Genomic DNA, 129,728 nt, shown 5'->3' on the forward strand with positions numbered 1-129,728 from the left:
CTCTTGAAAATGTTGTGGTGTTATCTTGTCATTATCATGTAACCCTCAAATTTTTAGGGGACCATTGCAATTTGATGCGTACGAGCGTGCGTGCACTTGCACCCCTGCAATCGCATAGCGACGCAGGTATTATCATATATGTATATCGACGCACGTGTGAGTAACGTAAACTGCGACGCAGGGGTTCATTTTACACTTGCGTTTTTTTTTTATTTCGTGCATTTTATGCAGCGGTGGCGGGCCATTTTAATAAAGGTAATCTTTTTTTTTTTTTTCACTAATAAAAAAGGTGTAAGTACACGCGATCGGAATATTGATTGTATTTACGGTGCTGCTCGTCAATGCGTGAATGTCGATCCAGGCCAACTGCACGAGTAACTTACACATCGTATATAGCGTTGACAGACACGAGATTTTTGGTTTAATTAGTTTGTCTGGGAAATTAAAAAAAATTAACTTGCACCCCCAAGTTTAGTGTTTAGAAATTGCATATTTGTACTCGTCATATTTTATCTAGTATGTTCATTTTTGGCTGAGTAAATGAGTCATCGTAATGTGAAATAAAAAAAATTGCGCCAAAGCAAAGTACTTCGCACATCTGATAAATAAAAAATATTGGAATCCAACAACATCTTCATTCGAGCCAAGACGAAAAAAATGTCCTCCAACCTGAAGTTGTATGTAAGCACGTGCCAGCACAGTCGTACAGGTACGCATTGAAAATTAAAAAAAGGTGAATGAATAAAAAAGAAGACGCTTTTGTGTGAGTCTCGCGTGCACCTAGAGACGAACTTCTCCACGTGGAAATTTTTTCATGGCTCGCGACCAAAAAAAATAGGGCCTCGATCGAAGCCGATTCGAGCTAAGCTCCCTTTTTGTCGACGCTGTTGTGTCCTGCGCAAAGAGTAGAGGTACACGACCGGGGGTCAAGCCTCGGATGACTAGCGCTCCCTTACGTGCGCCGGTATTTCATAACAATAAAATCAACAAGGACATCATTGGTGAAAAAATCTTTGGAATCATAAACATGAGAGAATTGTGGATGTGATAGAGAGTGACCGGTTTGCTGATTCTGGGCTTAAAAGTTTCCTTCTTATATTAATTTTTATTTTTTTTTCAGGTAGTAGTCAACAAATACAATTTTTATCGAACGTGGCAAGGATTGCCTTGAAACATTACTGTATACGGACTATCTCAGAATTTATTATCTGGACTTGGTTTGAGACTCAAGATATGTTTTTGTCGTCCCCTAACGTGTGGTAGGTATAGTACTTTACAAAGATAAATATATTGTTCTAATAGTGCATCGATGGAACCAGAACCCAGTATGAGCAAATCATACCAAAAGTCCAACCATCCTCATTGCCTGCCTCAACCTCTTTTTTTGGCTGTTGCACAGAAAAGCTCAAAGCTATGAATTATTTTCGCACTTGTCTGTACAAAGACAGCAAATCTAAATATGCATATCTATACTCTAATTTCCATGACTCGAATTCTTAACCATCCAGTTCCGCTCTTTCGTTACGTATAGGCCCACACTCTTTTTCCTCTACTCCTCACTCCTGAATTTAAAAATATATTCGCTACTCGTATTTTTGATGCATTCGCAACTGCTGTACCCCTCGATTGTTTAGGCTCCCACGGCATTTGTATAAGCCGGCAGTATAATTATGTGCGCGAGAGAAAAGGGATCTTTTCTTTCTCTCGTAGGCATGACACTCTGCAAAGCTTTTAGTTAACGGGAGTTAAAGGGATGCCTTTCCTCGAGGCTTTGCTTGTCCCTTATCCATACGATTTGCACTAAATTAATCGTGCATCACCTGATATTGTTGCTTTTCTCCGCAGCTATTGTGATGCTGCTATTGAATCAGGTATTTTCTGCTCAAAGGATACTTGCATTAATTTAAATTAAATTTACAGTTCAATTTGCCACTTAACGGGATGTCTCTCTTGTTTTCGCGACTCGTAACTTACATTTTAATCTCAGTGTACAAGAGCAAAAAGGAACGATTTGGACGAATAAAACCGCACACGCCATGAAAGTGACGAGGAAGAAGAGGAATAAGTCCCCAAGGCCTTGCGGCACCACCGAATTTCCAGTCACCAGCTACTGTGTGTCACTACATAATCAGTCCCTTATTATTTCAAGCCCATTGTGAGGCTTACGCTTCAGGGCCGCACCGACGCTGGCCATATGCGAGCTGCACATTGCCGCGAGAGAGCCAAGAGTAGCTGCACAAGTGGGAGCTAAGCTAGCTACTGCGCTCACACAAGGAAAACACAAAAGCTAAAGTTTCGAACGAGTTTTATTTGATAACTTTACAACTTTGATGCGCTCGCTTTGATCATCAAGGAAAAAGTGAAGAAAAAATGGCGTTCCTTTCGGCTGTTCCATATTAAAAGAAAACAAGAAAAAACCAGAAAAAAAACCATAACAACGGTAGTTAAGGGCTCTAGCGCATCTGGCCTCCGTCCGCGAGAGGAGAAAATCTCCCCTCATCCCGTCTTCCATCTATGATGGAAAGCGGCCACGACTGATTACCGCCCAACAGAATCATCGTGCACGCCTTGCCGATCGCTCTAGAGTACACATTCTCAGCTTCCAAATATTCTCCATATTCATTACCTTCCTTTTCTCACAAACTTCCTTAGCTCTTACATACCTTCTCTCTTTCTTTTAAAATAAATATCAGCCGAAAAGAATTAACAACTTGAATAATTAATTATCGGGAACACATATAATGTCGTGTGTACATACATAGTCTAAAAAACCGATCCACATACGTTGAATGACACTGCGAATAACTCGATGGGATGGACGCACTGGAATAAAAAATTTTCATACAAACGATATATGCGTATACAAAAGTAAGGGTGAATGTGGTAGCGGAAAATATGTGTGGGTATCCCATGACGTATCGGTGAGGAGTTTTTAAGTGATAGGTGTACATCGTATGCGCGTCTACTTGTGTCACCCCTTTTCTTCTGATCCCAACTTTTGTTGAGCGTATAGGAGATTTATCTCTAAATCGGGAATTATTTTTTGATGCAGGGGCCAGTTAGTACAGGATGGGGGTGTCAGTAGTTTGCATGACGAAAAGTAGACTTTCGTTGAGACGAAGGGGTGTGTAAGTTTATAACGAGATAAGGGACGGTCAACGAAAGTTTTCTGGTTAAAAAGGTTGTGGTTTTTACGGTTATCAAGCGTTTGGGCACTGAATGCTTTTCCTACTGAAATGACCTTTTCGTCCTTAGTGAGTTTGGCGACAACATGTATCTAGTTATTAACAAAATGAGAAGGATCAAAGACTATTCTTGTGAAGAAAAAGGAAATTTTAAACGAGTAACTAAAATCATTGGCCTTTGCCACAGGATCGATTAAAAATGCCTACACCCAAGGCAACTGGTGCTCAGTAGTGGCACGTGCCTTCACCCCATCCGTGGGTACTGACACACTTGCGATCCACTTGGTCTTCCCAAATAGAAAGAAAAAAACAAGACAAATAAAATCAAAGGTCAGCATTTCAGTGATGTCAAATGTGTTGTTGCACATCTTCTTATTCTCCCCCTTTCTTTCTTTCGTGTGAGAAGTAGCACTTCCACTAGCCCAGGAGTGGCACACCCATACTTATTTATATATACATGTGTGGCACAGAGACGCCTATAACATTATGTACAATAAAATAGTAATATCTTGGCTCGTGTGCCTTTTCGTACGTTATGTTAACGTACGCACGTGAGGGCAGTGCCTGACACAAGCATATTGGTCAGACACACGTGCATAGCCACAAGCCTCCCTTTTATAAACCTTTTCGTTTGCTCAGAAATGGGCCTGTAAGCATCGTTGATTTAACTATGTGAGGGTAAGGTGCGTATAGTATTGAAATATAGAAAGAGACGGAAGAAACGATGGAGAGAACAACAAAAAGTGTTTAACAACCACAAATTGCTAATTTTGAAGAATAAACTCTAAGTGGGAAAACTGTCTTAACGTTTTTTGTCTCAGATTGTACAGGAGAGTAGATGGTGTTCTCGTTAATTCTTTCTTATTTACTTTGTAATTGTCGATCCATTTATATACATAGCTTTAAATTAGTGCACCAACATTTGAATCCAGCCTATTAATTAAAAAGGAGAGCAAATATGCTTGGCCACGCTACGGTTATCACAGGGACCGTCCGTGGACGCTATTCTTTTTCTCGAATTTTTGGGTTGCGTAATTCGAGGAGTTGGGAAAGCACTGGGAAAAGTTAGCTTCACCTCTTTGTTGGACAGAAGCCTCGATTTATTTGTTTAATAAGTTCTTTTCTTTATTATTCTGAGTTTGCTTCCCATGACAATTTTGAATATTTAAATATATGTATCCTCTAATAATTCTGAGATATTCTTTGTCTGAAAGTATTGTAAGAATCTCTGTTAGAATAAAGAGAAACTCTAACCTTATTTTAAGGTTAAAAAAAATTCGTTTTAAGTTTTTTAATTTATTTTATTTAAAATTAATTGTTGTACATTTCTGTCACAATTTGCGCTTAGGTCAAAGAAAAGTAGCATAAGAATTCGGTATTGAGTCTAGTACACACGTGGTATACCCAGATTGAACGGATGAAAATTTGTTTTTTTCAATCGTTGTCGATGTTATTTCTATGAATCTTAATCTTGACTTCATTGCTTACTCTCTTTATTCCATTGTTTTAATCAGTTTCCACCTTCCTCTTTCGTTTTTTCTGCTTTTATATCGCAATTTCTTTCATGATCAGTGATGTTTTCATGGGTAAAAAGGAAATAGCAGTGAGAGCAATATTGATAACCCTTAGGAGGCATAGTTTCAATATAAAGCTTCAATTTAACTTGAAGTGCACCAATATCGTAATGGCTGTTAAAAAAACAAATAAGCAGTTTTAATTATTTAGTGAAAGAGTTAGGTACTTTTTTGTAAATGTACTTGTAAAAAAAAATTTTAGTAAGTATTGCTACGTGTGATTCCGTTTCATACTGTGCGTGACTGTATTTTTATACATGTTATGTATGATCACAAAAATATAAAATATAAAATTAAATCTTTATCAACAATTTCTTATTACTATAACAGATGGTTTAAAAAAAAACTTCTAATATAACCAGTTAGCAAAGTATTCATTAAGTTAGTGCTATATAGAATCGTTTCGACTCTACTGTTATCCGAATTTATTTCTTACTAAATAAAACTAATCGTATTTCTAAAACTTACCAACTACTCGAGCTCAACCACAGAAATACTAGAGTATCAGAACGTGCCGCTTATTTATACGGTATATGTTTCGAAAGACATCGTTAATATCATTTTAATGAGTCTTTTAATTCACTTCAAGATAAAATATCTTTTTTTCGAACTATCTACAAGATGACTTTGATGCAAACGTCAAAGCATTGATATTTTTGGTAACGTAACATAAAAGGATGGAAATTATCCGATAAGTATCGAAACGAAAGGACACAAAATGTGTGACAACTAGTCTTTTTACAAGTTGCATCCAGTTGCAATTCCATTAAGAAATTCTATAAATTGAGTAGCTAAAATTTTTTTATATTAAAAATTATGGCGCTCGTGAATCTAGTTTAAAGTTGATAAAAAAGTAATTATTTTTCACAATAATGATGTAGTCCTGTCGTATCATTATTATTTAAATAAATTTAAGAACATATGCTTATGTAGAGGCACTTCTAGAAACGTATCTACCAAAAATTAGAGTTTTAAGACAATATTTAAATAACTCATTTTCCATATTGATAATCTTAGAACGATGTACTTTGCTGTTATTTTTCAACGGAAGTAAAAGTTATGACTCGAACACTACCTTAAAGATTGTCTTAAAAATAATGTATTAACAGTTGATAGACAGATATAAATGATTGCAACCAAAGCCAAGATTTAAAAACAGCATGTTGTACAAACAATCTTATATCCACTTCTTGACGATAAGGTACATATATTTTTTTTGTTTTCAAAAATTCTCTTGAAAATGTTGTGGTGTTATCTTGTCATTTTCATATCACCCACAAATTTACCTGATCACGCTGATACCAACTAAATAGAAAAATTTATCAAGGAAATGTACGGTATATTGTAGCCTCTGGTAAGCATTGAAATACCACCTATGGACTGTAGTCAGTCGTGAACAGAAAAAAAAATTCTTTTGTGCAGTGTGAAGGGGAGGACAGCGGGCAAAGGTGTAGGGGATAGGGGACGGGAAGAGTGGCACCCCTACTGGAATAAACATTATGAAAAGGGGGTGTCGGGCGTACGGACAATCGCAGTAGGAATTAAGGTCTAGGGGACCATTGCGATTTGATGCGTACGAGCGTTCGCGCACTTGCACCCCTGCAATCGCATAGCGACGCAGGTATAATCATATATGTATATCGACGCACGTGTGAGTAACGTGCACTGCGACACAGAGATTCATTTTACACTTGCGTTTCTTCTGTAGTTCGTGCACGTTATGCAGCGGTGGCGGGCCATTTTAATAGAGGTAATCTTTTTTTTTTTTTTACTAATAAAAAAGGTGTAAGTACACGTGATCGGAATATTAATTGTAACTTCGGTGCTGCTCGTCAATGCGTGAATGTCGATCCAGGCCAACTGCACGGATAACTGATACATCGTATATAGCATTGACAGACACGAGATTTTTGGTTTGATTAGTTTGTCTGGGAAATTAAAAAGAATTAATTTGCACCCCCAAGTTTAGTGTTTAGAAATTGCATATTTGTACTCGTCATATTTTATCGAGTATGTTCATTTTTGGCTGAGTAAATGAGTCATCGTAATGTGAAATAAAAAAAATTGCGCCAAAGCAAAGTACTCCGCACATCTGATAAATAAAAAATATTTGAATCCAACAACAACTTCATTCGAGCCAAGACGAAAAAAATGTCCTCCAACCTGAAGTTGTATGTAAGCGCGTGCTAGCACGGTCGTACAGGTACGCATTGAAAATGAAAAAAAAGGAGAAGGAATGAAAAAGGAGACCCACTTGTGTGACCTTGCGTGCACCTAGAGACGAACTTCTCCACGTGGAAATTTTTTCATGGCTTGCGACCAAAAAAAAAAGGGCCTCGAGCGAAGCCAAGTCGAGCTAAGCTCCCTTTTTGTCGACGCTGTTGTGTCCTGCGCAAAGAGTAGAGGTACACAACCGGGGGTCAAGCCTCTGGTGGCTAGCGCTCCCTTACGCGCGCAGGTATTTCATGATAATGGAACCATCGCGTTGTGCCTTCATTCAGCGTTGAAATAAAAAAATGAAAAATCGTGACTTCGAATTGCACAATGGAAAGTAGACTTTTATCGAGACAAATGGGAGTGTTAGTTTACAACGAGATTAGGGGGGGTCAACGAAAGTTTTCTGTTTAAAAAGGTTGTGGTTTTTACGGTTATCAAGCGTTTGGGCACTGAATGCTTTTCTATTGTCGACCCCACTGAAGTGTCTTTTCGTGAGTCTGAAAACATAACATCATTTATCTAGTTGAAAACAAAATGAGGAGGATCAAAGATTATCGTTGTGAAAAAAAAAAGTTTTAAAAGAGTGACTTTGATCATTTCATTTGCCACAGGATTGATGAAAAATGCCCACACCCAAGGCAACTGGTGCCCAGTAGTGGCACGTGCTCTCACCCCATCCGTAGTTACTGACACACTTGCAATCCACTTGGTCTTCCCAAATAGAAAGAAAAAAACAAGACAAATAAAATCAAAGGTCAGCATTTCAGTGATGTCAAATGTGTTGTTGCACATCTGCTTATTCTATCCCTTTCTTTCTTTCGCTTATAGTTGATGTGATCATCGGCCAAGTGAGAAGTAGCACTTTCACCAGCCCAAAAGTGGCATAGCTATACTTATACATACGTGTGTGGCACAGAAATGCCTGTAGAATTATGTACTCATATAGTATATAATACTTCGGCTTGTGCCCCTTTGCAAAATTACAACTCACACCAGAGGGACAATTACCGTTTTTGTTTTAATGAGAAAAAATATGATCTGAAAGTCATAATATCGTTGTTGGGATACAAAGATTTTACTTCAGCTCTACAGTGCAGAAAAAAGGATTAAACTATCCACGAAAAAAAAGGATCATTAGGCTCTGTACGGAAAAAAAGATACATCGCTTTTAGTGATAAAAAGCACAGTTTCGATGTTGATATCTTGCATAAAATTGATAGTAATTTTCTTAGCTTTCAAGTGGGACAAAGAAACATATTAAACTTATTTACTAGAATAAATATGATGAAACTCTTTTATGCACACGCTGCGTAGCTTTTAATAATGATGATTAGTTTGATGCTACTTTAATGCCTCTACTTATCGGACTAAATAATATGCCATTATCACTTTTGGAACAAATAGATAATTTTTGTTTAATAAAATATCTTGTCTGTACAACGACAAGATGAACAAAGAAAAAAAAGTCATTCTTCATCATAAGCATGGTGTCATTTCCGTGTATGCGTGACTATTTTAAATGATTAATTGCTTCGTATAACTTGCCGTGCTGACTTTTAAAACTTGAATTGGGATATTATGATTTCTTGTGAACATTACAATATTCACAGGTGTTGAAAAGCTCTGCACTAAAAGTAAACTGACCAGTTGGATATTTGGTCATGTACATGTGACATAAATTATGTTTGCAAGAGAGCAGTTTGTTAAAAAAAAAATCTAATTTCACACTCGTTTGATCGAGGCGTCAGTTTTTCTTTTCTATTTTCTAAAGACACTTATGGATGCAGAATTACTGTTTTTGTGAAGAGCAAAATGGAACTTAGTAAAGGCACGGTAAAGAAGTTTTTTTTTCCTCTTCTAAAAACTGTAACAAACTGCTGCAACACGACAATCCGACTCTACTCCTCGATTAGGGCAAAGCCGTGTTGTCTCCCTCTTTTCTACCAACGAAACTCACCTTTTTTATCTGACAGCTAAATTCGGAGCACAGCTGTATAATGGACCCAAAAACATTGGCTGATGAGTAACGCGAGTGTCAAAACATATACGTAAAGCTTGCTCACACGTGACCAGATTAACGTTAACTTGCACCAAGGAAAAAAATAAAAAATAAAAAAAAACGTGCAGACAAAAAAAGTTAGGATGACCATTTGCTACATGCGACTACTGAACCCTCTTTGCTCGGACTGACGCGTGCAGTGGCAAGAACGAAGGGTTGCCTGGATGCGGTCCTCGTATCGTATGCTCGTGGCTGTTGAACAAAAAAAACATTGCCCTAATATTTGGTCTAGTGGTTAAGTACATAATATACATTTGAACCTTGACCTCGCAGCTCTAAAATGGCAAAAGAAATGTTTTATGCTCGCAAGCTTGTATGATCGGAAGTCTCGTGAATGGGACTTGAGGGAATTTTTTATGTGTACCCATTTAACCCACACGGGTAAGCACGCTCTTCTGGGATGAATTTCTTTCTTTTCATTTTTTTTTTTTTTTTTGGTATATGTATATCTCAGCTTCTCTTTGCTCAGACGATGGCGATAAGATGCGCACCATAGAGGCATCTTTATGCAAGAAGAGACACCGTGTTGTACACCTACGTGGGCTTCGTGTGCGGTAGTGACAGATGTCACGTTGTTCCAATGGCCCAATTTGATTCACTCCTTCGATGCAGGAAATTTAAGGTCTTTGGAGATGTACGTACGCGGTGCAGGACCATATTATATTAGCTGAGTTGATAAACATTTTTTACTCGCTAAAAATTATTGGGGAAACGTCGGTGGTTTTGGTTTTTTCAGGCTCCGTGGGAGCACTTTATCTTTGAGAGTCACGCAGTTGACTACAGTTAAATTGAACCTAAAGATGTACACCAGCTTCAAATCTCTATGTGTTTTACATGTGTGTTTCCAAATGTACCTATCGAGCTTTTCCATCGGATGTATACCTATACGTTGGAATACGTGAAAAATCCATTTGTCATTCGATTGCGTTACACAAGTACAACATCTTGGACTCGTGCACGATTAATGAATGTTAATTTTAGCCCACAGCTAGTTTGTTGTATGAATAAAAAAAAGAAAGAGAGAGAGAGATAGAGAGAGGGAAAGATCCGTTTTTCGTGTGTCTGATTAAAAACAAAACGAATAGGATCAAAGACTATTGTTGTAAAAAAAAGGAAATTTCAAACGAGTAACTAAAATCATTGGCCTTTGCCACAGGATCGATTAAAAATGCCTACACCCAAGGAAACTGGTGCTCAGTAGTGGCACGTGCCTTCACCCCATCCGTGGGTACTGACACACTTGCGATCCACTTGGTCTTCCCAAATAGAAAGAAAAAAACAAGACAAATAAAATCAAAGGTCAGCATTTCAGTGATGTCAAATGTGTTGTTGCACATCTTCTTATTCTCCCCCTTTCTTTCTTTCGTGTGAGAAGTAGCACTTCCACTAGCCCAGAAGTGGCACACCCATACTTATTTATATATACATGTGTGGACCAGAGACGCCTATAACATTATGTACAATAAAATATTCAGTAATATCTTGGCTCGTGTGCCTTTTCGTACATTATGTAAACGTACGCACGTGAGGGCAGTGCCTGGCACAAGCATATTGGTCAGACACACGTGCATAGCCACAAGCCACCCTTTTATAAACCTTTTCGTTTGCTCAGAAATGGGCCTGTAAGCATCGTTGATTTGACTATGTAAGGGTAAGGTGCGTATACTATTGAAATATAGAAAGAGACGGAAGAAACACTGGAGAGAATGACAAAAAGTGTTTAACAACCACAAATTGCAAATTTTAAAGAATAAACTCTAAGTGGAAAAACTGTCTCAACGTTTTTAGCCAAGACTGACCTGTTAAATAAACATTCATCCACACATGCATGTACATGGAAGCATTAAAAAGTAGCACAATATTTAAGGACTGCAAGAATTAGGAATTTCGAAATTAGTAAAAAGGACTGCAAAAGTCATTTAAGTATGTCCGTTCTTTTATTAAAATCATTGAATTAATATTTTTTTAGCTATTTCAAAATTTGTTTATTTAATTATTGAGAACCAACATTTAATTTTGTCAAGGATTTATTCAAGATTTTTTACTTTATTGCAAAAATAATTCTTTTCTTTTACCTTCGGTACTAAAATGGGTGACTGCACATAAATAATTGATTAAAAAATAATGAACTTAATTCGCCAGCAAGGAAAGGAAAATAATTGTAAAATCTAACAACGACGTGACTTTTTTTAAATGTCATTGATAATTCAAAAAGTTATCTGTTTTTGTACACAACATTGTGAGCCTTTTGTTCTATCCTCGAATAAACTTTTGTGGATGGAATTAAAACAAATATGATCATATGAATAAAATATAGGTAGCCAAAATAACACAACGTTAACGATGATAAGCCAAATGATATGAGCTTGAGTCGATAACAGAGTCTCTGTTCGTCAGTTAATTTCATCGTTAATGTGAGTTTAATGTTCAGCTCGTTTATACGCACTTAAGCTATCCGAATGAGCTCATAGGTTTAGTATAAGCTTCAAAAAAAAAACAGTATTTTGTATTTCTTTGTCACACTGCGTTACCAATTTATCAAGTAACTGCATCTTTTACACTTTATGACTGTATGGATTTTTTTTTACCGTAATTAAAATATCCCAATTCAAATAGTGTACGATATTGGGGTGTCATTACATGCAGATTGTACAGAAGAGTAGATGGTGTTCTCATTAATTCTTTCTTATTTACTTCGTAATAGTCGATCCATTTATATACATAGCTTTAATTTAGTGCACCAACATTCGGATCCAGCCCATTAATTAAAAAGGAGATCAAATGTGCTTGGCCACGCCACGGTTATCACAGGGACCGTCCGTGGACGCTATTCTTTTTCTCGAATTTTTGGGTTGCGTAATTCGAGGAGTTGGGAAAGCACTGGGAAAAGTTAGCTTCACCTCTTTGTTGGACAGAAGCCTCGATTTATTTGTTTAATAAGTTCTTTTCTTTATTATTCTGAGTTTGCTTCCCATGACAATTTTGAATATTTAAATATATGTATCCTCTAATAATTCTGAGATATTCTTTGTCTGAAAGTATTGTAAGAATCTCTGTTAGAATAAAGAGAAACTCTAACCTTATTTTAAGGTTAAAAAAAATTTGTTTTAAGTTTTTTAATTTATTTTATTTGAAATACATTGTTGTACATTTCTGTCACAATTTGCGCTTAGGTCAAAGAAAAGTAGCATAAGAATTCGGTATTGATTCTAATGCACACGTGGTATACCCAGATTGAACGGATAAAAATTTGTTTTTTTCAATCGTTGTCGATGTTATTTCTATGAATCTTGATCTTGACTTCATTTATGACTTTCTTTATTACATTTTTTAAATCTGTTTTCACCTTCCTCTTTTGTTTCCACTGGTTTTTTGTCGCATTTCTCTGTATGATCAAGCAAGCTTTCGTAGTCGAAAAGTACATCGCAGTAAGGGCAATATTCAAAACCCAAAAAAGTAGGCATAGTTTCAATTTAAAGCTTCAATTTAACTTGAAGTGCACCAATATCGTAGTGGCTGTTAAAAAACAAATAAGCAGTTTTAATTATTTAGAGAAGGAGTCAGGTACTTTTTTGTAAATGTACTTGTAAAAAAAATTTTTAGTAAGTATTGCTACGTGTGATTCCGTTTCATACTGTGCGTGACTGTATTTTTATACATGTTATCTATGATCACAAAAATATACAATATAAAATTAAATCTTTATTAACAATTTCTTATTACTATAACAAATGGTTTAAAAAAAAACTTCTAATATAACCAGTTAGTAAAGTATACATTAAGTTAGTGCTATATAGAATCGTGTCGACTCTACTGTTATCCGAATTTATTTCTTACTAAATAAAACTAATCGTATTTTAAAACTTGCCAACTACTCGAGCTCAACCACAGAAATACTAGAGTATCAGAACCTGCCGCCTCTTTTATACGGTATATGTTTCGAAAGTCATCGTTAATATCATTTTAATGAGTCTTTTAATTCACCTCAAGATAAAATGTCTTTTTTTTCAAACTTTCTACAAGATGACTTTGATGCAAACGTCAAAACATTGTTATTTTTGTTAGCATAACAGGAGAGGATGGAATATATTCAATAAGTATCGAAACGAAAGGACACAAAATGTGTGACAACTAGTCTTCTTACAAATTGGATCCATTTGCAATTCCATTCAAAAATTCTATAAATTTAGTGGCTAAAATTTTTTTATATTAAAAATTATGGTGCTCGTGAATCTAGTTTAATGTTGATAAAAAAGTAATTGTTTTTCACAATAATGATGTAGTCCTGTCGTATCATTATTATTTAAATAAATTTAAGAACATATGCTTATGTAGAGGCATTTCTAGAAACGTATCTACCAAAAATTAGAGTTTTAAGAAAATTTTTAAATAACTCATTTTCCATATTGATAATCTTAGAACGATGTACTTTGCTGTTATTTTTCAACGGAAGTAGAAGTTATGACTAGAACACTACCTTAAAGATTGTCTTAAAAAATAATGTTTAAACAGTTGATAGACAGATATAAATGATTGCAACCAAAACCAAGATTAAAAAACAGCACGTTGTACAAACAATCTTTTATCCATTTCTTGACGATGAGATACATATATTTTTTCTGTGTTCAAAAATTCTCTTGAAAATGTTGTGGTATTATCTTGTCATTATCATGTAACCCTCAAATTTTTAGGGGACCATTGCAATTTGATGCGTACGAGCGTGCGTGCACTTGCACCCCTGCAATCGCATAGCGACGCAGGTATAATCATATATGTATATCGACGCACGTGTGAGTAACGTGCACTGCGACACAGAGATTCATTTTACACTTGCGTTTCTTCTGTAGTTCGTGCATTTTATGCAGCGGTGGCGGGCCATTTTAATAGAGGTAATCTTTTTTTTTTTTTTCACTAATAAAAAAGGTGTAAGTACACGCGATCGGAATATTGATTGTATTTTCGGTGCTGCTCGTCGATGCGTGAATGTCGATCCAGGCCAACTGCACGTGTAACTTACACATCGTATATAGCGTTGACAGACACGAGATTTTTGGTTTGATTAGTTTGTCTGGGAAATTAAAAAGAATTAATTTGCACCCCCAAAATTAGTGTTTAGAAATTGCATATTTGTACTCGTCATATTTTATCGAGTATGTTCATTTTTGGCTGATTGAATGAGTCATTGTAATGTGAAATAAAAAAAATTGCGCCAAAGCAAAGTACTTCGCACATCTGATGAACAAAAAATATTTAAATCCAACAACAACTTCATTCGAGCCAAGACGCAAAAAATGTCCTCCACCCTGAAGTTGTACATAACAACGTGCCAGCACAGTCGTACAGGTACGCATTGAAGATGAAAAAAGGGAGAAGGAATAAGAAAGAAGACGCACTTGTGTGAGTCTCGCGTGCACCTAGAGACGAACTTCTCTACGTGAAAATTTTTTCATGGCTCGCGACCCAAAAAAATAGGGCCTTGAGCGAAGACAAGTCGAGCTGAGCTTCCTTTGTGTCGACGCTGTTGTGTCCTGTGCAAAGAGTAGAGGTTCACGACCGGGGGTCAAGCCTCGGATGACTAGCGCTCCCCTACGCGCGCAGGTATTTCATGACAATGGAACTATCGCGTTGTGCCTTTATTCAGCGTTGAAATAAAAAAATAAAAAATTGTGACTTCGAATTGCACAATGGAAAGTAGACTTTCATCGGGACGAATGGATGTGTAAGTTTATAACGAGATTAGGGGGGGTTAACGAAAGTTTTCTGTTTAAAAAGGTTGTGGTTTTTACGGTTATCAAGTGTTTGGGCACTGAATGCTTTTCTATTGTCACACCCACTGAAGTGTCGTTTTGTCAGTCTGGCAACATAAAATCATTTATCTAGTTGAAAACAAAATGAGGAGGATCAAAGATTATCGTTGTGAAAAAAAAAAGTTTTAAAAGAGTGACTTTGATCATTTCATTTGCCACAGGATTGATGAAAAATGCCCACACCCAAGGCAACTGATGCCCAGTAGTGGCACGTGCCTTCACCCCATCCGTAGGTACTAAAACACTTGCCATCCACTTGGTCTCCCCAATTAGGAAGAAAAAAACAAGACAAATAAAATCAAAGGTCAGCATTTCAGTGATGTCAAATGTGTTGTTGCACATCTGCTTATTCTATCCCTTTCTTTCTTTCGCTTGAAGTTGATGTGATCGTGGGCCAAGTGAGAAGTAGCACTTCCACCAGCCCAAAAGTGGCATAGCCATACTTATACATACGTGGGTGGCACAGAAATGCCTGTAAAATTATGTACTCATATAGTATATAATACTTCGTCTTGTGCCCCTTTGCGAGATTACAACTCACACCAGAGGGACAATTACCGTTTTTGTTTTAATGAGAAAAAATATGATCTGAAAGTCATAATATCCATAATATCGTTGTTGGGATACAAAGATTTTACTTCAGCTCTACAGTGCAGAAAAAAGGATTAAACTATCCACGAAAAAAAAGGATCATTAGGCTCTGTACGGAAAAAAAGATACATCGCTTTTAGTGATAAAAAGCACAGTTTCGATGTTGATATCTTGCATAAAATTGATAGTAATTTTCTTAGTTTTCAAGTGGGACAAAGAAAACGTTTCAAACTCATTTATTAAAATAAATATGATAAAACTCTCTTATGCACACGCTGCGTAGCTTTTAATAAAGATGATTAGTTTGATGCTACTATAAAGCCTTTACTCATCGGACTAAATAATATGCCATTATCACTTTTGGAACAAATAGATAATTTTTGTTTAATAAAATATCTTGTCTGTACAACGACAAGATGAACAAAGAAAAAAAAGTCATTCTTCATCATAAGCATGGTGTCATTTCCGTGTATGCGTGACTATTTTAAATGATTAATTGCTTCGTATAACTTGCCGTGCTGACTTTTAAAAACTTGAATTGGGATATTATGATTTCTTGTGAACATTACAATATTCACAGGTGTTGAAAAGCTCTGCACTAAAAGTAAACTGACCAGTTGGATATTTGGTCATGTACATGTGACATAAATTATGTTTGCAAGAGAGCAGTTTGTTAAAAAAAAAATCTAATTTCACACTCGTTTGATCGAGGCGTCAGTTTTTCTTTTCTATTTTCTAAAGACACTTATGGATGCAGAATTACTGTTTTTGTGAAGAGCAAAATGGAACTTAGTAAAGGCACGGTAAAGAAGTTTTTTTTTCCTCTTCTAAAAACTGTAACAAACTGCTGCAACACGACAATCCGACTCTACTCCTCGATTAGGGCAAAGCCGTGTTGTCTCCCTCTTTTCTACCAACGAAACTCACCTTTTTTATCTGACAGCTAAATTCGGAGCACAGCTGTATAATGGACCCAAAAACATTGGCTGATGAGTAACGCGAGTGTCAAAACATATACGTAAAGCTTGCTCACACGTGACCAGATTAACGTTAACTTGCACCAAGGAAAAAAATAAAAAATAAAAAAAAACGTGCAGACAAAAAAAGTTAGGATGACCATTTGCTACATGCGACTACTGAACCCTCTTTGCTCGGACTGACGCGTGCAGTGGCAAGAACGAAGGGTTGCCTGGATGCGGTCCTCGTATCGTATGCTCGTGGCTGTTGAACAAAAAAAACATTGCCCTAATATTTGGTCTAGTGGTTAAGTACATAATATACATTTGAACCTTGACCTCGCAGCTCTAAAATGGCAAAAGAAATGTTTTATGCTTGCAAGCTTGTATGATCGGAAGTCTCGTGAATGGGACTTGAGGGAATTTTTTATGTGTACCCATTTAACCCACACGGGTAAGCACGCTCTTCTGGGATGAATTTCTTTCTTTTCATTTTTTTTTTTTTTTTTGGTATATGTATATCTCAGCTTCTCTTTGCTCAGACGATGGCGATAAGATGCGCACCATAGAGGCATCTTTATGCAAGAAGAGACACCGTGTTGTACACCTACGTGGGCTTTGTGTGCGGTAGTGACAGATGTCACGTTGTTCCAATGGCCCAATTCGATTTACTCCTCCGATGCAGGAAATTAAAGGTCTTTGGAGGTGTACCTACGCGGTGCAGGACCATATTATATTAGCTGAGTTGATAAACATTTTTTACTCGCTAAAAATTATTGGGGAAACGTCGGTGGTTTTGGTTTTTTCAGGCTCCGTGGGAGCACTTTATCTTTGAGAGTCACGCAGTTGACTTCATTTAAATTGAACCTAAAGATGTACACCAGCTTCAAAACTCAATGTGTTTTACATGTGTGTTTCTAAATGTACCTATCGAGCTTTTCCATCGGATGTATACCTATACGTTGGAATACGTGAAAAATCTATTTGTCATTCGATTGCGTCGCACAAGTACAACATCTCGGACTCGTGCACGATTAATCAATGTTAATTTTAGCCCACAGCTAGTTTGTTGTATGAATAAAAAAAAGAGAGAGAGAGAGATAGAGAGAGGGAAAGATCCGTTTTTCGTGTAAGACCAGCTTTTCCCATGGCGCGTTCCGAGTCTTTTCCCCGTAATACCCGGATTTGACTTTTTCTTCCCTGTCATTCTCGTCCTCCCTTTTAATCCCTCAACATTACGACTTTCTGTACGTCGTCCCAACCTCCACCCCACCCCCCGGTACCAAACATCTTTTCTTTGGCTTACATACAATGTCCCTTAGAACTGAATTCATAGCAAACATTTTTTTGCTACCGAATGCGTTTTTTTCATGTATTATTTCACATCATTGGAAAGAAAAGAAGTAATTTTGGCAAACAATAGAGACCAAAGCACGACAGCTCGCAATAACCATACATTTAAGGAGCAAAAATCAAAAGTAAGTAGGTACATATACATACGTATATTCACGCGTTTGGCCATTACTCACTGTCTTTCGTTCTCTCTTTCTCGAGGAGAGAATTTCGGGGGCCCGAAAAATCGCGAGACCCGTAAAATATATAAATCACCTACGTAATGTTCTCAAAGCCCCCGCTCCTCCCATGATCTCGGCAGCCCTCAGTATATATTTGTACGCAGCACACACCCTCTCATTTTCTACTCTACTTTTTTACATTTGATATCCCCCGGAAGCTTCTCCGTTTCTTTCTCTCCTCCGGTGCCCATGTGTACACTACGTGCATACGCAGAGCCCATAGGGACATAAACGAGGGGTAGAAACCGGCTCTTTCTCGTATCCTGTTGCAGGAGGAGTCTCTCCTGAATATACACACACATGCTCGTGTGTATAGGTACATAAGCGCGTGCGCTCGTCCCAATCCGGTTGGAGTTGCTCGTCTGCAGCAGAGGGAAAGGAACTTCTCTCGGGGGTTGCTGGCCCGACTCTCTCTCTTTCTCTCTCTCTCTTGTCCCTCGCGCTGCCATGCTGAAAACCTATACAAATCATTTTCTACGGCCGCGCCGTTATAATGGCTCCGAGCCCCACTTTATGCTCCCGCTTGTGCATACATGTATATATACGTACAAAGTAGGTCGGCTTACGCACCTAGAGAGCCCTCCTCTCTCTCTCTCGGGGTTTTTTTTTTTTTTTTTTTTTTTTTTTTTTTCAAATTGTATGCTCGCAGCATATTTCTTTCGCGAGAATCTCTCCCTCTTTTTTTTTTTTTTTTTTTTGGGGTGCGCTCGAGAACAGCGTATATATGTACAGGTACTGTCACTAGACTTTTGTGAGGCGCATTATGGGATGTGCGCTCTGCTCCCCCGTTTATACGCGCTCGGTGCGTTTTATACGTACGATACACACATATACAATTTTTACGTATGCTCTGGCTCGTCTTCCTTTTCTCTTCTCCTATCATCTTGTTTCTTTTTTTTTTTTTTTTTTTACTCTCTCTTGGTGCTTAGGGTACGTGTATAATGTGAGGATTCACTGGGTGTGCAAGTCTCTGTATAATATAATGCACCGAGCGTCCCGTGTGGAATAATTATTTTACGATTATACCGTACCCTTGTGTGAGAAAAAAAAGGAAGATAGTGAGAGAACTACGTAGTGAGAGAAATAGAGGTGGTTCTTTTCTGCGCATCTCTTTATTTAACAGAACCTATACAATAGCCTATTTTTAAATTGTTGTGGGCCAAAAGTGAAGCCGATTTCCTACTCAATGCTTTCTAGTCACACGATTCGCTGAAGAGGCATGGTGATATATTTTTAAGACACGTACATATATATTGTCATTGTTATTGTCCTTTTCACATGTATTTGATGAGCTAAATACGACGCTGTTATCTTGTTGGTTGTCAACTAATTTTTTTAGCCGTTGAGGGTAAATAAAATTGTTTTATCTTGAAACATTTATGAGAAGTTGATACTAGCGTAACAAATAAATTGTAACGATTTATAACTAAAAGATATACTTGTAAAATTTCATACACAACTATTATAGGTAGGATTTATGAATCTTGATGTAAATTACAATCTTATTACTATGAATTCGGAAACGGTATGATAAAAATTTTTTATTTAAATCATATTATATTTTACAAATGACCATTTTAAAAATACAAGGTATCAATATTTATTAAAACTATTACTATAAAAAAGTGTGTGTAAAATTGATTGTTTTTTTAACATTCCCTTCTTTTAACCAAGTAAGATATTTTGATATAAAACTTTATAAAAATATCACATAATGGATAAATTAACTTGAAATATTTATGAATGCCTCTTAATTTTCTAGATTAGTCTGTCAATCTATATTATTATTTATTTTAAATGCATTATTAATACCATATTAAAATTTATTTCTGATTATGGATTTTAATTTTCTATTTTAAACTACCCCACTATTACTATAGTATAAAAAGTGTTTTAAATTCGATGTAATTGAGTGCTTGTATAATCAATTCTTGCTTTAGACACGGTAAACGTAATAATTAATCTTGATTTTTTTAACTTTTACACTTCAATTCTTACGAAATTAATTTTATCATTTCTTGATGCTAATTTTTATTACAGTATAAAACCTCCAAAATAATAACGTAATGTCTTAGAGATAGAAAATTCTGATTTTATGTGATTAGTTTACCTGATATTATCTATGATTTTCTACTTATCTGTTGGAAAAAAAATAAGATTTTTAGAATTAGTTTTTTATTTTTGTGGAAATCTTACGTAATAGTTTTTTTTAATTATTACTATTAAAAAAATACCACATTCCAGAAGAGTTCATATTGAAATTTTCACTGTTAATGCTTTGCATATTAAAAAATTACACAATAATAAATAACGTCGAAAATCATCCTGGTGTTTCATAAGCCTAATTAATAATATTTGTGTATTATATCTTACTTTGCAAATCACTGAATTTGGGTAAATTGTAAGTATTGTGATAAAAAAATGTAATTTGACTTGTTATTGTTTATATTTTCTTATGCAGATTATAAAATTATAAATATAAATTATAATGTATGTTATAATATTATTATTGTTATTATATTATATTATAATTATTATAAATTTCTTATACGATGAAAAAAATTCATATCCAATTTCTACATATTACTTGTAGGCTTAAAAAAAAAATTTTTTAATATTTTTTTTCTTGAAAAGAATAATTATTTGCATGCTTTAAAAGGTATATAAATAAACACAAGATTTAAATAACAATATATCATAAAAATTAAAAATATTTAGCGATACAAAATATTAAGTAATCATTTGGAGATTGTTAATTAAAAAGTAAAATTTTTAACAGCATGTATTTTTATGATTGTTTACAGTATTAATTTGCTCTGGTAAAGAAAGTAGTATTCCACCTTCAATGAAAAATTTAGTCGTAAGCACTAATGAAGCTGTTCAACTTAAAGTTTACTGAAAAGAAGCCAAAATACAAGAATTACAATAGATGCTGTTAAAAGAAATAAACAAGAAATTTTCATTAAGGACCAAGTTATAAAACAGTTTTGCTTGATTTTGCGATCATCAATTTGTTTATCGTAAAATGTCGAAAGGAACCGTTAATTTATTCCAATCGAACAACAAAAACCCTACGATCAAAACGCATTTCGTGGCACCTCTCTCTCTCTCTCTCTCCACCAATCGTTTATCGTCACGATCGAGTGGCTCCATTCGTAACGCGGCATCGGCCCAACTCCCGACGACAACACTACACACTTTTTCCCTTATCTATACGCCCAACCTCTCAGCCAGCGTATTTTTCACGGTTTTCACGCGCAGCGTTCCGTACACGACCTCTCTCCCCTCATTTGACGAATAATGGCGCGCTTTGTCCTATAGCCGGTGGATTATTTATCGGGCTGAGCCGGCTTACGCGCTCCTCCGTGCTACACTACACACGGCTCGGCTGCAGGAGAGAACCGAGTGTACAATATTTATCGCTCCCGAGGCTTTATCGGGACGGACGATTGAATTAACGATGCTTTGATGGCATTGGGGAGTCTGCCGTTGTTACTTAGGTATAGACCATCGGGGGTTGAAATAAATTGATTTCGCGTTTGAGATACTGCCAGTCCTTTTTTTTTTTTTTTTTTTTTTTTTTTTTTTCGTTCTTGTTGTTGCTGTTTGTTGCACGTCACAGGCCCGGGATTAAAATAATCTCGTTGCCGTTTGGAGAGTCGGGGGCCCCCTTTGGAAAAATAAATCAACAATAAAAACTTTTTCTTTTTTTTTTTTTTTTTTTTTTATTTCCAACTCGATAGAATTATTTTTAACGTGAGACAAGAAGGAGAAACAAAAAAGAAAGGAAAAAAAAACAACGAAAGAGTGCGAAATTTTCGTCATGAATAATTTAAGCACGCAAATGCTCATTACGGCACTCCGGGCTATATCGTAAGCGAGAGGGCACAGGTGCAACAAAGCAGCGACGGCGGCAGCAGTGCCACGAGCCATCGAGGCCGAAAACCGTTCTTCATTAGTGCAACCTAATGAGGTAATATCATCGAAGCGTCATGCGTGCAATATAGGGTTTTAAATGCAAAGTCGGCAAAACTCGTTTGGAAATTCAACTCGCACTCGGCGTAGCGTTGAACAAAATTTTCCATTAAATTTATACAACCCTACAGTTTATATACAAGTATAAAAAGCAGACGGAGAAGGAAGGAAGGGACTCTTTTTTTTTTTTTTTTTTTTTTTTTTTTGTTAAACCACCTCCAGAGCCCAGCAACCCCTGCGCATGGGCGAAAAGCAACGTAACTTTAAATTTTCCACCTTCGCAAAACCTGCGACGAAAAAGTGCACGAACAAGGAGGAGACACGGGCCCCAAAGTACATTTATATAGATATACGTATAAATAGAATCGTGTGCGCACGCATGTGTACGTGCGAGGGGCACATGGCAACGAACCCGCGTGTATATATATATATATCGAAGGGCCCGTTCGGCTCGTATACCCCTCGACATCTATATAGCGTTTGAGCTCTCTTTTTCTTTCTCCCCCTGTCTGCGTACGCACTGCGTGAGCAGGTAATACACCTTTGTAACGGCGCACAACGAGGCTCGAGACGCGGGCACTATCATTCCGTATACCGATTTCATAGCATATCAAGGAAAAAAAAATTTTTTTTTTTGAGTCCATCCACTGGAAATCGGTGTGGTTTTTCATAGAGGAAATATGTTGGGGGGGGGGGGGGGGGTACGAGTGAGGAAAATTCACGGAGTAAGTAATATTTTCTCCAAAGCAACACTGGGGTGGAAGAGTCCATGGTCGATTACGGGAAGCACCATTCGGATCAACACCTAGGACAATCGGTACAACAAAGGATGGGCAAAAAAAACAAAAAAACGATTAGCGGACCCAAGCGCGTATCACTATCCCGATGACCTCTCTACCGTGGATTTACGATCAAGGCTCCCTCCACTCGACTCTTGGGGAAAAAAAACTCCAACCCCCTTCTCTGGACCCCGAAAAAGGGGTCCACGAGCTCGTTCGAAATTAGACGAGCAATTATTATCGTCAAAATACACCTTGTGCCCGGGAATTTTTTTTCCTTTCGCCAATCGCCGGGTCACTCGGTGTCTATATACGTACACTTTATAATAAGCGCACAATAAAAACCATCGACGACCGTACAACACGTATGTATACTGTAATATGTGGTGGTAGCATGGGCATATAGACCCTGTAGAAAAAAAAAAAAAAAAAAAGAAAAATGAAAAGAAAGAGGAAGCAAGTACGACACACATGTGTATTATATACATTATATGGGGAAAGAGAGAATGGGGCATAAAAGAGAGGAAAAAAAGGGGGGGGACTGCAGGCGGCTGCCGCTTGTGGCGCGTGCTCGGTATCCCCACCATATAGAGTTGCTTTTGCTCCACACACACAGGATCTTTTTTTTCCCCCTACATGCAGCTCGGAAAGAAGGAGGAGGAGGAGGAGGAGGAAGGAAAGAGCGCGAGGGGGATGTTACGTGCGTACCACCTTTCGGGCCTGCCGTATACCTACCCTTGTACACTGCACAGGGGCGAGAGAGCGCACGCACGCGACCCGGCTCCCCTTCCTCTTGGGTTGGCGCGCGCGCGCGCGAGAGAGTGAGACAGAGAGCCTGAAATTCAAACCACCCATCGAACGTCCCCCGGTCCCCGGGATATGGACGCGCGTGCGTGCCCTGCTTCTGAACGTACACATATACGTAACTGAGTGCGTTTGTGTTGCTTGTTTCTTCCGTGTGTACGAGAGAGCGGGCCTCGGGTCGCCGGCTGGCTCCTCTTTGCCCATTCGAGGCGCGACGGGCTTCCAGGGCGCAGTTGTTGTCTCGCAGTTATGTTGCACTGCTGGTTGTTCTCCCTCTCGTCTGCCCATTTATCGTCGTACACTTTACTTTGTCGCATGAGCATGTGATCGGTAGGACGTGGTGGAAACACAATTATTATTTGTTTTTTTTTTGTTTTGGTTTTTTTTTTTTTTTGTTGTTTTGCAAAAATTTTTTGTGTGCAAAATTGTGCTGTGATAAATTTGAAGTTTTGCGAGTGCAAAGTGCATCGAGACAGGAGCCACTGTGTGTACACGCTCGATTAGCGAAGGGTATAATTTATAAAAAAAAAAAGTCCGCCAATCGTAAGCGTCTATGTGGTTGTCTCGGAGGCTACAAAAGTGCGACGATGGATAAAATCGTTCCTTTTTACACCAAGTGACTCACCCACGCAAGTGCCTTTCAATGGATGAGTAGGGGAAAATAAAAAAGGGCCCAAAATTATTGATGAAGCACCCGTCCGGAAGTGCCTTGCCGATCAGCCCGTCCCCGTGCAATATCAGCTCGCAGCCATGTCGACTATGGGCATCGCTATTTACTGCAACAGCAACAATAGTACGAGTGATCCGAGCGCAAACGCAGATCGCGAGCAGCTGATGATGCTGCGGACGCTACAGGATAACGAGTGCAATGTCAACAACAACAACAACAACGACAACGACAACGACGGTAACGACGTAGGAGCAAAGAGCAACGCGACGACGAGGAAGCCGAGCAATGGGGGAGCGAGGCATCAACAAAACGAGATGGGCGAGAGGCGAGCGGTGTTGGTGGACGGCAATGGGTCGCAGCAGGGCATACCGGTGCCCTATGATCCCTCGAGGCTCAAAAAGCATGGGAAAAACGGCCAACCGCCGCCCATTGCCGTTGCCAAGAGGAACTTGCGTGAGAGGAACAGGGTTAAGCAGGTCATTATATTGCCATTATTGCCAAATTGCCCTTTGTCGTATTGTAGCCCTTTTTTTTCTATCTCTCCTCCCCCTACATCTCCCCCCCCCCTTTTATTTTTTCTCGTTTTATATACCTGCTTGGGAAGATGCACTCCGTCAAAGGTCGGTTTTGCGGTCGCACGGTGTTTTTTCATGCTTTGACGAAGGTCGTTTTTCTTGACGTAATGTGTGTTTTGTGGTACGATTGGAAAGGAGCCATTTTTTTCTGGCGTCGGTCACACGCAATGATTCATCAAAAGATACTTACAAATTAATTTCCCGGATAACGAAGCGCCGGTGGTATTTTGAAAAATTAAAGAGCGCTGGTTGTGAGATCGGTATGTAAGTGTGCGTATGTACTCTCGTGTCTATGTATGTACGCGTGGAAAGGCAACAGGAGATCAAAGCGCGCGTTGCGAGTGGTTAGTGGGCTGAATTTGATAAAGCTAATTAAAATGAAACACCGCATCTCTTGACTCATCAATTTCGTGCTGGTGGCTGTGCGCAGTTTACGTTTTATGGTGCCAATTGTTGACATTAAGAGAAAGAGTCCGTGTATAGGGTGTAAGCTGAAACAACTTTTTTGTAATCATATGACTGTTTGGTTTATTAATTTTTCGATTATTTCAATGGTAAATAAAAAAAATAGGTTTTTGTTTACGTAAGCATGACATACTTTTTCTAAGATTGAGTAGTTGAATGGGTTCTAAAACTCAATTGATATTTTAACAAAGTAAAAAGAAAAAAATCAACAGTGAAATTCCCAGGTCAACACGAGCTATAAAGTCTGTTGGGTCTTTCCTAATGTATACCATTGACGATAGAGAAAAATCTTGAAAGCACAGTGCTACGTAAGATTATTTTTCCGCCCTCGGGTGGTTTTGGTTGGCTGGTACTTCCTCGGGCAAAAAAGCAGTTTTCCGATATTCGTTCGAAAAGTCTCCTTTACAAACCTCGTCACGGACCTCGCCTTCGGCTCGGGCCGCAAACCTCTCGGTTCGCAAACAGAGACTTTTCAAACTCGTAGGAAAACTACTAATCTTACTTCTGGTGCGTAAAGTGACTCAAAAAGCATTAGATTATGTGGTTTGACTTGGATGATTTTTAAACTAAGAAAAAAGAGACGTCCTGAGCTAGTTGCTTTTCACCGAGAAACTTTAGCCTTACATCACTCTGAGCATTAAGCTACATCACTCTAGCCTTGCATCCCCAAATCTTTTCAACGAACAAGTATCAAAAGAACCAAATAGATCCCCGTTCCCAAACCATCCATCGTCACAGTGACCAAAAGAATCGAATACACCTAAATCTCTAAACCCAAGTCATCCATCATGACAATGACCAACGTCCATTACAGGTGAACAACGGTTTCGCGAAACTCCGTCAGCACATCCCCAGCCAAATAGTCCAGGGATACGGCGACCGGGGCAAGAAGCTCTCGAAGGTCGAGACCCTGCGCATGGCCCTCGAGTACATCCGCGGCCTCGAGCGACTGCTCGCCGAAGCCGACGGCCTCGACTACGACAGCATCAGCGCCCAGACGAGCAACGCCCACATGATGGCCGGCAACTCCCCGATGATACCCTCCCCCGCAGGCAGCGTCTACTCGAGCAGCACCCACAACGGCTCTGGCGACGTATTGGGCCTCACGGGCTCCGAGCTGGACGAGCACGCCCTCCTCGAGGAAGACCCCGAGCCCGAGGCTTACCTCATCGAGGAGGAGGACGACGACACCGAGAACAAGGAGGCCCGGGAGGCCAAGAGGTTCCGTGGCGACGAGATACCCCACAACAGGTGAGCACATTACCCCCCTCCCCCTTCACCTGCCTCTTGCTCGAGGAGACATAGCATGATGACCTTTCTTTCTTCTCCAGACTCTCGGAGAACCAAAACCGAGGGATGAACCCGGCGATGCGCAATCGTAATCGCAACTCGCCGGCCGCGTACTACAACCTGCCCCGGCAGACGCTCGGCTTCGGGGATGAGGAGAACATCGAGCCTCTGGTCAACCACAACAACAACACCCTCCTGTCGACCTACTCCCCCATACTCCTGCAGAACGGCTTGCCGGCGAGTCTCCCGAGTATAAAACGCGAGCACCTGTTGGCCTCGACGGACGAGGAGATCCGGTGCCCCACCGAGGACGACGTCATCGCCCCGAACAGCAACGCCATCCTGGGAAGCTCTGGACTGGACTCGCCCTACACGGGGGAGATCCTCATCGGGAGTCCAGAGACGGGTCGGTTGGTGCCGGTCAAACTCGAGGACCAGGACGGTGGTGGGGCGCAGTACGTGTACGTGGCGTCGGCGAGCGCTGGGAGTCCGACGACCGATGGCTTCCTGCCCTCGATGACCTACTACAAGCACGCGGACGTTGGTATGACGGCAGCAGCGGTGGATCCGAGCATCGGTGCAGCTACGGCCGAGTTCATGGACGTGGTCAGCTGGTGGGAGCAAGAGCAGGGGAGACTGGTGCACGAGCTTCAGAATCACCACCACCACAGCAATCATCATCATCATCACATACATCACGGGGTGGCGCAGCCGTTGCACCACCACCAGCAGAACCACCAGACGACAACGCACCAGCAGCTTGCAGCCGCTGGACAGAGGCTAGCCCACGTCTGACGCTAGCGGGATGGCGCGCTCGAGCGAGTCCGTAAGGTGAGAGACTTTGGTGTTTTCATATTCCTTTTGTCTCTCTTTCGCCCCTTTGGCTTGTTACGGTTTTTTTGGGGGAAGGGGGGGAATTCGGACCGGCACGCTCGCGTGTGGCTACAAACTTGCTGGAAGAGGTTGGAATGGGAGGGTTTTTTTTTTGGGAGGTGACATGTGCGCGGCGAGCAAGGTTTTTTCGGTGCGCGAGGTAGGGTGGGAGGTGAGAGTGCGCTGATGAACGTCTGGTCCTATATATATATATATATATATGCTTCTGTACGGGAATTCTTGTAACTTTAAACGATATCGAGGTTTTTTTTTAATATTGGAGAATGACCCAAGTTTTTTTCTGTTGCTTGGATCTCGAACAGAGATGTATAATGGTATAACGATATCAATTGCCTATACCAACTGAACTGCGTCATGTGGCATAGAGTAACTATTTTTTGGAGGTCTGGTCGTCGTTGCAACACCTTATTATAATTTTTTTTTTTTTTTTTTTTTTCTCTCATTACGACTAGAAAACCATGACACAGTAATAAGGTACAAAGTCAAATGATGGGTTGAGACGGTCGTTGACCAAACAAACTTAAGTATACGTATATCTACAAAGGAAACATCGATTCTCAGGACGTTTCTGTCTTCGCTTGGTTGGGACAAAGAAAGGAGTAATTTTCTATCTCCTGTACCTCTTTTTCTTTCGACATCTGCAAAGCGGAGTACTTAAACGAGGGAAAAAGAAAAGAAAAGGAATTAGTACTGTCGTAGGAAGCAAGACCATGTGTTCCGTTTGTTAAAATTCGTGCTAATGACTTGAAAATTATATTTAAACCACGTAATCGTTTGTTGTAATTTTGTTTTCTTTTCTTAAAAAAAAATATTTGTCGTTATTCAAGTTACGCGAGTGATGTGAAAACAGGTAGTACAATCAGCCAAGCAGTGATCAAAGAGTCGACCAGTCACATGCTTGCCATCCCCCAAAAGAAAATACTTACCCACGAACGCCGACCACTTGCAATCAGTCAGGCGCAATGTGTGCTACTATACACTCTCACCACCACCACGCACACCCTCTTTTTTCCCTTATCTTCCGTTTTTTCTCACCCTCCTTCCCATTTTCCTTTTCTCTCGAGGAAAAGCCGTCGCTCGCGAGGGAAAACACCATCAGGAATCCAAATACGTATACATACGATCCAACGAGTATATACCCGTGCTAGTCGCGCTTCTGGAGTAGCAGGAGAGAAAGAAAAAAATATGGAGAACCACTTGGGAGAGGGAAAAAACGAGCAGTGGCGTGGGCCTCTAAAAATAGAAGTGTCATTACTCCGGGGTGCATAGGCGTCATCCGAGGAAAAACGACCACTTTGCCGATACGCACACGTATACGTGAACACGTGTGCTAAGGTCAGGAGCACCCCAATATCGCGTCGGCCACGTGGCTTGTCCTCTCCGTTCCGGAATACATGTGTGAGGACGATATCGCACTTTTTATGGGATACCGGCTCTTTATTTTTCCTCTACGTGTTTTCTTTGACTAATTGGGGAAAACTAGTGGCGCCAGCTCTTTTTTCATCGTGGGGACCCAGAAGGATCTTCTTCCTTTTTTTTTTTTTTTTTTTCTTTTTCTTTTTCTTCTTCGAGGGAAAAGAGGGGGCTTTTTAAAATACATATTTTTTGGGATGATGGATCAAATATCGGTCTGGCGCTTTTAAAAATAACAAAAAAAAAAAAAAAAAAAAAAATGGAGCGTCATTCGACACCGATCCCTCTAAAAACCCCCCGAGAGAAACAATTGGTATACACCCCGTACCGAGAGAGCAAATCAATACCCCGTCACGTCACGTCGTCCACTTCATCTGGACCCGATGTAACCCCCCCCCCCCCATGACAACCAAAACCGCGTCCGTCCTCTTCCTGACGAGGGATACAAATTATGGGTGCAGCAGGACGCACGACGACGAGGAGACCCGCGACGGAAATGGTCCAGCGATCCTTGTACGTGTATACACAATGTACACTCGCTGTTGGCCGGAAACGCGTTGCTCCTTTCATCCCCCGAGACGTGAATGCGAGAGCGGCAATACGATCGTCGGGCACTTGAACTTGCCCGTACGATGTGTAATTATACATAAAAGAGGCTCGTTTTGCATACATGTAATGGCGCGGAGTGTGTTATTATACGGCTCTCTTTATGTGAGAGAGGTACGTGTACCTGTGCCCACTCGATTAGACGCCGGAGGACTTGTGTGGGACCGTCGGTGCACCCGGGAGGGAGTTCATTGTAACGAACCGGAAAACTCAAAAAGCTCTCTCTGCTTCCGCTCTCGCGAGGACTTTCGTGAACGGGATCGTACCTCGGACCTATTGCTTATTCAATAAAATAAAACAACGGTGGTTATCTGTGGCTATCTTTTGTTTTTTACGTGGGTAAAAGAAAAAAAAAAAAGGCCAGGAGAACAATGCGAAGGTCCGTCGACTCCTCTCGTGCGTATTGTAGAGGTCGTATCATAACGCGTCACGCGACGGAACAACGGGACGATGGTATCCCGAGGGTGAAAACGAAAGGAAGAAGTAAAATTGAAGAAAAAAAAAAAATAAGGAAAAAATCATCCGTATTGAGAATGAGAGAGAGATAAGTACACAGAGGCGTAGAATAACATGTATGTATCCAGAGGGTCGCGCGCGAGAGGGAATCGGCCTCCCAACAGCGACAGCAGGAGAGCAGCCCCAGACATCACCGGTGTGTGCGCAACATATGGTCCCTGTCGACGCTGTGGAGGTAGATGAGAACGAGGCAAAGAAGAAGAAGAAGAAGAAGTAGTTAAAAGCCTGTGGTTGCCTACAACATCATACATAACACATAATGATGCGTGCAAGGAAGAATGTGTGCACGCGTATGGAGCGAAGGAAGGGGGCAGATAGTGTCTCTCCCGCGACCATATGTCGCTCCCGGGGGTTTTCGCCTTCAAGGTCACGCTCGGAAGTTCGGGACGGACCCTAGGGGAGTCCCAACGCGGATACGTGTACGCGTATACACTTGGAGCCCGTGAGAAACCTACCGGGGATCATTGGGGTGCGCGTTATAAGCATATGCAGTTTTGCTCTTCTACACATACATAGGTACGTGTCTTTCTTCGCCTCGTATGCGATACTTTGCCCGTGAATGTTATTTGCGTGCGCTGAGGTGGTCGAGTGGCTATCTATGACGACTTTTGTCAGGATCATTTATTGTTAGTGTTATGTTTTTTTTTTTTTTTTTTTTTTTTTTTCTTATAGTCATTTGTTGTAAAGTGTAGTGCACAGAACAGCCTGCACCTGTTTCGTTATAGCTGAAAAGACGATTTCGAGGCCCGTATCCGCGAAAATTGACTTGTCGTGTTCGTGCGCTTGGAGACATCGAAGGTCTTCTCTCCCCGGAACGAGAGACAAGAAAGAAAAAAAAAAAAAAAAAAAAGGAAGAACCGAGAGAAAGACGGGGGTTCAAGGCTCCTTTGCGCGAGAGGCAGGAAAACGTGTTCTCGATTATACATTGTTACACCGCAACTCGGTGTGCCCCCGTAAAGTGTGCGCGACACTTTTCATGCTGGCGACGCACCCGCATATGTATCGTCGTTTGTCGCGTGCGTTCTTCCTCTTTTTTTTTTTTTTTTCCCCTTTCCTACCTTCATCTGTATGGCCTTTGGCGCTCTTGTAACTCGGTACGGGCAATCGTGGAGCTTGAAATACATCCTCTGCGTAAATACAATAATGGGTACCTGCAAGGGTATACGCATGCGGGGATCGATATCGGGTGCCAAAGAGTCGCGATCGCGTCGATTGGGTCTTGCTTTTGTTTGCTGCCCAGTCCTGTCACGCATTTGTCGGACAACATGTTCCACGAACTTTCACGCACAATGAATGAGCCCTTGAAAGCTCATTGAATTGTGGTGTGAATGGAAAAAAAAAAAAAAAAAAAAAAAAAAAAAGATGTATTTACAAGAAAAGTTTGTGTACCCACTGCTGTATAGACAATATAGAGAAGACGCCGACATAAAAGCGGGGTGTACCTCGTATAAGCTCCGAAGAGATAGCGAAGCTCAAATAGTGGTCATCGTTGGGAATGTAGTGGCATATTGAATTAATCCGTCGCGTCGACGCATCTCGTAAACTCGTCGCTCGCATTACAAGCAGTGGCTCGTATATAGATGACCTCACTTAACAATTGCCCGTAATTTAGCTGAGCCGCGCTTTTACTACGACGCTTGTATGTGTGCGTGCATCTTCCTCCGTCCCTTGGCGCTTTCTCAATGATGATGATGATGCTACCGATGACGAGTGCACACCGACTCACTTGTGTGTCACGATATTATTAAGTATACGGTTGTACCTATAAGGCTCGCGTTCTTGAAAGACTGCCCCGCTAAACCCTTTTCTTCATCGTCTTTTTTTATCAATTGATACGTCATTGTCACGTTCTACATGGTGGTTTATTGTCATTGGGCTCGGACACGTTTTCCCAACTCGTGTGTCATTTCATGAATTAGTCACTTTGGTTTACCCAACTATCTTACCCCATAAATATTCACCAGTGCTACGAAGAGACATTTACAATTGGGCCTCAGAGGAAGACAAATAAAAAGCATTGCGAAACCCTGTACGTGTCAAACACTTTTTCGTACCCGGCAAAATCTCTAACTTTACAGTCCTCGTGGAGGATCCTTCAAACAAGTCATTCTTTACGCTGAAAAAGTTTTATCGGTCATCGATACTTCACATTAAACCTTAATACATCTAGGATGTATAGCTCTTACCTGACAAAAACGAATATTTTTTTAATACCGTCCTGTAAATAGTAATAAATAAATTAATTTTCCAGCAAAAAAGAATCCACCCTAACAGGGAGAAAAAAAATTGCATTCTTAAGGTGCTAGAAAATTCATTAAGACTGTACGGTATCGTTGACTTGTTTCCCCAAGGAAACATCCCTTAAACAAAAAAATCACTCAAACTCGACAAACGCACATGGGTACCTACATTCTAAAAAAAAAAAGAACGAAAGAAAGGACGAGAGATGGAAAAAAGTATAGTTGCCTATAATGCCCATTAAATTAGAAAGCAAAGAGGAAAAGGGAGAACCACTTCCCCGCTCCGGCGATTCTCGAGTGCTTTTTCCGCCAAGGGCCCCAAGTGCAGAGATACGCATCTCATCGGGCTCCCCGTTGGCTTTTCACACTCCGCCACTTCCCTCCTCCTACCCCTGCCCCACCCGTTTTTTTTTTTTTTTTCCTAACTCACTTCTTTCCCACGTTCCTTCCGCTGCAAAAGTTTTTCGTATGCATACAGTTACATCGTGTGCACGCAAGACTTTCCACAGTCTTGGGCCTCGCGCGTGTGTGTATACAGGGAAAATTGATATTTCGGCCTCTCGAGAGGGGAAGAAAAAACAGGGGAGGGGGAGATTGATAGTCGTGAAACTGCGGGTAGATTGAAGTTTCACTGCATACGTACATTACATAACGTGCATGCGTGAGTATCGGAAAATATTGTGCTCGTTGAACGATGCTTTACACGCGTGTATCATACACGAAATGACGTCGTTTGTCAAAACGAGAAAACTATGTTTTTGAGGGGACGGACTTTAGGTTAAAATTTTTTTTGTTGTTTTTTTTTAGACAAATCCTCGGGTGTGAGTAAAAATAAAAATGCCGGAAGCAGATGATATCGCGCTCGACTAACTCGAACCTCGGGCATTGGCGTTGTTGGGCACCCGAGTACAACTTGAATTTCACGCAAAAATGGTCCCTCCTGAAAATTTACATCAAACAACCTCTCCAGCGTGTACCAGGGGACCCATGTGAAAAAAAAGGCAGGGGGGAATAAAAAAATGTAAATTAAAATATTTCTTTCTTGTCATTGCAGTGCGATTAACCAGAGAGACGACGAGACAACGAAAGCAGCGGAGCAGAGCACGCACGCACACGCCGTCGAACCGAAAGCGGACTCGGGCGTCCGTTACTCGTCGATGCGGGACGGCAGATAAGCTGCGGGGAAAAAAACACAGTTTTTTTTTTTTTTCCACTCTACCCATACACAGACACACAGACATGTGAGGTGCGCTCGAAGGGTTGAAAAAGTTCTGTGGGAAAAAGTGCACTGCAGAGGCAAAGGGACCAAACGAAGAAGAAGAAAAAAAAATGTACATAATATAAGGAACCGGGTGGTGGTGGTGCGTATTGTACACGCGCGCGATATCTCCACCTCCACTGGGTGTATGGAACAAGAAGACGGTGATGAAGAGAAGGGCATGTATACGGATGACAATGGCCAAAAAACGCGATGTTACTGCGCGTACGTAACGGTACCACCTGTGCATACACATTTGTAAGTGGAGGCGAAGTAATGTACTTGTTTCAATTCCGTACTTGTACTTGCGTCATTTTTTGGTTGCTTGTTCGTTTGTACGTGTATACCACGCATACGTGCCTTAAACAGTCATCGAAAGATAACAAAATAATGCGGCTTTATTCGAGTTTAATGGATACTTTTTACTGCTGTACTTTAAGGATGTGTATTATCATCGCGTCTACGTGTATTATTGGGATGTTAAATTTTTTTTTTCTTTTCTTACGGTGTAAGGTGATACCGATGCCATTAGTTGCGTGTAACATTTTTTCGTTCCGGTACTTGAAAACCTACGTTGTACGAAAGTGTACTTATGATTGCCATATGACGTTTCTCCCTGTCGGAGAGTTTGTACTGTGTACTTATGACGTAAGTACTCGTTGGAACAAAAGGAGTGATCAGTGCTCGTTCCTTTTGTTTCAACAATAACAAAAAAAATATATAAATAAATGAAAATAGCTTCCAATCAAAAAAGTGTATGTTCCGATGGAAAATATTATACTCTACAAGTGCCTTTTGCTGTACTCGTACAAGTGTGACAACTTTTCTTTGTAGCTACGACAAAATGTTACTTAAATTGTAGAAACAAAGAAAACAAATTTTTTTTTACTCCAACAATCGGAAGGTTATTTATTAGGTATACTCTCTAATCATTACGTTGTAATTAAAATTGTACATAAATCAATGATTATTCGGAAACAAAGAATAATTTAAGGACATTCTAAAAAAAATTCCAAGCGCGAGTCACATTCGAAGAGGACATTGTATCATATAAGCTATTGAATTTATTCTTTTCGAATTGACTCGATTATTTTCTTAAAGACTTTTTCGACTAGTATATTTTATACACGACTCTAAGATGCCAGTCAACCTAAAACTGCAACATCCAAATGCAGATGTGTCAAAATATAAAAATTAAGGAACAACAAGAGACACGCACAATATTTTTACCGTCTGAATCGAGAGTGTGTAGGTATTTTTTATGCATTTACCGACATTTTTTATACGAGATTTTATACACATTTATGTATGAAGAAAAAAAAATGTTTATTAAGTGATAAGCGCTTTCCAATGATTTTCTCATGATAGTCTAAGTCTGTACTATATTACAGTGCCTTCGAGGAATCGACGACAATCAACTTTTTGTAGCATATTAATATTTTGACATTCTATATTTTATATACGTGAAATATATTTAAAATCAATTTATAATCATTTCAGAGGTATACTTTCATTTTCAAAATCCTACCACAAAAGTGACCCTTTTTTACCACCTTTGACCACAAAAATTTATTAGACAATTTCAAAAGCAATAAAAATTGATCAACACAGTACAGCACGACACAAGGAAACAAATTAACATACATTTCCATCCAAATGGACAAGGAGCAGTATCATTACCTCCAATCGATCCAACGACACCTCATTTGCATCGTTCGAAATTCGTAATTTCGCAGCATTTATTATGTCCACGAGAAGAGAATAGGGACGAAAAAAAAAAAAAAACAAATAAATAAATAAATAAGCGAGCACCAACCAACCCCCCCATGACCGGCAGTAATTTAAAATTCATGGCTAGCTGCACACAGCACAGACAGGTGAGCTAATGTTCGCTCTTATCCGTCACGTGTAGTGATCAAAATTGATCATACAACATTGGGAGCTATACCAAAAGGGGCGAAGGTAATTTTTTTTTCTCTTCCACCCCATACGAGGACGAAGGGGCTCTCGATTTCCGGCGATGATTTCTCCGGAGCCACCCCACCACTACTACTATTCGCGCCTGCGTCACTTCCGGCGTTTCCTTCTCCCACGCGTGGATTGCCTTAATTTACAAACGCAACTTCTACTACCACCTCAGGGGTTTTTTTTTCTCCCTCGCTTACGGACTAATTGGATGACCGGGATAATCGCTCGTACTAACGTGTTTTCGGCCGTTACGGGGTAGTCCAGGGGGGTGATTTCAGTCACTCGAGCGTGAGTGTGGTAATATGCGTGTAGCTATACATTGTCGTTGTAATCGTTGTTTGGGTGACGCTTCGCGTCGAGTTCGATGTTTTGTTATCGAAAGAGGAAATCACTTGGGCTTTTTAATCAATGATTTTGCATTTTTTTTTTTCCTCGAGTAATTAAGGTAAGCTGCAAATAAATATTGAATGTAGCACTTTTGTTAATTGGCTGGGCAATAACTATACGTAAAATTCGAGAAGTTTCGACGATGCGTTGAAAATTTATTATTTTCCTTCGTCTGAAGAAGTTTTATTTTTATGCCGTTTACTATATATACTGTGTATATAATATAGATGACGCATTGTGGGTGAGTCGATTGTGGAGACGGTATTTAGGGAACCGAAATTGTGGAAAACTTTTAATCGCACATTTAATAATGATGTATATGGATCGAGCTCGAGGTTATTCAACACCGATTAAAAATTAGCAGTTTACAGTTTAGATTTTTTTTATTATCAATATTTTTTTTAAAACGTCTCATTAAAATCTCATTTGACGTGAGTAACTGCCGTTGGCCTTTTATGATAATGATTTTGGTTTAAGGTCATGGCGATAAGCGATAAAAACATTCGTACGCAATTCCTTCAGTAAAATTTTATTAATGAAGAAGTTTGGTTATTTTGATAAAAAAATGTTAAGAATGTTTATAAATTACAATAACAAGATATCAAACGTTATTGCAATTAATTCACAATATATTAAATACGTCCAAGTTGAATGACGTAATTATGAAAATAAATGAGTGGGTTGTTGTAACAAATTACTGTCACAATCTTTATTGGCTTAAATTTTGAAAATTTATTTCATATGTGTTCGATATCAAGAAAAAGCTTCCGAATTCGGGTTCGTTTGAATTTCCGCTAAAAATACTCTTGACTAGATCTCAATTCATTCAACATACAAATGTCATGGTCAATGCCTCTAATTTGTATGTGACTTGATTAAGTTGACATCGTAATGTTTTGATGTTTTGTTGTTTACAGTTACAGCTGACACAGAAACAAACAAAAATTAAAAGAGTTTTTTTAAATTAAAAAAAATAATAAACAAATTTGAGATTAGTTTATTTTTATTTAAAATATTTTTGAATTTACTTAAAGTATTAAAAACAAACAAAACATTGAATGGGGTAGAATGATTATTTATTCAATGTTTTATGTAAAAATATTTGCGTCAAATGTTTTATTAAGGTTGATCTCTAGAAGAAAGTATATTATATTTATTAAAAAATTTATCATCGATTAAGTAACTCTATTAATGAATGATGATAAAAAAACAATCATAATAATAAATAACCCTATATTTCACATTGAATAACTGATAAATAAATGTATTACAAAAATGCAAAAAAGAAAACCTATAAGAAACACTAAAAAGATAGAAAATGAACATAACAAATACCCAGAAATCGTATAAAAAAAACAATTTTAATTAAATTAACTTGTGGATTATATAAATTTTTCTCCCTCTTTCAATGAGTTATCCGAACACTATCAACTGGAAGCTTTAATCACGATACAGGCAGGGAGCAAAAGATTCCAAGCGTCCGAGCTTTTTCCAGTAGAGTCGAAAAAAGCTTGAAGCCATGTAAGTATACTGGCACAGCGAAAAAAAAAATTTCCCATTCGACGAGTGCATCATTTCCGTCGGGAAACACTTGCATCGTTCGCTTGATCGTTTGTGAATTGATTACCGATGCAAAACAACTACAGCCGCCGTCCGTAGCTGACGTAAGGTCATTGCATAAATGTACCTGAAACATGGAATTTTTTTTTGTCGAATCTCCACCCGCTATAAAACTCCCCATCCGTTCGATCGGACGCGCAATACCGTAATGGTCGATGACTCGACTGCAGTAGAACTTCGTATTTACTTTTTTTTCTCGACAAGTGTGGCATTGGTCAAAGTTGCATAGTGCATCAATTTTTGTGTGACTCTTGCATCTTTAGTGTGTATACAGTTATATTCGGGTGGATTTTTACTTTTTTTTGGAAACCTGTCGTCTGGGTATGAGCTGTCAATAAACCTATTGTGTCATGTCCTAATATTCAAGTAATCGTCTATTTGTGTTCATAAATATGATAACTGTGATCTTAGTGATTCTTGTCTGAATAATTTAGGTGGTTGTATATGAGAAGATCTTAAATAATTAATAACGTATAATATTAAATTTCAATAATCAAAAAAATCTTACGATTCATAAAGAGGGATACTTTATGCGTTTAAAAAACTTTATTACTATCAATTACATTGTATTGGCAATGTTTTATCCATTTTAGCTTTAGATATAAAATGCCACTAAATATCCCTTTTGTAATGTATGTATCTGTGATATTATTTCAATCAATGGATAAATATTTTGGTTATTTTGTCATTTAAAATTAAATCTTTTTAATAGAGCGTTCTAAAGAGGGTTAGTCCAGCCATCGAATTTACAAGTAAATTTTAGTAAAAAAAATTTTCATTCAACATGACAATTTTGGATCAATCCCAGAAACCATATAATATTACACAATCAAATATTATTGTCTAGTAACAAAATTACAGTAAAATAGTAATTAAAACCGAATTCGTATATTCTCTTTTGTTTTGGTCAGTACTAGGTACCCATTTCAACAGAAATGCTCATCTTGTATTTTTTTAAACTTATTTGTTCATCTTTGTCATGTAGTTGATCAGAAACTATGATATCCTTCCCTGTGAAATTTAAATAAACGTTACTTAAATTAAGTCATGAAAATGTTTAAAAAAACTTCCGAGCCAATAATAATATTTTTTCACTCATTTACTTTTCATTTAAAATTTTAACACTACGAGATGTCATTCAAGTCTTAAAAGAGGGAAAAAATGAGACAAGAACTCAACGTATATTAAACCCCCTAGAAATAGGCTCAGTAATTGATTGCGAGTACCAATCGAAGACCCGAAACAGTCAAGATGGACGCGGTACCGATGACTACGTCTTACTTGCCAATGGCCATCTTCTGGCCCCTCGTTTTGATCGCCGCAGCACTGGCAGCTACCTACTATTACATCGAAACTTCTCGTATTGTCAAATACGGCAACAAACTACCAGGTAACTTTTTCTCATCGAATCTTTTTTCTCCCCACAATTTTCTTCCCCTTTACTCAAACGTCTAATCGTGCATTTCTACGCTCGAGGACCGAAAACTGTTCCCTTTTTTGGAAATGCCCTACTGGCCCTCGGCGTCCAGCCCAAGGATGCTCTCAATGAGGCTCTCAAACACGACATATACGGCAACGTGACCAGAGCCTTCATCGGCCCCAAACTGATCGTTTTCCTCATCGATCCACGCGACGTCGAAATCATCCTCAGTAGCCACGTTCACATCGACAAATCCCCAGAGTACAGGTAAAATTTCGTCGAGCAAAAAAATTCCCTCGAAGAAAGAAAGATAAACAAATCTACGGTAACAGATTTTTCGCCCCGTGGCTGGGGCAGGGTCTACTGATAAGTACCGGCGAGAAGTGGCGCAACCACCGCAAGATCATAGCCCCGACCTTCCACCTGAACGTATTGAAATCGTTCGTGCCCCTTTTCTACGAGAATGGCCTCGAGCTCGTCGACAGACTCCAGAGCGAGATCGGCAAGGAGTTCGACTGCCACGACTACATGTCCCGGACGACGGTGGACATTTTGCTCGAGACGGCGATGGGCATTTCGGGGACGCAGAAGGAAAAGAGCAGCTTCGACTACGCGATGGCTGTTATGAAGTAAGCGCGATGATATTCTGTATTTATAAACTCGCCGGTGCCATCGAGCGTTGGGAAAAAGTATCGGTAATTTATGCGCTGCATTGACGTCGAACTAATTAATCAAGGCAAAAGGGTAGTCTTTGTTGTTTCTCATTCGAATTCGATTATACGCTTGTTCGAGCGCATCGTTTCCCATTAACGATTCATCGGCCCCAATTCATCACATCGACCTGCTGTAATGTTTTAGGATGTGCAACATCATACATCAGAGACAGTACAACTTCCTGCTGCGGATGGACGCCTTCTTCCAGTTCACGTCCTACGCGAAGCAGCAGCAAAAGTTCCTGGACATCATTCACGGGCTGACGTCGCGGGTCATCACGAAGCGCAAGGCCGATTTCGAGGATGGCAAGGTCGACTCGCCGATGATGGCTTCGATCATGGAGGGCATCAAGAAGGATTCGGCCACCAATGGCAGAGTCAAGCCCGAGCAGACGCTCAAGTACGTCAGGGATGATCTCGATGATATCGACGAGAACGACGTAGGTGAGAAACGAAAACGAGTGGATGCTTGGGTTGTTTGATTCTGCAAATTGGACGGTAATGGAAAATTTTGGTCGCAGGGGAGAAAAGGAGACTTGCCTTTTTGGATCTAATGTTGGAGTTGAGGAAAAATGGGGAAAAAATGACGGACGAGGAGATCAAGGAAGAAGTCGATACCATCATGTTTGAGGTTACCTTCGCCGATTAATATTAGCAGTTACCTTGCATAATGAAAAATATTTAAAAAGCAGTTTTCTTTACAATACAGGGACACGATACCACTGCGGCTGGCTCGAGCTTTGTACTCTGCGTTTTGGGTATCCACCAAGACGTCCAGGTATGGTTTTAATCTTCAGTTCTTGGTTTCCGACCTTAAGGTTTTCATGAAAGCTATGAGATCTTTTCGATCCTGGGTCCTTTCAACCCCAGGAAATGTCATGTCTGTGTTGGGCATGAATTTTTTCGGATTCGCCAAAAATGCATCCATCGTACGGTCGTCCCATTTGACTTTGGCAGCTTTTAAAAAACTATCAAACTCCATACCAGCTGAGGCTACGGTGAAAAACTATCATTTGATCATTGAAATTTAAACTTAAAATGATCAATGCTCAGAGTAACCAAGAAAACGCACCTGATTTACATCCACAAGTCCTACCGAAAATACCATACAAATTAGGACCAATTCCGTTTTTTCCTCCTCTTTGGTAAGTGTGGCATTGCGCACACATTTTCATGAAAAGTTTTTTCCCATTTTCTGCACTTCCCATCCTTGTTAGAAGAACCACTCATTCAGTTACAAACATTATATCATAATAACTTAATCCGTACATTTCAATGGGATTTGATCGTTAACTCAAAGCTGATAAAAAATGTCACTGAGGTTTTCCAGCCGCTTTTAACTTTTGACCGATTTTTCCATAATAGGTAAAAGTTATACGGTTCAGGAGGTTAGGATATACCGAATCGAATGTATCCAAAACTATTGTTTTTTATAGGCCCGCGTCATGGAAGAGCTGAATGATATTTTCAAAGGCTCCGACAGGCCTTGCACTTTCCAGGATACTTTGGAAATGAAGTACCTCGAGAGAGTTATTTTGGAAACTCTGCGGCTTTTCCCGCCTGTGCCAGCTATTGCTCGACAACTCAATCAAGACGTCAAATTAGGTTAACGTCACCTTTTTTTCCTTTCATTTCAAATCCCAAAGAAAAAAAAATGTGAAATAAGAAAAAAAAAATTGTAAATTCTTTTCCAGTTTCTGGTGATTATCTCTTACCAGAAGGTTGTACTGTAGTCATCCCGCAGTACAAAATTCATCGTAACAAGGATCACTACCAAAATCCCGAAGTTTTCGACCCCGATAATTTCCTGCCTGAAAATACTCAAGACAGACATTACTATGCTTACTTGCCGTTCAGTGCTGGGCCAAGGTTTGTCGATACAATTCGTCCTACAAAAATTTCATGTATACAAATAAAACTCTGAATTTTTAGGTCTTGCGTCGGTCGCAAGTATGCTATGCTCAAGCTAAAGGTCCTTTTATCGACGATCCTGAGACATTACAAGATCACCTCTGACCTCACCGAGCAGGACTTTAAACTTCAGGTGGACATCATATTGAAGAGGTCAGATGGCTTTATGATAAAAATCGAGCCACGAAACCAGACAGTTGTCACGTAGTTGTCTGACGCTTTACTCGTACTACCTATTTGTACATTTTTGTCGTTGTAATTTTAATTTAAACGCGATCCTGTATAGTTACTAAGTTTGGTTGTTCGACTGGACAGCCACTAGATGTAAGAGTCATTTTGTACGGGTGATAGGATTACAGAAAAAAAAAACTTTTATTAGCTAAGTTCACTTCATTTTTTGTAACTTTGTAATGCACGTTTACACTTTTGTTATACAACACTGAGAAAGGAAAGAAAGAAACTCGTTCGTCATTGACGCAATCGAGTCATTTCTATTCAAAGATTGACATTGTTAAAGACGAGTCGCCGAAAGGCGAATTATTCATTGCGTCACTTTAACTCACACATTGTACAATCGACTTTGCAAACAATGAATATTAAAAACAAAATGAATACCATACACACAATTGTTTTGCCTATGAATGTTTTTATTTTTTTTATTTTTTTTTTTTTTTATTATTAGTTTATCGATATAACTGCCAATAATAAATAAATTACATTACATGTACCATGAGACTAAAAAGTTTCTAAAAATGTACAGTGTAACGCTTAACCTAAGGAAATATAACATGTAGCAATAAGTAGGTGTATTAGTCTAATTAAACATTGAGAATCATAAGTCGTTGAGTCGTTTGCGGATTAAACTACAAAACGGTAACAATCATCACTTTGCATCATTACTTGCATGTTTTGCCCCACTTTCAGTTTTTACTTGCACTTTTTTTTTCTTTATTTTTTTTTTTATTTTTTTTTTTTTTTTAGAAAACACTGTGATACAAACTTGCTGATTCACATTTGTGCTTCACTCCGCGTTTTCTTCTTGCTGTAAATTATTTCCACTGCCCAAGGCACGATAAACACAGTGTTCATTATAACAAGTACGATTTGGCACACAGTGAAACTGTCAGTCCAGTCTTTCACGAGACCTACATGAGCAGCAACGAATTTTTTTTTTATTACAATTTTTTAATCACAACTAACTTCATTAAAAAGAATATTATGAAAAAAAAAGTAATGATTATCATTAAATTAGTTAATTCTTTTGATAAAAAATTTTCAAGGACATTATAAACCCGCAACTATTGAGAGTTTTCCTTGAATTTTTTGATCAAATGATATTTCAGGAGATGATAAAAATAATCATTTATAGACAAGTCTGATAATCAACTATTAGTGAAACTAGTATGTTAAAAAAATTATTCTGTTATAATATATACAATTACCAATGATTATTTCTATCAACTGAGTCCGGATATTTTCAATTTAATGTCAGTGAAAAGGCTTTCGAAAATAACTATAAAAAGTTTTTTAATGTCCTCTGTTTCTGAACAAATTAATTAGCCCTCATTTAACAATTACTCGTAAAGTACAAGCTGTTTGAAATTTTTCATATTTACTTTTTGTATTTTTTATTACTTATTTATATTTTATTTTTTTGTTATACTTATTTTTATCTTTATAAACTTAATCTCGTATTATCATTTTTCAAAAACACTTTTATTACCAGACTTGGGTATAATTATTATATGGATTATCAAACACTGTAAAAGAAATATTTACAATTAAAACTTTTTTCTGGAAAATACGTCCAACATATTTTAAACATTAAAATTTAGTGTACAGTATTGGAAACAAAATATTTAAATACTCTCTCAAATATACTTTTACTCTTTTTTGCTTCTAAATTATTTTTACCAACAAATTCTAATGCATTGTATTTGTTGAAAAAATGTTGTAAATATTCTTAACAAAATATTATACATCCAAAAAATTTCAAACGTATACTATCCATGCCCAAGTCTAATATAAATGAATAAGCAGAGAAAAATATTTAAAAAAAAGAAAAAATAAATAAATAAATAATAGTAAAAAAAAAAAAAAAAAAAAAATGATAAAAATAGTAAAAACAAAGCCAGTAGTTACCTGTCAAGGGTCCAATCGTAATGGATATAACGCCACTGACGATAGCGTAGACCCCGTAAGCGGCGGCAAACTGATCGACACGGATGTCTTCAACGATGACAAGCGACTGGGATACAAAGAGCCACGAGCGCACAGCGCCGATCGCTGCCACCATGATTATCGTCCCCGACAGCGTGTCCTCTAGATACAGATAGCCTGTGCTCGCGACACATATATTAAATATTATCTGCACACATTAGTCATATTATTACATAATAACAGGTCGAAGCTTTCGCGAAGCTCGCACGCGTGATGTGATTGAACGCGCGCGTCTGTAGGTGTGCGCATGTGTACGACAACCGCAACGATTGAGATACGAGAGTTTGTTGCACGAAGGGGAGGAGAAGAAGAAGGATGAGTGGTTAATCGATCTATTTTTACATCTACAGGCAACAACAAGCAAATCGGACGAGCGATGAAGTTTATCGCGCTGTCTGTGGTATTTTTATCGCGAATGATGATCGTATCGGTGGAAAAATGCGACTTTACCCTAGTCGTGTGAATAAGTAATCGTCATACCTATACGGACCAATGACATCAGGCACATGGCGACGAAGAAGATGACCTTTGGCCTGACGTCGTAGAAAATGGCAAAAGTCGCGTAAGCAATGCGAGACACCAGCTCGGCAGTTGCCGAAGCAGTAATGGCCAGTGCCGCGTCGGCCTTGGTAAAGTCGCGGCTGGCCATCATCAGCGGCAAGAAGGTGCTGAAGGTCAAGTCACTGGTGAAAACGAAGGAAAGGCCCAGGCACATGTTCAGGAAGGACGGATTCTTAAGTAACGAGAAGTCGATCAGGCTGTCCAGAATACGACGGCTCCTGCGCAATTCCAAAGCCCCGAAAGAGGGATCAGCTGATGAACGTATGGGTGCATTGGCGAATCATTGCCGTTACCTGGCGCCGAAAAGATTCGACGTCTTTTCGTTGATGACGTCCATCTCGACGCCATCGTTGTCCCGATCGTCTTCGGCGATGGCCGTCTCGGTTCCTTGCATCTGCATCACCACGTTGGTGAGGGTCTCGGGTCCCGGCTGTACCCTCAGATTCGTCAAGCTGGACGAGGTAAAGCCCGCTAGGAGGCCCTTGCGGACCTTGGGCCTGTCGTACCGCAGACCGCTCACCATCAAGGACTTGCTGCGCTCCCGGCATACCCCGCCTTCCACATCCGAGACCGAAGCAACCCTCACTTCAGGTGTCTTTGGGCAATTTCATGCACAAGGTGTTGTTTGAGCTTCTGAGTTTTTTTTTTTTTTTTTTTTGTTAGGGAGACTAGTTGTACGGGGGTTTGCATTATTACCAGATCAGGTTGCTTGGATGCGTCCTCCTGCAAGCTCCTGACGCTGTTCCACTTGCTGGCTTTTTTGAGCAGCTCGACTTCCCGAGGAGCCAAAGGCACGGGGTCCGTGCTCATCAGGGGCTTCTTGCTCTCGTCCACCTGGTTGTCGCCCTCCTTGTGTTGTTTTTTACTCTTAAAGTTTTTCTTCCAGATGTCGGGTGGCCGCATCAACGCCATCGCGGGGATGCAGTTCAGACCCAGCGCCCCGATAATCAGCGCAGTACCTGTCAATGCATGGCAATTGGCGTGTTTTTAACAAACATCTTGCCCTTTTTTTAAGAAAAAAATAACAAATTCCTCCAACTGTCTAATTGGATGAGTGGCGTTTTGGAAAAAAAGTGGCTGGTAAAAATGTTATCTCGAGCAAAGCACGCGTGGTTTACAACTTTGGTCGAGACAAATACCGTAAGGCCAAAAAAGTTAATTATCTCGTCGCGTTCTACTTGACAAATAAGATTCTAGAAGCGTACAAATAGCTCTGAAAACTGGAAAGTACGTGTCTAGTGTAGATAGAGTAAAAGAAGAAAAAAAGAATCACCTCTGAATCCGTATTCTTCCATCATCATCTCGATAGCGATTGGATAGACGATGTTTCCCAGACCGACGATAACTTGAGCAATGCCCATGATCTGTTGGAACATTCAGAAAAATCGTCTGTCTCTTTGTTTTTCGAGGGGGAAAAAAAAACGTGTGCTTAAAATAAAAAGCAATGAAACGAATGAGCTTTGTGTGGGGACTACTAGCGGTATGTATATTTACTGTTCGCATAGTACCATCGACCTCTTCTTAACGAAGTAGGCATTGAAGTTAATATTGCATATCGTAAATAGCAGTCCAAGTCCCAGCCCCTGTAGGAAGCTGCTCACAGCCATTTCAATGACTTGGTGCACAAATGCCAGCATGACATTGGGTATGCAGAAAATTATGGCGCCCACGACACCGACCGACTTCATGGAGAATTGCTTCAGTAGAGGACTCGTCACCAGACCTATCGGGTAACACAAACGATGCTCGTGTCAAAAAAAAGGCTACCATAGTACCGATTTATTTTCGTATCTGCTAACGATTCTCAAATTCATTCAATTGTTTAACTCGATTATCTACTCTTTTATAGTAGCCGTTGATCGTTTTGCAAGTACAAAGTCGATCCTCCGTCTACCTAATTATAACTTTCGACATTTATCATGTATTATGTGTTGTTAAGACTTTAAGCTCTTTTCAAACGGCGACAGTCGTCTTGTCAGTATTAAAAGTGACAATCGCTCGCGATACCATTTTATGCCCCAGATAAGGATCTGGAGCTAGAATGGAAATGTATGTATTTGCATTAGAGTCGCCGGAATTGATGAATTGATAAACAGATAAGACAAACGTGGGTGCCAGTTTACGATGGTATCTCGCACTTTTTAAAATCAATGGATTACACACTGATTCGGTTTGATTGTTTTAGATCTTTAACGGATGAGGTGAAAGATGTTTCGAATACGACTTTTTTAAATCATGCAGGGGAGAACACATCAAGGAATCACTGGTTTTCTTGTTTCGTTTGAAGGTGAACAAACACTCCAAGTTCATCAAATTAGAGATTAAAACTTTTGGGACCACGGACAAGCGTTTATCTTGACGTTGAATAATCGTATTGACATAAGCTCTAAATTAATAACCAAGACTACAGTGGTGAAGCTTAGTTACATCACTTAACTTTTGAATCAATGGATCTAAGAACTTTTATTCAAATTTCGTTATCTTTACGCGTAAACTGAAAATATTTACACACGAGATCAACTTAAAATTTCGTCAATGAAATCTAGGTGTAAATATACTTATAATTTGGTAAAATTGATCAATGAAATTCGAAAAAAAAGCAATTCGCAATGCAAGTGTGATTTCGAACTCACCAGCCAGTGAATAACTTATGTTGAAGAGCGAATTGAGCATCGTTGTGACGGAACCAGCCTGATGTGTCGCATCCAAAAAGTCACCAAAGACTATGGTGAATGAGTTACTCGGCCCTATCGTCGTTACCTTAACAAACCACGTAACTCTTTGGTTAAACAGCTCATCTGTACGAACGAATGAGGACTTACGAAGACTATGACCATCCCGAAAGTCACCATCCAACCCCATCCGCCGTCCGGCGCCTCATCCTCGCCCTCTTCCGCCAAACGAACGTCATCCTCCTTGTTTTTCGCGGGTAATGCGATGGAATCGTGTTTGGTCTTTTCTTCGCCTTGTTTGTCCTCGATCTTGAATCCATTCTTCAGACTTTTCTTCAGCACCATCGTACACGCCGCATCAAAGACCAATTTGATGAGTTTCCTGCAATTTCAAGACCGATAGCAACATGACCAATACTTTGATAATAACCGCAAACACGTGATGGTTGACAAAAATAACTCCCAACGACTCGAAACGATGACATCCGACCCACTGTAAATGATTTAGGTGCAATTGCATTGATACAAAAATAACGGCACATCCCCATCATTATCATCGCTGTGATCACATCATTATTGTCATAACCGTATATTATCGCACGCGTCGCAAAACGTTCCGCGGAATATATATGTATATACATACATCATCTCACCAATCATGATAATAAGTAGGAAGGCAATTACCGATCTTTCCGGTGACAATTGAACCCAGTGGCTAGTGGTCCCCAGTCCCCTCTCTCTCTTCGGCCAAGTCAGCGTCACATTGGTTCTCTGCCACTCGTCGTCACTATCCTCATGCTCGTCGCTCCGCTCGTTCGTACACCCCAGCACAGTACTTAAACAGTCCACAGAATGAAAACACAGTCGTCGCAGATGGAAATATCGTGCACGCGCTCCTACAAACTCTATATGCTCGTTTATGTATATCGAGTGCGTATGTGTGTGGAAGTTGCCGTGTCGCATCTGTATGTAGCGGCAGATGAGGTATTATTTTCACAATGCTGTGTTCATACGCACTCTGTGTACACCCACCATCGGATAAACTTAGTATTTCCAAGTTGTTCTGGACAAAAATGCGATAGTCCTTTTATTTTATTTTTTTTTTTTTTTTTTCCTTCGATTGATATCACAATGTCCTTACGTTTGACGGCTCATTGAAAAGTGTGGGAAAATCGGCAGCGATCGGCAACGAGTTATTGACTGGTGTCGCACCCTCGGCTGGCGAGAAGGAGAAGAAAATGATGTCGGTGCGAGGGAGCCTCGCACCTCCGGCGCTCCAGGGTTCCGACTAGCCGATATATAGTTCACCACCGCGCGAGCATTTGTAAATCATCGTGATAAAGTGAGGATGGGCGCTGCCAAGGGACCGAGAGAGAATCGGAGACGCGAGCGGTGCAAACAGAGCGCCGATTTCCTTTGCCGGTGCGACGCCTGTCTCGGGACTGCCGGCTTCGATTTTTCATTCGCCCTCGCGTTCGCGCTCTCCCTCTGGTTTTCGTCGCCCCGTCTCTTCTTGTGCAAATGCCACATCGCGTCTGATAACAAGAGAGCCGTGCATGTGCGCCGATTTTTTTCTAAAGCCCGGCTTGCTTCCATTGTTCCTGGTGAGCTTAATTGCCAAGTAATTTTGTTGACAACGCGTTTTGTTCCTTATTGGGGTTGTGCTGCTAGCCTTTTTTTTTTTTTTTTTTTTTTTTTTCTTCGACTCATTCAATTGCACCCACGCGAGTATCGACTGTCTTGTTTGGTTTTCGTTGTCATCGTTTGCAGATGAGATTGTAGTTTTTTTTTTTTTTTTTTTTTTTTTTTTTATCACTACGTAGAAAACTGTGATGTTTGCTCCCTCACTCGCTTGGCTTGACGAGATATCGTACCGTTTTTTATTTACGTTTCTCAATGATTTCCATTATAATGACAAATCTAAGATAAGTTATACCTATTTGCATGATTTGATGAAACAATTTTAAACGTGGCTTTTGTTTTACAAAGTAAAAATAAACTTTTCTCGTTGATTAGGTAACATTTTTTACCCGTATACCGATTCATTAATGAAACAGTGACACAATTTTTGAAAAGTATTGTGAATCTTGATCTCGATGACAGGTTGATAATTTGGTTAATGTATTTAAGTGTTCATTCCAAGTCATGTAAATGATGTCAATATATAAATGCCTATGAAATGTGATTGGGGTAGTGATACACCTAGTCGTTCCTGATAAATAGATTCTCTCCAGTAATGTTGCCCATAATTCAAAAAGTCAACACATCTTGAAATTTATCGGCAAAAATGACGAATTTGTCGAAATGTAAAACCGTTATCTTTTCAAGGACGCTTTTCATAATTTTCCCTTTTTTTCTCAAAAAAACAAACGATTGTTTATACTTGACACTTTTACATGAGCTCACGCGATTCAAGCGTCCATCCATGCACATCGTATATATACCTATAGGTACAGTTGTAATACCAATTTGGACGAAATTGCCGACCGGCCGATATTATCTTCACAACAAACCCAATGCAGATCTAACCAGTGCTGGTCGACGACATGGTAACTCTTTGCTCTGACTCATTCACATGGTCGTTTGCTAATTATTCTAGATCGTTCATGAGATTACATTTTATACGCACCTTTAAATTTATGGAGAGCAATTTTGTGACGCAATTTTATTCGAGAAAAAATCGGTAATTGATACCATAAATTTTTCTCTTTGAATACTCCAGTCACGATAACGTTTTGTCACAATTGAATATTACGGACCGTCTAAAAGTTACATTCTTTCATCACCTACTGAGTCTAGTATGAACAGATGAGTCGGTAACAGTTGGCGAAAATCTTAATTATTCCAGTGAACAAATTCATTTTTCGATCCAGTCTTTTGTGCTCAACCAGACTAGTTTTCGAACGCTATCAGTTTAATATTCAAAGTGCGATGAATTATGTTACTGATATTTTAGAAAAGTTTCCAATTTTTGTTCAATCACTCAAAGATACTATACATATCTTTTAAATATCCTCATGAAAAAGTGTAATTTGATACAAAGGTGCTTTATCGTAACTGGAAATTCCCTCATCAGTATAAGAACGTTTTTAGAAAATATTATTAGAACGCATACGTTTTCAACAATAAAAATTTTTTAAATCGTCATAATCTTCATTCCAAATAAATATTGTTACTTAAAGATTGTGCTTTTTCACAAAGAAACTGTGTACCGATGCAAAATCCAATGTATATTTTTAATAAATCTTAACCATTTCGTATGAAATTAAAATTAATAAACTATAAAATCATCAATTAAATTAATGAGCTTTTGGCAGCATAAAAAATCCGTAAAAAATAAAAACTTGGCCAAAATTTAAGTAATATTTGTCTTTTTAAGGATCAACAGTACCATCACCTTTCTGAAGGCTGAAGGCTACGTTCAGTTCAAAAATTATAATCACGTTGACAATAGTTAAGTATTGTTTCAGTAAGTATTTTTCATTTTGATTTAATTTATATTGATTCCGTCCGCTCAAATGAGGCGGATGTCGTTAAAGGATGTACTCGAAATCCAGTGGCTTCTAAGTTGAAATCACAAGTAGAGCTAAATTATGTAATGTTGTATGTAGCAGTAAATGTTGCAAGAGCTTAAGCAAACTACAGTTTATCATTTACGTTCGATAATTATTAAAAATAATTTCTTAAACTACATACATGTTTCAATGCTTTGTGCAAACACAAGAGAAAATCTACCGTTTTAAATACATACTTCGAGCACAAAAAGTCGAACTGTTGGTATATATCAATCACCATATTGCAAGATTAGGCCCAATTTTTATACCACACTCTATACTCTATCATTAGTATCAATTGTAGATAACGGTGTGTAAATAAGTGGTAATATCCAAGATCGTGTAATTGATAATTGCACGAGATTATAAAAATTTACATTTATTAGTTGATTATCCTTCATTACATCATGCAAAAGTATCTTCTCACACTTATTGCGGTAAGTGGTAATCGATGCAACGTGTTGCCAATGACTGGCACAACTACAGTAAAGTGTAATTCGATTATCAAGTGTCCGATGTAATATAATGGTCGTATGTTATCGCGATTACAATAGGCAATTATCGCATCTGCAACTTTAGTTACCTGATTAACTTTTCGACAGAAACACAAGCAGACTTGGTCACAATTATTTTATCGATTTTTAAATAATTTTTCCCTTATTGAAGTGCATTTTTTTTTTGCTTGAAAAATTTATTAACAATCACTCTTCACAGTATAACACCGAGAAAAAGGTTTTTGTGTAGCAAATAAGTGCCACTTACATTTGTTAAGTTAGGGTTTATTTTAAAGTACTTGAAAGTACATATTTAAATACTTTTATAAACATTTTAACATTTTCTTTTCCCACATTGTTTTTTCTTCAATATTCTAATGCTAGAAAACAATTTTGATGTGCATAATGTTACAAGTAGTAATTGAAAAAATCATATTCTAAAACGAGATAAGCAAACTTGTAGAATTTATTGAAATTCCAGAGACAAAGTCTTTACAAATTTCCACCATCCACCACAAAGGAATCGTATTTATCTGTCAGACGTATTGGCCAACAGATCGATCGTCGAACCGACCATTGATCACGTCAGCTGGATTTCAGAAGGGATGACAGCATTAGTATTTGCAAGACGTATTGATCTATGAACTAATCAACACCACAACTGCAGGAGCACTTTACGTAGTACCTTTCAAGTCTATACCCCAGCCGAACTATGCGACCATCGGCTCAAACGAGGCCAATCCTCGCGACCCTTTACTTACGTAGACGAAGCGAAAAACGTACTGTGAGATCTGCACATCTCTCCCTCTCTTTCGTTGGGGAACAATGAACTTGGCGATGGTGATGGCTCGTTCGTACACGGTGCATTACACTGTTAGCTCGCGCTTGTAATTTCGTGTGGAACGAAAGTTTTTCCATTATACCCCGGCAAATTGTGTTGCCGCCCTCCGTCTATACCCTGGGATCGGTGCTGCTCTTTGCCTTTCGATCAGCCAAATTACCTACTTTTCGGCTGTTGCGAGGAGCTAAGGCTCGGGCTTAATTTTCTACAGGCCTCTTGCTTTCCTCGAGACACGCGTGTACACCATCAAGGTATTTCGGGGTGGGTCATTTTCGTTCATCTTGTGACTTGTATATTGACATTATGATCCAAAAGGTCTTCATAAATTTGATTACACACAACACGATCGGGTCGTTCGCAAAGATGAATTCCTCAAGTCTCTGTGCTCTTTATCCTCTCGTAGGATATAGATCCAAACACCGGCCAAGACGACGAGTGAATACTTGGCGATGCGAGCCTTATAGGCTCACACTTCGCTGATGGCCTATCGTTTGCTGATGTTACAAGCAAGAACTGCTGATCAACCATCATCCCGTGGAGGTATAATCGATCTTGCGCGGGAGGCTGGGTACATTCGCAATCAGTCATTCAAGAAAAGAAGGGAGTTAAATGGATTGCTATTTCACATACAAGCTGGCTGTTGCCAGTGATGGGCTACATACGTCCGGTTCGTGCAATTTAAAACGGATGAGGTTTTCAATCATTGTTGTACTGAGGTACGTGGTGAAAAATGCTTTCGAGAGATGATATTTATGGGGAGACAGTGTGTGCTGATCTGTCGTGGCGTATTGTTGTAGGTTTCGTACGCATCGGGAGTGACGAATTAAGAGCGTGGATTTGTTTTGAGACATTACTTTAATCGACGGAAAGAGATGGCCTTTTTTTTCGCCTCTCCGTGCTCGGGTGTAATAAAGAATCCGTGTACACTTTCTGTGTGATATTTATAAATTTCGTGACTGCGATAGCTCGGGCGAACGTATACAATTAAACGCATCATCACGACGAGGCGTCGGAGAAAGTCGAAGGCAAGACTGGAGTATCGGAGCAGTGGGATGGTACAAAGTATATACATGGAAAAACCGCTGGATCCCAGTGACGTTTGGTGACCTGATTAGGAGAGACAAAGATACATGTAGATACAGGGAGCTCGTACCAGTGCACCGGGACACGCAAAAACTGCACCGGCTGTACACACGAGACTGCAATGATCGATTAATATACCATTTTTGTGCACTTGAGGTGTTACTTTACTTTTCACTACTTCACAAATTACTGTAGTAGCAATTTCAACGAGTAGTTGATAAAATATGTTGGATTTCGAAAGCTGAACATTAATTTGCAACAAGCTAAAAAACATTTGTGTGTGGATTTAAACTTTGGCACAAATATCCTTTTGTGTAAATCAGTTAAGAAAAAAATATTGACTTTAGCAGAGCTGGTTCGTACTTTTACAAATCAACACTACATTGATGTGAAACAAAAAGGATTATAAAAGTTGTGAACGGTTATTTGTACCGAGTAAACAGTCAAAATCCGACTGTAAGCACTAAAGAGGACAATAACTGTTGTGAACCGTAAAAAGTTCTAGATGGAAAGCTATACAATAGTTCAAATATAGGGAACGGACCTGTGTCCTGTCCTGTCACTCTGGACGTCTTCCTATGTACATACTACACTCCTTGCAGTGTCGTTCGCGGGCCCGATCGAGGTCGCGATCGCGTCCTTGTTCGATCTCGGCGAGAAAAAAAGAGCAAAATCTCGCGGGTGTAATTACACGCGTGCCAGAGTTTCACGCGAAGGAAAGAAAAAAATGGAGTAAAAAAAAAAAAAAAAAAAAAAAAGACACTCGCACATCTACACACAGCGCACAATAGGGCGTACTAGCTCCGTCCCTCTTGCTCGATTTTCTCACGTAACCTTTTCGGACTCTCCTTCCCACGACTCGGGTGTATATATGAGCGAGCGCATCTCTCAGCGTGTATACACCGAGTCCTCCATCCACCATCAGGAGAAATGGGACTTTTGTTTATGGGCGTCACGATCCTCGCGAGGAAGGCCCCGCGCGCTCATCTGCCAAGGCTTATTATGAATATTATTTTCTTCTTCGTACAGACGGTGTACGGACGAGTCATGAGCGAAAGGATGTTTTTTTTCTTTTTTTCGGAGCTCCTCGTGTGAATGGGCTCGCGCCTTTTATCATCATTATCCGTGCGGGTGTGGTAAGTAGGTGACGCCTCTGGATTTTCCGTCCTGCGTAACTTCCGGTATCTCTAGCTGACCCGCATCATCTCTGTTTTTGCGAAAAGTATGCAGTTATTTTTTTTTCCCTTTTTTTTATCGAGTAGAAAGTTATTTTCCCGCCGTGTGATTTTTAATTTACGGAGAGGAGTTTCTCCTCGGAGTATGCGTGTATGGGTGCTAGGGAAATCAATGAGCTGGAATTTTATCAATCGGTGTATTTATATTTGGGTGAAAAAAAAAAAAAAAAAAAAAACAATTGTTTGTCTATACATAGGAATACAAGATATACATATACATCATTAAATATGTTGATTCGATATTGTACAATACTCCCGTCGTTAAGATTCATTGGTAGTTATAAAGCTGTCAATTACGAGTTTCCACGTTATACGTACATGTCACCGTGAAAAATATGTGGGTAAAAAAAACTAAATTAAAATTTATAAACCTTAGTCGTAAAAAAAGAAAAATAAATAAATAAAAAACTAATAACCCTACGTGTTGCAACAAATAATGGAAGCACCCACGTAACAGCTTTTATTCGCAATACACATGCATAATTATTGTATAATGTGATAATCGTTGACAGCCCGTATTTTACAATCATACATGTTGTTATTACGCGCTTGAATTGAGAACTAAATCGCAATTACTCGTGATTACAACACGTTAATCAGTTGTAATGTGCACATGTAAATATATGAAGTATCGGTCGATTAACGCACGACTATACGTACATGTTGCTCCATCAGCGGTGCAGGTAAAGCGGAAAATAGAGCACGTTGCATTCCGCTCACTCGATTAGTTTTTACATTGTTTAACAAAAATTGGAGTAAATTAGCTGAGAAGCAAAACAAAGAGTGTCCTTCACTGATGCAAGACTACAATTATTTTCTATGCTGTGTATGATTCCAATCGAATACTCTATCGAAACGAAGTTTTGCATTTTCTTACAATGAGAAAACAATCGTTTGAAATTAGAAAATATTTGACCCGAAGCTCTACAGAAAAGAAAAAGAAAAAGGAAAAAAAAACATCAATAAACTTTTACCGCGCGTATATATGTTACATATCAGTGTTTGTCGGCCAGCGAGTGGAGAAAAATACATTTTAGTATGATTATTATGTACACAACGAACTCTCTCTCTACGACGCACATGTGTGTTTGCTGCAGATGTGCTTATTTCGCACTTTGCACTTGGGGGGAAAAAAAAAAAAAAAAAAAAAAGTGGAAAGAAGGTAGGAAGGAAGGAAGGAAGCTCATTACATGCTCGTCAAACGACGCTGGTAAGGCACTCTTCCTCTCCTCCCATATGAAAATGAATCGTCGACTCTTGGGAAGAAGAGGAAGACGAGGTGAGCCCACCTCGTAACTCGGTCACGTACATTTGTCTAACATCTATATGTGTGTGTACACCAAACACACGCGCAAACATCCAAGTCTCTTTCACCTCCGATCAGCCGCTGCTTTCTCATTTCTCGCACATGTATATATGTATACAGCTACTGCCTCGCACATACAGACGTAAAGGAAGATTCTCCCGTCCTCTTTTTCATTCGGCGATTTGCTCCGTGCGAGTTTCACACTTCGTTTTCCCGTTTCCACGCTTTTGAGAGACTATGGGAGATGTAAGGGGCAAGGGGGGACAGGCAGAGAAAAATGATGCTTATAACGAGAGTCGCAATTAGGAGGGGAGGCCGCTAATAACGCGCCTCTCTTATCTTTTTCTGTCTTCGCGGAAAGAAAAATCGGTGGACTCGTCGATGAAATATTGTCGATCGGTCGAGAACCTCATTAAAAGCTCAAGCATCCAAACGCCCAGTGAAGGCATTTACAGTTTCAGCCGTGCAAAAAGGAAGACGAATTTATACTTTTCCCGTGAAATCGTTATCGCGGATAAATCGTCGCTCCGCCTTGCGACACATTCACGGGATCGCTGTCCATACCATAAACGTCGACGTCTAATTGAGCTACTCTTTTTCGCAAGCAAACGATGCGCGAAATCGGCCCGTCCCTCGATCGGCGTGATTACCATAAGTGTACTTTCCGCGTTCAAGTACCGTGTCCGCGCCGATTCGTGACGGCCACTTTGCGGCATTCGGTACCGATTTTCGACTTAACGAGGCTTCGCGCGCGTGTAATGCGGGGAATCTTTCTCCCCCGGAACGATCGGTAATTATCGGTATTTAGCCGACACGTCACCGACCGGGGTGATTTAACTTTTCGACGCTAATGGCGCGCTCCGGTGTCACTGACCCCGAGAAATCGGTTCCCACCGTTGGGGGACAGTTTTCATGTCGCGAAAAAGAAAGGACTCGCGTGAAATTTCAATAAACGGCGCTAATCGCCTCGCCGGAGCGTTAATTAACGACTTTTACTTTTGATGATCGCGGGGACGGCGAAAAAAGGGTTGAAAAAAAAAAAAAAAAACTACTCGTCGCGAGTACCGATTTTCGAGCTGATGGGTGACGCTTATTAAGCTATTCCGTAGAAACAATCCTAATGATCCGCAGAGAGTCCTTGGGACTTTGTAGACAAGATAACAATTCCATCCGGAGACAAGCAGCAGCACTAGTTGGATATACACAAACAGTACCGGTCACTGACTTCCTTTCACGCACTCAAAGCACCGCTGATGGACGCACTTGCCTGCATCACCAAGAGCAGCGGTGTCAGTGATGTGTGGTCGTGTGTTCCTCTCTCCGCGGCTGATTTATCATCTCGCTCGCGACACCTGAAACACAGCGTGCAACTAGTGATTTTTTTCTTCTTCCCCTCATACATATCGTTAAACTCTCATGTATCGTATAGTCGCGCACGCGAAAGTAAAAATTGACGGTCGCAGCGAGCGACAGTGACGAGTTTTCTCTTAGATCCTATCGTGTCGCGCGCGAGTTAGCCGCTTTATTAATTTAATCGGTTCTGTAATCAGGAAATTACAATGTGCCCGTGTTTTCTCCCCACGGATAGATTTCACTTTGATCATAGGACGCGCTGATTCAATGCAACCCGGAGGCGTTGAACTTTGCGATCGGCGAGCTAATTCATGTATACGTTTTACGTCTCAATCGCTACAGCTTGCGAGCTGTTATCGCGTGTAAGAGCTCGTTTTCCATTACCTCCTTTGAAATATACCCTTTTAAAAAGGCACAACCCAGAGGTTTTGTTAAAAATCAACTGTTGAGGGGAAAAGAGTCGCGTACCATGGAGAAAATGATATGTGAGGCTGGTGTACGTACCTTGGAGTGTCCGGCGTAGAGTACGGGCGTGGAGGCGGGCTCGGGAAGGACGTCGGCTTCGCTGCGCCACCTCGGCTGATCGGCACTCGCGGCAAACTCTTCGTGCTCCATGATACCCCAGAGAGCCGGTGCGGAGGACTCGGGTGAGTGGGACAGCACCGCCAGGTTGTTCACCGCCTGGGGCAGCACCTGGTAGGCTCGCTCGTACACCTGGGCCGACGAGGAGGTGTCCTCGCGCGAGGACGAGGATGCGGCGGTCTCGAGGTGCTCCTTTATCTGCTGGGGCCTCCGACTGCCCTTCTCGTGGCTGCTCGAGTCCTCGAGGCTGTTTGGGCTCGGGATCGGCGTGACCACGTACACGCGCTCCGAGTCACCCTTCGACGCCGATCGAGATCTCGAACTTGGCGATTGACGCCGGCGGCTCGAGTCTGGTTTGCGCGGGTACGTCGCGTTTATTATGTCGACTTTGGTCACGGTCTCCGGACTCTGGGTGGACTGCCAAGAAATCGGTGTTTTTTTTTTTTTTTTGGTGCTGTATGAAATTGACGGGTTTCCGGGTAAACGTGCACGGTATAATGAGAGTGACGATCGGAAATTCAAATTCATGCAAATAATGTTCATTGTTCGGTCAAAAAGAGAGAGAGAGAGAGATTGTAATGATTTCCGTGGAAGTAGGTACATGTGGAGTAATAACCTGCAATTTGTCGGTCCCCCGATGCCGGACTTTCGTTTCGTTGCTGAAATCGTAGTACTCGCCGCTGGTCTCCTCGAGGCCCGCCGTCGACAGCAGGTACTCGTCCGGAATCTGCTTGGACGACAGCCAGCGCGGGTTTGTCGAGTTGAGGGAATTCGCGATCGACTTGGTCGACTTTGAGTATTCCTGCGGGAAAAAGTGTACATCCATGTCTCGGGTAAGCCGGTGTATTTTATCAATTTCAGAAATAACCGAGCGAGAAATCGGTGGGGACAAAAAAAAACCCCTGTAAACGTGCTAATGAGATGTTTGATACGTGCGTACACGCACTTGTCAGGAAGAGGAGGGAGAACAAAATTCCTCGGCTGGTCGTCGAGCAAAGAAAACAAAAGCCCCGGCCACTTTCACTGCTCGCGTGTGTGCGCTCCCTCCTCCATACAGCACAATAAAAATCGAGGGGAATCGGTCATTCCGAGCACGCGTAACTTTCACTTGTCTACGCTGCTTGTACGTATCCTATCACCCATACCTGGATGGTCCAATTGTCGATGTTCTTTTGCAGCCTGTGCACGTCTATGGTGTTGCCCATCTTTCCGGCCAGTGGCACGTCGCCGCTCGCGTTGCGCAACGATTGGCTGGGCTGGGGTGGTGGGCTACGCGTCACGGGCACGCGCCGCGACTCCTCGATCACCGCGTTGTCCTCGTCGCTTTCCACCGTGTTGAGGTACTCGGAGGAGCTCGTTGTCTCGTCCGGGTCGCTAGGCTTGGGTGGCCCTCGGTTGTCCTTTTTTCTGTGCTTGTCCACCGATTTCGTGGGGTGGAACGGACTCGGCGTGTACTGCGACGTGTACGGGATGATTATCTGGATAATCTGCGCACGCATGAAACGTGATATTTGGAAATTGCGAGGCTTTTTTTTTACCGAAAGTTAAGGTTACTATTGAGTTACAACAGCAGGATGAGGCATCGAAATAAAAACTTTCAATCATATACATGACTCCACGAACTCGTAGCTATACAGGCTTTTTTTCTCACCGGAACCAAGTGAAAAAAAAAAAAAAAAAAAAAAAAAAAGAAAGAAAGGAAAAAGAAAATGGTCCCTCAACGTTCCAAAAGAAAGACAGACGTCTGACCTGCTTGTTCTTCTTGCCGCTGTCCTTGTTGGGCACGACATCCTCCCTGCTGGCGCTGTAGTCCTCCGTCTCGTTGTACGGCCTCCCAAGTCTCTCCGCGCTCGCCGTCCTCGTGCCGTTCCCCCTCCTGTCAAACTCGTACGATGGCACCTTCTTGCCCTTCTGATCCATCCCCGGGTCCTTTGTCTTCGTGCTAGGCCCGACAACGATCCTCTCGAGGGAGTTTTGCTGCTGCCTGATAAACAGCCTCGGCGGCCTCGTCTCCCTCTCGACCTCGTTAGAGTCGAGCACCTCGTCCGGACCCGACACGATGTAATCAATCACCGTGGCCGGCGGTGGTGGACTCGTGCTCTCACCCGAGCCGACCATCGTGACCGGCCGGTATCGCTTCTCGCCCCTGTACGAAGGAGTCGTGACCACCGCACTGGGGCCCATGGTAGTGGTGGTGGTGGTGGTCGATTCGCCAGCCACGCTCAGGTCGATGAGGGGCGAGCGCTGGAAGTACACGTTCTGGTAGCTCGGCTGTCTCCTCGGTGTGCCCGGTGTCGTGGCTGTGGCCAAAAGGTCGTGGGTAGTTGTCGACGTGCCGGCCTCGGAGTTCGTGGGACTGTTGACGTGCACGGGACGCGATTCCGCGTGGTCGGGCTCCTGGTGGTGGTGGTCCGGGTCGGGGGAGGAGCGCTGGGCGGTGGCGTCGTAGCTCGAGTGGTAGTCGAAGCTCGAGGGTTGCTGCTGGCTGCCGTCAAAGTCCGTGCTCTGGTGGTCGTCGTAGTGGTGGCTGTCCAGCTCCGCGGATGCTTGGTGGTTGTAGACCGGTGACGGGGACGAGATCTCGTAGACTTGGGGTGAGTTGGACAGGTGGTAGCTGGGTACCGTGTCGCCGAAGGGTTTGGCGTCGTAGAGGGGAGGGGAGATTCCTGGGTATCCTGGAGCCGGCTGGTGAGGGTAGTCGGGCGTTTGGGTGGGGTCCCGTAGGGTGGATGCCGGTGGGGGCAGGTATGCGTTGCTTCCTGCGTTCGGGGCGTACTGGTGCAGAATCGGGGTCCAGGGTACGTCGTTGCAGGGGTTGCACGACTTGCCGCTCATCCACGAGGCGAGACTTGGGTATCCAGAGACCGGTTGACTCGGCGATGCCAGCGGTGGGGCTGGAGGAGGCTGGTGGTAGTGGAGTTGCGGGGCTGTGGCGCTCGTGTAGCTGTTTTTTTTTTTTTTTCCGTTAACAAGAAAAGTTTTTACATAAATTTTCCATCATTCGAGTTGCGGAGGGTATCTATTGCAAAGTTTACGAGGGAACGAGCCTTACTACTCGTGAGAAAACTCAGCTTTGTTTTTGAGGCAAGAAAAAATTTCTTTTCCAAAAACATTTTTTCACGTTCATATTGACAAATATAATTGTGTTCCAAACAATGGGCGATGAATTTTATTATAGTTGCGAATACGTGCATTAATCTGTCGATCTTTTATTAATTCTGTGAATCCATTCGAACGTATTGAATATGACAAACATTTAACGTATTTCTTTTTCCCTTACTTGGCCTGTGTGGGTCACCCAAACAACTAATACTATTTCAATTAAATCGTGAGGCCAAAAATGTGTGTTTTTTTAAATATCATCTTCTTTGAACGAAACTACATTATTGGTGATTCGAATGGAAATTTCTACGTAATATTAAAATGAGAGAATTATGTATTAAGCACAACGCGATCCACGATTCAACGCAAAATAATTCCGTGTTTGCTTTATGATAAAAAAAAGACCTGCTGCGTATTTTTGCATGGATGTATCTCCTTTATGATTTATTTCGCTTCATTCATAAATCAACAGAGATAAAACGCGATTCAATATTTTTTATTTGAAGAATCAAATTATGTACATTACCGTCGACGTTTCGTATGAACGTCATATATACACGCATCACAACAAAACACGATTGTAGTTACATTTATTATGTAAAAAGCGTTTTCACAACATTTGCCAACTTTTAATCGGAAAAATACAATAGTTTTCTCAATTAAAGTAATAACGTTAGGATTGCTATGAGTATTCAAAAAGCGACTCCTTTTTGCCCCACAAAACACTAAATCACAAAATTAATCTTCCAGTAAATTCAATGAAAAATCGATCTTGCACGCAAAAAGGGGACAAATCATCTCACCACGTGGCCATGTATATACATATACATGGTACCAGTAGCCGTACAGTCCATTAATCCAAAAACGAGAGCGACAGTCGTTGCACAACTCACAAATCAGCCATCGCGCATCATCTTATCCCCGACGATGGTAATCGATTACTTTCCATACGTACGTACAATATATCCACACTCACGCGCGAATCCACTTAATAACCCTTGAACCGCGCTCGTAGTCAGTGGCTTTCCCCGTGAGCGAAAGCTCCTACGTATTATAATACATGTACGTTGTATGTATATACAGCAACTCGTATACTTACGGTTGTTGGGGCGCGTACTGGGGTAACTGTTGCTGGTGAATCAAGGGAGCGTCCTGCACCCCGGACTCGAAGGGGTTCAGCCAGTTGGCGAGCTTCGAAAAGTAACCAGGCACGCTGTTCGGTCCGGCCTGTTGGTTGATGTACCTTCCGTTCCTCGCGTGTTTACCTTGAGCCTCGGACGGGAGGTGGGGTGGACCTCGGGGTCCCCGGAAGTTCACCGGTGCCGGTGGTGGCACGAGAAACTCGCTGAGGGCGCGAGCTTGCCGCTGTAGCGGGTGATGGTCGCGGTGGTGGTGGTGGTGTTCGGTGCTGCTGCGACGGTGATGCGGCTGGTGGCGGTGGTGCGGTGGACGTAGCTCTCTGGAGGTTTTGCACAGGCCGCCGCTCGCGTACGCTAGCAGTAGCAGCAGCGACAGACCCTGGGATTGACAAGAATCCGGGTTTTTCACTTGGTTTTTGGTTTTTAATGGTTTCATGAACCTGTCACTTTTATTGATTTTACCGTGAAAAGAAAAAAAAATGTTTTCACTTCCACAAGTATACCGAATGATTTTAATACAAGTGAGTCGCCTCGTTTCATTTGTGTCAACAGTCAAAGGGGTAGTTACAAAGATGTTGCCTACATATCGGGTCTCGAAATTGCTGGAATGCGTTTTTCTTGTCAAGCATACACCAACTAATTTGTCGACTCGGCTAACGGGCTCGAGGCACACGCGTCGTTATAGAGTATTACAGTGCCCAAATATAACTTGATTGATTTTGCAATACTTTTTGCGATGTCATTTTGCCCTTTCAAAACATAAAATTTACGTTATTCGGGATGCTTAAAAAAAAATCATCTATCTTCACCGATGGTGGCACAATACTGAGGAGTGAGTTCTCCAACCGAAAGTACGCGTTACATTCCAAAAAAAAAGTTGTTTATTAAAATAAATTTGTTGAACTACTTTACTTCTTACAGGTACATGCTAGTGTTTGCCGCTGAAAAAAGATTTTTGTTCGGTACCATGATACACGAGTACGGCTTTTTGCGTGGAAAAATCATCTAAAAAATCGATGTAAGCATGAAAATCGTATAGGTACTGAAACAACCCGAAAGAACGCCATAGTTAAAGTTTGAAACTCATCATCCAAAGGAAATCTCGGAGCGTCAATAAAACTGCCATCACATGAAACTGCTACGGTGCAATTCATCCACAAGGATCCTTCGACGCGAAAACAAACTAAAATTCTAGCCCATGCACGTGCAGGTACCCACGTTCGTCAATGAAGTGTACAACAAAGTAGGTTTACGTCGGTCGTAATAAATAAACGATTCTAGCGGCCCTTGCGCTTAAAATAAAATCTCGCGGCGTTTCTCCCCTTGGCTATTCACCGTGATGAAACAACCCGTGTCAACCTAATAAAAACCCCCGGGCCCGAGATTAATTCAATTAAAACCGCAGTAGGAAGCGTTTTTTCTTTCGTATGTGTGAGCAACTCCTCAAAGAGCAAACAAACAAAAAACCATAATTCTTTCCTTTCTGCGGTTCACTCGTTTTTTTTTCCCCCATACCCGTATGCACGCGTGAGCCCCAAGTTACGAGCGCCCGCGTACACATGGTATACAGGTATACGCATAATACGCGCTTCGCGGTGTGTAGAACGTATAATATAATATAAAGTGTTACGCTCTTGTTTGCCGGAGAAGCGACGACTCTCTCCGTATACGCCGGGAGAGCTGCTAAACTCTGGGGAATAGCGAGTTTCAATGCTCTGCTCGCGCTTCTATTATATACGTATAATATAATAACAACCCGCCGAGTGCGTGCGTGTCATACGCGGGAGAGAGAGAGATGTGCGCATCTCTCCGCTGACGAAGAGTCGCTTTTTTATGTAATGTAGGTAAGTGGGCCGATGCGCTTCAATTTGCTCTCGCGCGACAAGAGGAGTCGCTCGTTTCACGCGCTCTTGGGAGTAATTATGATATTCGTGCTATCACGTGTCTAGGTGGGAGTTGCCGTTGCAGATACTTACTTTTAACGGAAGCTTTGGAGTGTGAGAACGAATAGAGGCTTTTTTTTTGGGTGGAAAATGAAAGTTTCGCTGTAAATGCGATCGATGGTTTTTGTTTTTTTAATTAATAAGTACTTGGTGATAAGATGCCAGATGATTTTATCGGTCGGGCTTTCGAAAAAAATTGTAGTAGAGAGTAATAACCGATTGGAATATTTTTAGTTGCTTTTTTTTTTTTTGTTAGTCGATTTTCGTTTTATTTTTACACGCTTTAAGATAGTTTTGCGACTTATACAACTATTTGAATCATATAATGAAGGAATATTGATCTTAACTTAACATCCAATTCATAAAATAAAGTTTACCTCACATGATAGTAATAAAAAATAAAATTTTCTAATGTTTTTGTTGTATGCGATTTCACCAACTCACTTTATAAATCGGTACAAACGAGATCATTTTTTATGACACGTGGCCAAGGGTACACTAATTTCTTTTATCTATGCGGTAGGTAATCACGCATACAGTACTCGAATTGTTCGAGGTATAGCTATTGTCCTCAGTAATGAAACGAACAGAGGCTCTTAGTGGTACCTACTCATGACAAATGAAAAAGAGTTTATTCATAGGTATGAGATAAAATTTTGCTCATCACATTGTCCCCCTTGAACTCGTTTACCCTCCACATACATTAACGTTAATACCCTTACCATGAAAATATTTTAAATAACATAAATCAATGTGATCCTTTGGTTTTCACTTTGTACAGACGAGATCTGCACATAATCCCTCCAACCAAAGCCTGCTATCGCCGTCCTCTCGCTCCAATTCACTCTACGGGAAAACTTACCCCGCGAGTAAAACAACCACACCACAAATGCTCCAATCGGTCTTTTTCTATTAAAAAAAAAAGGAACTTTGCCAATATGTGCTCGTTAGCTCCGCACGTGCGTCTATCAATTCCCGTGCAAAATCTAAAAAATCATCAGATCGACCCCAAGCCCGGAAAAAAAGGAAGATTGAAGTAGAAAAAAAAAAAAAAAAAAAAAAAGTACTTCCAGTAAATACGTTTAACCGACACCGCAGCCAAGCCTGTAATACACATTTGAATTTCCTGCACCGTCACTCTCTCTTTCAAAGTAAGCCGTCCGAAACCCATACGTACACCTATATGTTTACATACTTATACCTTCGATATGAATTCAATTCGCGCTATTCGGTATAGCTGCACAAGTATAATCATCTCCCCAAAGGGTCTGTGTAAGTACAAATGTATACACACATACATACAAACCGGATCGGCTCCCGTTGTATACTCCCACAATATGTTCTTTGTCTCGTCCTTGTCCCCCAACCCTGTACCTCCTATGCCCCATCTGTATCCTTCTCACTCTGTATACACGACCCCATAGTAAGTAGTAAAGCTTAGAGAGCAACAATCGAATGAAAAACGAGAATAAGAAGACAAAGTTGGAGCGCATCGCTCTTGTACCCTTTGTACACCTATATACAACAAATGCGCGCACACACACTTGTCTATGTGCCTACAAACACCGTGGCACACCAGGACGCGCGCGAACCGTTATCCGACCCAGCTCTCCTCTATACGTGTGTACATAATATATATACCATACAACTCTCGCTTGTACCATCGGCGTATGCATGGCCACGGAGAGGCAGAAGATCTCTTTCGCGGCGTGCGCGCCCTTTTCTCCATGTATACAGTGCTGTGCTCTCCCTCTCGTCGGCGGCGGCCGATTATACGCCACGCGCGCGTGAGAAATGCCGCGGAGATTGAAATGGCCGATTGCACCCACCGTGTAGCGCAAGAAACAAAAAAAAACAAAAAAAAACAAAAAAAAAAAAAAAAGAAGAAGAGAAGCCATGGCTGTACTAGAAAGCGAGCGCGATAATGTGTACCCCCGCGTTTGTGTGTTCATACCCCCGTGCACTTTGCATCGAGTGCTTTATTCACTGGGCGGTATACATTAATCGGTTGGATCCTATAGTATACGTATACATACACACACCCGCGCAGTCACTTGTTTGGTGCAACTCGTCTGTTTCTTGTCCGCCTCTGTTGGTCGTGTTTTTTTCCCTTTTTGCCCCGAGATCGGTAAAGGAAGCGATGCTCCGGAATCGGCGGATTTGTATGTATACCGATCTCGGCTTATCTCTTTCTCTGGCAAAATAAGTGTATGGTTGGAAAGACAAGAGGAGTCTTTTGGGCACGTGTATCGCACCGAGCCGGCTATGGGTTAAACATCGGGAGAAAGTCGTCGTACGAGCCGATTGTTTTGTCATTCTCGAGTGCGGACGGGCTGTGCACCCATGTATACTCGGAGTGTAGGGGGAGGAAATATGTGCCGCAATTGGAATTTGGGAGTGGACTTGTTAATTTTCTCGAGGTGACGAAAACAACGAGTATACATACTGTTGATATTTTTTTTTTTTTTTTTTTTTATTGTTGATCGAGAAAATTTCTAAAGCGCGAGACGATGGTCATTAATTCCCGGCTGGTGATATCGGTAAGCAGAGCATTAGGCTACTGGAAAATGAAGCTGGCGCTTTCCTAAAAGCCGGTGATATCGGCCAACTACTGTACTGCGGGTACTCGGAATTATCGATAAGTGTAACGAAGTCAACCGAGCCAGTGAAAATCGGCGCGCGTTCCAGTTGTAATTAACGAAATGTACGGCGGAGCAAGTGAAACGAAATGATCTACATTAGATCGGGTAATTTCGTTTCGATAAATTATCCCGTACGGAAGGCTCGTGGACCTCAGCCACTGACGTCGGCAGAAGAATCCACATACATGCATACATACCGGTTTTATAAATATCCATTGGGGTATATACGGGAGATACCGATCTATATGGAAAATGGAGCTTAAGCGGTTGAGAGTCTAATAATATGTATGTGTATGTATATGTACGAAAGTGATATTCATAGGACGCGCCGTTGCAACGTTGTTGGCTCACATATATCATACACTCGTGTTTTTGTCTTTCCTCGAGCGGGGAAAGCGTCCTAATATCCAACGCTAATGTTTTAATGCCGCGAATTTACCCGTCGATTTGTTATTGATTTATTATGCGCTTCGATTCCGTAGAGTGCGTTTTTATCGCTTACGCGGCTCCTTTCGTAGTTTCACTCCCGATGATTTAATGCCAAGTTTCCAATGATGCTTCATTTACCGGTTAATGCTTTTTGATCATCCGGTTTTGCGAGGGAGGTCCCATACTATTAATCTTGCCGATACAACTGGCTGCTTCAGTGGTACAAGCGATAAGACTGTGGACTTTGCCATCCCCGTATCTAATGATTCGACGCATAATATACCCACACATGGCCTAAACTTGACCCCATCAAATAAAAATTTTTGGCAATCGGTGAAGTGCTATTTTTTTAGGTGCATCAAATAACTTTTTGAAAAAATTGTCATACGATCATTAGCGTAAATATGGCCATTTGTTCAAACAATCCTCTGTAAATGATATCTTGCAAAAAGCGTGTATAATTAAGCAAGGAAAAATCATTAGATTTGTCAAAGTGCAATTTTAATTTAAAAAAAAATAGACTTACGATTCGAAGGTCCATCTCCTCTTTGTCTGTAAAGTCACCCTAAGTGTCGAGCCTCCTGTGACCTTTCATATCCTTGTGTACTTGGCACTCGGCACTTGTTTCCAATGCTCGATTTTTTCACCCCGAGCTTTGTAAAGTTCAGCACTCGATTGACACAGAAAAAAAGGAAAAAAAAAAAAAAAAAAAAAAAAAAAATCACCCGTCAAAACAGCATCTACTGCACTAGCTGGGTGGGTAAAATGTGATGAAAATTAATATTTGCCAGAACCCACGAATCGCAAGGGGCGACGAAAAGTAAGGAGCTCAAGGCCGCGGCTCCTCGAAGCGATGAGCGCGCGAGGTGGCGAGTGTCTGAGAGCGCGGAGAGTGAAAAAGGTCGTGCATATACGGCGCGTCGTGTGCCGCGGAAGCGGAAGGCTGCACGAGCCGGACTAGAGCCGAGGGATGCCGAGGAGGAGGAAAAGTAGCGCTTCTTCCTCCTCCTCCTCCTCCTTCTGCTTCCTCAGGCGCGTTATAGAAAAGCAACAGGGCTCCCTCGCGCACTTTTCTCCACCACCACCACCACCACCACCACCACTTTCTTCTCCACCTCCTCACGTACATCCACTTCTCGGTTTCGCGATTTTACTTAGTTTGCTCGCATTCGCGCACTCGACTATTTTTCTCTCTTCTTTTTACTTGTCCTTTTCTCCCTCGTTGTCGCACACTCTCTCTTTTCAATATATCACACCCAAGTACACCGTGTGCGTGTATACGTATCATTCGTCTGGCGCGCGCCTGTATTTTTGTTTTCAGGACATACACCTACTCACACGTGTTTGTGTGTTTTACTGCCGCCACTGTTTTCTCGATGGATTCCCGGGCGTATAACATACACTGTGCGCGTACACGAGGATTCACGAAAGTTCGCTTTTATTTCCCCGAGTAAGTTGGCTCTTTTGGCCAGTGGGATTTCACTTTTTTGGTTTTTTTTTTTTTTTTTCCTATAATTATTGCGCAAACTTTACTCCAAGTTCTTCTCCTTTGAAGTATCAGAGGAGTTGGCGACTTTGACAATTTATTTTTGTTTAAAATCGGACACACGTTTGAGTTATTCAACATTAATGTAATTGTAAAAAATAAAGTTAAAGATGTAGCAAAAATAAAAAATGTCCAATGCGATTTTATGCTACAATAACATTACTCGTTTAGTTCTATTAAGGCATTATTGTAATAAACTGTCCTTTTTCTACCCTTAATACCAATATTCAACATAACTTCAATTGTTCTCGAATCAGGTGCTGCAGATTCGTAGGTGAAGAGCCTCTCACTCCACCAACTGATCTGATTCAGCTGGCGTACCTCCAATGATTTCGAAAAGTATCCAAAATACTGCACACAGAGAGCGATTGTCCTCGAAAAGTAGATCAAAGGATATACGTACAGAAAACAGAGACGTGTGTATAACATATTTTATATTATATTATAAGATACTCTTTCATTTTCTTTCGCATGTACCTCCACGTTTTATGTATAAAACAATCCATCTGGAGCTAACAGCTAGTAATATCTCCTGCTCCTTCCCTTGAGAACAGAAAGTTCCCATCTTCATGAAATCTTGCTCACTTTGTTGCACGACCGGCAGATAAAGAAAAGACGAGACCTTCCCCTCTCTCCTAGGTATATGTACACTCATTCGCACGTGTGAATACATATATATATATACAGATATTTCTCGGATCCTTTCCACATAACGTGCGTATAGATGTCCGCAACATGATCCTTCGGTTTCTCCTCTTCCGTTGTTTCTCAATCCTCACCTTCGCGCGCGCGTGTATATCTTTCATCTCAATTATTTCCCTTTCAATCGTCGTAAACGGTATACGCTCGTGCTTCTGCGAGCGCGCCACCAATCGGCACAAAGGCTGCCATCATCACGAAGCAAAGGATAAGAAGAAGCCTGATTTCCCTTTTTTCGCGCCTCTCTCCGCGCGTGGCATCAACTATACACGTATCATTATCCGAGTTAAAAGTCACAAAGCTCGCGGTGGATATCCGCGGGATACACGCGCTCGCAGAAAGGCAAACTTCCGCGCCACCGATGTTACCACGGGGTATAGTTGGCTTAGCACAGTTTTTGTGAGAAAGTGCGCCCGAGGAAAACTTCCGGATCCTCCTTTTCAATTGAATGCTATTACGAGACTTTTAATTAACAATAACGGAGCAGAGAGACGCGCAGTGGGGTTCGTGGAAACGGGGTTTTGGAAAAAGTATAATATATCAATTGGATCGCGGTAACGTCATTTGCGACCGTGACCCTGAAACGGAAGATGAACGAATTTTAATTTTTCCAACCGAAATGCTCGACCAGGCCTTTCGATAGCGTCGATGCAATCGGGAGATTAAAAAACGCCGAACAATAACCAGCTGGGTGTACACCACATGCACAGTTTTAACGAGCCCAATCGATACGTATCGGTTTGCTCTGTTTCTCGTGCATCAATTTTATTATTTTCTACAAATGTTACTTATTAAGATGTTTCAACTGCAGCAGTGCAAGGCCCACTTTCTCGCAAGCAGAGCCAACCTCGGCGTGACTATGTCAATCGGAGCCTCGAACGACGCAACTTTCATCGCGCGATTGATTTATCGGGGTAAAAGCGGCTAATCCGCGAAATCGGTGCACCGGCCAGCTGCATCGGTCGATTCTACATTCCGCGTGTCGCCCGCGGGGTTACGTACTCGCGCTCTTTTGCCCCGAAGCTTGTATGAATATTGGAAAGAAAAGGAAAAAACGAGAGAGAGAGAGACAGAGGATGGCCCGACGCGTAAAATGCGCGAGCACGTACTTTGCGCAGTTAAACATGCGGCTCGAAAGTTTTGCGCGCGCGAATCCGTGCAAATGTTTTCTCCTTGTTACTGTACACTGGGAGAGAGAGAGGGAGAGAAAAGAAAGAAAGAAAGAGAGGTGTATTGTTGACATGGAAATTAGGCGAGCGCTGGCGGGATGGTCTGAATATTGGGAAGGCGGATGAATTTCGGGGAGGGGCGTATATGGTGTTAATTAACCGGCTCGTGGGAGACTTTCGATGAAATCGGCGTATCGGCTAATGACCACGGCTGTGGAAGTTTCTAACCGCTGGAGGATAGAGTGACGGAACGGTTGCGGGATTGAAAATAAGGATCTGGGAGAACGCGATGGGTAATCGATCGCTTTGACGGAAAAATCGGTGACTGGCGTGGAGTTTTATTGGTTTTCCTTAGAGCGTTGCTGCTCGGGTTTTGTGGTATGAAACGTCGTTGACGTTCACATTTAAAACGCTGATTTCAAAGTGGTTATTATTGATCAGTTGTTGAGGTAATGTTTGCAATGACTTTAATCTATATTTTTTCAAGCTTCTCGGGAGAAATCTATTTGTAGAAAAAACTACTTGATCGGAAGGGCAAAAAAAAATTCCTACAACTTGGCAAACGATCAGGTACAGCATAAAGTTTCTATACGTATCGATGATTACGCGAAAGCAATAAATAAGTACAACCTCTAGTTTGACAACGTGATATTGATTGACAGCTTGGAAATCAATTGATTACTCAAAAGTCAAGATTAATTTTATTTTACCAAGTTTTGATAAACCAACATCGACGAAATTACTCTTCATTAACAAATATTTCTATACAATCTATATTAATTGCGTGGCAAAGGGGTAACTTTAGGTATTAAAAACTCAAATTCAACTATTTCGGAATTGTATTAGCTTTTCAAATTAAAAAATTGTGTATGAGATAAATCGAGCGTCGGTGGATTTTATATTAAACAAGTAAACCGGTAAATGAAATCGACATTTCCAGCCAAACGAACGGTAAATTTCACTCTCGCTCTCATACGCACATGAACAAATACCAAAAAATCCACCCATAACTAGCGTCGACAACCAACAAAACTATAAAAAAAAAAAAACCAGACCAAAAACATGTACATTCATCAAACAAAAAGGAAGAAGCAGCGCGCACTCGGCTCATAGAAAGCGGGCGCGTGATATCGCGGATTTCCAATGGGACTCTCTCGGCCATAGGCTGGCTCATATTTTTTTTTTTCTTTTTCTTTATCTGCGCCCATTTCACAGCTGCTATGGCCACTTTTCTCTTTCCACGTTTACGCGCACACACACGACTCGGGAAAATATCATCGAGCCAACGACACAATGTTCAATGTTTTATTGGCCGTGTGCGAGGCTCTTTTCTTTCCCCGTAAAAAAAGAAGCGAGGAATTCGCCACACGGGGCGTCTTAATGGGGTATTAATATTTTAATGCTCTCGGACACCTCTGTGCACGGCCGCGCAACTGGAACGAGAGATAGCGCGGGTATATAGACACGTGAATACATTCTGTTGTTTTTCTTACCGGCGCTTTTGTCCGGCACACGCAGGCTTCGAAAGTCCCGATGGAGTATTGAAAAAGTCGCGCTTTTCTGCTCTCCTGAGAGGCGTGTATTTTATGCTAATATTGGAAAGGACGCGGGGTGTTGGCAGGAAATTATGAAAACACACGGGGCGAGTGTTTAAGTTTCATTTTTTTAGTGAAACCCACGCTCGCTTCGTTTAGATTCGATTGCAGTGGCGATACAAGGAAAACGCACCTTTTCTTCCCCTCTTTTTATTCGCGCTACCGATTTCTCAATCGGTTGCTCACAATCGGCGGGCAACGCTTGAGCGACTTTTTTTTTTTTTTTTTTTTAGAGTTTCAAAACGCTTTAGGCGCGTTTAATCGGACGGGTGTAATGCTCGGATCGGATTCCACATATTATTACAACGGCAAAAGTTGGATCGGTACACCGATAACGATTTTTGCAAGACTATGAAAGGGAAATTTCGCAACACGAACTATTTTGTTGATTAAAAGTAGTGTCTTTTTTGTTGTCACTTGTTAACTTTCCAAAGCAAGAGTCTTGGATTATCAAGCGTTCACCAAACTATTACATCAAAGCCCGACAAAGAGGTGGCAAAAGCTCATTACCCCCTCGACTTTCCTACTCAAAGAGTCGTGGACGAGGAGGAACGAAAAAAAATCCCGTATGAAAAGACGATCATCAGCAGCAGCTTCGAGCGACACACATTCACGTCTTATTCACGTAACGGTCGCCAATACCGCGCGATAGGGCAACTGCCGTTGCGCGTGTACTTAATTACGGTGTGTAAAAAACGAGAAAAAAACGCGGAAAGTGAAGGTAAACCGGGCGTTGAAAAACCGGTGGTCGTGTGACCATTCTTTGGGGGGTATGTGGGTAAGGCAATGAGTTTACGAAAGAGGAAAAATGCGCAATGACCTTGCTACGGTGCACCAAGTCTTGGTCTCAAAGTGTTGTGCACCTCAGTGAAAGTGACACGTGTGTGTCGGGGCTTTTTTTTCTTTTTTTTTTTTTTTTTTCTCTCTCTCTCTCATTTATACCCCTTTGCGAGTGCGCCATCGATGGGTCGATCGGCTGCATTGGCTGTGAGATGATTTTTCGTACAGTCGCGAAGCGCGTGGAGCTGCGGTTGTTGGCGTGCGCCTCGACGAAGCGTTTTGGTTTCATGAGTGACAAAGTGCCTTGTGTCTCGTCTCGCGCATCATGTGGCTCTTACTCGCTGGCTGCGTCATCATTTTGCTCTCCAAGATAATCGTCGATTGGAGCAGGAGCAAGTTGAAGGTCTACCCACCAGGTAATGTTCGATTGTTCGAGAAGAGGAACCTCATTGTTATTGACGAAAAAAAATATTCCGTTTAACGAAAGGGCCGCGTGGCTTGCCGATAATCGGTAACCTGCTGCAAGTGAACAGACTCGTGAAGGAAACGGGCTTTCATTTCGGCGCCTTGGCGAAGTTGGCCGAACTTTACGGGCCGATACTGCGGCTGAGGTTCGGTCTGGCCAAGCCGATCGTCGTCGTCTCGGGGCGCGAGGCTGTGCTCGATTTTCTCGGGAGACGAGAGTTCGATGGTAGGCCTGACACCTTTGAAATTAGGTATCGATGCCTCGGGAAGAAGCGAGGCATCGTGCTGAACGACGGACAGGATTGGAGCGAGCAAAAGAGGTGGGCACTGGTTTTTTTCTTGATTTTTCTTCATTTTACCATGTGTCAGTTAATTACCTAATCGGTACTGGGGAACATTGACTCGAGGGTGAGTTTATGACTTGTGCTCGTTGATACAAGTTTTTTTTTTCTGAATATATTATGAATTATACTGAAAAGTATTTTAAGAAATTATTCGTATTCAAATCCAACACGTAATTGATACGCGGGAGAAACAAGGGTCAACCGATCACACTACTAATCAGTAAGAGATTAATGGAACCATTCAAATGCTCCCTACGTTTAACTTGTTTGTATTGTTCATTTTTCTTTACACCACTTAATCCTAATACTTTCATTAACGAAACTCCTATTTAATCAATCAAAAGTAATTTTACAATACCTTTTGTATTTAGTTGTCATTTCAAGACAAATTTGTAGATTTCAAACCAATATACTCTTACAGTTTTTTTTTGCGATAAATGTATTCGTGTCTTGTATCAAGAAACGAAGTCTTTCTCATAAATTTAGCTACTTGTTTTCCGATATACCTGTTTTGAAAAGCAGTAGTCGGTCGTCCCACTAGATAATTCGTGGCTGTGCTTTATTTCCCTCAGACGGCCAATGTACGGCGTAGTGGTGATTTGTAGATAAATTACCCCCCTTTCGTCACGTAAAAGTTTTTCCCGACACAGAGTAGGTGTCCATAAAATCTACCGTTGAGTAGTACCCAGTTATAAATATTACCTCGTAAATGCTTCGACCACTTAACAAGTGTTACCTCTCTCGACTTTCCAACTCCACGTCGAGCGTATATTTATTACTCCCAATACGAGTCACTTTGCAAAGAACATTCTTTAAAAAATTCACGACACCCCTTAAAACGATCCTAGGAGGGCTATTAACGATGGAAACTTGGGACCTTTCAGATTCGCCCTTAAAGTCCTGAAAGACTTTGGATTCGGCAAACAGACGATGGAAACCCTCGTCCTGGAGGACGCGAGGATGCTGGGCGACATAATCAAAGACGGGATGCTGGACCGCAGAGTCGACGTGCACGAGCTGTGCGAGTCTACAGCGATAGCCGTGATCAGCAGCCTATGGAACTTGATTGCCGGCAGAAGGTGAACCATGTACAGGTTTTCCAACCAAATGGAAGTAGGGGAGCTCTTAATTTTTTTGGGAATTGGGTTGGTACAGGCTGGTAATTGTTAATCGGCTGATGTTGGATAGTGGGATGTTTGTGAAAAAAAAAAAAAACCCGGGTTTCTCGAAACAAAGGGAATAGAATAAAAACAATCAGCCGAAACGTCCGGCCCTTTGTTTATAGCTTTTGAAAATAATCCCGAGGTAAAACTCGTGGCCCACAGATGCGACCCGACCAAGGAGGAAACGGGAATGCTCGAAATCCTGCGCATACTCAAGGAATCGTTCCGCAGCGGCAGCGTGACCGGCGCGCTCTGGCAGCACATACCCGTCCTGCGTTACATCATGCCGAAGTATTCGGGCTTTGCCGACCAGAAAAAAAGAGTGGCCACCATGTCGAATTACTTTCTGGTGAATTTGCGGGAAAATTTTATGCGCATCTCGTAGGATGGAATTACAATGGTATAATGTCGTTTTGCAGGAGGAGGTGGCCAGGCACAAGGAGAGCAAAGTCAGCGGGGAGCCGAGAGACCTCATCGACAAGTACCTCGACGAGATAGAGTCCGCGAGAGATGATCACGACAAGCCGTCTTGCTTCGATGGTGAGTATCATTTTAGTTTTTCATCAAGAGCGTCACAACGTGGTGTTTGTACGGAAAAGCAACTTTCTTCCTTCTTTTGGGTGCGCAGAGCTGCAGCTGGTGGTGCTCCTGAAGGACATATTCTCGGCAGGGATCGAGACCACCTCGAACACGATAGGCTTCACCGTGGCCTACCTGTCCAAGCATCCGCGCTCGCAGAGTAAAATCCACCGCGAATTGGATCGGGTGATCGGCCCGTCCGGACTGCCCCGATTGGCCCACAAGAACTCGTAAGTCCTTTTTGCCATTGGTACTCGCCAATAGGGAAGGAAAAAAAAAGAAAAAAAAAAGAAATTTCCATCCGAATAGGGTCATGGGAGGCAATTTCGGATTCTCGTCGCGCCTGTACTTTCGTTTCGTTCGGAGTGAAATGCTCCGTTCCGCGGAATATCTAAGGACCGAGTGCACGGGACTGGAATAGCGATGTTGTCGCTGCGAAGGCTTTACGTACCCATTGTTGATATGCAATGCAAAAAAAATAAATCTATATATATATATATATATATACCCGTACATATTTATAATTGATGTTGTTGCAGGTTGTCTTATTTGAATGCAACGATAGCGGAGGTGTTGAGGCTGGCGAACGTCACGCCCACGACTGTGGTGCACCGGGCGCTCGCCGATTGTACGTTATTGGGTTACAGCGTCGAAAAGAATTGGTCGGTAATTGGCAATCTGCGGAGCGTTCACATGGATCCGGAGCACTGGCTCGACGCTACAGAGTTTCGGCCTGAGAGGTTCATTGATGCGACCGGGAAATTCATCGAGGATCCCTGGCTGATGCCTTTCGGAGCAGGTTATGATTATTCTCATTTTTTTTATTTTTTTTTTTTTTTTATTGCCCATTGTTTATTGTTTCGGGGAGCAGAGAAATCATGAAAACCTGCCTGTGGAAAGGTTATACATTCACCCCCCCCTTTTTTTTCTTTTGCTTTGGAACTACAAGTGGTTTTGACTGTAGAAAATACATTTTGTTTCGTAGTATGTGCAATGACTTATTTCTACAAATTATTATTTAACTTACTTTTATTTGGGTCTGTATACCCCCGGTATAACAAACTAGGAGTCTTGGAAAAATGTTGCAAAGTGATGAATTCTTATGATTTTTCAAAACTGTTCTAAACTGTAAACATAAAACTCATTTTGTGTACTTTTTCAATAATGGGCCCGGAACGATTTAGTTAATTACCGATACTGGGCTCGATTATGAAAATTATTTCCCAATACATTTGCTTTACAATTTAGCCACACTCGTATAATATACGCGTGAGTAAAAAAATGTACTTTTGAAAGGAAATCGGTATTCTATAGCACGTGTTCTGAAGGTGCAAATAAAAAAAAAAAAAAAAAAAAAAAAGACTTCATCCCTGGCCCTGATTATGCTTGCAGGACGCAGGAAGTGCCTGGGTGAAAACTTGGCGCGGACCAGCTTGTTTCTCTTTTTAGCGCGGCTCCTGCAAAAGTTTCGCTTCGAGTTGGCGCCGGGCGAGTCGGCGCCCTGTTTGCTCGGAGTGAACGGATTCACCGTCTCGCCGCCGCACATCGGCGTTGTCATAAGATCGAGGTGCCACGACAACGCGGAGGAAGAGCCGGTGGCATAAATTACCACACGACGACAGAAACGGCAAATTACTCTCGTCGCTCTACTCTTTGCGTGTAGCCTCTCTATGATGCCACATGCCGGTAGTGTCATGATTTATCGCGCGGGGGTTATAAATTTTGGTGCATCATTCGCGTGCGTTTCTGATGTTAAGCAAGGGTTGTTTTTTCAAAGATTCAACTTGACAAGTCGATGTAACTGAATTTAATTATTATATCTATTGGCTGCATTCATTTTTTAGTTTACAACTAAAACATGATCTGTAGGTATTTATCTGAAAATAGATTTTGTATTATTACTCTTGTAAGTTTAATAAAACATATTTTTATACAAATCTGTTGGTTCTTTTTTTAGTTGCATATGATTATGGTCAAAGATATTTCACACTTTTTTTTCATTTTATTAACAATCTACATTTCACTAAACGAAAATCAAGTACGTACCTCTATAATACATCTTAAACAATTACGATGTGCATTCAGGTAATGTAGAAATTAATAAAGATGTACCATATATATATCCATGATTTTCTTTAAAATGCATATATCTTTGATCGATAAAGGAATTCAATAAATGTCTCAAAGTTCAAATAGATCCCGGTAGATGACTCTGGTGAATTGATGCAGTAGTTAAGTTAGTACTCGTCTTTTCCGGGAAACGGTAAAACACACTCAGGTACAATAATCAAATATAATATACTTATAGATGTATATTTAAAACCTCACTTATTTTTGGAATCTAATTACGTATTTCAAAAACTACATAAAAATATTCAGCAAACAACCCTAAAAAACCTATCAACTTTTGTTCCACCCAATCGAAAAAAAAAATAAACAAATAAAAGGTCTCCTCTCCAGCCGGGTCTTTCGATAAATAAATTGACAAAGAGTTACGAAATTGCATTCGGACGAGGAAACAATAAAAAAATATTTGCGCATCTTCGAAACACTCGCGAGACGAAGGTGTACTTCGGCGAAAAAGCCTTTTTAAACGAAGCGCGCCGTTTAAACAAAGCTCTGTCTCGAGGAACTCGTAAAAATCGGCGTCTTCGTCTCTGTTTAAAAGACAAAAAAAAACAAATGAATAAAAAAACATAGACGCATTCGTTCCACTCTCTTGTAAGTTGTCGGACAATCATTTTGCGGGTCCATCGGACAATATAACTTTGTTTTGTATTAAAATTGAAAAAAAAAAAAAAAAAAAATCCCCATGAGCACATGCACTTAATTCGCGAACTTCTCCATAAATTCTCACACCTCTCCGACCGCTCTGAAGATACAGCACTCGCTACCATCATCAACAGCAATTTCTTCACCTCGGCACATCGAGCGCTACTTATATTATACATACTAACAACGGAATGAAGAGAAAAAAAGAAAAAAAAAAAAAGAAAGCTTACAACTATCGAGTGAACAGCCATAAGGTGCGCATAAATCACTCGCGTTCGCGCCTCTCGTAACCTTTTCTCTGTTTGTACGTGATAGCTATGCGGCTACAACCAAGTGCGAATAACGTATCATTGGAGGCTGCGCGTCTCTTTCGAGCACATGTGATAAATATAACGATGTGTACGTATACATAGAGTGAAAGGTCGTTGCTGCTGCGAAAAAAATATATAAAAGAGGAATGTGTTTGAACGTGTGCGTTAATATGTATCAATTCATGCAGGGCAAGAGCATATGCTTATGATAGATGTAGGCGTGAGGTCGTCGTCGACGGAAGGAAGGGACGGGTGATCGCACATCTATTGTGGGGTTTTGCTTTTTCCTCTCTTTTGATGATACAGATGAATCGGATACAAAGTCTCGATAGAAAATTTAGTTAAAATCATTAGTCGTAGGCTAAAGTTTGTTGAATTGATTTATTCAATTTTCAAGAATTTTTAAACCCACCGACAGAAATAAATTACGGTAAAAAGTGATAAATCATCGAAAATCGTTTAGGCGATTACTATGTACAAAGAGTATATAAGAAAAAACTACGTCATCGCTGGTCTCTTTTCTTGACACCAAAATTTAACGAAGAGTTAACGGCTCGTGTCCCACGAGAGCACTTTCCGAGACGTCACGAGTATACTTGTAGTAAACTATTTATAAGAAATTAACGTGGGTGTATAGGTGTACGTCGTGTGCGTAAAATAACTGCGGGTCAGCGCGCCACGGTACAGGTCATTGATTTCTCGAGGGAGTCAAGACTGTTCAAGTTTTTTTTTTTTTTTTTTTTTTTTTTTTCCCTCCAATTTAATGTATTTATAAGCAAACTGTGAACTTTCCGTTGACCGAAAACACAGATATCCCTTGATTTTTTAAAACCCTCGTAATTTATTTCTTGCAAAAAACAAAAACAAAGTAAACAGTCAAAATTGAGTCTAGTTTTTCATTCACTTGTATCGGTTTATCTTTATAAACATTAACTTGAATGTTTGAGAAAAAATCGGCAGTGATAGACTTTTGGAGCATCATTTTTCCACATTTTCTCAGCAACAACAAAATATAATAATTTAAAAAGCAAATTAATACGCCATCCAAAATCTTTAGAGTACTTCTCCATCTATGTAAAGATTACTCTCGCGTTGATTATAACAAAATCAAGGTTCGCGTTGACTATGAGTCTATTCTTAACTTTCTAATTATTTTCCATGAATACGATCATTGTTTTTCCGCTGTTATGTGATGATGTAACTTGCAATGCGTGCGAACGTAATCGCATAACAAACTTAATTTTCATTAATTTTTTTCGCGCGTCCGATAAAAAAAGTTTTTAATTAATTTTCATTAACTTGTTTGCATGTGTAAATTAAAAATGATTTAATTTAGCTGATGGAAGTAACGAGAACCTTTGGGTGTTATCTTTTGTCAAACAGTCGTGCAGACATTGCATTGCCTCAAAGACATTAATTAAATCTTGGCTTTGTTGATAGTAGTGCAAAATACTTTATGAAATTTATATCCTCGATGGTTTTATCTAATTTAACAGTCATACAATAGACGCTTGCAGAATTTATAAAAAAATTCAGAACATGGAATTTATACATTTAGTTACCTTAATCGAGTTTAATACTTCAACATTAATTATTAAAACATTTTTTAATACTAAACATATTTTATTATTTTAATGTTCCTGCAAAAAAATCGAAACTGTATATTTTCTGCATATGCAAGACAATAATTTTTGGCAATAGTAAATATTAAAATTAAAAATTAAATATTATTAGAAAGTAGTACAATCAGTTGACAAAAAATTGTATCTACAATGGTACCACATTTTTTATCCTTAAATGGAGTTGTCTGAAAAAAAAAAGAAAATCCAATAAAAACCTGCCACTGTTACCATGATTTAAGAAAGAAATCAAAAAGATGTTCGCAGCGCAAAAATGATTTAATTGTAAAAGGAAAAAAGTAATTAAAGTAAATTGCATTAATCTCAATATTTCAAAACATTAATGTTTATCAACGCCACTGACTCTCGATGTTGCTTCACGATTAGTTGACAAAGGAATTAATTTCCAGAATCGTCTGGTGTTTTTAAGTAATCAATTGTAAACAGTTTTGATGTATGTTTTTCTGACGAAGGCAAAAGCTAAGAAAGGAAACAAAACAACAACAATAATAAGCAATTGATGCACAAATGAGCTAACAATTAAGATTATTAATTAAAAATTCAAGTCCACCTTCCCTCGGAGATATTTGTTACAACAAACATCATTTCGTATGCCTCTGAAATTTACGATGGTTAAGGCATGACGTTCATTTCCCAATGCCGTGACAAACTTGTCCGATTATAAAAAAAGTTGTGCATATTTAAATTGATCATTTAAAAACTGTCAGATATTAACAAAAAAAATAAAGTGTCCCTGCAAAACACAACGACGATTGTTATTTTTCACGAATCGAAGCAAAACAACGATTTTCTCCCCTGCTTTCACTTATAAACGCCGCGCCAAACAAAACGGCAATTGACAGAGCACAGGAAGGCGAGACGACGACGGCAATTGCTCCCAGCAGGAGCCCCCATACGCGCGTGGAGGGAAGGGAGGCAAACGACGCCAGGAGAACAAGAGCATAGCCGAGAGAGAAATTAGGCGACCGGCAGAGAGTGTGGGACCACTTAACGCGGCCAAATCGCCCGAAAAGCTCCGGCGCGCATCTCCCGAGGGGGGCAATTAACCCGAAATTCTTGGCTTGTTTTAATTTAGATCCCTCGAACAACGAAACGCACGTGCGCGACGTTGAAGAGCCCTCGCACGTATTATTATCGTCGTCATCGGACAAAGCGACGAAATACACAAAATACTCCCGAGGACAAGCTTATACGCGGGCATCGAAGCGAGAATAGCCGGGCCCCGTGGAAGGAGAGAAGCTGGTACTTTCACGCCTTCGCGAAGCGCAGGAAACAACGTCGGGGCGTCGGTGGGACGAGGCAAAGGAAAAAAAAAAAAAAAAAGGACACGAAAATAATGGGAGAAGGTCTGACCGGCCTCGGCTGTTACTACTTATACGCATCGTGCTCTCTTTTGCACACGCGACTGAAATAAGGACAGCCGTGAAGAGACGACGACCAAGAGCCATTACTTATTATAGCGGCCGAAGAAAGATCACATATCTATATAAATGTATACTCTTCGAAACGGGAACGTGTGTTTGAGCGTATATCGACTTAATAAGCGTTTAATTACGCGCATACGTGCTTTGGGTATGGCATTAAAGTGCACCAATACGTACGTATACACGCTAACGTGATCTCGTACTATACGTATGTATATAATGTATACACCACACATATATACCTGCATGCTCTATTTGCTATATATTCGCGGATGTACCTACGTGTATACACGGAGAAACAGATGTTTCTCTCTATCTGTCGAATGAAGGAAAAACACGTAAAAATGCACTCAACGTATACAACGAGTTATCATCCGTGCACGCAAAACACAAACGGGCAATTACCTGATTCACTTATTCGCACGCATATATACACACGTAATCGACGTACATACACGTATGACGTATATACATGCTCTTGTACAGTTTGTCCTTAAAAAACGAGTGTATGCAGTGTATGCACGCGTAAGTACACACATTTTACGATAAAAAGAAGAAGAAGAAGAATACTATGCACCGTGGGTGGACTGACAAGTAGACATTGTGCAAGTTTGCGAAAGCTCCTCTTGTCTCTGGCGTCGAGCGTTCGGCGGAGACTCCACCGGCATTCGAAACGATATCGCTCTGTAGTATTACACACTTACACACGCGTATAGACGTAAGTGGTGTAGGTATGCGTATGTTTCTCTTTTGCTGGCTCGCAGAAGACAAAAACAAAAAAACAGAAAAAAAAAAAAAAAAAAAAAAAAAAAAAAGGAAGAAAGAAGAGCGAGGGAGACGAGAAGAAAGAGGTGTGGATGTGTGTATATACGCGTGCACGAGCGCCGGGCAGTAGCGAAGGAGAGAGAGAGAGAGATCGGATCTCGATTTCCGCGCGGGCCTCTCTTGGCTCGGGAGAGCTTTGCTCGGCGGCAGAACTTGGCCGACCAGCTGACGACCAACTGCTTCTTGTTTATTCTTCTATTTTTTTTTTTCGTTGTTGTTTCTCACTAGTGCTCCTCATGTGTATTTGAGCATTTGTGCAAATTTTTGGGTGATTTAGACGAGCAGTGTCTGGTGTGACCGAGTGAACTGCGGTGCAGAGTCAGCCGCACTTTTGAATCGAGATCGGGATTAGTACTGGGATGGATTTTCGTGCTTACCAAGTGAGGCACGTGCCGTGGTGCTGTTGGTTTGGATGCAAGACATCTCGTGTGTTTTGGTGTCAAGAGAAAGAGACACAGATCTGTAAATGAGTTGACAAATGGATAAACATTTAGTGTATACGTAACAGTTGAGGTGCCGGTCAGCTGTACCTACATTATATCATACAAATATATATATTATGTCGTCCACGTGCACTTCATGACTGGCACGCGCTTTACCACATAGCTCGCAGGTACGTGTAAGCTCGTGGACTTTTTTTTTTTCTTTTATACCTTTCCTGCTTTTATTTTCCAGACGTGAAATTCGTTCGAGGTACGAAAATACGATGAATTTTTTTTTTTTTTTTTTTTTTTAAGTTTCATCGCACAAAACGGGTACGCGCGCGAAACCGACGCGCGGAGAGTAGCTTTTGACCCCAGATGAGCCGGGCTATTTATAAGCGCGCGATAGAGCTTTCGCATTCTCGTCGATCAACTTGATCCACCCATCGTCATCTGACTCGCGAGAGATCGTCTACTCCCCTGATGTCCTTTCGGTGTGGACGATCATAGGGTGCGCGACCGAGGAGGTCGCGTGGTAGGAAGGTGATTCAGGTTATCCGCGAGAACCCGGCGTGTGAATTTTTTATGCCTGTGCCGTCACCGAAGGAAAAAAAAGAAAAGAAACAATGGATCGGAGTTATTCGTACGCCGCGATCGGTAACGCCGAGGAGTCATCGTTGATGTTGTTATCGGTACCGGCAACGGGTGACTCATTCTCGCATGTAGTCACCTTTTATTTTCGAATTTATCTCAAAAATTTTTCAAAGAACCTGCAAATAAGTACATTCATGCACAGGTGGAACTAGCGCGCAATTCTCATTCACGTGTGTAAGTATATATTACGATGCGTGTAGAGGATACATTTTGCGCGCATGACCGTCACGTCGAGTATACGTGCAGTGCACGCGTTTGTTTATACGTCAGGTGATTGAGTTATGAGCGCGCCTCAGATGCGCTCTTTGGTTAATGCACGCATGTGTGGTGGAAAAGAGGTGATAAGGAACGTGTTATTTAGTCCAGGGTTCTTAGACTCGCCGATAGGATCATGCGTGCTTTTGATTCATGTATAATTAGATTTTTTTTTTATTTTTTTTTTTTTTTTTATTCATTGAAAGTATAGTCAAGAGCCGACGTTAATCTTACTTCGGTCTTTTTTTGGAATGGATGCAATGACAGGGGTTTATTGTATTAACGAGTGATTCATGATGATATACCGAGCCTCTCTATGATGGAATTGGTAAAAGTGACAAATTATGGGTACTGTGGAGGATGTCCCGTGGCGTTGCCTGTTAAAATATACGTTTTGGTCACATGGTTGGAAAAGTGGAGGATCACGCGTGTCGGTATATTTTACGACTCGTCAGCGTGTCGGTGTACAACTGAGGCACGTACAGTCGCAAAAACACAATGGTCCACATGATGATTCGATCGAAAAGACCATTTTTCTTGAGACCTTCATCGGCATCTTCTCGTCGCCAACTGTATGTAGAAATAATGAAAAAAAAAAAAAAGAAGAAGAAAAAAAATACGCATACGCATCTCGCAGCGATCCGATAAACAAATTAAGCATCCGAAAAGAGAGGACAATCGAAAGCTTTCAAGAGCACCAGCTGGGCCATTATAACGAAGAGAGAGAGGCTGACGATTTCGAGGTTGAGGCGAATAGGTGGGGGCTTCCAGCTGAGCCAACTGTGTGTATAATTAAACGCACTCGCGAGGAAACGATGTTTTTGAATAAATTACACGAGGCTCGGACCTTCCCTCTCTCTTTTTCTTTTGCTGGAAAAAGACATGAGGACAATTTGGCGTCTGTTTTTTTTTTTTTTTTTTTTTTTTTTTGTTTTTTTTTTTTTTTACTAACTTTACCAGATGAAAACCACGTAGTTTTGCAAAAATTTTACAGTACAGAGTATATTGGCTCAGGTGAAACAAGAGATTGATACAAGGAAGAAAAAGACAAACTTTTTTTTCGAACGCGGATGAAATAGAGGGAGAAGCCGTCTCGGGTTAAATTTTCTCGAATTACAGCAGCGCTTTTAATTAAATACGTCACGTTCACAAAAGCTCCCCTGCGGAAATTGAGCCTAAGGAGCTTAGTAGATGTAACGCGTAAGTACAAAATTTAGAGACGCGAGTGTCACTTTTCATCTTAGCGCGCGTGCGCCTTATTACGCACCCGTGCACACACGTGTTCCCGGAAATTCTTTTGATGTTGTATGCTCGTGCCGTGGTAAGTATGATGTCACGCGATATTACTGCGGCGCTTTCCTGCTCTTTAATTTTTATCAGTATAGATTGTAATTTTACGGTTTGAGCGACTCCTCTGGCCCACATTTACAAATTACAGTAATTGTATTTTTAGCTCTAACCCGCACTCTTTAGTTTTTATTTTTTTTTATTTTTAATTCTTACTGATGACGGAAAAAAAGAAAAAAATACTTTTATTACAATAATGACTGCAATGATAATAATAAACGAAACCAATACAATTTATGAATTGTGCTCGAGTTTTGTAATGACTATAATTATTATTATGATGTAATCTTGATGACAATAATAGTATTAAAACTTAAAGCTGGAATATTAAAAAATATCGTGAGCTATGATAAATCGTAGTTTATTGTTAACCTGATAAATATTTTTAACTGTTTCAATTTCAACTTTTCTTGAACACTTTTTTTTCAATTTTGTGTGGTTATTTCAATCATTTTCCTTAAGAGTAAAAATAACGATAGCTATGAAGAACATTGCATACAAACCAAATCAAACTAAATACATAACTTTTTGATTTTTAACTGTATAGAAATAAAATAATTAGTCTCAGAAATTTAGATTGTTTCTAAAAAGTAAGCTAGAGAAGTTTTAAAAGATTATTAAAAAGACATGGGTAGCTTGGAGAGGCACACGTATCGTCAAACTGTGGCATTATCGAATAGCAAACGTTCAAGGAGAGTACGGTGAATAAAAAATTTTAAAAATAAAAATAGAAAAATTGGTCGAACAAAAAAGTTTTAGCAATTATCGAAACAAAGCCCACATTTAGATATTGTTAACTCTTTATTTCGTGGATGTGTGTAACTGTGTACCCATACAAGTAATTTTGCAAAAATTTTCTTGTTTTTCTCAGTAACTAAAAATATGTAAACTTATTTGTGTCAGGATAATTTTTATCAATTACAAATAAATATTTTATAATTTCTTATTTTTAGATAAAATGGAAAAAAAATTATTGCGTAAGATTCTAAAAATACCGAAAATGTAACTACTGAATTCTGTTTACTTCAAACATTCCGTTTTGAATGATGATTTTAAATAAAATAAGTAAATTATTTCTTCAGCTTAGACAGTAATTACTTAAACACTTAATTTATACGATTTTATATTTTGGAAACGTAAAAGATACAAAAAGTTTTTCAATACTAAAGTAATAATATCGTCATGAATAGGCGATATACGTTTCGTTCAGCTGATGCAGTGTCTTGTTATCTGTTTTATGGTATTTTATTGTATTACCAGCCAATAATTACACGGTCACAGGAGGAGCTGCTTTTCAATGCTAGCGCTATCAACGCATTAGTGAGATAATGTTTTTTAGAAACAATAGTTCCTGCAACTTTTCGAATTAGTTTGGGAGAAAGTATACAAATTGATCTTAGATTTCAGTGACTTACTAATACAATTTCCCTTATCCTTGAACTTTTTTTTTCTATCTATCTTCGTGAAAGTTTGATAATTTTATTAGAGTTTTTTCACGAATACAGGTAATGTCGAGGTCGCAGTTTTGTTGATTATCGTAGCATGACAGAACATTAAAAACAAAATAAAGGCTACACTTCTGTGTACAGTTTGTAAAATTAGTTTTGACCATCAACGTGTCTGTAAAATATGCGTTGCATGAAATAAATTACAAAAATTTGCGAGCACGTTTTAATAATACTATTTTACTTTTTTTTTGTTGTTACATACGAAAAATTATATTTCCGCACGTGTGTACGTTAAAGAAGTAAAAAATCACTGTTCCATCATCCAAGAGTCACCAATTCCACGACACGAATTATGTCACTGTCTCGTTTGTATATGCTATTATGTAAAATCAACTCTGTTTGCGTCCGACGTTATTCAATCATCAGAAAGATAAGATAATTGCTCTTCTCCTCTCAATTTGTATACGCTGATTAGCGCAGAAAAAAAAATTGAATCACCGTAAATAAAAAATAAAACTGTTTTACAAATGCAAAGTAGGTACAAAAGAATTAAGAAAAAAATTCACGCTGTCTCAGGATTTTAATCGAAAAAAAAAAAAAATCAGCCTAAGAAGAAGATTTATCAATTGAAAAATCCGAGGTACTAAAAGTTCCATGCGTCACGTCATTGTGCTGTAACCAATAAAAACCTTATTGGTAATCGAAGAAAAGTGCAATCGGAGAAAAGGCTCGGCACGTGGCCGATAAGATCCGCAACTCGATAAGCCGCTCTCGTGAATTTTATGCCAAACCTTCTTTTTGTCTTTTCCTCAAATTGTTTTTTTCTTTCGCCCGATACAGATCCCTTGCACCAAGAAAAATAAACTCATGACGATTCTCACGTCGAAAGTAAGTGCCATGTGTAGATATACGCCGTCCTTGAATCGCGTGTAACTCTTTGCAGACTATCGCGAATTTAGATGTGGAAGTGTTCATCTGGCAATCACCTACATTCAAGTATTACGTTTTACGCATTGTGATGCAAGATGTTGTATTAAAAGTGACGTGATTTCGTGTGGACTCTTTTTTTGTTTACTTGTGAATATAAATGCTCTTATTTCTCTTACGCATGTACACAAGTGTTTATATTGTTTTTTGTTTTTTTCGAATGATTATTTTGCATGATTCTGATCATCGATAAATGCTTATTGAAACCAAAATTCCATTAACAAATGAAATGCTCGACGTCACGGTGGTTTCTCAACCGATGTTTGGCCAAAATAACTGACCCACTTTCCTCGCGATTGATCTCAAAACATTGAAAATCGACCATCAGCTATTGAATAAGCTATATATAGGTAGAGGCGTCGATCTTATCACATCTTCGTCATCATCATTTAATGCAGTTACATTGAAAGTAGTGCTAAATAGACCCACCATTATATCATGAATAATAATATTGACTTGAAAGTTTAACCTTGGCTATTTATAATTAAAAATATCGGCTTATCGCTATAAGATTAGATATCGAGTGAAGGATATTGTTTTTTTTTGTATAAATCGCCTGAGAAATACATCTAGAAATAAGAGAAACATAAAAGTGATTAGCGAGCATTTGTTCAACGCGAAAAATTGCAAAGGTCGTATGTATACGTGTTAAGTCTATATTCGGTAAAATCTTGAGTAAACGATAACCAATGATCGGCCAATTGTAATAATAAAGCATTACAAATAGCCACGTATAGTCAGTGGATCGTAACAAGATCGTTCCATACCCTCCGCTCCCCTTTGACACTTTTACCACGGTGTGTTTGTTCAACTTTGCGTTTATCGTCAATTTGCACTTGCTTCATAAACATTAGCTCTCACGTTCGTCTGCTGTAGGTTCGCGCTTTGGGTACCGATCGTCGGCCCGATCAATTAGGATCCGTTCAATTTATTGCGCAATTTTTCACCCTACATGGATTGTTCCACCCAAACTTTCAATTATCGGATCGATCTTTTTGCCATAACATTGGACAAGGATTATATTGCATGACAACCGATCTGCAATCATTTCGAGAACTTTTTGTTTACCTTTATTAATAAAAAAATTATTTTAAATTCTCTATGTAAGAATAAGGAATAAATGATCGCAGATATTTTTTTTTTTTTGCCAATAGTTTATGAGTAAAAAAAATATGTACAAAGTTTGCTTTTTCGTCTTGAAAGATCTAATCACTGCTTTGAATTGAAATTATGACGTTTCCTTGGAATGATTTACTAACGACTAGTATATAATTGAAACAATATACTTTACGAGGAAGAAAATCATTTAGGCAATACTTTGGCAAACTTACGAAGCTGATAATCAAATAACTAGATGATACGAAAACTTTCGAAAAAAATTATATCAGTTATATTTTTGTCCCTTGTAATATTTTATATCAAAATTTTGATTTGGGATGGGTTACGGAACACACTGATTGAACCTTACCTTCTTGATCAGAAAGTACAGATTAATGTATACTTTAATTTTTTGGTCGTACTAAGGGAACTTTAGGTCCCATATGATAGCTCGAAGGGACTGGGTGGACGTTATTGTGAGCTTCAGAGAAATGGCCTATTTATCTACGTGTTTACGGAGTCATCATCTTTCCGGCTAATGTTGTTTTATGACATATAATTAATTTACGATACGACGAGTCTTGTGCTGATGTCATTTATACAATTTTACGTTTACAGCTGTAATCTTATAGGATTAGCGATGTTGAGAATTTTTTTTCATTTTTTTTTTTACGATTATGATAAGTTTGGTTTTCGTGATCAAAAGTATACATGAGGAATGGAATTTTTCGGGGATAGACGTATCTGCTGATTAAAATAATAAATTTATTGAGATCTTTGTCTTTTTGTCGGAGCTTTGAAGCTCTTAAGTCTTCGGCTTTCGGGGTTTATCTCAATGATATAGCCGCTATATTTGTTCTTTCTCAATATTGAATTCGTTCTAAAATTAACTCGCTCCAAACTAATGGAGCACTTTTTAAATTTCCTTAAATGAAATCATTGAACGCGATTAACCTAGAGCTCAATGAAAGCAGTACTTTTTGTCTTGTTGAGTAACTTGATGATTTACTTATTTGTCTGCTCAGTTGATCCTTACCCAGAGAATTCGCGCGTAAAATCAACCAAGAAATAACGAGTTGCTGTTATCGAGTCTCTAGAGACCCTTTGATCTCTTCGTCTTACCCCATGTTTGTGTAAAACTGATTCACACCAGACAGCGAAATCCTTTCGAATCGCATGCAAAATTAAGAACAATATACTTAAGCAAACGCAAAGTATGTGTATTTTCATGAGTCTAAGGTAAAAAAAATTAGTCAATAGCTCAACGAGTGACAAATTTATTATTTTTTTTTATCGTTCCATCCGCTCAGTCATAAAAATACTTAATCACATTCCAGGGAACTAAATTTAAACTTTTTCATCGGCTAATTCGGTACACCTATAAATTGCCGTTAAAGTATCACGAGACGATCATGACTAAAAATACATAAACCAGTTATACAACTAAAGAAAAAGAAAAAAAGAAAAAAAAAAAAAAAAAAAAAAGAAAAGAAATAAATGAAAAAAGTAAGGTTTGTAAATAAACTGAACGCGCGATGGTCTGGATATTAGGTGACGTTGCGTCATGCCATCATGGAGCCGGCAGCCGCGCAAAGTGACAAGGAAGAGCCGGTAACGAAGAGTCCCGACGCCGTGGCCCCCGACGAGCTACCCACCATTCTCGTGGTCGCCGCGACGTCGTCACCCCCACCGCCAGCCCACAAGCACGAGCCCATCGTACCCAATGGCAACCACCAGCCCCAGGTGACAATCGACGCCCAACAAAATGAACACGGCGTCGCACAGCCCATCGTGGCATCCAGGACGGTCGCTCAGGCCGCAGCCAAGACCAACGGACACAAGAGGAAGATGAGCACCATGGTAGAGGAGGACAGCTCCGACGACCTCGACAACAACTGCCCGAACAGGTGAGCTCACTTTTTTTTCGGCTCCAATCAACACTTGGAAACTCCAACGATATACGAGCCACCCTCGAGCTACCCCTTTTTTAACATTAAAAAGAAAATCCATCCCTAGCGCCCGCAGCCTCGCCAGCAGTCACGCTGACAATGACTCGGACTCGACCACGACGACGACCACGTACGAGGAGCGGGGCCGCCTACTGAGCGCAGCCTCGGCAGTGTCCTCCTCGCCCCCGGGCTATGGTCACTCGTCGTCCACCTCCACCACCCGTGTCCATGAAGCCACCCCCATCAGCCACCACCACCATCAACATCAGCCAGTGCAGCTGGTGCAGTCGAGCCGCGGTCGCCGTAACAGTCCACTGGTGAAACGTTCAAGGAGCAGCCTCAACGACAGCGTGGACAGCTTCCACGAGAAATCGCCCCTGACTCGCCGGCCCCGGGACCAGCTGCACCAGACGCACGCCCGTCGGCTCCCCGCGGCCAACGACTGCGGCTGTCCGTTGCAACAGCTACCGGCGTCGAGGCACTGCAGTCGGCACCCCAGCATGCGCTCGCTCAAGTCCAGCTCAACCAGCGACGAGCACAACTACTGCGCCAACCCGGTAACTACCACATATTGTCTCTCATCATATATATATACACCATTTCGTGCAACACTCTGTGTGTGTGTGTGTGTCTGTGTTGATGCGCGGGTGCTGCACGCGGCCGCCGCGCTCATAGCGCTCCCGTGTACCTAATACCTACTTGTGACTTTTATGAACGAGCGAGTCGCCGAGTTAGTCGATGCGCGACGAGGCGACCGTATAGGTACGCCACCCGCCCGCACTCTCTCTCTCTCTCTCTCTCTGCGCGTGTGTCTTTTGTTTTTTCTCCGAGAGTCTCAACCCCTTGCTTCTTTTTTTTTTTTTTTTTTTTTTTTCTTTTTTTTTATTTTCTATCAAAATGTTGGCTTCCCCCTCGGAGCTATAAATACGGGCATTTAGAATTTTACAACCGGTTCGTGTAACGTTACTGTCCGCTTATGCCTGGAAAGTAAGAGAAACGGGGCCCCAGCAATAGAGACTCGACCAAACAATAATATACGCGAAAAGTTATAAAAATAACAATATTGGTAACAAAGGCGAGCCGGTATTTGCTCCGGATCGACATTGAGCGCGTGTGCATGTATACGCTTGTCATTAGTTACATGCAGAACCATCGGAGCCGAAAAAAAAAAAAAAAAAGAAGAAGAGCCGGAGATAACGATTCTTGCCTTTGCGTTTTCGCGATAAAGACGCGCGCTCACAGAGAGAGGGAGAGAGCTGTTCGGAAGAGTCATTTTCGTATTGTCCATTCGAGTGAAAATTATAGAGTAGTGTATGCTTAAGTTGCTTGTATAGAACCATAGTGCGATATGTCCGCCCTAAATCGTCCCGTAGGAAGTAGGAGCATGCAAAAAGTGAATAAATAAGTAAAAAGGAAAAAAACAACAAAAAAATCGAGATCAGCAGCACCAGCACCAGGCACAGCAGCTCTACCCGGCGAGCGCGTGCAACAACAGCTGGGGCTCGATTCTCTTCCCGGACAACGTCCACGGCATGATGTCGCAAACCGGCCGGGCTTACCCCCCGGATTCGGTCTCGATACGCTCCCTCGCCTCGATCGGCATGGGCTCGTCCGATGGCAGGAAACTCACCATACGCAGGGTGCCGACCTCACCCTCCGAGCTTCTCAACATGGTACATCCGCCCACGTGAGTACATCACTTTTTTTTTCCTTCTCAATACCACCAACGCCGAGACCAACGCTACATACTAACTCGTTGAGGTGGAGGTGTCAAAATAATACGGGAGATCGGTATTTGTTTGCACGCGTTGAGATCTCGCGTTGTGGTATACGTTGGGGATGGAGTTCTAGAATATTCATTTCAATCGCGTGGGTAGAAATTTCGCTTTGATTGAAAAACTTTATGGGAGTAACAATAAATCCTTCCTTTCCTGTATAGTCTCTAAAGTTGTAAAATTCTGGATTTCGTTCAATTTTTCCTTACCGGTGTTTTTTTTTTTTTTTTTTTTTTTTTCTTTTTAACTCGCTAGATCCTGTATTACATCGATGCATATAAAAATTATGCAATGTCGCTTCCTTTCGAGTTGTTTAATCGGTGAGATCGTCCCATGTTTGCAAAAAAAACAAATTGTGTGTGTGTTTTAGATGAACACTTTTTCGTTTGGAAAAAATTTATTTTGTAGTATGATATTTTCCTTTTGTTTTCAAAAATTTTCAACCTTAACAAAGCTGCTCGTGTTATTGTTATGATATTGTTGTCAATTACGTTGCACAATACATAATTAGAATTGCTGGTAACTTTAGATAGTAGTACCGTTTTACGTGAACGTTGTTATTGAAAACATGGAAAAATCAAGCATCAATGAGAAAATGATAAATACATTACCCAGTTTGGAGATGTCATCAAATGGTTCTTACAACTCATACATCGGAGAGCAAATATTATGATACCTGTTACAAATAAATGTTTCAATGTTATATGTTTTTTTTTTTTCTCTGCAATCCAATATATATTTACGGGACCAAGACTCTTTCCGGGCCTGAAATTATCTCCAGTTGGTAATTCCTCGTATATTTTTTTTTTTTTTTTTGTATTCCTAACGTCCGTGACTCTTTCGAGAGTACAATACACTACCGGACACTTATAAATATTACGTACGTATGACGCGCATACACGAGATCCAGATCTTACGTGAATTCGTTTGAACAACAACAGCACCTACGCCAACGATACAACGACGACAATGACAGTACTCACAGCACTGGCATATAAGTACAGGTCAGTAACCTCTGGTGTGATGATGAGAGGCGCACGTTTTTTTCAGTTCCTTCTTTTTTTGCTCGTCATGATTATTACACGCTCTTGAGAGCCACTTGGTTTCTGGGTGGTTTGTCAGGCTTTTTCTCTCGAAGGAGAAGGTGAAAGAACTTTGGGAGTGTCTCTTTTTTAATAGCCTTGACGATTTTTACTTTATTTTGTTTCATTTGTTTTTTTTTTTTTTTTCTATTAGTCATAAAGATAGGTGGACGTATATTATTTTATACGTGACATGAACGCTTTGACATTGAAAGTTTTTTTTTTTATCTCAGGAAATTATCGAAAGAATTCGAGTTGAATATCCTTCTCTGGACAAGGTTTCGAGCTTACAAATGCGATTTTTTTTCCAACCACTCAATTTCGTGACAGTACGAAATTAAACTCTTGCGTGTTTTGATACTTTTGTGAAAATACATGAATTTCCGAGATGTGGGTGGAAAAACTAGTGCACAAAAAAATATTTTGGCTTACTACAGTGCCTCAGATTGTTACCGTAAATCCAACCACAACAATATCGATTTGACGAAAGAGATATTATATTGTTCTAACGTATCATATCTATATGGTTGAGTCAACATTGTTTCGCGCAAATAAACTGACTTGACGCCAAGACCTACTAAATTTGGCATCCGTTCAAAGTATGTGATTTCTAAAAAGTTGGGGAAACAAATACAAGAGCTTTTTTTCATATGTTTATCCGTCAACTACCTGTTTCTTTTTTTTTTTTTTTTTTGTTTTTTTTGTTTTTTCTGTTTTTTAGTTATGTGCGTTTTTGGCAAAAATAAATCCTGAGGGTATTTTCATGGCATCTGGTAATAAAACCTTACGAATAAGTCCTTCATATTCGGTGTAACCATCTAGATAAACTGTGAGCTTACGAAAGATGAAATGGTTTTTTTTCCGTTTTGAGTAAAGGCTGTGAGTAATCACCAGGTGTAAAAAAAATGATGACTTTACATCCAATTGGTGTTATAAAAAGCACTAATCCTGTGTCATAACTTTGCATCGAAACGTATGAAAATTCCGAAACATTGAAAAATATTAGCCTACAATAATACAATGAAACGCGCGACAGACAGAGAGACGACCTTGACACAGACGCTTCCTCGTTTAGCTCGCCAAGTAGCTCCCACCTAATGGCACACGATACGCGAGAAGCTGCGTTATCTCGAGACGCGAAACGCACCCGTACGACCGCAGGATGTGTGCCGTTTCTTATTCCCTCCGGTGTCGGTTTCCCCTTTTTACGTTTCTCACGTGTCCGACCCTGAATTATTTTTCTTTCCACATTTTTACTTGATTCCAAGATTAAAAAAAAAAAAAAAAACAACGTTTTATCGATGTACTTCCAATATTACACGTAATTATGACAGTAAAGTACAATGTTTACTCGTAAAACTAACTTCTGAAAACGCGATCAGTGCGACATTATACCTATCCTCGGGTTTTTTTTTATCTTCATCCTATCTTATCTTATCGGGTTGCTGGTAAATTGTGGGATCATTACTACAAATCACATTGGATTATTGTCGCCGTTCACCATATTTTATTCACCGTACGCATTGGAAGGACCATTTTTCTTTTCCGTTTTCGTGACTCGTCACCGTTTCGATCGCGACGAATATGTATGTACCTACTTGTTTCCTTTGGTCTCAAAATGATGGCACCTACACTGTTGTTTTAACCAATACAGAGCACCAAACCACAAATACTTGGTTCACTCGTTGAAGCGATAAAAATTTCAATGTACGTGTTGTCTTTTCCATCGATTTGTAAGCTGTACGGTGAAATTTTATTGAAAATCCAGGCCCGTCGAGGACGACCTGTCGACGTGCACGAGCTTCGACGACCCCGACGCCGAGGACCCGGAGGATTACCGCCAGCCGCGGCGACCCCACTGGGAGAACAAGGCGCAATTCGTCCTCGCCTGCGTTAGTTACTCCGTTGGTCTTGGCAATGTTTGGAGGTTTCCTTATCTGTGCTACAAGAGCGGCGGAGGTGAGTGAGATCCACGTGCCGACCATTTTGGTTGGCATTTGTGTATGTGTTTGAAATGTTTACGGAGGAAGGTATTTCAGTCAAAAGTATCGCTTACTGTGAAATTTCACAAGGAATAGTACACCAAGTGCACGATTAAGAAAAAAAAAAAAAAAAAAAAACGAACACTTTCCAGCATTTTACAAGGTGAGCCACTATACAAAGCCACGACGATGTAAAATTGTGTAGTTTGAGCCGTAAGGGATAAATGATATTTTTGTGAGAGAAAAACTATCGTCGCTCCTTATTTTAACTAACAGTCTGTGAAGATAACTTTGGACATCTGCTGAATTTATAATTTTAATTTTACCTCTGTACAAACGAGTATTTGGTGGTACAGTTGGTAAAGAATATATATCAGTCCCAACTCATACACACAGATCGTGCTACCAAATGATGTTACAAAATTACCTCTGAAATTAATATTTCATGTGATATTGCCACCGAAGCACAATTTCATGTTAAAAAATGCATCATCCCATATACATTGGAGGAAATTTTTCCATTTCACTAAACAAACAAAACGTGCATACGTACAATAAACAACTGGTATATTCCGTGTTTTTTAATATATATATATATATATATATATATATAATTCAAAGCTCTCTTGATTACACCAGAGCGAGAGTGCAGGAAGCTTAACACGAAAGGATCAAGAACCAAGGACGCGGGAACTGCGCACAATATTACGACGAGAGACGCGTGCCGCTGTTTAAAAAGCGTCGGCGATGGCGGCGGGCCCTCGCGTGAAGGACCGATTAACTTCGCCCTCGTCCGAGGACGGCAGACGCGTCTATTAGCCGGCAGCATTAAATTTTCCAGTGTGCGAAAAGCTCTCGGATCTACACGCGCTTTCGTGCTTACCCTTACCGTGGGGGAACTTTTTTATGCCTCATGGAGATCGGAGCTGGCATTTTTTATTGATTTTTAAGTTGGAAATAAGGCTCTTGTTCGGACTTTTCATAGGATAATGTATATTTTTTTATTTTTGATACTCAAAATTAATAACAAATTTCAATATCTATCTTTGACATCAAAATTCAAGTGCACCGTGCTTAAAGACAAGAACATGACGTCTGGCAATGTTTTCGATGCGATGAATAAAAAACCATTTATTGTTATCAGAGACGGAAGAAAAAAAAAAAAAACTTTAGAATCAAACTCTGCATACAGTATTGCACGCGAGACAAAGAAAGGATGGGAAAAATCAGAGCTGCCGAACGAATCGCGCTCGAGGTATATATACCGATCGACCATTGGGAGTCCGTCAGATCCGCCCTGTTGGAGGAGAAATAATTGATAAACTCAAATATCCGGGGGAGAAGATTACACAACGATACGCCTCGTTGGCTGGCCGTTGGTAACTCGATCAGCCCGCCATTGCGCAATACCGTCTCTCAAGTGCCTCCACGAGGATCCCTTGCAAATCGGCTTTGCCGGCTACGGTAGACGTGTAATAAAATTATCCGCGGGAAGGAGTAATTACCTCGTTTATAACTACACGTATGTATATGCGTAATGTACGTGTGTCGCGCGAATCTTCCGCATTTCGTGCGGAGCAATTACGCGTATATAATACATACATGGTCCCCGGATCAATTGGGAGGTTTCAGGGTGACACGTGGTACTAAAAAAAAAAGAAAATAATAATAAAAAATAAGAGCGCGTGTCGGCGATTGATGTCGCTTTTTTATCATCTCCAGCGGCTGCTGCACGGATTTTCCCGCCAGGGTCCGATCGAGTTACTTTGGCTAATGGAACGGCTCGGGTGCTCAATTGAGTACATAAACAACCGCGAGACTCTCGCGTTGCGCGATTTTTCATGATGCGCGTAATTTACGTAATGGTATTACTTTTTGCGGGGGAGTTTTTTTTTTTTTTTTATAGTAGCTCTACGTGAAAATATGTACCAATGTTGACTCAAGTAGGGTCTAATCATTTTCGTACCGTTTGAGTCCAAAGCTTCTCGAGCCAACTTCCTCAACGGTGCAAACACCCATTTGTTATTCCCAAAAGGCAGTGATTACCGTGTCATGGTCCATACAACAATTTGCGCAACAATAAACCGCGCGCGCAACAAACGATCCTTACATAAAACCAAAAACCCCCCATTAAAACGCATCGCCTATATATATATATGTATATGATGTACCACCACGTCGTGCACGAAAGACTCGCAACTCGATTAATCAGAGCCATTGCAGTTTGTATCGCGGGCGGAGATTAATTTTTTTTTTTTTTTTCTCTTCTTCCCAACTTCCGCAGCGCTCGGGTGTATATAATAGAGTACCGGATGGGTACAGGTACATGTACGCGAGGCAGGAAACTCGGCAGCCCGGATTTTTCACGCCGAGCGCGCTACCGGAATCCGGATTAGAGCGCGTGGAAGGTTGCCGCTGCTGTGGCCAGGGTCACGGTGTCGTGTTCGCTCTTTTATAATATTACTCGCGTGTGTGCACGTGGATACCGCGAGGGTAACTCGACAATACGCATTGGGTCAGGCGGCGTTTTTAACGATGATGCCCTTGCACCCCCTCGGGTAACAGAAATGTTTTTCAATGTTCCATGAATGTTGGAGATCGGCCGTTTTACCATAAACAATACGTTGTTGCAGCCCGATTTACAGCTTTGTCGGTTTATTTACTTTATCGGCTTGCGTGACCGGTACGTAGTTTTTTCTCTTTGCACGTATTATGACAGTTGTACATGCGATAAAAAATAAAATCAACGAAAAAACTGCGTGGTTACTCGCGCGGTGGTGGAATGCTTGGCTGTTTTTTTTCAACAATTTTATCAAAATGTCTAGAGGGACAACAGTTTTTTTGTCGATCGGAAATAAAAAAAAAAAACATCATCTGATTGTTCCAACTTAAATGAAACAACTGTCACGTGCTCGTCATTTTTGGGTTCATTGATGTATTATTGTCTCGTACTTTGGTTTAGAGTAAGTTGGTCCCAAACCTGTCACTCTCGTTGTATCGACTGATCTACGCGCCACAGTCGACGCTCGTTTGACGTAAAATACCGTGCCTATGATAAACAGTACATCAAATAAAGAGGCATAAATTAAACCGCGCGTGTGTACCTTGCAATTGCTCAAAAGCTCGTATGGTTATGACGATGACAGTATGGTGTCAATGATGATTCGTCGCGCAAACAAATGCGAACACGCGCGCTCGGGAAACGTGTTATCGCGAACACGAGACACGCGCACCTCGTCCCTATATATATACATACAACGCAAACTATTTTTGCTACAGAGTCGTCCTTTGGCACGGATAATGTACATCAAGTATACGAAAGATGGACGATATACCTGCTTGTTTTTTTTCATGTTCTCCTTCGTCATTGTACCGGTGCAAGGAAAAGCTCCTTCTTTAGTAAAGCTCACTTGCGTTTTGTTACAGGTGTATTCCTGATACCGTATTTTATAATACTCATCGTGTGCGGCGTGCCGCTTTTGTACATGGAACTCAGCATCGGGCAGTTCACGCGTCGGGGACCGATCGGCGCGCTCGGGCAGATGTGCCCTCTGTTCAAAGGTAATGTATTTAATGAAAAAAAATTTTAACCGAATCTGGTTGGGAGGGAAAAAAAAATAAATCCGTGAAAGCTCTACAAAATGTACGAAGAAAAAAAGAGGCCTCCCTTGCACTAAGTTTTGTTCATGAATTTATCTTACACCACTACTTTTTTTATCAGTTGTACTCGTCCTTATATGCTCACATTGGGGATGTAGGGTAGGACTCGAATCTTCTTCCTCAGTAGTCCTCACCCCAGTAAGAGTCTCTCTATCTCCAGAACCACACTGAGGGTGTGTAGAATTGATTTGTTCTTACAATATGTATGGTGTACGTTAACAGGAGCCGGTCTGTCGTCGGTGGTCATATCGTTCCTCATGTCGACCTACCACAACGTGATAATCGCCTACGCGATATACTACTTTTTCGCGGGTTGCCGGCCCATACAGCCGTGGTCGAGGTGTCGGAACAAGTGGAACTCGCCCGACTGCTGGATACCCGAGCCGTCGATCAACAACAATACCCGACCGAAGCACCCCAAGATACCTGCGGCCGAGTTTTTCGAGTGAGCATGTCTTTTGTTTCTTTTTTTATTTATTTATTTTTTTTTTTTTTCCCCATGACACATACGTTTAACTATTGAAAATAGCGACGGATGAATAATCATGATTGTCGTGTGCGCGATCGGTTTGGCACTTGCGTAGCAACAAAGTGCTGCAGATAAGCTCCGGGATCGAGGAGCCGGGCATGCTGAGGTGGGAGCTGGCCGCCTGTCTGATAACCGCCTGGGTAATTGTTTACTTCTCTATATGGAAGTCGATAAAGTCGTCGGCGCGCGTCAGATACATCACGGCGACACTCCCATTCCTATTAATATTTATATTTCTCACCCGGTCCCTCACCCTCGAAGGAGCTGACAAGGGCCTACAGTTCTTCTTTCGGCCTGATTGGGAGCTCCTCAAAGACGCCAAGGTACACCTTCATCTATATTTTTAGCTTTCCTTTCGAGTATAAGTGTACTCTTGTATGCGTATGAGCGATCGATTTTATGAATATATAGTTGTGCTTACGGAGAGGACGTTTAGTTTTTATGTGAGCGTTGAACGATGCTTGCCATCGAAGACTCGATCGGATCGGTTTTGCGTAACGATCGTGATTACCGGTAGTCGAGAGCAATTGGTTTTTGAGAAAAAACCATTTTATCGACCATATATATGCAGACGAGTAAAAAAAATCCTATTTGCTTTAAACACCGTTCGGTCGTGGTGATAATCTCACGGGTATTAACGATCCAACAAAAAAATCATTCACTTTGTGATTGAGAAGTAAATTAAAATTCAATGTATTGCTTAAAGTTCAATAAAAATGCATGCAATGCATCCTTTGGGCACCCGTTTCCTAATGTACAATGTATTTTAATGAAAAGAAGAACCGATTTTTGTTGATTGTAGCTTTTTTTCTATAGTCAATTGAACATTAGAAATTCGTAAAATTAAGTGTATAAATAGAGCTATAAAATCGCGTTTGTTAAATCATTTAAAAAATAGTTATTAAATTAACAATCGTCTGTGACAATTAATTTGCTTTGGAGTCACGTTGTATCGTTGTATCCTCAGAAAAAGCTACAATCGACGTACGTGTCATTTTAGTTATTCATCTTATAATCATAAAAATTTCAAAAAAAAAAAATGCCACCATTGTAAAATTAGATATTTTTTTTTTATTCCTGACCATTTTCTACAAAATGGCAAACATTATTTTCAATCACCAAACAAAAGGATTGAACGAAAATCGCACACAAAAAGCAATATTTCAATTCATTCTCCAGCCACGCTTAGCACGACAATTGATTTTTATCGCGTAATGGCTCGCATGCACGCATAGAGAGACCGAGACACTCGACGAAAAGACCAATCCATCAGTGCAGCTTCCTGAGTATACATATATACAAGCACACAGCGCGCAACGATACGGGAGCTTGACTTCTCGCAAAGGTGGCGCATAGAAAGCGCACTGCACGCCACCGATTGCACCGCAGAGCGACAATCGCCATTATCTCATTAAAACGCCGCACGATATTCCCGCACAGTTGCATACATTACATGCATCTCAAACCATGTGCACGGCTCACCTATTGTGTATGACATGGTCGTACTGCGCCGAGGATCGCTCGTCACCACTTTGCTCTCGTACGATCCAACGCTATACACACTAGTTATGCAAACACATACGTAAATTGTTTTTTCGCTCGATTGCTCGTGTCTCATCGGTATACAGCGTCACTTTTGCCGATTTCTTGTTTTTTTTCTTCGCAAAATCAATCAGCTGGAATGGAAAAAAAGAAAACGAGCTACAATTTATCAGATAGCTCGGTAGCGATACCACCGTACGCAACTATTATATAAAATCGACTCGAAAAAGTATGGAATAAGAAAAAAAAAAAAAAAAAATTTACTCCCCGTTGTTATCCTCAGGTCTGGGTAAACGCGGCCGCGCAGATCTTCAACTCGATCGGCATCGCATTTGGCTCGATGATATGTTTCGCGAGTTACAACAAGTTTCACAACCACGTGCTGAGCGACGCGATCGCCGTGTCGATGATCAACGCCTGTAGTTGTCTGCTGGTCGGGGTCTTTGCCTTTGCCACGATCGGCAACATAGCCGTCGAGCAAAACATGACGGTCCCCGAGGTCCTGAGCGACGGTACGTCTAATGCTCACTTTTTTTTTTTTCTTTTTTCTTTTTGTGCGTGTGTGTGCATGGTTGTCGCTACGAGTGTTCAACTCGTTGATGAAATATGTAAAAGAGAGAAACATACGATCGTGGCATTGTCGGAAAGGCTCAGCGATGCTCATCGAGTGTTTATCGGTGTTGATTCACAGATGTCTGCTTCCCGATCCTTCCCGATGCTTTTATAGGTGATAACGTATAACTTCCGTTTAAGGACCCGGCCTGGTATTCGTCGTTTACCCCCAGGCGCTGGCGAAAATGCCTTGGTCCCAGTTGTGGTCGACCCTCTTCTTCTTTATGCTGGTCTGCCTGTCGCTCAACAGTCAGGTTGGTATCTTGTGTCTCAGCTATGACTTCAATTTTCTCCATATTCAAAGTTTACTTACATAGTTTGTTTTTTTTTTTTTTTTTTTTTTGTTTTTTTTCTTCCCGTTTCAGTTTGCCATTGTCGAAGTGGTTGTGACATCCATACAGGATGGGTTTCCCAAGTGGGTGAAGAAGCATCTCGTATGCCACGAAGTTTTGGTCCTTCTGGTTTGCTTCGTTTCGTTTCTCTTCGGACTGCCCAACATAACACAGGTAACTAAACGACATCGACATACGATGAAACTTTCAATGATACCAAGGTCGTTTTGATAACATGCTTTGACAATTATGTTTTATAGTATCTACACACCTGAGTCTTAAAATTAAAAAAAAATAACAATGATAAAAAACTTGCGATCAACTTACACCAGAGAAAACTCTATCAATACATCAAAAATCACTTATTTCGAGTCATTCCAAGGGTGGATTTTCAACGACAATCTTTTCAATGATTCATAATACTGGCACGAACTGAAATTGATTCCAGTTCTGACCCAGACCAAATGTGGCATACCATTAACTTGATAAGTAAAGAGACAAAAAAAAAAATTTTTACGTGTTCGCAGGGAGGCATTTACTTCTTCCAGTTGGTCGACCATTACGCGGCCTCGATATCCATAATGTTCCTGGCGTTCTTCGAAGTAATCGCCATCTCGTGGTTCTACGGCGTCGGGCGGCTCAGCAGCAACGTCAAGGAGATGACGGGCCGCGCGCCTTCCGTGTATTTTCGCTTCTGTTGGTTGATCGCCGCGCCCCTTCTGATAATGGTATGCCATTTGTTGCGTGCCTGTGCACCGAGCCCTACAACAACAACAATGTATCTCCCGATGCCCATCATTATATATACACATGTACATACCGGTTTCATCGATCCTTTCATTTTCGCGTGTTTGCGCACTACAGTTACCGCGTACACGGAATTTTATTAGGATTCGAGAAAACACACCCACATGCGCTCTTGCGTGCAGCTTTGCGTATGATAAATAATCTTTTTTTTTTGCTTTTGTACACAATTTTTAATTGGTTATCTATCGCGAGTGTGCCTATATTAAATTTCGATGCATCGATTAGGCTGAAAGACTTTTAATAATGATAATAATACTATTTAAGATTTTTTACCTATGTAAATTCGTATAATCACTAATCTAACGATCAAGCGGGAGAGGAAAAAGAAAAATGCCAATGATTAAGTAAACGAGGCAGGAGAACAAAGCGCCCTGTAATTAATTCCTCTGATTTGCGATAGAATTCACGTTCGTCACGCAACTTTGTACAATAGAGGGACGCAAATTGGTGCTCGACGTGTATTATGTGTGCAGAGGGTGGGCGGTGAGGAGAAGGAGGGAGGGGGTGAAAAAAAGCAGTCACAGTAGGCGCTAATCAAGCGTGTGGTTAACAACGCGTTAAGCTGATGGTGCGTGACGTAATGATCTATAGATCTCTCTCTCTCTCTCTCTTGATTCGCTAGTCTTGATACGTGTAATAATGCATGTGCAGAGTACAATGCAGGTATTGGGGCACATGCGTGTATAATATTCGATGACCGCGCGTGCCCGGATGGACGATTCGCTTAATGATCCATCCTCGGCATCGATGAAAACACCCGTCACGTGATTTTATTGGCAAACGCGATTTTAATTGGCATGCCTCGGAGGAGAGCACGATAAAATTTTTTTTTTTTTTTTCGAGTCGGTTGAAAACATGAAATCAGGCTTGTTAAGGGTAATTTTGATTTTTTTTTTGTTTTGTTTTGTTTTGTTTTAAATAACTCGTCACATAATTAATTTTACCCACTGAGACAGTTTGTAAATGACAAGTATCTTAAAAATGTGGAGAGATTAAATTTTATGATATGCAAAAAAAAAAAAAAAAGTTCATAAACTTGTCAATGCTCGAATCAACAAAAGTGATCGCGAGCACACAATGACGTACGGGTCTATTGTTTCACAGTCGGTGTGGGTCTTCAGCTTGATAGACTACGAGCCTCCGCATTACACTCACGCCGACGGCAAGTACAAGTACCCCTGGTGGGCGGAGGCCCTCGGCTGGGGCATAGCCTCGCTTTCGCTCGTTTGCATTCCTGCCTTTGCCATTTACGTCTTCTTCCGGGCTGAGGGCACCACCTTCTACGAGGTAAGACATACTTTTTTCATCGCCGTTGTCCACGGAAAGGCTGGTTTTTTTTTGTTCTTCATGCAATTGTAACCCGTCCCATGCGGGTGTAATCATCTGCCCTTGATAAAAACCTCGCGTTCATCCAGAAACTGTACAACTCCATAAAGCCGAGCTTCGAAGCTTGCGAGGTCTGCGGACAGGAGTACTGCGCCGAGCCCGCGCACAGCACCGAGGACGAGCTGCTCAAGGAGCCGCTCCACGAGATGAACAACGTCATTCAGGTATAAGCGAGATAACCGCGTGCAGTACACCCAATGCCAATCGTTGTACCGTTGCTTTTGCAGGTGGTGCCGAGCTACCAGCCAGTGAAGACCCAGTCCTGAAAGGGCGGGCCGTCGACCGGATTGTCGTTTCCGTCTCACCATCGGAACATCAAAGTCCCACCAGGAGTCGAGCCGTGTATTATACACAAATCCTGCGTCTAGGAGTCCTTGGGCCACCACACACATTCAAGAACATTGCAGAGAGAGACTGAGAAAAAGCCACGACGAGCTGACGACGTTGAGATGTATAAAAAAAAAAAAAAAAAAAAAAAAAGTCTCCTGCTATTTATTCTCTCTAGACACATTCCGATGTATTGTAAATACCGTGTGCAACTCGTCGTGCGCGCATCAACAGTCGACGCGCAAATAGTGCGCGGATAGATACATGGAGCCGATATTTTTTTTTTTTTTTCCTTTTAGATCTCCATAGACACGAGAGATAAATCATTTAAGTCCTTAGTTAAATGCGAGGACGTTTCGAGGAGCGAAAGAGGAAAGGAGAGGTGATCGATATACCGCGAGGGTATACTCCTTTATTGTGCGAGCGAGAATATAGATTCTTTTATCGAACGTCGAATTTGGCTTGTGTGTGTTTTTTTGTTTTTTTTTTCATTCCAATCCTTGTACTTTTTCCTTGATTTATATAATGTGCTTTATGAAACAAATTCAAACTCAATTCAGTTTTCAGTAGAATAAGGTACATTTTCTTACATCCATCTATGGTAAAAAAAAAAAAAAAAAAAAAAAAAAAACTTAAAATATACAGAGACGGTACCTCTCTGCTGAATCAAAGTACGAATTTTATCTCTGGCAAAAAACACGGCATAGATATCTTGAAGATGCCGGCATTGCACAATAATTGATACAACTCTTCAAAATAAATGGTACTTCTGGTAATACAGTTGAGACGTATGAATAGCCGAAGGAGAGGGGCAATGAAAATGATACTTACCTTCAGCTACTCACCAGCTTCCAGACAAAAAATTCGCGAGCGTGTCAAAGGTGCTAACGCGACCGGCTGCCGCTGAAATGGAAAGTCAAGTATTTAATATATACGTACAGGTACGTGTACGTAATAGACGTAAGACTTTTCATGCTTTTGCATAATCATACATACATATGCACGTACGAAGGAGGATGGGTTACTGCACCTCGTTGGCAGTAAATGATAAATCAAACACCATAGTTTTTCAAGATGCAACGTTTTATTCCTCATATATCGTGTGTTTGTATTGTAGTACGATTAAACACGTCGCATATGAGCTCTACGTATATATTATATTATATATTTGCTTGTATTGTATGTATATAGAGGTACACTTGTGTATGTCTGTATAAAAGAAAGTACCAGTACTGCTCGTTTACGCCTTTGATTCTTCTTCTTCTTCTTCGTCAAATTTTCTTTGCCCAGAAGTACAACTGCCGCTCGCATGGAGGAAAAAAAAAACTCTCAGCAACAAGGACGATTATTACATTCATTATAACTAGTCATCGATATTTTTGTTTTGATTTTAATTGCACAGTGATGATATACGTGCAGGCCTATCTGATACGGTAATACGTTATGTGATAAAATAATATACATTGTACTATACTTAGGTGGATGTTTATATATAGGTTTTATGTATAAAGAGAAGGATCGAAAAATAACATTTTTTAGGCAAGAGAATAAATATGTACAAAAATATAGCATATGTATAATATAAGTAAGCAAAATTTGTAAGGATTGACAATGTGACTCTTAACGCAAAATCTGGGATTCACGCGTGTGTGGGTACTGACAACACTTGTTTTTGGCTTCCTCTGTCTGTGTTGAGCAATTTTTTTTTTTTCATTTCACGTAAATAGTCCAAAAAAACACAATTTTTCCTCACTCACTCGTGCGCGAAAATTCATTTACCGTACAAAGGGGTGCACAATTATACATATATTAAATTCGGAACAGGACACAAGTGAGTCCAATGACGATTGACGACTCGTTGTCATCCTCGTCATGATAAACAGTGGGCAATAATAGTGTGAATTTTGTCACTGTAAAACCACTCGAACGAAACCTCAGAGCGGAAGAAGCATGAAAATCGCATACACGACTGTGAGATCGAACTTGGCAAGCACGTCAATGTAGTGAAGTAAAAAAAAAAATAAAAAAATAAAACACACACACATCGAAACAATCCCAGCAATCAACGCTTGGCACTCGAACCCCCGATCAACGCACAATCCACAAGGTCTCCGTCTACGCCTTATCCTCGGGCGACGGGTTCTTCTCTATCCACTCGAGGGCGCGTTTAATCGCCTCCGGGATGGGCGGTGGCGTCGGTATGTGGGCACCCACGGGCTGGAAGCCATTCTCGTCAGCGATGTAGGTCATCTGGATGTCGACCCCGTCGTCGCCCTTGTAGCTAAAGCCACCCTGGGCCTCCATCGCCTCGTTCTCCGAGCCCGCGTTTTTCACGTGGCCCTCCTCGTTCGCCTTTATCCCGTTTCCCGACTCGAAGGCCCACTTGTAGCTGCCGTCCGGGTTTGGGCCCTCCTGGGTCTGGCTGACTATGGGAATCACTTGGCCCTGAGGCTCGGCTGGCGCTGCGCTCGCGCACGCCAACAGTGACAGGGTTACCTGAGAACAGGGTGCCAAGAGCTTCAATAGGGTAACTTTTTTTCCGTTTTTTTCCTTTTTTTTTCTCTGCTTTCTTTGATAAAAAAAAAAAAAATAATAATAAGTACCATAAGGTCTGGGACTTTATGGTTGGATTTTGGGTGAAACCAATTCAAAGCTTGGTTTTTAGGGTCGAGGAGAGGATGGTGAAGCGCGAATGTGGTCATCAGTAGATCAAGATCGAGTTACATCAGACGCGTGGTCAGACGGTATTTTTCGATCTGTTGGATCTCGTGATTATTGAAATTTTGTTTTTATTATTTTAATTTGGAGTTATTATCATTTGGGTAGTAGATTGGAAGGTATCGTTGAAAACTGATGTAATCCAACAAAAGATTTTTATCCCCCAACAGCGTCAACCTCAACCACGGCTACTCTGTAAGTCACTTGAAAACTGCAAAAATCCTTGTCATGTAATGAGTCACTTGAAAATCACTCGCGATCGCACTAAAATCCACCAAAAGTCCCAAAAAGAGTTGAAACGAGTGGAGGGAAGGAAAAAAAAAAAAAAAAAAAAAAAAAAAACAAACAAAGAAAAGGAAAAATAAAATCTCGGGTCGAATCCTTAAAGCTTACCAGTGTCGCGTACATCCTTCAGCCGCGTGCGTAAAAACAAAACAAAACGAAAAGCCCAAAGCCGCACTCGAATGGGCCCCAACGCGAGTCTTTTCCCGGGATCGAAGCCCAGCAGCCTCCTTATATATACCCGCGCTGGACCAGCCAGCGACGCCGATGTGTCGCTTCTCTACTCCCCTCCCCCCCCCCAAAGCAACCACGGCTCGTCTCTCTCTCTCTCTCTGTACTCTCTGTACTCTACTCGTTTCGTTGTTACTCTACTACGGTACATGTATATACATGACACACACGTGTGTGTGTGTGTGTATGTGTGTTACATACTCGCGGTCGAGAGAAAAGATCAGCAGCATCAGCTACTCGCTTCTCTAAGCGCCGCGTACTTTTTAATCCACACACACGGCATGTGTATGTTTGCGTGCACGTACGGGTACTCGCAGAGCTGACAAACAATCGAAGAAAAAAAGAAAAAGAGGCGTCTCGTGTGTAAGGATAAAGAGTCGGAGCGTTGCTTTTATGGGACATCATGCATAGTTGCATAAATTGCTCAATCCTTCCAGCCGCGGAGGAGAGACGCCCGAGCGACCTTTTAGTTGGCGCATGGCTTTTATCTCGCGATGACCATCGGATTACGGTATCATTGGATCCAAGTAACGTGCAACTATGTGTCTATGTGAGTGTGTCCTTTTAAGTGAGTTATCTAGTCGCTCTTGTAAGCATTGCGGGTGTGGAAGTGGGCTTTTGGAGGTAACTTTTATTTTGCTTTTTTCTCACCAGTTGCAACTGAGGATTATTCGAATGGATGGTATAATGTCGTTTCAGATTGATACGAGAAAAAAAAAAAATCGATGACAGGTACACAAATTACGTGTCAATGAAATAACACCCGCATCCTCTTGTAAATGCTTGTTCTTAGAACTCGATTGCTCTCGACACGACGTACACAGCCGAATGGAAATTAATCCTACATGGATGAGTATTAGCATTCAAAATACCCACTATTATATCAATCGCGATTACATTTGAAATGATGTAATTTGCAGTCAAGTGTACCAATCGAGCAATTAGTTACGATTTCCCACTCGAGTCCTTTCCACAGGAGACCAATATTCTTTTAATTTTTTCATGACACGTAAATGCTCGTAAATATCGTCTCAGCCGCTGTCTCTGACGTTTTTGGAATTTCTCCCTCAGCCGAAACAAACGAGCCACTTACGAGTGTTGACTGCAACACCAACCCTGTACCCATGAAAAGACGAGAACAAAATGACAGTGTAAAAATCCATTCGTCAAAGCCAAGATATCTCACTTTGATCTCCCAGAGTAACGCGAAGCAAACAATCACAGAGTCAAATTTTCTTCGCATACATCTGTCAGAGGCGCAAGTATTTGTTAACACGTACCAAACACAAAAGAGCCCCACGATTGCGGTATTTGCTTACATCGCCGCGATATCTGATTTCCAAGCGCATCCAAAGCTCAAACAAGCGCTTGGAAAAAAAAAGGGATGTAATGTATGCTTACATCGATTACTGTCGCTCGTGTCATGACACCAGTGGTGGTGGTGGTAGTATAGGCGAGAGGAGATTACATTTTCAACAGACGTAACTATCAGCTGGGATTTATTGTATTTTTTTTTCCTTCCTTTGCATAACTGTTGGGGGGGGGGGAAGAAGAAACAACATTCAAATAGCTCGAGGTGGTAAAAGGATTTGTTAAACGATCAAAGAGACACACACGCATCGGTTACGTCTCCGAGCGCGGTATATAGTAGCAATTTTGATCTGACTTGCAAAACCAAAGCCGTTGGTGCGCAAGCAAGTACAGCCCGAAAAATTTGGACGATCCGTCAACTCTGCGAATCGGTATGATTGCTGCAGTTGGGCGAGAGCAATTTACAAGGGGATAGCGTCCAGCGTCGATTTTACGAGCCGTCAAAGTTGTTCCTACTGAAATTGCTTTTCACCGCAGGGAATAGAAAGATTTCGCAATCCGAAAACAACCTGCCTGCCAATAACCCGTACGAGGTATCAATGGCATCCAAAACACGTGTAAAGTGGCTTTTGTAAAACCAACTGGGGATTGAAAGAAAAAAAAAAAAAAAAAAAATCTACACCCACTATTATAAGAAAAAAGGGAGTCGCATCTGCCAGTCGTCCTCTAATTAATTAATCGGCGGGCGCGCGTGAGTTATCGATCGGCATTCCTATCTTGCCTTGGGTCGTTACTCAAGAAAAGCCTATCCCGAAGTCGTACACCGAGATTTCGTGGCCGTTAAGAGCCAATGTGTCTGTGTTGCTCAATGCTTGAAACGAGAAGCACTTGTGTGCAGATGCATCTTTTTCCGCGGCTTGCGCAACACTTTCTGGGTGAGTGCATACATTACAGCTCGCGATTGTTCACGATGCACGGCCTTGTGGATCCTTGGGGATATGGGTGTAGACACGCGTTTTTGGTTTAATCGATCTTTTTTTTTTTTTTTTTTTTTTTTCAACAGTAATCGAGCGTTTATTTTTTTATAACTTAGCGAAAACATACAAGTGATAAAAGGTAAAGGAAAACTTGAAATTACGCCTCAATGTTTCTCATCCATGTGATGATTCACGTGATTGGATATTCAAGATTTTCCACTTGTCATTGCCCGTAGCGAACAAACAGCTCGTGCATCACTCGATGTGTGCGGGTGTAATTGAAATGCCGCGGTTTTAGGTAAGATATCCATTAAAAAACCCAAAGCAAATCAGCCGTGCTCGTTACCCGTAAATTAGTGCTATTTTTTTTTTCTTTCCATTCTTCATTCGCCTAATGACGATTGCTTTTTGTTTCAATTCAACGTATGTATCGAGAATGAGAAAATTGTTTTTTTTTGAGCAAAAAGTTTTTTTTTCCCTCTATTCGCGTTACAGAGAAAATGTAAGGTTTCCAAAGGTGAAGCCGAGGTTTCGCGCAAAAGCCCAATTACACGTTAAAACCATAGGTACACTCAGTGTGCCTAGCAATATCCATTATCTCGTAACGTATGAGCACACGAGCACTTACAGCCAATAGCACTGATGGAAGATGCATGTTTTTCCGTAACCTTGACACGCAAGAATTTCTCCTTCTCGCACATCTGTATCGAAACCCATGCAACTTGGGTGTACGTGGCCACTTTCGTTCGTGAAAGGATTTTGCACGAAGAAAGTGTATACATCACCCAAGCTTTCGATGGAACAGCACCGCGAGACAAGATCCGACCTTTATTTTTGCTTACACGGTCCAACTATTCGATTTAACTGTGTGTGTACATATAAGTTTCTGCATTTTTTTTTTTTTTTTTTTTTTTTTCATGCTCTACAAGATTTTCATGTCGATGGTTCGAGAGACACGTCGTTGTAGTAGTTTAATTTTTCGGCTCGACTCAATTATTTACGATTGGCGGTGAGTCTCCACAACAATGAGACGTATAATGGGGCGATAATTCACTCGAGCATCATAAAAATCGGGATCAGTGCTCGAGTCCTCCGTACAATAGCGACCCACTTGAAGGCAAACCGAGTGAAATGGAGAAAAGGAGAGGAAAAAAAAAATAAGGTACTTTACACGTGCATTAGCCATATGAAGGCTCTGTTATTGTACCAGCGGGAGAAACAATAACAACCAAGTGTGTGTATGTACCCTCGATTGTGCACACAATGTCTTTTTGTGGTGCAAAAATACGCGGGTGAGGAGGAAAGGTTCGGTCGATCATTGCGGCAATAGCGAACCAACATTTCGTTCTTGCAAATTCCAGGATGTTTCTTTTTCGAGATAGAAGCGATAATTAGCGTGGCGTTCAAGAATGGAAAAACATTTTTGTTAATTAGAATGGCCAGTTTAGTTTTGTCAACAAAGACTTGTTTTTCTATTTTATATTTCAATACGTTTGCATAGTCAACTCAGATGAAATACCAATATCACTGATAGATGTATCGTCGTTTCGTGCTGGTCATCATATTTAATTATTTAAGATGATGTCAGACAACTTGTTTTATGTTACCTATTTGATATCAATTTCACGAGGGTCGTGGTTGTAAATTATAAAAGTGGTTTGCCATTTTTTTTTACGATGATACTATATTGATGTGTAGAACCAAAGGTATTCGATCAGACGACTAGAAGGTTCTGGGGAAACGGTTACCCAAATGTGTCCCAGACAGAAAAACAAACAGAAAACAAAGTTAAACAAAAGATTGTAAAAAGTTTTTAGTGTTCAATCAATATGAACTTCAGATTTTGGTTGATTAACAAAAAAAAAAAAAAAAAAAAAAAACATTTGAAACATCATCCGTCGTCTTTGTAAACATTACTTCATATTTGTGTGATTAACGAATAATTTTCTTCCTCTTGAATTAATCCCACATTACTTTCAAACAAAGTTAAGTTAGCACAGTAAAAGACTCGAAAACAAACTAATGAATTTGTGTTTTTCTTCTAGATTCCAATTGACACACGTACAATCTATAATGGTCCAACAAACGGCAAACTCAAAATTTACGTGCATGGATTTTTTATTTATTTTTTTTTTTTAATTTAAATTACGTACACAGGTCGACTTTTTTTCAACTTATAACTACTGCATACATTTGTTACATTAAAGCTTATTTGCAAAATATTTGAAATAAAAAATATATTTATTTAAAATTTTGTAATGCTTTGCTCGTTACTGGTAAAATATCTTGTTCGACACCGCGTTACAAGGAGTACTTGAAAAAATTCATAAAAATAAAACAGTACTCGTGCCCAAGTCTACATCGACTTCCAACGGCTACAAACCTCACAAGCGAGCGTTTGGGTGTATCAGACACAGGGGAGCTCCCGACAACCTTTCGAAAAAGAAAAATCCAGAGAAGAATGAGAACAACGATATAATGCAAGACGAGAGGCCAGGGGGGAATAAACGCGTGACAGTTAACAAGACATCGCACGGGCCTCCGTGTACCTACCCACTGTGTACTCCTGCCGCGCACGCAAATGTATACATACAAGAATGGTACACCCGAGCCGTGCCTCCCGAGAAGAGGGTTTTCGAGCTTTATAAATGGGATTCCTCACCTGTACCGATCTGGGCTCTGCGATCGTCTTTAAATAACTGCTTCTACGCGTGTACGACTAGAAATGAAGTACAATTTTTTTTTTTTTTTTTTTTTTTCAACCATCCATCGATGCCAGGAGCTCAGAGGAGGAGTAGAAACAGCTCTGCCTCACGGAATTGTAAACCTATCGGGCTGGGGAGATTTAATGAACTTTGCGCCTAGCATTTTGCTCGGAGGTGCGTGAAATAATTATGGAACGACTCGAGTTTATGGGGACGCAAATGTAGCTTCGGAAAAAATGCTCTTCCAAGGTGTACAACGAAGACATCGGGTCACCCCGATCAAAGAAAATCAATGAACAGAGGCTGCGACTCGCTTGGCCCATTATTCGCGCCGCCGTAAAAACATATATATATCTCCAGCCTCTCTCGGAGGGACTCTCGTGGTTGCGCTTTGATCTTTGCCGCCTTGGCTCCGCGAGGCCGTCTGGACGGAGATTTTACGCGCTCGGATGATTGACGCCCGAGGTATCCCACGCGTACGAATGATGTTCCAAAATTTTCGCGATAATTTCTATTTTTAAAATTTTGATTATTATTCATCAGGCAGCTGCGCGAGTTGGCAATCAACTGGAATGAAGGGGCCAAGTTACAGGTGTTGATTGCTCCGCTGGTGGATAAACCGCGGTGCCATCGAATTACTGAATATTCAAGTGTATATGTTTAATTTAAATTATTGCGTATACCTTACGCGTACATTTTCATGGGCGAATGTTGCTTTTGGGATACGTAATTTAATGAGTTACTTGGAGAGCTAGAATTCCCGGCATGTCTTTGTTTTTTAATTTTTATTTTTTACACGGCAATAACGGATAAACAATAAGATTTGTGTTGTCAAAATAAAAATCGATGCATTGACAAGCGGATTTTAGTCCTGCAAACGTACTTTCAGCGATAAAAATAATTGACTTCCGTGTATCGATGAGCTATGGATCGATTGCGTGAAAATTAATCGGCCAAGAATCGTTGCGTCAGCCAAAGCAACTGCGATGGCTCAAATAGTAATAAAAACTTTAGAACCTTACCGTTTCTCTGTAATGCCCTTTCACGGTATGAATTACCGCTAGCTCATCGCGCGCCATAATTTGCGTAAACGCGTCTCCCCTCGTCGACCTTACCCTACGATCGCCCGCGAAATCGGTTGATTGCGCACATGCGTGTATACATATAATTATATACACGTGCTGTAACTTTGTTTTGTAGACCAAGACGACGAGTCGAATGATTGTGATTAATGAAGGTGCGGAGAGTAATTTTCGCTTCGCGATGCGTTTTACGCAAAGTGAGATTATTATTACATGAAAGTTGTGGCCGAGGCAGATTTACGGTGAATGGGGAGATGTGTCGGTGGCTATTGGGAGGACATATGGATTTTGAGAAAGCGCGGGATTGCCACACATGCTTTTGCACAATATTCTTAATCGCTCGAGTTTGAGGTGTCTGGATTGAGGTGTATTTTTTTTTGTGTTGGATTACGTGCTGCATCTTGATAAAAAAAAAAAAAAAAAGTTTTTTTTTTAAATTACCTAAGAGAAGGTAGAATGATCCTCTAATTCTTTTTTAACATCTACTAAAGTGATAACTTTTTTATGATGTACAATGAAGCTACACAATCCTATCCACAATATCCACGGCAATTTACTTCCATATTTTCATTTTCGAATGAATTATATTTATTTTTTAGTAAACATCCTATTTTTCATTTGTACTTTTTATAATAATAAAAAATATAATGTGGCAAAATGATATCCAAATCCACCCAAATAGCATTTTACTATTCTGACGGAAAAATGTAATCGTAAACAATACGTATTCAACCAACTTAGTAAGACTTTATACTGTACCTCTGTACTGTAGTAATGAGACAATCGAGAAAAAAATGTACCAACAATAAAAATTTCGATACTCAAAAAAAGTGCCAAAATTAGGTAAAATTGATAATATTACTATGAGAACAAGAGTGAACGGCTAGCTGTTACTGTCAGTTTTAACTCTGTAACTCTACTCTGATAGAAACGCTGAAATCGAGAGGAATGATTTTGCGCGACCTTCTCCTATAGTGTTTTGCTGATATACAGCGCCTGAACGGAGGGCAGCCCGTTTGACACCCAAAGCTGATGTTTAGTGGGCGCCCAGGCGTGGCACTCACTCGGAACCATCATTTCCCGTTTTACATACGAAAAATATGGTTTTTTTATAAAAATTTATTTGTATTTTCAAATGTTATGTATTTACTGAAAATCCATTGCATGTAATTGTACAATTAGTTATGATGCTAATCATTTTCCTGGCTCTTGCACGCGTACCTTGGCGTTTTTCTTTCCTATAGGAAGTATTCACGCTTTGTCTAGGACAGTCGTAATGACCAATAATTAAGTAGTCAATCTTCCGAGAGATCCTCATTGATACGTCAACATTAGAGTACACGCGGAAGGAGAAAAAAAAAAAAGACGAATTTTTTTTAGTTGATTAATTAATTATGCAAATCTCGTGTCTTATCTTAACTATTGTTTATTTAAAAAGTTACGGCGCAAATTAAATGTTTGCATATGAGTTGTTTGTTCAGATAATGAGATTACAGTTTCGTTGAGCAATTACTGTTTCGCTCTTCTATTTATTTTTTTTCATTTTTTTTTTCTTCTTCAAAAATAAGGTCGTAAAATTAATTCAATTACACGTGAATTGATGAACTCGTTTTCAAGTAAAGTGATGTTTCATTCGACGATATCGTTGGGCTTGAAAGAAAATAAAATAAATCACGGTGTAATACTGTTTGACTACGACGAAACGGATTATGTTGGCGCGTGTAATGTATTCACGAAGGTCAAATCCTACCTATCTTTTGGACATGATTTTTGTATTATACGAGTTGAGTTTTCGTTGTCTTAAATTATTTAGATGTACCTAAAAAAAAAAATCTATGAATTTTATGAATCGATAATGTGTTTTTTTTTTTTTTTTTTTTTTTTCAAAATACGAACTGAATGAGATTTCACGAATGAAAAGTACAGGAAGAAACGATCAATTAAAATTCATCAACGCCCGTTTTGCAGAAGAACAAGAGTTGTACCGTTGAAAATCATCGCTGTATATCGTTAAAAACACGTGTTTATAAGATTTCGTAATACCAAAAGAGACATGAGGGATAAAAAAAATCAAATAATCAACGCTGTTTTCAAGTTTTTAAAAATTTTGGATGCAAATTTTACTTGAAAGCAATAAAAAAAAAAAACTTCGTAATCCCTATAAATTTGTTGCACAAATCTCTTCGACAAACAAATTGTTCCGATTGAACGAAGCCTTCTACACATTTTCATGTCAAATTCACGACGTTCCTTACGTAAGAGATTGTGCATGAAATCACGCGGAATATCTTGAAAATTGTCAAAAGATAATTAACTGAATTACACGCATGATTCTCCGATGCAGCAATGAAAAACAGGATTGACGGTGCAAAACACGCAAACGCACTCAAGCCGACAAAACAAGCATATTTTTATTTTTTTATTTTTCTCTTTATTGAATAATAAAACGTCCGATGGTCACGCTGATGGCTAAATTCGACGATTTATTAAGTCGCACGACGAGGTGTCAAAGTCGTTACGTAACGTTGTAATAACGCATCTTCGTATGCAAATGCGTATCCACAACACCGAGGTTGCAACGGATTTTTCCTGGCCGAACGTGGACGTTTACTCCGCACTCTTATGGCGTAAAAATTTATCCCAAGTCCCTTCACAAATTGATTTTTCACGTTTTCATAAATCATTTGCCAACGCCGTGTCTCCGATAAGTTGAATTTCAAAAATACACAAGTCTCAATTTTTAGCTATGGTTGCTAAAAATAGCGCAGAGCTAAGTCGTGATTTTTTATTTCTGGTTTCCTTTTACTCGGGAATAGAGACAAAATTTTTATACAAAATATAGCGAATTTTATTAAACAAAGTCGTACAGTGCTACATATTAAAGAAAAAAAAACAGCAGATCTTATCTAATCATATATACAGGGCCTTTTTTACACTCGTACAGCTTGGCAGACTTGGTCATGGATACCGTTTCAATTTTTTTCCATTACTTTTTATGACGCAATGTTGGATAAAAAAAATTTATTTCCAGCCAAAAATGAAACTATTGTCCAAACAGCTCTAAAAACACATCGCACTACCATTCGCTGTATAAAAAAAAATGTCGTCAAGTAGAAATAGTTAAAAAAAAAAAAAAAAAAATCTTGCCCAAATCGTGCCGTGGCTCCATCACACAGATTCACATCAAACATACACCACACACTGGCCAGTCAACGAGAAATTCCAACGCAAAACGAAGCAAAATTCCCATCAACCGCACACCCAGTCCCTTCAATCACACCCCACGAGGGAAACAATGCAACACACAAGGGCGAAAGTCGCGGCGGTTTTAAAATTTGGCGCTCGCCTTGAGGAACTCCGGGTCCTCCTCCTCGGGGTGGAGAGCCAGCCATTCGAGCATCCTCAGGACCGACTGGGGCGGCTGGGGTATGTGGTCACCCTTGGGCTGGAAGCCGTTCTCGTCGGCGGTGTAGGAGACCGAGATGGGCGAGCCATCCTCCGCCTGGTAGCTGTAGCTGCCCTTTACCTGCATGGCCTCGTGCTCGCTTCCCAGGTCCTTCACGTGGCCCTTCTCCTCGGCCTTGATGCCGTTGCCGGTCTCGAAGCTGTACGAGTACGAGCCGTCGGGGCTCGGGGGGTCCTCGCTGCTTCTCAGGATCGGGATGGGCTCGTTCTTGGGCTCGACGGCCGAGGCAAAAGCCACGAGGGCTAGGAAGGCGAAGGCGACTTTCTGGAAAGAACGATTTTTTTCGTATTTTCGTCACCGCTACGATTAACGACTAGATTTATATATGTCTTTGCACGCAGAGAGTCTTATCAGTACCAATTTGTTTTTTTGTTTTTTTTTTTTTTTTTTTTCCGTACAATGACACCATTTTGTGTTTGTACAAGCAGTATCGTGATTTCACTACGCGAGGTTTGTAATTTTTACGTTACGGGCCATAAATCTTTTTATTTTTAAAATCATGGCAATTACCGCTGTACACAAAAGTTTAGCTATTACTTTCGGCAAATTCGTTTACCTTTGCTAATAAAATTTCGTCAACACGCACGAGCCACGAAACGTAAGAAATCGCGAATCGTTTGACCAAATTAATCGCTCGATGTAAAAGTCGTTGCGCAATGGTGCAGACCTGCGTATGAAAAATCCGATGTAATTTAGCCCGGGGTTATATGAATTGGCCCGAGTATAATGATCGTAATTACTAGTAACGAGCAACGAAAGTTTCTGGGCTTATCGTCAAGCATATACGGCGAGGGTATGATTATTTTTTTATTATGTCAGATTTCGTGGGTATGTTTTTTCTTTTTCTTTTTCTTTTTTTTTTTTTTTTTTACTGTTATAGGTATAGACAGAAATGCTAAAAAAAAACAGCATCAAATCGATTACTAGCAGACATGAAGATAGATTTTGCAAGAGATGAAGGTGAATCGCCCCACCACGGCTAATGTCCGTCTGTGTCACGGATTATTAATTAAATTTTATCTTCCCATTTTTTTTTGTCTGTTGCAACAGTTTTGGATTTTATTTAATTACCGTCCTGACCGTTTATGAGTAGTAATTATCATTCGCTGTTTGATAAGAAGTACGAGCAGCAGCTCATTGTATTTACTGGAATGTTTATTTTGCTGTATTGATGAATTGAAACTTTTAAAAGTTACGTAAAATATTAAAAATGTGTATTTTACGTGAAAAAATTCGCAAGTTACTGAATGATTACTAGGCAATGAGTAATTATTAGAAAAATCGAAAATAGATACCACGGATGAATAAAAACTTGAATTTTTTTTCGTTTCTCTGTTCAAGCACACGCACCACACGAATAATTGTTCCGTCAGTGCACACTTTTTACAGTCTCTTGTTTCTCTGACAACCCTTAACTTTGAGGAGACAAAAAATAAGTAATAGGTAATAAAATAAAATAAAACAGTAAAAAAAAAAAAACGAGATCAAAAAACACAAGTACACTGTACGAGTAGCGTCGACTTACCATGTTTATTGTCCTGTACGTCCGAGCCGGGCACGTGAGTCCTGCTAATATGCGGTCCCAAAGCGAAGATGTGGCTTTTATATAAGCACAGAACGAAGGACCCTCGCTCGGACAAACAGTGTCTCCCAGGTATACACGTATACATATCTCGTTATTGTTCAAGTAGTGGTGGTGTCAACGCCAACTCCCTCGTTTTAGTCGTGGCTCTGGTGCGCGTCCTTCCTCTGCCCGTGTACACACTTACACTGGACAAAAAAAAAAATCCCAAACTCCATAGCGCGCGTTAAAAGTTGTCACCGCACTAGGAACAGATGGGATAATGATTTCGGATGTTTTATATTCGTTTTTATTGGCGACTCGAGGCTTTTTAATTTATCGGGGGGAGGAGTCTTATTTTTGGGACTTGTAGGACGTTGAAATCACGCAGCCTGGAGTTTCTTTAAAACTTGATGGCAATTTTCGGAAGTTGATGGCTTTTTTCAAATTCTCAGGGGGGGTTAGTGACCCGCAGGAAATATTTTATTTTTGTAACCAATGAGTGCCTAAGAGTTTCAGCATTGTGTAAAATATTGGTTCTATTACCAGAGAGATGCTCGATCGCTTTGATTTTATCAAGATAGGGTTGAGGTTTTTTTTTTTTTTAATTTCTTTCTCATATTTTTTAGCAACAAATACTGTTCCTTTAAAGATTTAACCATTAAGCACTGATTTCAAAAGATGACAATAAAAATACTACATTGGCAAATTAATTGAATTACTAACGTTCAAATATCTCATCTTGTCCTCCTCTCCACTGTATATTGTAATAGTCGAGAATACAGGTTACTTCATTTCCTTAAGTTTTACCTAAAAATACGGTCTTTGAGGAGTACTATTAAAATTTAGAACAATTTTAATGATTGATTTCACAAGGTTTTTTTTTAACCTATAAATCCGAGAATTACTATTTGTTACTTCATTTAAGTAAAGATAAAAAAAGTCCCCGCTATAACAGCTGAGGAATTCTATGTGTTTACTATAATAACTTATTATCATCATACATTTACGATCCTTATTTATGTATACTAAGCCTCCAACTCTACCATCCATCCTACAGTGATAGACACGGGGGGGGGGAAGAAGTTGATAAAGTCTAATTTTTACCAATATGTATATATGAACAAAGGTCATAGCAATTAAATTGTTCAGGTAGGTTGTAGATCAAACATATCTCGAATCACTGAGCAACAGGTCACGGTCAACCAAAGGCTAATAAAATACATTCATCCTCACTCTTTAAAAACTTAAACATTAAAAGCAGATGTATGTAGTTTATTTACATTAGCAATACTTTTCTTTGGCAAATTATTTTTAAATTTATTAAATTGAAATATTCTTGTTCAAATCAAAATAGCAACGTGATCATCAAATTCGATAAGCATTTAAATACAATTGATATCTGATAAAACCAATAATACCTTTACCTATGGAATGAGTCTTCTAATCTACGAGCCACGATTCAAAGGTGTTAAAACAAAAAGTAGGCGAGCCGACTTATCCTGGATCAAATGGTATTTACTATGCATTTGTGTGAAGAACAAAAGTAAACGAATAAAATTATCCATTACTCAAGCACGTGTAAATATATGATGTTCGTGTATACGCCAGCACTTTCGAGCGCTTCCAATTATAAAATTATTTTATTCGTAATTTACAGGTGGTGAGTTGGATGATTCTAGCGCTTGAAGATTCGTTGGGCAAATAAACTTCATGACTAGTTAATGTGATAAATTTTGCGTAATCAAATTTATCTGACTGACATAATTTTTACCGTCTTGAGATAAAAAAAGACGATTTGGGTCATGGTTCTAAACGCTCAAAGTATTTTGAGTGCACCACAAAATTTAAATTTTCCACAAACGTTCCGTAATATCTAAATGGTTCGGTAAACTCTTGATACGACGCTGAAAAAAGAAAGTGTATTCCGAACCAATTAGAAATGGTTTCTTGGAAAAAAAAAAAAAAAAGTTAAACCATTTGAAACCTTCTATTTATCAAACAGTGTCCGAAGGACAGGCCTAATTTTTAGAAATCCCCATTAGAGAGTAGCCTTTTATCTGTGAAAATGATGCAAGAGCTTACAACCTACTTTGTTTCAACTGGTGAAATGGGCTCGACACTTCTCCATCATGTAACAATAATCGATCCGCAATTAGGGATTTTTTTGTAATCCAACCTTATTTTACCTTTTAACACCTCGTCCTACGATTTGCTATTACAAAACCATCGCTCCAACGGATCGGTGGTTATTTTTCTGTATTCATTGACAAATTTTTTCTCAATCTTTATAACAAAAGAAATCATATTTTTCATCAGAAATATTGTTTGGAAACGAAAAAAGCTTTGGAGTCATTGAAATCGTGAGGTATTTAATTCCGACATTGTACACATATTAGCACTGTCTGAGTGCGCATTATTCCTCACAAAAAATCAGCTCATAGTACATTATGTGCAATTTGATGAACCTAGATACCCATTCAAAGTTATAGAAAAGTCATTCCTCTACAAGCCGTATACGAAGTCTTGAAACGACTTTGAGTCTTGTTCTTCTTCTCCAATAACTTAAGGAACGACAAAGTCGTTTGAAGTCATAAAAAGTCATCGAAACTTTGTTATTCAGATGTAATTCGAAGTCATTGAAATAACATTAATAATAGTCTTATTCGCTAACTTCAAGAGCGTAAATGGCCCCTCGTGGTTATCTCGTCTGACCAATGACGCCTTGATCTACTAGCAAAACGAAGCTTTCAACAAAACGCAGTTCTCGATTACCTTACAACAATAAAGAAAAAAGTTCTCGTCAAACAAAAACATGAACGTAATCGCTACATAATCCTTCATTAAGAAACGTTATCATTCCGGCGAGACAATGTCTTTCTGTCTCTCTTGAAAAAACAAACGCGAAATCGTCAAAATTTTCGGCTCTTCTCCGTACTGTACATGTACCACGCCAGCCGATATGTAAACGAGAGGGGGGCTGAGCGGGTTTGTTTACCCGCGCTCATCCGCGCTTTTTTCATTATCTCTGCGCCAAATCTGCTCGGGAGAAAAAAAAAAAAAAAAAAAAAAAAAAAGAGCGCGAGTACGGTGATTAAACAAAACGCGGCCGCGGTTACCCTCCGAAAGTTTGTATATATAAAGCGGAAGAGCCCAGAGTTGGCAAGCATCAGTCAGACAGCAAGTTCCGAAGTCGATTCATCAGCGAGCAACAGGAGCAATATCTCAGTATGAACCAATTGGTAAGTTTAAGATTATTGGGTAATGGAAAGAAAAAGCCTGCCTATATTACCTAATATTGCCTTTTTGAGACAGTAATTTTTTTTTTCTTCTACGAAAAATCGGTCATTGTTTGCCGTATAGATGAGCGTCCTCAAACACATTTTTTTTCTTTTTTTTTCTATCGAAGGCCTCGAGGGTATTTGATTTTTAACGGCTTTACAAGGCTGACGCGGTCATGTGTTTTACCCTTTCAGCGCTCGGGCTGTGGAAGGATGAAAGCATATGCTAATCGATGCGATGTTTTTTTTTTTTCACTACTAAAACACATCTCTATAGCCAGAGTTAATGTCGTTTCCATTTCACTCAAGCCTTTAATGTCTATTTTCTATGATTCAAATGATCCCCAGTAGTCGTCAATAACTTTCATTTGGACGTGCTACCGTCGATCGCGTGCACGTTGGTGTTGGCACTCGAGCAACGAGCGATATAATTTGTGTGTACACCTCGCGGAAGTACACAAACACACGAGGTTCCGTTTTCGCGAACGTTCGGCATCAACGGCAGAATAAAAATCGCGCTGACGGCATCGTCGAAAATAATGCGCGACGAACCCTGAATTTAATCATCCAGAGCTGCGTGTAATCGAGATGACACGCGAGGCCGTCGCTTACAATAATTAATAGTCCACTCGATCCTCGAAATAAATCACCCATGACATTCTCCCAAAGTGCCAATTTTCGCCAACTCATAAAAAGTTTTAACCAGTGACAAATTTATCCAATGATCAAAGTCCCCTACAAAGGCTCATTCGTTTGGAAAAATTTGCAGGCAATCCTCGTCCTCGTGGCAGCGTTCAGCTTCGCCAACAGTGGCCCGGTCGAGCCCGTGCAACACGAAGTCGTGCCGATTCTGCACCAAACTTCCGAGGCAAGCCCCGACGGCTCGTACTCATACAGCTTCGAGACCGGCAACGGCATCAAGGTCGAGGAGCAGGGCCACGTGAAGGACCTGGGAGGCGAGCACGAGGCCATGCAGGTAAAGGGCAGCTACAGCTACATCGCCCCGGACGGCACCCCCGTCAAGGTGAGCTACACCGCCGACGAGAACGGCTTCCACCCCGAGAGTGACGTAATCCCCGTCGGCCCGGCCATCCCCAAGGAAATCCAGAGGGCGCTCGACTGGATCGCCAAGCAAGCCCCAGCTGACGAGCTCCACCACTGATACGCTCGAGACCAGCCCCACCGAGCCCACGGCTCTATATTAGAGCTCCGGAGGCGTTTTTCTACGTTTTGTTTACGTGTGTTTACTACCATTTGTCATGATCCGTTTTTTGAATGACCAACCAAGTCTAGTTGATGATTATGACGATGTAACGATAATAAAGATTTTTCGATATCCAGAAGTACAACGGCTCTTGGCGATTTTTTCCAAACTCCCGTGCATCTCCTGCATTATCCATGTATGTTCCCGAGGGCGAGTGATCGAAGGACTCTTGGAAACCTAAGAGTTTATTAGCTGAAAAAAAAAAAAAAAAAAATTAAAATCGTGAAACATAGCACGCCATACGTCTTGGAGTGGGCTTTATTCTAGCTCTTCTTTTTTTGGATATCAATTGTATACCGTCTGTATAGTGAAAAAATAAACACGTATTTGCTTTTCACGTAAGACAGAAAAAAAAAATCTCAATGGCAAATAAGATACGCGTGGTTAAAAAAAAAAAAAAAAAGGAAAAAAAAAGACAGAGAAAAAACGTGTAGGACGGATTCCTCGTCGGCAACAGCAGCCTTACCTTGAGGCGGCTATTACAGCTCCGTTCCTTGAATGAGATGGGATGGTACCTACACGCGCTCTCCACAGGCGTTACAGAGATAAACATATATATCGGGCGCGGGAAAGGAAAGAGAATGGAGGTAACGAAGACACTTTCGTTCACCTCCGTGAAATCCGTGACATGCACACACACACACACACACACACACACACACACACACACACACACAGAGAGAGAGAGGTATACACAATGCAAGCTTTCAAATCGCGCTCCTCTTCTCTCTCTTTGCTTTCCAACTCGTGTGTCCCGTGCTCCTTGGCTTCTCTCATTTTTCTCTCTTATTTTTACGTCGATGCTATATTTGTGTGTGCGCGCAGCCTGGTATTGACATATCGACAGGGGCTTATGTAATATAATTGTTTTTTTTTTTTTTTCCCAAGTCCCACACGCTCTGCTGTAATAATCTTCCAGTGCAATGATGAATGGTCGAAAGCCTTCGTTTAACTCGAGTTGACTCCGTTGTCATGGATATTGATGATTTTGTTTAATCGTTTTTGCATTGACACGCGCGCGCCTGGGTAAAACAGATGCTTCGTTGTGATCTTTGGCGAAAGTAAAAGTCACCCAATGTCGAAATAGACGTCGCGTCTTTATCATTGTGTTAATGCAATCCGGGATCGTAATGACCGATTTTATTCTGCGATATTAAAAGCAGGCGCTGTATGTGGGGAATCCATTGTGTTGGAAATTTACATACTTTGTGAATCAAAATTTATTTAAGCTTCGGTGTAAATCAAACTTTAACGTTAAAGCCTATGGGTCTCGTTTTGCAATCGATTTAAAAGTACGACAGGTACTTTGGTACTTGTTTGGAGTATACATTGCCATGGGGTAAATGGTTTTTCATACTTACGAATTGATTTAAAAGTTAATTTTACGAGTAAATCATAGAAGCCACGGGTACGAGCTTGGGTTGCAGCAGCCAACGTGAAAGGCAAAATGAATACAATGAATCGCGCTGTGCTGAATTGTTTTTAAATTGTTTCACGATTTTCTTCTAACCGTACATGCATGTGTGTACAATAAAACAATTTAGTTGCAATGTTTCAAAATACCCATCGGAATTATTCAATTTTTTATTGTAATGGAATGATCGGAGACTTTATAATTTTTTTACGCAAGTCATATGATTAATTCATTACTCCTATACGCAATTTATTGTACAGAATCGTTTAATTACAATGATGGAATTTTCATGAAATGATCTTTGATGTTTCTTACTTCATTAGTTGTTGGATCTTTAACGCAAATTTGGACAAACTACTCACGACATCTGGTATTGTATCCAGAAAGTTTTTCGTGCCATAATTCTACCCATCGCAGTTTTTATGGTAATCATGATCGATCGATAATTTTGACGGTTATTCAACAAACTGTAACAAAATAATTATTGATCGACGTTAAATGATCGATATTTTAAGCATTAAGTTAAATCATACTTGTATAATCGAACAAAAAATAAATAACGCAAACACTTTGCTCCATAAACACTTGCAATTGGAAAAGTTTAGATCTGCTATTTATTTTTCGTCCACGGTATGATTACTCCAAAAAAACAAACAAACAAAAAAAAGACGCGCTCAAGGACAATCAATATATAATTCTCTTACAAAATTTACTTTATTGAACTATGCATAAAATTAGATATTCTTATAATTATACAAATGAATGAGCGATGAAGATCCACGAGCACAAAGTGGATCAAAGATTAGTAGAAAAAAAACGCATTCTGATAACACATGAAAGACACACGAGAATACATGTGACAAATTCAAAATCTTTTTTCTCCTATACTCAAGACACACGCATACAACGAAATGAACAAAAAAAAAACAGTCCAAAAATTTCTATGACTAATCGCGTAAACATCCAAACTATTCGCAACACCTACGAGCTACGTATGATCCTCAAAACAGTTGTCTCTTCGGACGCAAAGGATTATTGAACTGCTGCCTCCTGGCCGCGTTGGGCTTGGCCGTGGGCACGTTAACCGACTTCTGGTCGTAGTCCGGCTCTTCGGTGGTCGGCTGCTGCGCCACCCATTTCAGCGCCCTTTGGATCTAAAACATCGAAAAACCACTGTAAAACCAAAATCTCTTTCTCTCCCAAAAAAAAAAAAAAAGAAAAAAAAAAGAAAAAAAAAACACTCACGCTTTCCGGTATCGGGGGAGGAGTCGGCACGTGACTCCCAACGACTCTGGTGCCGTACTCGTCGGCCGTGTAGCTAAAGACGACGGGCTCGCCGTTTGGGTCGTTGTACTGCACGCTACCCTGTATGAGTTGGGTCTCGGAGTCTGTGCCCTCGTACTTTCGGCTGCCCATCTCACTCTGGAGGATACCCCCTTCCGTCTCGTAGGCAAACGCGTACTCGCCCAGCCGGTCGCCCACATTGTTCGAGTTCCTGAGGAGTTTCTCGGGTTGCCGGAAGTACAAGTCCCGCTGGCCGTAGGTCAAGGCCAGCAAAGCGCACAGCACCTAAAAACGTAAGTGTCGATTGGAGTGCGGGAGAAAGAAAAAACTTTACGCGAAGATGGACGGAGAATCGCAAAAGGTGCGCCCACCGTTTTTAATCGAGTATTATTCCACGATGAGTCGAGGAATCCAGAGGATCAGTAGGTGCATTTAAAAACGCGTGCACCACCGATCGGGAATAATGCCAGTGGGAGAAAGGGAGAATCGCCGATTTCCTCAAATTCAATAAGAAACGCTTGGATGGGATGAAAATGGGATGAAAAGTTGAGCAACCGGCCTATCCCTGCATTGAAACAGGGAAAAAACGTCTCCGTTGCCATGCACACATTCGTGCGGCTGCTGCGCCTCTGGCAAGTTATAAGTACGCGCTGTTGCAACACGAGGCGCGTGTGCCATCGACCTCCCGCGCGTACATGGTACACACGAGCTTATGATACGAACGACATGTCACGCCCGTACATTAACCCTCCTCTCCTCGATAGGTCACGCGCGTGCCTGAGCAAAAATCAGGAGTTAGGAGCGAGTGGGACTTTTTTTCCGTCTATACAACGTCGACGATGACAGGCTGTTACGCAATAATTAGATGCCGAGGTATAGAACCGGGTAAATCATACATCGCGTATTCATATTTTGTTTTCGGGAGATGAGTCTTTGTCGCGTGTGTGAGAAGTGTTAATATTTGTTGATCCTTAACAAGTGAATGTTCAAACTACGTCAACGATAAAATAGTGGAATCGAATGCAAATACCTTTGTTGGCTTGTTCATGGGAATTGAACAGACACTTTTACGAATGACCCCGGGCGTCTGACCTAATTCGGTCATGAACTACTGAAATGCACTTTTTTACACCTTAACTTCAAATTCCTCCGTGATTATCCTTATTTATTTGTGGTTAACATAGTAACGTAAGCCCTTGTATTATTTAATTCAAACAATCTCAGGATTTTATTGTTGACTTGTTATGGGTGGTTTTAAAAAAAATCAATTGCTTGAGTCAAAATGATTTAAACACCCGGCATAAACTTGTTGATCATTGAAATTAAAATAAAACCGAATCAGCCAATAGCTTGGAAATCACTTGTAAAACGGAAAATTCAGTAAAAAACATCCCTCGATTCATCCATTATTTTTCAATGTCACCCATCAATGCTCCCCATCACCCCGCATCCTATGTTCCTGTGACAAACTTTCCGTGCACAATGCAGCATCCATTCGCGTACTACCCTCTCTCACCCAGATTCACTCACACCCATCACTTCCATACATATATATGCGTATATTATATTAAAGGTGCAAAGTCGTATCTCATCAAACACTCACCAGAAAACGCATGGCTCCTGAGCTTCACGAGTGAGCGACGAGAAAGTACGAAAAGTTACAGGCTCTTCTTTCGCCCAGGTAATACAGTGACAGCTCTCAGTGACCACCTTCTTCCTACAGCCACGAAATTTCTCACTGAACGGCCTCTACTCACCGCTTATATACTTCACCACGCACCGATTAAAAAAAAAAAAAAAAGTAAAAAGAAAAAAAAAAGAAAGAAAGAAAGATATACAACAGCAACAACACAACGATTATAAACACGCCATCGGCTGTAGCAACGACACAGCAAAATGTAGAGCCGGTGTATGGACTCGGAGTTTTTTTTTTCTCGCTCGCAATAAAGGGAGTAATGGGCGTGTACAGGTGTCTCCCGAAGAAGTTGGAGGAGGAGGAGGAGGGAAGAAAGGAAGGGTGTATCTGTTCGCGGTAGGAAAGCTCGCGAGAGACTCTACGGAGGCCAGGGGCCAGCGGGAGCTTTATAAGCCAGCGGACACCATCCGATATTCCTGATGGTCTTTTACATAATCAGCGAAAGTACCTGCGTGTGCGCGTGTACACACACGTTATACGTACACGTGTGTGGCGCTGATGCGACGATGGGGACAAGCGCGCATGGGATTCAACGCTTCGGCCTTCCTCGATTTCATTCGTGACATTAACCTGGTCGGCGTTTCTTAACGCCGGTGAAGCAGACGAGACCGAATTTTGCAACTTTTCGGACTGATCCTTCTTGTTTGGGTTATCCTTTTTTTTTTTTTTTCCATCTCTCAAGGTTGTCGAAATTTTTCGGTCGGATGGCCTGGATTGTTGCAAAATGAGGACACGCGTATACCTCACGTGACAATATTACATACGCCCTAGAGTATACGGGAGTGTTTTTTGAAAAGCATTATTATTTACTTTGGAATTCATTGAAGGAAAAGCCTCGGCTGTTTGCGACATGTGAACCGTTGAACGTCGGGAGTAAAATATTTTATTTTATTACTGACCTGTTCAACATGGGAATTGCTCCTGAACATTAAAATTCGAGAGCTTTTACCGTTTTTTGGACTGTTAAGAAACATTTGTAACTCATTTGAATTTTATTTTATAACTTTGGCGAGTAGAGGTACGTACGCTTTTGGAAAATCAGAAAAATTATCTTACCCAGTGGTATCAATAAAAACTTTTAGTGCTTCAAAATAATATCGTTGATTATTCAAAAACAACAAATTAAAAAAAAAAAAAACCCACGCAAACAATAAAAAGGACGTAGGCGAGCAGTGTCGGGTCTACCGACGTCGCATCCATGGAAAATGATTGGCACGAAATGGCAGCCATACAACGACTAATAATTGCGAAAATGCATTATCACGGAGCGTGATTTCTGTCCTCGTGAAAGGTATACCATTGTCTTTTTCTTCGTTGCATCAGCATACGGATAATTTATGCCTGTTTGGAAAACCGTACGAGAAACGATAATTAAGAGCTGAGCTTGTTATTAACTCGTTTGAAACGGAAGATTTTCCATGTTTTCAATCATTTAATTTGCTCCCTCCTATTGTTACCCGTGTATACGTATACCCAACTGACTATATATGGCAATGTGGCAAACTGTAGGGTAAAGAGAGTATTTATATGAGAGGTTGTATTTTTTTTTCTGGGTGAGACAAAAATGCAAACGATGTACCTACTGGTGAAAAGTTAATTTAATGACGCAACGCATATTGGATTACATAAAATACATTTGCACAATTATCGGTATGCTCGAGTATGTTGTTAGCGAGGCGAAAATGAATAAACTTAGAAAGTTGGCACAGCTGGAGAACTGATGATTTATTGTTAAAGTGTTCGATGAAGTTATCTAAGCTATTGGCAAACTGAGGGAAAAATATGTGGACGATTACTTGTTGGAGATTTTTTTTTTTTTGTATTCGTTGAAAGAATTACCGTGATTTTGGTAGGAGAATTAAATGGTAAGATATTGTTGTGAGTAATTTGATGTCAAAGACAGGAAATAATTTAAAGTTTTTTTTTTTCGTTTCTTTGACAGCAAGTATTTTTCAATTAAATGTTTGAATCAAATTACAAGACCCGGAATCCAAATTTATTTCATCCATTACTGCTGACTTCAAAGGTGTGTGTAAGTCAGTGACTTGAATGCTAGACAAGAAAAACGTCGAATTCCGAAGTTAGAAAACTGAAGAGAATCTTTAGTATTTGAAATTTCAGGGTGGATTTAAATATCGTTTGAAAAACAGAAAAAAAATATAAGAATAACGTATTTTAAATACCTGAAATCATACATTAAATAACGGTACTTTCAAATCAAAACGTACTATTTTAGAACTAATTATCGGTGCTACATCAGTACGAAATATATATTTTTTTTTTTATAAATACCTGATTCAACTAGGATATGGTAACGTGTATGCTTT

At 40.5% G+C, this 129,728-nt stretch overlaps 11 protein-coding genes across 12 annotated transcripts; 5 read left to right on the forward strand and 6 right to left on the reverse strand.

Moving 5' to 3' along the window:
• Positions 1–24,271: 24,271 nt before the first annotated feature.
• LOC149375581 (uncharacterized) lies at positions 24,272–27,316 on the forward strand. Its single transcript, XM_089598777.1, has 3 exons — positions 24,272–24,667; positions 26,046–26,482; positions 26,563–27,316. Exons 1-3 carry the CDS (start codon positions 24,272–24,274, stop codon positions 27,314–27,316), a joined length of 1,587 nt encoding a protein of 528 aa, XP_089454903.1.
• Positions 27,317–37,574: 10,258 nt separating this feature from the next.
• Positions 37,575–42,075, forward strand: LOC106639458 (cytochrome P450 4g15-like). Its single transcript, XM_014353087.2, has 10 exons — positions 37,575–37,744; positions 38,621–38,813; positions 38,900–39,110; positions 39,176–39,472; positions 39,702–40,000; positions 40,078–40,187; positions 40,266–40,334; positions 40,993–41,161; positions 41,251–41,425; positions 41,489–42,075. Exons 2-10 carry the CDS (start codon positions 38,675–38,677, stop codon positions 41,673–41,675), a joined length of 1,656 nt encoding a protein of 551 aa, XP_014208573.2. The 5' UTR covers positions 37,575–37,744; positions 38,621–38,674; the 3' UTR covers positions 41,676–42,075.
• On the reverse strand, positions 40,350–40,764 carry LOC149375582 (cytochrome c-1-like). The gene is made up of 2 exons (XM_089598483.1): positions 40,629–40,764; positions 40,350–40,549 (listed from the first exon to the last, which is right to left on the reverse strand). Exons 1-2 carry the CDS (start codon positions 40,762–40,764, stop codon positions 40,350–40,352), a joined length of 336 nt encoding a protein of 111 aa, XP_089454609.1.
• A 342-nt stretch (positions 42,076–42,417) lies between the features above and the next one.
• Positions 42,418–48,340, reverse strand: LOC106639457 (uncharacterized). Its single transcript, XM_014353083.2, has 10 exons — positions 47,605–48,340; positions 47,071–47,302; positions 46,882–47,008; positions 45,757–45,971; positions 45,522–45,612; positions 44,945–45,207; positions 44,542–44,843; positions 44,168–44,466; positions 43,610–43,804; positions 42,418–42,612 (listed from the first exon to the last, which is right to left on the reverse strand). The coding sequence occupies exons 2-10, from the start codon at positions 47,263–47,265 to the stop codon at positions 42,476–42,478; spliced, it is 1,824 nt and encodes a 607-aa protein (XP_014208569.2). The 5' UTR covers positions 47,266–47,302; positions 47,605–48,340; the 3' UTR covers positions 42,418–42,475.
• Positions 48,341–50,275: 1,935 nt separating this feature from the next.
• On the reverse strand, positions 50,276–67,164 carry LOC106639414 (uncharacterized). The gene is made up of 7 exons (XM_089598778.1): positions 67,150–67,164; positions 61,570–61,988; positions 59,118–60,312; positions 58,514–58,855; positions 57,985–58,170; positions 57,291–57,785; positions 50,276–50,335 (listed from the first exon to the last, which is right to left on the reverse strand). The coding sequence occupies exons 1-7, from the start codon at positions 67,162–67,164 to the stop codon at positions 50,276–50,278; spliced, it is 2,712 nt and encodes a 903-aa protein (XP_089454904.1).
• A 5,573-nt stretch (positions 67,165–72,737) lies between these two features.
• LOC106639415 (methyl farnesoate epoxidase) lies at positions 72,738–76,567 on the forward strand. The gene is made up of 8 exons (XM_014353026.2): positions 72,738–72,828; positions 72,900–73,197; positions 74,106–74,300; positions 74,547–74,733; positions 74,804–74,924; positions 75,013–75,193; positions 75,503–75,762; positions 76,356–76,567. The coding sequence occupies exons 1-8, from the start codon at positions 72,738–72,740 to the stop codon at positions 76,565–76,567; spliced, it is 1,545 nt and encodes a 514-aa protein (XP_014208512.2).
• Positions 76,568–82,100: 5,533 nt separating this feature from the next.
• On the forward strand, positions 82,101–104,578 carry ine (solute carrier family 6 member inebriated). Of its 2 annotated transcripts, none has more exons than XM_014353093.2 (15): positions 82,101–82,548; positions 89,698–90,053; positions 90,163–90,652; positions 91,538–91,782; positions 94,721–94,911; positions 98,361–98,495; positions 98,817–99,039; positions 99,179–99,446; positions 100,949–101,177; positions 101,419–101,531; positions 101,643–101,783; positions 102,137–102,337; positions 103,521–103,703; positions 103,832–103,966; positions 104,030–104,578. In XM_014353093.2, exons 2-15 carry the CDS (start codon positions 89,719–89,721, stop codon positions 104,066–104,068), a joined length of 2,928 nt encoding a protein of 975 aa, XP_014208579.2. In that variant the 5' UTR covers positions 82,101–82,548; positions 89,698–89,718; the 3' UTR covers positions 104,069–104,578. The 2 variants fall into 2 exon arrangements, with proteins under 2 accessions (XP_014208579.2, XP_089455017.1); XM_089598891.1 differs by having other exon boundaries at positions 91,541–91,782.
• A 616-nt stretch (positions 104,579–105,194) lies between these two features.
• LOC106639463 (endocuticle structural glycoprotein ABD-4-like) lies at positions 105,195–107,346 on the reverse strand. Its single transcript, XM_014353097.2, has 2 exons — positions 107,241–107,346; positions 105,195–106,625 (listed from the first exon to the last, which is right to left on the reverse strand). Exons 1-2 carry the CDS (start codon positions 107,253–107,255, stop codon positions 106,245–106,247), a joined length of 396 nt encoding a protein of 131 aa, XP_014208583.1. The 5' UTR covers positions 107,256–107,346; the 3' UTR covers positions 105,195–106,244.
• Positions 107,347–116,201: 8,855 nt separating this feature from the next.
• LOC106639446 (cuticle protein CP14.6-like) lies at positions 116,202–118,447 on the reverse strand. Its single transcript, XM_014353069.2, has 2 exons — positions 118,427–118,447; positions 116,202–117,165 (listed from the first exon to the last, which is right to left on the reverse strand). Exons 1-2 carry the CDS (start codon positions 118,427–118,429, stop codon positions 116,764–116,766), a joined length of 405 nt encoding a protein of 134 aa, XP_014208555.2. The 5' UTR covers positions 118,430–118,447; the 3' UTR covers positions 116,202–116,763.
• A 3,208-nt stretch (positions 118,448–121,655) lies between these two features.
• LOC106639416 (endocuticle structural glycoprotein SgAbd-8-like) lies at positions 121,656–123,025 on the forward strand. The gene is made up of 2 exons (XM_014353027.2): positions 121,656–121,704; positions 122,513–123,025. Exons 1-2 carry the CDS (start codon positions 121,693–121,695, stop codon positions 122,903–122,905), a joined length of 405 nt encoding a protein of 134 aa, XP_014208513.2. The 5' UTR covers positions 121,656–121,692; the 3' UTR covers positions 122,906–123,025.
• A 2,341-nt stretch (positions 123,026–125,366) lies between these two features.
• Positions 125,367–127,241, reverse strand: CPR17 (cuticular protein 17). The gene is given in 3 exon segments (XM_089598779.1): positions 125,367–125,575; positions 125,667–126,033; positions 127,222–127,241. Coding segments are annotated over 3 exon segments (540 nt in total). The 3' UTR covers positions 125,367–125,422.
• Positions 127,242–129,728: the final 2,487 nt, after the last annotated feature.

This window comes from Copidosoma floridanum, unplaced genomic scaffold (assembly GCF_036245765.1).
Source record: "Copidosoma floridanum isolate Cflo_tuat_1 unplaced genomic scaffold, Cflo_Japanese_pri ptg000006l, whole genome shotgun sequence".
Taxonomy (NCBI): Eukaryota; Metazoa; Arthropoda; class Insecta; order Hymenoptera; family Encyrtidae; genus Copidosoma; species Copidosoma floridanum.

Excerpts from the sequence above, each read along its gene's own strand:
- LOC149375581 (XM_089598777.1), top strand. The coding sequence starts at position 24,272 with ATGTCGACTATGGGCATCGCTATTTACTGCAACAGCAACAATAGTACG. Across the intron at positions 24,668-26,045 it reads AGAGGAACAGGGTTAAGCAG|GTGAACAACGGTTTCGCGAA; the intron begins GTCATTATATTG and ends CGTCCATTACAG. Across the intron at positions 26,483-26,562 it reads GACGAGATACCCCACAACAG|ACTCTCGGAGAACCAAAACC; the intron begins GTGAGCACATTA and ends TTTCTTCTCCAG.
- LOC106639458 (XM_014353087.2), top strand. The coding sequence starts at position 38,675 with ATGGACGCGGTACCGATGACTACGTCTTACTTGCCAATGGCCATCTTC. Across the intron at positions 39,473-39,701 it reads TACGCGATGGCTGTTATGAA|GATGTGCAACATCATACATC; the intron begins GTAAGCGCGATG and ends GTAATGTTTTAG. Across the intron at positions 40,335-40,992 it reads GTATCCACCAAGACGTCCAG|GCCCGCGTCATGGAAGAGCT; the intron begins GTATGGTTTTAA and ends TGTTTTTTATAG.
- LOC149375582 (XM_089598483.1), bottom strand. The coding sequence starts at position 40,764 with ATGGGAAGTGCAGAAAATGGGAAAAAACTTTTCATGAAAATGTGTGCG. Across the intron at positions 40,550-40,628 it reads GACTTGTGGATGTAAATCAG|CCTCAGCTGGTATGGAGTTT; the intron begins GTGCGTTTTCTT and ends TTTTCACCGTAG.
- LOC106639457 (XM_014353083.2), bottom strand. The coding sequence starts at position 47,265 with ATGGTGCTGAAGAAAAGTCTGAAGAATGGATTCAAGATCGAGGACAAA. Across the intron at positions 45,972-46,881 it reads CATAAGTTATTCACTGGCTG|GTCTGGTGACGAGTCCTCTA; the intron begins GTGAGTTCGAAA and ends GTTACCCGATAG. Across the intron at positions 42,613-43,609 it reads TACGATTGGACCCTTGACAG|GTCTCGTGAAAGACTGGACT; the intron begins GTAACTACTGGC and ends CTGCTCATGTAG.
- LOC106639414 (XM_089598778.1), bottom strand. Across the intron at positions 58,856-59,117 it reads GCGGCAAGAAGAACAAGCAG|ATTATCCAGATAATCATCCC; the intron begins GTCAGACGTCTG and ends ATGCGTGCGCAG. Across the intron at positions 58,171-58,513 it reads TCGACAATTGGACCATCCAG|GAATACTCAAAGTCGACCAA; the intron begins GTATGGGTGATA and ends TTTTTCCCGCAG.
- LOC106639415 (XM_014353026.2), top strand. The coding sequence starts at position 72,738 with ATGTGGCTCTTACTCGCTGGCTGCGTCATCATTTTGCTCTCCAAGATA. Across the intron at positions 74,301-74,546 it reads AACTTGATTGCCGGCAGAAG|ATGCGACCCGACCAAGGAGG; the intron begins GTGAACCATGTA and ends CGTGGCCCACAG. Across the intron at positions 74,925-75,012 it reads CAAGCCGTCTTGCTTCGATG|AGCTGCAGCTGGTGGTGCTC; the intron begins GTGAGTATCATT and ends TTGGGTGCGCAG.
- ine (XM_014353093.2), top strand. The coding sequence starts at position 89,719 with ATGGAGCCGGCAGCCGCGCAAAGTGACAAGGAAGAGCCGGTAACGAAG. Across the intron at positions 90,653-91,537 it reads ACAACTACTGCGCCAACCCG|CAGCACCAGCACCAGGCACA; the intron begins GTAACTACCACA and ends AATCGAGATCAG. Across the intron at positions 91,783-94,720 it reads AACATGGTACATCCGCCCAC|GCCCGTCGAGGACGACCTGT; the intron begins GTGAGTACATCA and ends TTGAAAATCCAG.